The sequence below is a fragment of the Rattus norvegicus genome, chromosome X (genome assembly GCF_036323735.1).
Source record: "Rattus norvegicus strain BN/NHsdMcwi chromosome X, GRCr8, whole genome shotgun sequence".
Taxonomy (NCBI): domain Eukaryota; kingdom Metazoa; phylum Chordata; class Mammalia; order Rodentia; family Muridae; genus Rattus; species Rattus norvegicus.
Window position 1 is genome coordinate 115,888,846 of NC_086039.1, and position 144,179 is coordinate 116,033,024.

The 144,179-nt window shown below is 37.7% G+C and overlaps 1 protein-coding gene and 1 non-coding gene across 7 annotated transcripts; both read right to left on the bottom strand.

The window, feature by feature from the left end:
* Positions 1–14,914: 14,914 nt before the first annotated feature.
* Lrch2 (leucine rich repeats and calponin homology domain containing 2) lies at positions 14,915–97,724 on the bottom strand. Of its 6 annotated transcripts, XM_039100174.2 has the most exons (22): positions 97,034–97,724; positions 62,251–62,395; positions 60,416–60,542; positions 57,025–57,130; positions 56,806–56,942; positions 50,009–50,142; positions 47,352–47,439; positions 46,952–47,063; positions 46,665–46,762; positions 46,505–46,563; positions 44,191–44,295; positions 39,125–39,202; positions 37,638–37,703; positions 32,492–32,540; positions 32,298–32,414; positions 28,809–28,853; positions 25,394–25,444; positions 22,815–22,872; positions 21,958–22,070; positions 21,643–21,780; positions 21,414–21,491; positions 14,956–17,550 (listed from the first exon to the last, which is right to left on the bottom strand). In XM_039100174.2, exons 1-22 carry the CDS (start codon positions 97,479–97,481, stop codon positions 17,431–17,433), a joined length of 2,472 nt encoding a protein of 823 aa, XP_038956102.2. In that variant the 5' UTR covers positions 97,482–97,724; the 3' UTR covers positions 14,956–17,430. The 6 variants fall into 6 exon arrangements, with proteins under 6 accessions (NP_001414635.1, XP_038956102.2, XP_038956103.2 ...); NM_001427706.1 differs by lacking the exon at positions 39,125–39,202 and having other exon boundaries at positions 14,915–17,550; positions 97,034–97,459; XM_039100175.2 differs by lacking the exon at positions 25,394–25,444 and having other exon boundaries at positions 97,034–97,669.
* LOC120099517 (small nucleolar RNA SNORA35) lies at positions 24,936–25,064 on the bottom strand. The gene has a single exon (XR_005498679.1). It is a non-coding gene; the product is annotated as a small nucleolar RNA SNORA35 (small nucleolar RNA).
* Positions 97,725–144,179: the final 46,455 nt, after the last annotated feature.

The window sequence follows — 144,179 nt, forward strand, 5'->3', positions numbered from 1 at the left end:
GGAATAGGGTATTAACTTCTGGTAGGCAGTCAAAGCCAACAACACTGAGATTTTTGTTAGCTAGTCTGTGATCCTTAAGGAGAGTAGTAACACCACAAGTGTATAACCTCATTGGATAGATAAGTAGATAGATAGAGATAATTTATTATATAATTATTTATTATATATAATATTTAAGTAAATATATGCTTCATTATGGCTTTTTCACACATTCTTAATCTTATTGAGCTCTCCTCATTCACTTCCCTTCCATATTGGTCTTTCTTTTGCAGTTAAATACACACACACACACACACACACACACAGACAGACAGAGGCACAGGCACAGAAGAGAAAGACAGAGATAGAGAGAGAGAGACAGAGAGAGAGAGTTTTTTCTATTTCCCCACAGAAATCATCAAAGTAAAAAAGAGCCATGATAATAGTAGAAAAAGGAACTTCAGTGAGGAGGATAGTAGAACACAGGTGTTATGACCAAAACTTTGCTTTTAGGGGACAATCTGTATTAGAAAGCTTTAGCATCAGATAGGCTTCACTGTGAATTCTGACCTTGTTACATAGCAACTGTATCCATAAGAAGGCAACTTTACCCTTTCAGTCTTCACTTCTATATAACAATCCAGGTGCTTAATAAGTGAATGACAGTTATCAATTAAATGATTGGAGTTGGATAGAGACATAACTCATTTAGGAGAGTTTCTGCCAATCATGTTGGAAGCCCCAAACTTAATCCCCAGCACCTCATAAAGAGAGTGCTGTGACATACATGTTCTATAACTACAGCAGCTGGGAGGTCAAAGCGGAAGGATCACTTATCCAAAGGTCACTCTTGGCTAAGTAGAGAACTTGAGATCATCTTTGACTAATGATAGCCCCATCTAAAGAGAAGAAAAAACAAATAAAGTTATGTGGAAATGGAGCAATGTTATGATTTCATGCGACATTATAATGGAGATCTTCCATCAATGATCTATAGCATTAATTCATTAAATAATTTTAGTTATTTTACTAATGGTTAATTTTGTTTCTATTATTGATAATAATAATAATAAGATATTTTGATGCCTCTACTACTGAAAGAAACTGACAATGCTCAGAATAAGTCAATACAGTGATTTATTCTGAGCATTGTGACACATACTTTGGGAAATATCTTGCTCCTCAGAAGGTAAAAAGGTTCACTACTACAACATATGATCTATCATGCGTTGGTTTAAATGAAACAGCATGGCAATTCTTGTTTATGATGAAGATTCTGGGTATGCTGAGGTCAATATTTAGCCATACTTTTTCCAATGTTCCTTCAATTGTCACCATTGTCTGCTACTGAGTGGTAAATAGAGGTTAGAAAGGCACGCTTGGGAGTTCTATATGCAAGTCAATAGCAAATATAACTTCTACCACCTTAAATTGAGGCAAAGTCCACTGACAAGTCTAATGTCAAAGGAGGCTGAAAAGTACAGTTTAGGTGAATGTCAAGAAGGGAAGATAGCAGGTAGACAGTTATCAAGCAGCAATGGATTTTAAATGCAAGGAGATCAAGAAGGCACACCTGGGGAAATGGATTATCAAAGGCTGAGGGGGATTTTTCACATGCCTACTGCTGAGGGAAAAGCCCAAAACCAATCACAGTATGGCGTTGCATGTCTTTGAACTTTTTAGAGCCCCATCTATACATTTATTCATTTAACTTGTTCTTTTCCAAAGGTATCAGGGAAGCACCTTAGACGCTTTCATTTCTCATGGCATGGAAAAGTCTCTCGTTTTCTCCTCCCTCCCTCCCTAGTTCCTTTTCTCTCTTCCCTGTCCTCTCTCCCCATCTTCCATAGGCTCCTCTCCACATTTTGGTTCCTGATGCTTACATTCCTTCCCAGGGGAAATTTAAGTAACCCCTGTTTAACCTGACCCTGCAAAGGCCATAACAACAAACAGGCACCAAAAGTTCTCACCAAAGATGTTTCTGGAGAATCAACTTTATTGACTTTTCTTACAGAACATAGGTGAGGAGATATTTACAAAAGTGTGGACACTCCTCCACTAAATGTCTACACCGGAGAGCCTTACGCAGCAGGGATGAAGACTCCTGTGTTGCAGCAAAAAGGGAGGATACACATCTACTTCCAACCCGAAGTCACCTGCAGAGCTGACAGTCGGTAAAGAGCAGTTGTATTTTGGGAGGGAAGGAGGTTGGAGACATAACCACAACTCCAGAGAAGACGACTTTTTGTAATGAATGTGCCTAGATGACAATTGCGTCGCTCAGAGGAAAGTCAGTCAGAAGGCCACACTTGGGAAATCTATACCTCTCATAGATGATAGTGTCTTTGTTATAGACACGTAAGTGGAGCCCCCACTTCTAGAAATTCTAGGTTACAGAATCTTTCCCCAAACCATGAGAAAGTAAGGCAGAGTTGTATACAACTTGTAGGGAGCCACTAGATACTCAGGTGGGGATTTTATGAACTTACTCATATCTTCATCAGGGGTGTAAACAGTCAACAAACAGAACCAGGGTAACCTCTTTTGCAAGGGGGCATAGCTGAACTCCCCAGGGTAGTGTTTGCTTGGCTTGGAGGGCATTTACTCACAGCAGGTGGCCTTTAAACACAAAAATAAATAAATAAATAAAACAAATAAAGCCTCTATGATTTCTCTCTCAGCTCTCAAATTTTCCAAAACTATACTGGAACTACCCAGAGTCTATATAGCAACAGTACAGAAGAATTTGCAAAATGGACAAGACATGGCACTTAAAGTAGACATGCACACAGACACACACACACACACACACACACACACACACAAACACACACGTGTTGGGGAGGGACATTGATTTGTTGACTTTAATGGAAAAAAAAACCCTGTTTTTTTCCAGATTATGTTCCATAGGTCACATAACCATATTTCCCTGAAAAGCATTTGAAGGTATGCTACCAATCAAAGGATGATAGATACGAGAAGAATTTCAACAAACAGGAAAGGAAGTTCTCTTTCCCCAAAAGCACATTTCCCCTGTGAGAGGGGATTTTTGTTGTTTGTATCAATTAGAAGAGTCTACATCACTCTAACACAGGAGTCATGGCACTCCACTCTTTCCACCTGCACTTGAAAGCATGTATGTGTATATATTTTGGACATATGCCTTCCTGGATCTATCCACCACTCTTTACTTGGCTGTCATGGTGAAAAAAACCGGTATCATCTGCAAAGTGATCACCAAAAACAGGGCCTGATTAACCCAGGGAGGCTTTTGGCAGAATAATGTGTGGAAGGAAGCACAATGAAGGTAGGGAGGTAGGCGCACAGATATCCCTTATGAACTTAGGGAAGTACATTCCATGAAACCATTAGGAATTTGTTTACCTGTTAAAAATTACTCCAGTCCATGATAGACTTTCAGAAGACTTCAAATGCCCTTTGGGGAGGACAAAAAGTTTGGATGAGTTCTCTATTTAGTCTTTCAGAGAAAATAAGACCACAAAGCAGAACATTACTTAAGGGGAAAAAAACAGGCTCTGCATGAAGCTAAGAAAAGATCTTCAGTGGGATGGTACAGGTTGAAGAACAAAAGGTCAAAGACTATGATTTGGAGTAGAATGTAATAGCATAAGCCTGTCTTCTGAGCTCTTGGGAAGACTGCTCAGAAAGATTGCAAATTAAGTACTGGTCTGGAAAATTTGGCAAGATTCTGTTTGTTTTTGTTATTATTGTTTGTTTATTTGTTTTTAAGAGGTTATAATTGATATCACCTTGAATTTCACGGTCTCAACACTCAGATCTTAGTTTCTACCTTTGCTTCTTTGGTTCTTTCATTTTGTTTCTTTGTTTCTCTTCTTCCTTCCTTTCCATTTTCTTGCTTGTTGGCTTACTTTTTCTCTTCTTCAACTTCCACATATTATGCTTGCTACACATATTATATTTTTTTACTTCCATCCAGACCCAAGGATGTCCCAGCAATTTCAATAAGGAATCAGTATGACATCTGGACATAAATATAAGACCTATGCAAGTGTGGAAAGTCCAATTGTAAACAAAGGACATACAGGTAAAGATCTGTTATGTCTCTCCATGCTTTTACACTTGTTTTATAACTAAAATAAAGGTTCAAAACCCAAATTAGATTAGAGGAGCTATAGAACAGGAGGAAACAAGGAGGTAGTCTAAGGGAGAGCACAAAATGATAGCATCTAAAATGTTTGGCTAGCAGCTCTGGCCTCTCCATGATCTACACAGCGGAACTAGACTGTGCAATCTCTAAAAGGAATTTGTTTGTATTACAAGGGAGTGAACCTTGAAACTCCTGAATATCTTAGAACTCTTGAAGTTTTAATGTGTCATGAACCTAACAACTGTTAAAAAAAAATGAAAACTATTAACACTTTGTGGCTTAAAACTTTCCGAACTTTTCTAGTAATAGGCAAGACAGACAGCTTTATTTATATAATGTGACATGAAGGACCCTGGTAAAAATACAGATCTTCTTACTGTTGTCTTCTCTAGGCTTGTTAAAATACTGCACAAGTTGTATTATTCTTGGAAGGCACAGATCGTGACCATAATTGAGGAAATGTTCCTCGGAACCCAGAGTTTCCTTGGGTGTTGTTTACTAGCGTGTGGCCAGCTGTACATGCTGGTCCATGTCATATTGTTGGCTGTTTTCTCTGTTTGTTCCTTATTATGTTTTTCTCTGCTCCATGATTTATTTTTAGAATCTATTGAAATTAAAGAGTTCAGTGGAATTGGGTATAATAAGTATAAACAGCTTTGACATGGAAACAAAGAAATTAAAAAAAAAAGAAAATTCTTGATTTGTTGCTATTGGAACTACTATAAGAAAACGGTTTTTTACAGAAAGACAAACATCCTACCTAATTAGCCCTTGTAAATTGTTACAATGGTGAAGGTAACCAGTGAGTAAACTATCTTTATTTGTTTAGGCAACTCAGGTCCTAGAATGTATAAAAGAATGCATAGACATGTTGACCTGGAACACATCTTCCATCTAATTTTCACACAATTTTTGCTCAGATATTTCAAACTGTAGTCCTGGAAGTGACTGGTTATTAGTGACTGTTAGGTTACAATATTTTTCCCTCACCCTCATCTGGAGTTTCTGGGTTGCTCATGCTGTTCTATTTTACTATATTTGATTTGAGATGCTATGCAAGAAAATAGTGCATGAGGTGTTTCCTTCCATTACTAATCAGTGTCATCTTTCATGAAGTTAAAACACAGAATATTTTCCCTTTTATTGACAATTGATTTGTTTCTCATATAATATATTCTGATTACAGCTTCTACTCCATTTCTTCGTTCCATTTTCTCCATATATCCCCTCTCACCTGGATTCAACCAAACACTTCCTGTCTCTCATTAAAAAAAAACAAATAGCCTTTTAAGGAATAATAATAAAATGAAATAAAATATAATATGACAAGAACCAACACATCAGAATAGGAGAATACAAGCATAGAAAAGGAAAAGTACCCAAGAAAATGCAGAAGATACAGATATCAGTAGAGACCCTCTCAATCACATGCTTATTAATCCCATAAAACACGAAAGTGGAAGCCATTTTATTTTTTACAACAGTGTGATAAAAGAGAGAGGGGGATAAGTGTGTGTGTGTGTGTGTGTGTGTGTGTGTGTGTGTGTGTGTAACATATAGATATATTTAAATGACAAAAACAAGCTCTGACACAACTTTATGCTGACACAACTTTATGAGAAAAGAAACTCCCAAGTTGAGTTTATCTTCGCTTGCCCATTTACTCCTAGGCATGAGGCCAACACTTTAAAGTAGTTTCCTGAGACTCCCTCGGAGATAGCTTCTGGGTTAGGGATGAGGGCAACAGCCTGGGTTGTTTGGGGATTCCCATGGGACTCCTTTGGCCAACAACTCAATTAGATGTATCCCAATCCTAACACTGAAAACATCATTTGGTGACAAGAGATTTCATTGAGATCTCCTCCATATATGTATAATTTATAGGAAGTTTCTAATGTGTGAATTTATGAGTGGGAGTTCAGTTTGATTCCATTGAACAGCATGTCTATTTTCGGTGCCAATACCACTTTATTTTATTACTATATAGATCTATGGTCCAATTTGAGGCTGGGGATGGTGATATCTCCAGCAGTTCTTTTGATATTCAAGATTATTTTAACTATTCTGTTCTCTGTCTCTGTCTCTGTCTATCTGTCTGTCTGTCTGTCTCTGTCTGTCTCTGTTTCTCTGTCTCTGTCTCTGTCTCTGTCTCTGTCTCTGTCTCTGTCTCTGTCTCTCTCTCTCTCTCTCTCTCTCTCTCTCTCTGACTCTCTCATTATGTATGTGTGTTTCCATATGACGCTCAAAATTGTTCTTTCAAGATCTGGGAAAGATTGGGGTGGAAGTTTTGATGAGGGTTTCATTGAATCTGTAGATTGCTTTGCCTAGGACTGCCAGTTTTACTATATTGATTCTACCTATCCATGAGCATGGACAACCTTCCCATCTTTTGACACATTCTTCAATTTATTTTATTTCTTCAATGTCTTAAGGTTTTAATCATATAAGTGTTCTATTAGCTTGGTTAGAATTATTCCAAGAAATTTTATATTTTTTCTATTATCATGGAATATGTTTCCCTGATTTCTTTCAATTTGTCATTTATATATAAGAAAGTTAGCCATTTTTGTGTTTGTGTCCAGATGTTGTGCTGAAACTGTTTATTAGCTGAAGGAGATTTATGGTGAAATGTTTTTTATAACTTATGTATACTATCATTATCATCGGCAGTTAAAGAAACATTGACTTCTTCTTTTCCAATTTTATCCCATTAGTCTCCTTTGGTTCGCTTCTTGGTCTAGCTAAAATTTCAAATACTATGTTAAATAGGCATGAGGAAAATAGCAACCTTCTTTTGTTCTTGATTTTAGTTGAATTGCTTTTGATTTCACTCCATTTAAGTTGATGTTGGCGATGGGTTTGCTGTAAACTGCCTTTATTATGTTGAGATATGTGCCTTCTGTCCATAATACCTCCGAGAATTTTATTATGAAGAGGTGTTATATTTTGTTAAAGATATTTTCTGCATGTAACAAGAGGATCATCATTTTTTCAGATTGTTTATATGATGGATTATGTCTAGGTTTGTGTATGTTGTGCTATCCCAGCATCTCTGGGATGATGTCTACTTGATCATGGTAGATGATGTTTTTTGATGTTTCCTTGGATTCAGTTTCTCAGTATTTGATTGAAAAATTTTCACCCTAAGTAAATTTGGTCTGAAATTCTCTTTCGTTTTGTGCATTCATGTGGTATGGGTATCAGGGTAACTTTGGCCTCAGAAAATGAGTCAGACGGTGTTCTTTCTGTTCCTATTTCATTGAATAATTGAGGGAGTGTTGGCATTAAAACATCTGGTAGAAATCTGCACTAAAATCATTGGGCAAGGGCTTTTTTGGTGGGATCCTTTTAATGGCTGTTTCTATTTCACTAGGGGTTATAGGTCTGTTTAAATTGCTTATCTGGCCTTAAGTAAAATTATGTATTGAAAACATCATTCATTTCTTTTAGATTTTCCAAATTGTTGGATTATAGGTTTTTAAAGTATGTCCTTATAATTCTCTGGATTTTCTTCCTGTTTGTTGCTATGTTCCTCTTTTCATCTCCAATTTTTAAATTTGAATCTTCTCTTTTACCTTTTATTTAATTTGGATGAGAGTGTGGCAACACTATTGATTTTCTCAAAGAATATAGTCTTTGTTTTACTGATTATTTATATTGGTTTGTTTCTGTTGCATTTATTTCTTCCCATCCACTTGTTTGGATATGATTCCTTCATTTTGTTCTATAGTTTTCAGTTATGAATATGAGATCTCTCCAGTTCTTTTCATATAGGCACTATTGCTATGAAGTTGCCCTTAGAATTCCTTTATTATGCATATAAGTTTGCATATGCTATATTTGTATTCTTTCAACTCCATGCTCTTTATTTCTTAATTTCTTTCTTGACCTACCTTTCATTCAGCAAGAGTTGATTAGTTTCCATGAGTTTGTAACCTTTCTGTTGTTTCTGTTATTGATCTTGAGTCTCTAACATTGTGTGTCAATATGTAACTTAACCTGTAGTAGGGTTTCTTTTATGAACTGGAAGACACGTTGTATTTGGTGCATAGGTGTTAGGAATTGTAATGCCCTCTTAGACTTTTAATGAGTATGCAGTGTCTTTCCCCAGTTCTTCTGATTAGTTTTGTTTTGAAGGTTATATTTGCTAAATATTAAAATGAGTGTCCTAGTTGTTCTTAGGTCCATTTGCTTGGAATATCTTTTTTCCATCCTTTTAACCTGAGATGATGTCTTCCCTTGATGTGTTTCTTTGGTGTAGCAAAAGAATGGATCCTCTGTTTTCATTATTCTATTAGTCTATATCTTTTTATTCAGAGAAATGAGGACATTCATGTGGAGATTTTCAGTTAGTAGTGCTTGTTGATTCTAGCTATTTTGTTGTTGTTTGGGGTGTCTCTCTCTCCTCTGTGTGTTTCCTTCTTTTCATTTCTTTCTTTTTTGTTGGGTGTGGTTAATCTTTTCTGTAGAGGTGGAGTGGGAGAGCAATTTTTATGTCTCTCCTAAATCCTGTCTGTAAAGATCTGTGATTACCACCTTCAAAAATCTCTCACTCCAACCCGTCACCTCATAATTCACTGCCAAAGTTCTTAGTCACTCAAATTTTGATTGTCCCTTTTGTTTTAAATCTACCACACTACTGTCTACTTATCTATACACAAACATAATTTACATGGATCTTCACTTTGAATCATCCATTGTCATTTATTATGTACAAAATTATAGCTAAGCTTACTAGTATGATATTCAATATTTTACAATCTAAACTAGTGTCTATTTCCAACTTCATTCTTTGGTCATCTACTTCTACTTCTAGTTAAGTATCAACACTTCAGCTTTCATCGTTGAAGAATAGTGATTTGTTTGCTTGTGTGCTTGCTTGTTTTCTCCTCGTTCTCTTCCTCATCACCTTTCACTTAGGCTTAAGATCCAACACATGTCATCTTTGACCCTCAGTTTTCCTTTATCTCCTCCAACCTTGCACCAGGTACCCAGAAATAGGAGTTGCTTCATGTATATTCTCACAAACACAATGATGCTTTTCTTTTTTCCTTCTTTTTATTTAAATCTTTTTTTTACACTCCAGATTTTATTCCCCTCCTAGTCTAACCTCCAACTATTCCACATCCCATACCTCTTCCCCACCCTGTCTCCACAAGGATGTTCCCACCCCACCTACCTCACCAGACCTCTAAACTCCCTGGGGCCTCCAGTCTCCTGAGGGGTAGGTGCATCTTCTCTGACTGAACCCTTCTCTGCTGTATATGTGTTGGGGGCCTCATATCAGCTGGTGTATGCTGTCTGGTAGGTGGTCCAGTATCTGAGAAATCTAGGGGTTCCTGGTTAACTGAGAGGGCTGGTCCTCCTACAGGGTGGCTCTCCTCCTCAGCTTCTTCCAACTTTTCACTAATTCAACCACAGAGGTCAGTAGATTCCCTGTAGTTCTTTCGAACAAGAACAATTATGGGTCTAAGTTTTGACTATGGGATGGCAACCCCATCCCTCACTTGATTCCCTGTCTTTCTGCTGGAGATGACCTCGACAAGTTCCCTCTCCCCACTGTAGGGCTTATACAAAGAACTCAGGAAGCTAGCCAACAAAAAAACCCCAAACAATCCAATAAAAATGGGGTAATAAATTAAACCAAGAATTCACAACAGAAGAATAGCGAATGGCTGAGAAGCACCTAAAGAAAAGTTCAAATTCCTCAGTTATCAGAGAAATGCAAATCAAAACGATCCTGAGATTCCACCTTACAACAGAATGGCTAAGATAAAAAAACTTGGGTGATTACAGATGCTGGTGAGGATGTGGAGAAAGAGGAACACTCCTCTATTGCTGGTGGGATTGCAAACTGGTACAACCACTCTCAAAATCAATCTGAAGGTTCCTCAGGAAATTGGAAGTAGAACTACCTGAAAACCAGAAGTACCACTCTTGGGAATATACCCAAAAGATGTCCCACAATGCCACAGGGCAAGTGTTCTACTGTATACTTAGAGGCCTTGTTTGTGATAGCCACAAGCAAGAAACAACCCAGATGTCCCACAACAGAAGAATGGATACAAAAAAATGTGGTTTTTTTTTTTAAAAAATAATGAAATACTACTCAGCTATTAAGAATGAGGACACCCTGAATTTTGCAAGCAAATGGTTGGAACTAGAAACTCAGACCCAATAAAACATGCATGGTATGCACCCACTAATAGATGGATATTAGCCAAAGAAAATAAGCACAGAATACCCAAGATACAGTACACAGAACTCAGAACACCTCAGCCCCACTTGGAAGGGGGCAGAAAGCAACCACAAAGTGGGAGGGAAAGACAGGGAAGGAAAAGGGGTTGGGGGAGGGGGGAACATAATCTGGTTTTGGGTGGGAAAAAAGGATGGAAGCCCTCAGGACCAGCAGAAAGAATGAAAACAGGCAACCTCGGGAGGTAGGAGGTTGGAGGAACCCTCCATAATGTACCAGAGACCTGAGAGGTAAGAGACTCTCAAAGGGAGGGACCTTACAATGATGTTTTTTATAACCATGAAAAAGTATTTAAAAATCCACAAGGAAGCATTTCTGAGCAAACAGAATACCACTGATAACACTACCATATTTGATTTCAAGTAATACTACAAAGTCATAGCAATAAAGTATGGGCATGTCACCAGAGGAATTCTGTTGCTCAGGATTGCACTGAACCTGTACAAGTTTTGACAAGACAGCTTTTTTCACATGGATTCTTCCAGCCAATGATCCTGGGAGGTTTGTCTGTTGCCTCTTATTTTCCTCAATCTTTCCTTCAATGTGGAGGCCCTTAATCCTTGATCTATCCCAAGGTATCTTTTGAGACTATCGTGAAGGAGATTGCTGGTGTGATTTCTTGTATAAAGTATGGTTTTCATCAGTGTACTGGAAGGCCATTGGTTTTAATGTAAGTTTTCTATCCTGCCATGTTGTACAAATTGTCTACAGAATGAGCTACTTTGAATTCTTCCTCCCCCATTTTGTTTTCATTTCTCTTTCATTTTTCTTGTCTTAATGCCCTTGAAGTATTTTATTAAATGTAGAAAGTATCACTCCCACCTTGTTCCTTTTTGAAATGAAAAGGCTTGAAGTTCTTTCCCATTTAATACGTTGGCCATAGCTTTGCCATATATAATCTTTATGTTAAGACAAGTTCCTTCTATTTTGAGTTTCTTTAAGATGTTTAAATATTTATTTTTTTAAATTGCATACTGTTTGTGTTGTGGAGGTACATGTAATTACAGAAGCCTTCAGAGGTTAGAGATGTCAGATCCTCCTGAAAAGAGTTAGACAGTCGTGAGCTGCTTGACGTGGGTGCTGGAACTTGACCCTGGGTACTGTGAAAGGCAGTATGTGTGCGTAACTGGGTTGTTTTTGCAATATTCATGGATTTGGGTTTTTGTCGTTTTTGTATATTCTACAAAACAAAAGTATCAGTTGTGTAGCTGGAAAAGTCTGTGTCCTATTCTGCGCATACTTTCTTGACTAGAATTATGATATCTTCATGTCTTACTGAACAAAAAGCCTTTAAGTTTTAGGAGACCCCATTTATTAATTGTTGATCATTTTGAATTGTTTATTGTTTTATTTATTTACATTCCAAATGTTGCCCCCATTCCTGGTCCTCACTCCAAGAATTCTTCATCTCATCACCCTCCCCTCTGGGAGGGTACTTCCCCACTCACCCTGCCCCAACGTATCCCCCCATCCCCCTTCCCTGGGGTATCAAGTCTCTACAGGATTAGGTGCCTCTTTGCATACTGAGGCCAGACAAGGCAGGCCTCTGCTGCATATGTGCTGGGGGACCACAGACCAGCCAGTGTGTATGCTCTTTGCTTGGTGGCTTAGTCACTGGGAGCTCCCAGGTTGGCTACACTACTGCTGTCTTTTCCTGTGCTAGGGAGCTCCAGCATTTTCTCTTTCTCCTTGATCAATTTCACAGTATTAGGTCTTATGTCAACATCCTTGATCCATTTGGAGTTGTACTTTGTGCAGCGTGAGTGATGAAGATTTGGTTATATTCTTCTGCATTTAGCTGCCAATTTAGCTAATACCACTCGTTGAAGATAATCATCTTTTTTTTTCCAAAATGTACTGTATGCCTCTTGGACAATAATCAGTGGCTGTTAAAGTGTTGGCTTAATTATGACACTGAAGCTAAATGGATGGAGTAATCATTGTGAGGAAAGAAAGCCTGACTCAGAAACACAAGTACCACATGGTTTCTCATTTGTTGTAAATGTTTCCTGTTAATCCTTAGATCTTTCATCTGGGTACTCATAGAGGTCAATTAGTTAGCAAAGCAGCACATGGGGCACTTCAAATTGATAGTTATAGAACACAAGGGTTAAAGGGTTCAATTGGAATAATGGATCAGCAAGGGGAAAAATTGGAGTAGAGCCTGCTCAGCAGGGTAGAAGAGAAAGTGGGGAGATCATACCAGTAAGGCTTTGAAAAACACTCATATAGAAAGCTAATAGTGTAAAAGCCTCCTAAAATACATCCATAAACATATTTGAAAAAAGAATTTAAATAGAATTACCCTACAACCGGTTGGCATTACCCTTACTCCACAACACAGGCCAACAAATAAAGACCCCAGATACACATTCAGGCCTATGGAACACTATTGAAAGGTGTAATTTTAATTACTTTAACATAAATTATAATGAATTTCTTTGAATTTGTTTACAATAAATTTTTTGAGTGATCTGAGTAGGACTTTAAGCAAATTCCCTTTGAGATTGAAAATGTTTATTTGCATATGTAAAATCATATTTACCAACTACTTTTGTAGACATGTAACTAATGTGTATCATTAGAATACAGTCAAAATAAATCAATTTTCCTACCATTAAGTGGCAGAGTAGTTAGATTTATATATTTGAGCGACAAATATTATGGATCAACTTAGTATGTAAAAATAATCACTTTTTAATGAATCAGATTTCATTGTAGTAATTTTCAAATGATTTTTATCAAACTTCTATCCTTAACTACTTTTGTTAGAATTGCCATAACTTATAAACTGTTCATGTATGGAATTCTCATTCCAATCTCTAGATTTTTCCAAAACAGCAAGATTTTATTATGCTACAAAACTTTAACCCTGGGCCTTATATTAAACACCTACTTATATTTTCTATTATGCAAAAATTAAGTTATCTAAAATCATAAGCATAACTTCTATGTTTAAAATACAGAAAAGGAAGATATACCTTAAAACACAGGGTTTTAATACTTCCCATTTTATCAATTATAGCAGCTTTCTGGGCATTTACACATCAACCTTATGTACAACAATAATCTTATGACAATAACATATGTCCTTTCGAGTTTTCCATACACTGATACTTGAGTATTTCTTCTAGGGCCATTCAATATAGAATATTAAAACTACGTAGAAAGCAAGCCTGCTGCTAAAGTTCATTCAAAATCCTGTGGTGAACTTGGAATTCCTTTAAAAACCTATCAAATATCGACTTACAAGTACTCATTGAAATGTGCATGTTTAAGATAACTGTGACAACATTGTCTTCAATAGCACTTGGCAATACATAAATGTATGAGTTAATTACACCAATGAGCAATGATGCCCAATTAAATATAAGCGTTTTTTAGAAAACTTACAATTGAATGTGAAAGAATAAATTTGCTATCACACAGGCCAAAGGCACTTCGTTCATATTTGAAGGGACTAAAACATACAATAGAATTATTGCTTATTGGCCTACACTATATAGTTTTAAATAACGTTTTCTCTTATAGTTTGTCATACGGACAGCTTACTTACATCATACACTGAGAACATGTTTGCAATGTTAACTTAGTTTAACACGTTTTAGACAAAATTTAATACTTTCAAAACAAAATTGAAAATAGTATAAAGGGAATCGGGCTCAGAACAATCTAACTTCAGCGTTTGTTGAGTTTGTTTCCATTGTTCTTTTGTTTTTCAGATGTAATCTCATTTTCTGTCAAGCTATCCTTAAACTGCCAGGTTCAAGAAATGCTCTCACTTCTGACTCCCTAGGAGGCTAGATTCTTGTGTCAACATGCCTAACTAAAACAGTTACTAGGTATATCTTATTAAATGTTTTCTTTTTTTAAATGTTCTTCTTTTTATTGGATCCTTTTATTTACATTTCAAATGTTATTCCCTTTCCCAGTTTCCCATTCATAAGCCCCCTATCCCATCCCCCTCCCCAACCACACTCTTTCCCACGCCCCGGACATTCTCCTACACCGGGGGTCCAGTCCTGGCAGGACCAAGGGCTTCTCCTCCCATTGGTGCCCAACAAGGCTATTCTCTGCTACCTATGCAGTTAGAGCCCAGGGTCTGTCCATGTATAGTCATTGGCTAGTGGTTTAGTCCCTGGAAGCTCTGGTTGGTTGGCATTGTTGTTCTTATGGGCTTGCAAGCCCCTTCAGCTCTTTCAATCCTTTCTCTAATTCTTCCAACTGGGGTCCTGTTGTTTTCTCTTTTTTAAGCTTATTATTTTGTGTGTGGCAATACTATGCCAAAGTGCACTCATGGAGCTGAACTACTCAAGAATCCACAAATCTCAGGACCCTTTCCAGGAATCGGCACTGCAGGATTTGCCACCATGAGGGTCTTGGGAATGGTTAGCAGGCTCCACAGCAAGCACCTTTCCTCACTGAGCAATATCGCCAGCACTCGAGGTTTAACTATTCTTCCACAGTGGGCACCACAGACACAAACTGTCAGGGGGAATAGCAATAGTGAGAGGGATGATAGGAAAGAGAAAATGAGAACCAGGCTGAGATTTTTTTCATTCAATTTTATCCACAGTTTGCATCGGTAATATACATTTAGTGTTCCATTTATTTTTTAAATGCATCAGAAAATCAATTATGATAAATCTGTGACTAATACAAACATTTCTGAATTCTTCAAAAAATTCAGTTAGAAAAGTCATTAAACTAGCATTCTATAAAGATAATTATTAAACAAATGGTTATGCATTTTTACTCATTTCAATTCAAACATATCCAACATCACTTCTTTCTTGTGCCATATGGTCATAAAGTTTAATAGAAGTAGCTACCTAATGATATTTGGGCCCAATAAAATATTCTTTGATTATTCAATCCTCCTCAAATAAAAAAAATCCAAATAATGATGATTCTTAAATCAATAATTGAAGTAAATATATGTCATAAAAATATTTAGCATAAAATTTATACTTAAAAACTACTAACATAAATATGTCAGGGTCTTGGAATAAGTTTGTCATTGTGGACTATGCTGAAAAACTGCCTTAGAAGTGATGTTGTTATTGCCTTTTGGCACAATAATAATTAAGGACCTCAAAGGGACCCATCTTGAAAACAATTTGTATTAGCTATAAAGACGACAGAGCACCGAAGTTCTGGTGTGCTTTCTCTTTAAGGTAATAGTTAACTGACAAGTGAAATGTAGCAAAAGAATTGTCTAAAAAGTCACAACTATTTCAATAATAACAAAGCACAAAACTACTAGGAAAATAATACAACATTAAGTAATAAGAGCAATTCTATAGCACAATAACCATGAGAGAATTATGAATGATTGTTTTGGTTGTTAAAAGTTTTTAAGTCTGTAATGCTGTCAACTGTCAAGGTTAAAAACTCATCGACTAAGGTACTTACTAAATTACCTATGTCATTGGGGATATTTTCAGATCCAACTATTTAGTCATAACTAATTTGATCAAATATTTAAATAATAAATTATTAATAATTTAATTCTTAAAACTTACAGTATAAAAAGCTTGACTCTTTAATAGTTCGAATTTGACTTCTTGGGAATGTAAAAACACATCTGTATTCTGAAGCCAAGATTGAAATGTATGGCTTCATAATGACTGACAAAAAATGTAGATTTATTCCTAAACCCAATCCTTACCATAGTATTTGGCACATGACATTTTACATTTTATAAATGCCCTTTGAAATATCCTAGACCAACGTTTTTACTAAGTTGCATCCATATTAAGAGGTAATAAGTGCAAATAATCACACAGTTAAGAAATGATACTAGCTTGGTTACTACAAAAGTGAATATGAAGGCTCTTCTATAGGAAACTGAGTTAGCTATCACAGTAATGTTTTGGAAAAATTCCTGCCCTAGTATCACTGTAAGTTTATACATCTCCAAATCAAGCAAGGACTTTACTGAACATTCTATTCCATGAACCAGACTGTGTTTAATTCAACATCAAGTTACTTGAGGATCATAAGGTATACATGCTCCAGAAAGGGACAGATTTTTTGAATCAAAACCTGTTTCTTAATGGCCACTCTCTGAAAATTGAAGGCAGCACTTATGTACTGAATGCTTCTTTAAGGTGAGATACGAACCCAAACATAGCAGTTGCATCCAAATGTCCTTGACAATAGTACTTCCCTAGCTTTCCAAAGCCTTACTGCTTTGTGTAACGTTCTCAACACAGAAATAAAATACTCTTCCGAAAAAATGATTAAAATAATGACTACGGTTTTGCAAAATTAAATAGCATAAATTAAGCATATTAACATTTTTTGACAACATGAAATAACCAATTCAAGGGAAACTGCAATGCATTAACTAAGAAACCACCAATGTGAGGCACACGTAAATCCTCACATATTACTGACCATACAAAACCTACCAAAATATTTAAAAATTCCATTGATTCTATTAATACATAAAAAGAAATTGCAAAAATGCTTAAGACTATTTAAGATTCATCAATTACACAGGCACTTCACATGTAAACAACCTACAGTATAACTGAAAATATTTTGGCACCAACTGATAGTACTAAAAGAATTGAATAATGCCAGGGTTTTGATTTTTCTACTCATTTTTGCTAGGAAACAAAGACAAAATATTGAAGAGATTGTGTATAAGCTAGAAGTATATGAAGTAACTCAAATATAGAATTTTTTTCCTAAAACATGATTACGTGACCTAGATGTTCACTAGTATACAGTGATGTAAAAATATTCAACTTAATGTGATTGTTAAATTGAAAGTATGTTTTCAATTTTGTACGAATTTGCATTCTGGAAATTCATCAAGGTTACTGAGTCACAAAATAAAAGAATTTTAATTTATCAAAAACTCTTATTAAATTAATCCAATTTTCTTCCAAAAATTGCTTGGAAAACTCAGAGTTCATATCTGATATCTTATGTGAATCTAAAAGAAAGAAACCTAAGGCAAACTGTTGTTACTGGACATTCTTCATGATTTTGAGATACCGGAAATCATTTCAAATACATGAAATTATACACGTATAATGCTTTCAATGTCACATCAAGCCATAGAAAGCTGAGATGCCTTTGTAGTAGGTAATTCAAGGAGGGCCTGAACTGTGACACCAACTTTCACAAGACCTCGTTCTTCCAAAATATGGTGAGGCAAGCAGAGTCTCTCCTGGGGAAAGAGCAAAAGGTATTTGAATGTTCATAATTTTTAGCAGTGGAATAAAATGTTGAGTCAGAAACAGATTTTAAAATTATTTAATTTTTAAATTATTTCTTTCCTGTTTTGAAATTACTGCACCGTTTCCCCATTCTCATTCCTCCCTTCAAACCCACTCATATACCCCACTTCAACCCCACACAAAGAATCAGATTAATAAAAATGATTTATTTATTTATGTATTTTATGTATATGGATGTTTTGTCTGTGTGTATATCTGCAGAGCAAAAGAGGGCATCAGATCCCATGGGACTACAGTTATAAATGGCTGTGAGCTGGCATGTGAGTGCTGGAAATTGAACTCAGGATCTCTAGAAAAGTAGCCAGTGTTTTTAACGGCTAAGCTATCTCTGTAGGCCCAAAAGCCAGATCTTTTAAATATTCTTTCTCTTCAAATTCAGATAAACAATACAAAATTCTACTTTTTCTTTTTAAATAATATAAACTGTTGTTAGACTCATACCTTATAGTAAGCAAGGGACTATAGAGATTAGCTTGGTCATTAATACCAGGGTTTTCCACAGAAATATCTTTCCCTACACAGAGTTAAGGAACAGACCACCAGTATCCAGTCTACTATCTCAGGAGCGCCTCTCATGTATCTTCCCACTGAAGTTGTTCTAATCAAATGGTCCACATACATATTTGACTACTCTGTCGCATTGATCTTTAAACAGTGCCTTACTTGAAACCTTCTACCTGTTTTGATTTCAATGATACAAATTTGCTTGGTTCTTCCACTAAACCTACAGCAAGTGGTCTTTAAATTGCAGTAGTCTGTATCAATCCTCTTCTAATGTGGGAAATATTTCCAAGAATACTACTCATTCTTCTCTTTTTTTAAGTACAGTACTCCTTAGTATTCTCTGTGATCATTTTAAAAATCTCACTTCTGCCCTGAATTCCATGTCTTTATTTCCCCTAATAGCACATCAGGCAAATTCCAGAGAGTCATGGCCAACTGTAACTGATAGGGATACATCAAAATCCACATGTCCATGACAGAACGGCTTTTATAAGGAAAGTTGAACTTCTGGATTTTGTATCTCAGTCTTTTTTCAAATTACATTGATACAAAATTAAGAAGTTTAACAGCCTTCACCTTCTTTACTTCTGTAAGCAAATTAGCATTCACTGAATAATACTGAAAATACCTAAGGATACCCTAAAAATGACTTTTGCATTTTAGTATTCATTGCTACATTTGGTGCTCCTGAAGTATTTTATGCAAATGTTTAACTAATCAATTAGGTTGGTATCATAAAAGTAAGTAAATTTCAAAGCAAGGACAACAGTTCTTGCGTCAGAAACTGCAAAAAGAGCAAATCATAATTGTGATGGTTTGCATATTTGGCCCAGGGATTGACACTGTTTGGCGGTGTGGCACCAGTAGGAGGTGTGGTCTTCTTGGAGTAGGTGTGTTACTGTGGGAGTCGGCTTAAAACCCTCATCCTAGCTTCCTGGAAGCCAGTCTTCTAGGCAGCCTTCAGATGAAGATGTAAAACCCTCAGCTCCACATGCACCATATCTGTCTGGATGCTGTCACGTTCCTGCCTTAATGATAATGGAGTGAACCTCTGAAGCTCTAAGTTCAGCCCAATTAAATGTTGTCCTTTATAAGACTTGCCTTGGTCGTGATGTCTAGTCACAGCAGTAAAACCCTAACTAAGAAAATAATCAATGTGAAACAAGAAGAAAATGACCAAGAAATGAGCCAAGAGGGGATTAGTGAGGTAGGGAGCTGTACTTCAAATAATAGCATTACCTAAAAGTAAGTATTGGCTGAACCAAGCATCACCCCCTACAGACAAACATATATGTAACAGATATGCAGCTTGGTCTTCATGTAGGTTCCCAACAATTATAATAGGAGCTGTCCCTGACTCTGATGCTTGTCTGTGGATCCTGTTCCCCTAACTGTGCTGCTTTCTCTGTGGCCTCAGCAGGAGAGCATGTGCCTAATCCTGCAGTGACTTGATATATCAGGGTAGAATGATACCTGGGGGAGGCACTCCCTCTTCTTGGAGGCGGCGAGGGATGAGCTATGTATATTAGTGGGAACTGGGAAGACAGAGAGTGCTGTGATCTTGAGATGTAAAATGAATAAATAAATTAATTAATGGAAGAAAAATGGCTATACTAAATGAGAACTGGGAATGCGAGGATCAATCATATTGGCTGGTTCCATTTACAAGAACCCCTGAAATGTGAAGTCGATCATACTGATAGAAAGCAGATTGGTGGTTATCTCAGGAAGCATGGACTCCAGAAAGACATGAGGAATGTTTGGGATCAAAATTTTGCTGATGTTTTCAACAATGCATGGTTAGATCAATATTTTAAAGGCTGGAGATGTAGGCCAGTGTGAAAGTGTTTGGCTACCAGAAATGGACCATTAAGTTAGAATTTCAGAATTTTTAAAAAGTATCAAATTTCATGTTTTTATTTATTTATATGTGGTTTATTAGGTATTGATATCACCCCAATAAAGTTGTTGAAAAATTAGGAAACACCCTAGAGTAAAGAAATAGTAAAATAATAACACATTATTATCTTCCAAGTTCAGGATAAAAGTAAGTGGAAACTAAATGTAAAACTCTCAAATTCCTAAAACAAAAATGTTTTTGAAAAATCATGTAATATCATGTAATAATAACAACTAGGGAAAACTTCAAAAGTAAACTTTTTATGAAATATAATTTTAAGGCATCATATAGAAATCACAGTAAGAAAACAAAAAGCATTTAATTAGCAAAGCATACATGGATTCATTTTTTTTTCTTTAAAAATAGTGTCTATTCAGTTGAGGTAAAATCTGATCTGATGGCGAGTCAATGACGTTACCATTTAAAAGAGAGCTGAACACAAAGTAATGGAAATTTCAGAGTGTCTCTTTCCTCAGTAGTCATGGTAACATTAGTTTTATAAAGTCCTCAAGATTGACAACATTTTTATTAGACATTTTAATCTATCAACAATACTGATTTGATTTTGTAGTATAGCAATTATTTTATAAAATACAAACCAATGCACATTTATTTCAAAGTTTCTCCATTATAGATATTATCATATATATCTATATGTATGTATGTATGTATATGTAGATATTTACCTACCTTTTAAAGTTTTACTTGCATTTTTCCTACATGTATGTCTGTGTGAGGGTGTCAGATCCCCTAGAATTGTAGTGACAAACAGATGTGAGCTGCCATCTGTGTTCTGAGAACTGAACACAGTTCCAGGAGGTCTCCAGGAGGAGCAACCAGTGCTGTTGTGCACTGAGCCATCTCTCCAGTCCGGTACCAAAAATTTTAATTGGACCGTTTCATTGTTTCTATATCGTTATACTACTGTATAAGTATATTAGACAGAATTCAGAATTTCCTCATGAAGTTACAGATAAGAGCTGGCATGTAGCTCAGTGGTGGAATGTGTGCTGTGCATGTATGAGGCCTTGGCTTTAGTCTCCAGCATAACACTAAAGAACAACAAGGGGTCTAAACATCCTTCAGCGGAACCCCACCACCACCACCACCAGCAGCTAAATACCAACAGCAATGGTGTCACACTTAAGCTTCAGTTCGCACAGCTACATTGTGTTTACACACAGATGGATTAGCAACCATTTTACATATAGGTAGATGCTTTAGAAAGGCCTTCAAAAGATCTTAAAAAACCAATTACATATATGTACATGATAAAAAGAAAAAAATAAATTTGTGTTCACAAAATGTTATTCATCCCTTACTATGAAGATGATTCTACTTTCCTTGTAACAGATTAATAGTTAAATGACAACTTTGTCAGATAATTACCTGTGAAACACCCAACTTTTTGCAAGCATCAAGAAAATTTTCTACATTTCTTCGACATTTTGCCATGCTCAGCTTGGGCTATGAGGCAGAAGAAAGACACACAGTATAAGTACTCTTCTAAGAGAACTTAGTTGATATTAAAAACTCTTTGTTTACGGGCATTATTTAAAGACATTTTTAAAAATTTGTATTGTCTTTGGAAAGTCGGTAATCTATTGACACTACTTACCACTGCTGGTGATGGCACATGAATACTAGCTACGGAGCGTGGCCTTATGTGATTGGCCAAATGGCAAAGAACAACTCCATCCATCAGTGCAGCTCCTATGTCATCAGGCAGAATGACTTTTAATCTGGATTCAAGATTCTATAAAGAAATGAAGATAAATTGCAGATGTCTTATGTAAACATGGTATGCATTCATATTATTAATTATGTGATCAAAAATTGAAAGAGCATTAAGAATAAAATCAATATACTTTTTGAATTTGCTGAATTAAACCCACTTCTGTAAAAGGAGAACCACATGGTCAATGTGACTCACATTGCGAAGCTGCCGAATCTGTTCACGCTCTTCCCGTAAATGCTCCATCTTTCTTCTCATTGTAAATCCTGGATCTGCTGCCCCATATTCTTGACGAGATGCACGACTGAAGGCTGTATACAAATAGAAATTCCCTAGCTTTTTATAAAGATAATACAAAGACCAGCCATCCATGGAGAAAGAGGCGTGATCAAAAGCATGAATATAGAATTACAAAAGATGTTATTAATAATGTATTCAAATATCTTAATTATATTTAAATGATTTTAGCTAAATAGTACAAAAATCAACAAGCAACAAAATTGCAGTGACTTCTACCACTTACATATGTTCTTATTTAACCATATGTTATAGGAATCTTATGAACCAGGTTAAAAGGGATAGTTGAACCTATCCCTTCTACCTCTAAAGACAAAAAGGAAATTATTCTGGAAGGTCAAGAGGGTTATTTGGGAAGAAAACCATGATTCAGTACCTTGCCAAGTAAAATGGATCCATTTTCTTTTGAGCATGCCAAATGCAAAAGATCCCTGGGTTAAACCACAATATAATGGAGTGTTATAATTGCAAAGAGTGCTTTGCTGGCAGAGGGCTCATTCTAAGAGCAGTCACAGTAGAGTAGAAATAAGACTGCAGGATACCTAAGGCAGAAAGGAGGTTACCAGAGCATGGAGAGAATAAGAAAGAAATGATGATGGGAACTGTAAAGGCAAAGAAGTCCAAGAGAAAACTGCTATTAGAAGAGGGAAGAGAAGCTTTGAGTATACAAAATTATGGATTCTGATGCATTTAAACTTGGAAACTCTAGATTCAACATAGATAACAAATGTTATTTAAAGACCATACTATACATTTACCTGATCTAGGCTTCAAGCCAAAGGGACCGTGTGAAAAGCCATCAGACCTGTCATAGTCCTAAAAACAAAAGAAGAAAACCTTTATTGTTCCAAGACCATCCAGTTACCTATTCATACTAGTTCCAATTTTGAGATGTATTTCTGATATTTACATAAATAAAGTCAACCTCAATTTCAATTCAAGCTGATGTGTTAACTTTTTAAAAAGTCAGTAAATATTGCAAAGTTACTTAGGTATGGATTTTTAATTTTCCTTTAATTTTTAAAAATAAGGGGTGTGTGTGTTTTTGTGTGTGTGCGTGTGAGAGAGAGAGAGACAGAGAGAGAGTGAGAGAGAGAGAAAGAAAGAAAGAGAGAGAGAGAGAGAGAGAGAGAGAGAGAGAAAGAGAGAGAGTGTGTGTGTTGGGGAGAGGGTGATGGACAGAGGAAATCAGAAGACAACTGGGGGAGTCACTTCTGTCCTTTATCCATGTGAGTCCTTGTAACCAAACTCAGTTGCTTCAGTTTGGTGCCAAAAGCCCTTACTCGGTGAAGTAGCTCACCAGACTAGATTCTTCTAGAAAGAAAGAAAAAACAAAAAACAAAAACAAAAACAAAACAAACAAAAATGGAAAAGAAAACCATTAACAAGGTATGATAGGTTATAAAAAGAATCCATTTAGTCTCTAAATAATGAAGCACACTTCAATTAAAAGATTTATCAACATGGACTGTATCTACACTGTCTTGACACATAGCAGTTGAAAACTTGAGGCCAAGCTTCAAATTTATAAGAACAGGGGTTTCAGAATATATGAGCATAAATTACTGTCATCCATCTGAATGCACATTACTTCACCGTGCTTCTGCAAGCTGTGGTGAGCTATGGAAAGACAGCTGTAAATAAATTGGCTATTGGAGTGAAAAGCTTAAGGTGTAGTTGTGGAAACATTTGATTTTAATGTGGTAAATTCCATGCAATTCAAATGAGATTGTTATAAAAATTAAATGAGAACACTGAAAGTGCTTTAATAATTTTATAATTTATGAAATAAATAACTATAGTGCAAGGGAGTGACTTATTACTCTGGGTGATAATTCTGGGAAGCAAGTAGGACCAAAACCTCAGTTACTTCTGTCATTTATTGACTATGCTAATTGGTAAAGCAACTGGTTTCTTTCACTTTAAAATCATAAGAGCACACAAAATGGGACTATATTTATGTTCAAATGAAACATAGGGACTCTCTTAATGTGATATACAAACAGGCTTTACCATTTCCTTTTTCACATGAAATTGAAGCAGTGAGAATTTTTACAGGGTGTCTGAATCTTCCCTAAATATGCTATAGACAGCTCACTGTGAATATATCTGGAGTTACAATACAGACGACCACCATCCTTTCCACCTACAGCCTTCTGTGCTGTCCCCATTAGTTTGCTTAAAATATTATAAATTACTCAAAAAGAATTCCATTCATTCAAACACAAGCGGAATTAAAAGTTAATATAACTTATCTGGAAAAAATGACATTAATACACCACCTGGTAGATACAGACCATAGTATCATAAATCAACAATGCTATCCCAGTGGTAGTCATGTATACCCCTACATTTGCCATAACGTACAAAGAAATGATAGACAACAGCATGCAACTACGACTAATTTTAGGATATCCTAATTTAAATTATTCCGTAAATGCCATATGTATCATTTTACTTTCCATATAATTTAGAAATACATTTATTAAATGCATGCTCATAGCTATATAAAAGTTTTATAATACAAATCACATAAACTAATACAGAATGAATCCCAGCTTTCTAAAAATATAAATCCACTTACATAAAATGAGATAAAACATATAGAATCAAATTTATACAATGAATTTAGATCAATCCATCACTTTAAGGCCTAAATTCACCAAATGAATGGTCATTCTCTTGCTAATGGCTATCGATTGTAGAATCGTAAATAAACTGAGATACTATTTAAAATGCTTTAAGTTTACTGTTGCAAAGCAATAGATTAAGTTAAAAGAACTTGTTATTCAAACCACCAGAGCATAAATAAAATATTATAAGTTAAGATTTCCATATACTAGTTCTTCCCTTGTTCTTTAGATATAATATGCCAGCAAAAGTGTAACCTCCTGTCGATAGGAACAACCCACTGCAGGATAGTTTCTCGTGGAAAAAGGACATTTCTCTTGCATTGTTTTCAGACCTAATTGGTTACAAGGAAAACCAAAGGCCATTGCCCAATGCTTAAGGGAAAATGGCATTGTTAAGAGCTATCATTTATTTTAAAATGTAGAGATAAGAAAGCATACATCTTATAAAGTGACTTGCATTCTGTGATGTAGATTTGTGTTCCACAGAAAACCACAAATTGGTGCAATTTACTAGGAATATTCATACAAAGAAATAATACTCATAATTTTTTACAGATAAGACTTGTACAAAATAACCAACCACAGATTTTTTAAAGTGAATAAATTACTGTATAAAAATTAAATAAGATTTTTTTGAGAAGGAAAGCAAGGAATAACTCTTTGTAAATCAAAGAAAAGATACAAATCATTAAAACAACTTGTACCTCAGATGATACCGGAGACTGTGGTGACATATGAGCATTATCACTCTCTTGCTAAAATATAAAAATAAAAACATGAAAGATGAAATTAAAATACACAATGATGATTTTAACACACAAAAGGACAATGGAAGATTGTTCCTATAAAATGTCCAAGGAGGAATTGACAATGTACAATCTAGAACCTTGCCGCTTAAATGTTGCTGGTGAACTACAGTATAAGTATTCTCGGGGAGTTTGTCAGACATGAATGGCCTCTGGCTCCAACTAATAATCAGATTCTAGATAAGAAACCCTAGTGATTTATAAGTATTTTATAGAATCAGAACTACAATCTATACCCAGTAGATAAGATGTATAACCATCTGAGACTCATCAGTGAAAGCTGGCAAGAGTTCATCATAATTAAGAAGAAACTATTTGGAAGATAATGTGTATTGGTATAAGTGGACAAATGTTTACAAAGAATCTAATTGAAAAAATAACACATGGTTTTTTAATAAATATTCTAATGCTAAAGTAATGTAAAAATCTTGACATTTAACATGGAAGATGAATACAACATAAAACAAATAGTCATTTGACAAATGATAATTGGCCACCTACAACGTCAGATAATGTTCTAGATACTAAGAATAAGCAAATTTGGTAAAATATTATCCATAGAGAAAGTCTCAGTTTTGAGGGAAGAAAGATACATGTGAACATGTGAATAGTTATTAGAACATTCCCTGTCTATGTATAGGGAAGAAAAATTCACATGAACTCGTGAACAGTTACTAGAACATTCCCAGTATATGTAGGGCCTAGTAGGGAGTCATAAAGAGACTGTGGAGTAAAGGAAGGGATGCTGAGAAAAGCGTAAATTCCTTGATAAAGTAATAAGTCAGTAAAAGCTAGGTAAAGCAAAAAGATAAGAACAAAGACACAGAGCAATCAATTTTTAAAAAGATGACTGCAAAGTAAATCTGCTCCTGCCAATGACAAAGGTGAAAGGGAGGCAAGCTGTGAGTTTCTGCTACCATGGCTACCACACCTTTATTTTAAAATGACAAAGAATTTACTTTTAAGGCATGGATGAATCTGAAGGTTTCTAAACAAAGGAATGGCCTTCTTGTATTTTCGTGAATTTGCAGTCTGAAACCACAGGAGACTAGACTAAAGCAAGAAAAGTGAGAGAGATACGTTGAGTTGATAAAGTGTTTGTAGTATAGCATAGGGACATGAGATGGGAGACTCGGTACCCACTTACAGTTGCGAACTTATAGCATGTCCTGTGACCCCGGGGATGAGAAGGCAGAGAGAAGGGAATCTTTGATCTCACAGACCAGCAAGCCTGGCTGAGTCAGGGAGATTCAGATTCACTAACAGACACTGTCTCAAAAAAAGGAGCTTGAAAAGGACTAAGGAATACACTGGAAGGTGACAAAGGGCACACACACAGATGAATGGATGGAAGGAAGGAGGGAGGGAGGGATGGATGGGCAGACAGATGATTATACATAGATATAGATAGATAGATAGATAGATAGATAGATAGATAGATAGATAGATAGATAGATATAGAGACAAAAAGCAAGGAAGACATAGGTAGACAGACAGACAGACAGATAATATAAAGACAGAAAGAAAAAGTAGCTACTATAGGAAACAAGCAAAAAAAAAAAAAGACCAAAGATCTATGTCAAGGAATCAAGGTGGAAAAGAAGTTGAAGGGTATAGGCAAAGTATTTCAGTGACTAAAAGGAAGAGAATTAGTAGGTTTCAGTAATGGGTTGGATATTGAACCAGGTGGGAGAAAAGTGAGTGGGAGAAGGCAGGGGGGGACAGCCAAGGTGAACCTACAGCATGGAGTTCACAGACTGTTTTCAGTGGAAGGCCAAGTAGTAGGCATTTTAGATTTGGTGGTACCTGCCTTACAGCCATTAGAATGGGAAAGTGTCTATGGGTAAGTGGTTGCAGATAGTTTGTATTTACAGTTCTATTACAAGCATAGCAAGGAAGCAGGGTTGGAAGGGAGATACTGATTTCATAAAGGAGTTATCAATTTTGCCAGCAGTGAACTCAAATAGAAAACTCTTGAACATGTCATCACACACTTCTGAGAGTAAGATCCAGCCATCAGTATTCTTTAAAAACTTATCAGGGCTTCCAACGTGCAACCTAGGTTAAAAACGAGTGTATCGATTTAAAAAGCAAACTTGTTTGAAGCAAATGTTGAAAAAAAAGATGAATATTGAACCCTTAGGTGAGCAAGTTAGATTTCAAGCAACTACAAAAGAGGAACACATTACTGCCAAAGCCTAATGCTCAAGTGTGGCCTAGAAATATAAACTACATGTGTTCCTCGGGTATACTAGCATTAGTCATCAAAACTCTGAGCACTGATGACGGCACTTTAGAGTGCAGACAGTGGATTATGACAATGGGAGAAATAAGATGTAAGGCTCAAACTGGTATTGTAAAGTTCAGTGGAAAGCCAGCATCAGGTATGGCATCACGTGTAGCAACATATTAGGGAACATACCTACATACGAAACCTGCCTTCAGACAACCATAAATACTAAGTGAGAGATAGTGGGGAGCTTTGGAAACAATTTATTTTTTTTGACGTATCCATAAATACTATTTGATAGGACATGGAAAGAATACAGTTTTTGAGTTTGGCAGAGGTAATTCATATAGCTATTTTGCCTACTGTAAGTTTATTTCCGAACAATAAATTTCAGATGCCCTGCCAAGTTCTAAGCATCAATTTCCCCAACCAAATATGCACAAAACTTGGGGATTTTGGTTATGAAATATTGTTTCAGCAGTGGTACATCAGAAACCATACAAAAATGTGAAATGTATAAAAATAATTTTAAAATGTAAAACATCTGAAGAGATTTGTAAAGAAAGTTCTTTTAAAATCTTAGACAGATCTGAATTGCCAAAAGGTAAAAGTGCTTCTTCCAAAAACTGACATGACTTCAAGTTCAATAACTAGAATCAAAGGTGAAAGGAGAGAACAGATTCTGATGTCCACATGCAAGCTCTGGAACAGACACACCCACTCCAGCGCCCACACATCCCACAGACACATGCACAGTTTTGAAATAGATAAAGTCTCAACTGACTAACGAGCCGTTTAGGAAAGTAAAAGTGGAAGACGATTACGAACATAAACCAAAGGGTGAGAGATTCACAGCAAACGATAAAGCTCTAAAACTGCTATAGAAATCGTGTTCCAGAATACACCAGTAACACAATGATTAAATTAGTAACCATATGAAAATGCTTAGAAATTGTCATAATTGTAGGAAATGCGTGCTTTAAATCAATAGCAAAACAGTTGATAGCTGGGCTCCTGTAAGTACCATTGAGTCAACTAAATATGAAAGGAAATCTTTCAAATCAATATGACCCTTTGTCTCACCTCCTCATTCTCATTGCCACTTGAATTCTTCCTTGTTGATTTGTACTGAAAAACAATTCAAATGCATGGTTTTATTTTTCCTTGATCATGTGAAACTTTTGTTCATAATGACACTTAAGGCTTATTGCCACATTGGTACTTTTATGAACTTATCTGCATTTAAACACATGGGCACAGTCAGTTTTAACAGCCTTCCTATTCAAACATAGAGTGCCGTAAATTACACTATTTCAAGGCCTCAAAATATGTCAAGCAGGGTTTCCTTCCTAAGCCAGACTCATTTCCCATTCTTTCAGGTTTGCAATCTCGGGGCTATTTTAGAACAGCAGATGTCATCCTGTGGGTTGTGAAGGGCTTGGAGGTCACATATCAGATATCCTGCATACCAGGTATGTACATTACAATTGATAACAGCAGCAGAATTACAATTAAGAAATAGCAACAAAATAATCTTATGGTTGGGTCACCACAGCGTGAGGAACTGTATAAAAGTGTCGCGGAACTAGGAAGGTTGTAGAGTCTTGCTTTTTCTAAGTTCATTGTGTTCAACAAGTCATCCAGTCAACTATTTCAGCTAACTTCTTCTGAATTCTTAAAACTACCAGAGGAGCAATTGTTTTAAGATGCTGGGCTAGAGATGTGATTCTTACTATCTCTGAAACTCTGGGTTCAATCGTCAGCACAACAGAAGAAGTAATCTATTGATCTCAGACTTAAACTACATTAAATGCATATGCCAACTTCCCAATGATAGTAATAGTGCTAAGAGCTAACATTTATAACTACTGCTTACTGTACATCAGTAATGACTGCATTATATGTATTGAGAAGTTTAATCTTTATAACAACTGCATATGGTATATATATATATATATATATATGTATGTACTATTACCCCCAATTTATTGTGAAATATATAATTTAAATTATCTGACTATGTGACAAAGTGATGCTTAGAAGCAAAATCATACTGTGTCAATCATTAGAATGTGTATTTTCTGATTCATTACCAAAATACATTGAAGTCCACTAGTCAGTGGTAGAGACAGGAGCTCACAGAAGTTCTATCTTCAAAATTATTAACTCTCAGATCATGTCCCCAATGTTTCCCCTGACATTCAGGGTTCTATTTAATTGTTCCTCTTATGTAACTCTGTGTTTGATATCCCTTGGAAAAATGTCTGACTTACCTAGTATTTCAGTCCCAAACTGAGGTGTTTTAGGAATTACAGAAAGGAGACGTGTTACTCTAATGTATTTTACGGCTATGATTAATAACAGACCACAAGCTGCATGTTATATCTTTCTTTCTGTTTTGATACCGAAGGTTGAATCTGTAACCTCGAGCATACTAAGCAAGGTATCAGTGAATTATACTCACGGCCCTATAACAATGTTTTATTTTCCTGACAACTGAAGAATAATTTGTTGATAGTTATTTTTATGCAATGTCCTAATAGTGACATCTTCTGACAATTGGGAAGAACTACACATGCCCTTAAAGCATTTCTCAGTGACTGATGACCGTGTTTACACCTACTTTATTGCATATGAAAGAAATGAACATTTACTGAGTGATGGTTCTATAACAGACATTTCAGATGTTATCCTATTTTATCCCTTAGCAACTTCATAATATAATTGATACAGCAGAAGAAACTATTTAATCAACAAATGATGCTTTGAAAGTAAGAAACAAGTGTCTGTTATAAAGACTCACTAAGTCCTTAACTTTAATAGGTACAAATTATTTTTTAAAACAATGAAACTGTTTAAATATTAGTGTTTGTTCATTTTATACAAAGCTCTCTACAACTCTAATTTCAACTGTATGATTAACAAACTACTTGGTTTGGGGCCGGAATATACCTGTATGCAATGGAAATGAAAACTTCATTTGTTTTACTTAAGTGTTCTAAAGGGTAAATTGGCTAATATGTGTAAATGTTCTTGACAGTACCTGGCATGTGATAATTCCAATACAAGTGTTTGGATAAATATAATCAGTTTGGTTTGGTTATGTTGGGATAAAGGAAATCAAAGAAATGTCAAATACTGCTCAGGAATACAACATGAAAAATAATTCATCAAGGTTCACATACAAACATATTTTTATTCAGTGCTTTGGTTTTAGGCTTCCTGAATCAAAAAGGGGGAAACTGAGACAAAGGCCAGGCTGTAAACCTATCTGCAGAACTGCAAATGGTTCTGGTAAAAAGCGTGCTCACTGGGATGACTGTTCATTCCTTCCTGTGTCTTCTTCATGTGTGATTATCCCTCATATTGTCCACTGAACCAAAAACCAAGGCTTAGAAATAATCCATAATTATTCGTTCAAAGTTTAATGTATTAAGGCATTTGCTAAAGCATACACTTTTATTTTGATGATTTGCTAACTTCAAACACATGTTGCTTTCCAATATATGGAAAGGCATTAATATAAATGGAAGGACCAAATTCTACCAAATATAAAAATATAAAATAAATACTATATATTAGTGGCAGGAACTTGAAATCATGTGTAATGTTGCTTAGGACTATATGTTCGGATAAAGTGATTATTTTGTGAGAAGAGGGTTTAGGGAGGCACAGGACAGCACAGTTTACTCTTTGGGGTGCAGGACCAAGTTCGTACTGCAGATATGACTCAATTGCAATGACTCCAAGAGTAAGCGCTCACTAATATTAAAAATGATTCTAAATCATGATGACTGACACCTGCAAATATAGCAGCGTTAAAATGCAAAGAAATAATAATGCAACAGAAATTTTGGCTAATTCATATGCCCTATTATTTTAATTTATCTTTACTAAAAGACCATCTTAAGAAATCTACTGCGTCGAGTGTACTGATGCACACCTTTACTCTCAGCACTTGGGAGGCAGAGGCACATGGATCTTGGTGAGTTTGAAGCCAGCATGGTCTACATAGAGGGGTCCAAGACACTCAGGACCAGATGTCTCAGGTCCAAGATACAACAAGAAAGTATGGACAAGTCTTCAATTACTTATGTATACAGACATGATTAAATGCTAACTGAAAATACTTCTGAACTACTTGCTAAAACCAATTCAGTGAGAGTCTTTTTGTAGGCAGGCTTAGTGGTTTACTTCTGGAATACCAGCATATAAGAGAAAGAGGTAGGAGGATACTGATTTGAGGCTAACCTGGGCTACATTGTGAAAATCTATCACAAAAGAAAAAAGAAAAAGATAAAATTAATCGCCACAATTAGCAGTGCAACACACGAACATTCATCTTTTTAACTATCTGAAAATAATCACAGTGTATATCCATAATTTGAATTACTAAAATTTTCTGGGTTTATTTATATAGCATATCTTTACCCCTCACACAAGCGCAATCAGCACAAACACAGTTGTGGCATTTAACTGGAGAGTTAGATATTATTAATTTAAAGCAAAGTGTCAAAAGTAAAAAGTAGTTAAGTATGAAAGAAAAACAAAATTTTAGATTTAATAATTTACCTTGAAATATTCTTTTCTGATCTGCTTACTCCGCCTCCTCTCTTCATTTTGCCAGATTATAGGCTGGGATTCTGGCCACTGTTGATCAACTATTTGATCCTTCTGATTTTCTAATGGCTATAATGAGAAAAGTCTTTTACTAATTCAACAAATGACAATGAAATAATACATGTATTATTGTTATTTCCCCTTACCTGCCATGCAAGAGGTGATAATGGTGAATTCCCTTCATCTGCTGAGACACTAAAAAATTAAAGATGCTTTAATATTTCTCAAGGTATTTTTTAAAATCATTTCACATACTTTATAAACAAATTTGTCTAATCATTGCTTTAAGGCAGCAATGTAAAAAGTACCAATACCTATGTTTCATTTTGTTGTGTTGTTTTGTGTTATGTTGTGTTGTGTTATGTTGAGATTGGGACTTTCTATGTAGCTCTGGATGGCCTGGTACTCAATATTGTAGCCCAGGCTAGCCAAGAGGTCACGGCACTACTCCTGACTCAGCCTTCCAAGGGCTGCAATGAGAAGTGGTAACCACCACGTGGGTTAGTCATATTATATAAATTGAAGTTGATGAAACCAACCAATTGTAAATGCCTACTAACTATTGTTCCAAGAGAAACATCTAAATGGGTTTATTGTATATTAGCCTTACACAGAGGCTGACCTAATCTGTACTGTATAAATTGAGTATAATATGTACAAATACACAGTAAGTACACAGAATATTACTGAAAACAAGTTACCTTTTTTAAAATCAAGTAATAGGATCAGTGAGGTGAGTGGGCAAATAAAGGTACTAGCTTAACATCAAGCCTGACAACCTGAGTTAGATAGAACCCTGGGTTCCAGATATTGGAAGGGGAGAAGTAATTTCTTGATTCCTTGAAAGCTCTCCTCTGACCTCCACACCTGTGCCATAGCACACACGCACATATATACACCTGCACACACACATTAAATAAACACATAAATCCTTTCCTAAATGCCAAAGAATTGAGAAGACAAATACTTGACTGTCTATTGAATCACTGATTATGAGGTTCATCTATGACATAACAGAGACTATTATGTCAGGACCTGTTCCAGCTTCAAGAGATCCAACATTCTCTACTTTGGGCCTCTGTGGGCACCCACACACATGTGGCATACACTCATACATAGACAGATACAGACATATACACACACAAACCCATGCAAAAGGTTTCAAATTCTAAAAGAAACAGGGTAAATCTGGGCGCGGTAGGTCATAGTGGTCATCTCAGCACTCACAAGGCTGCAGTATCACTATGAGTTGGACACCTGGCTGGGCAATCCTGGGCCACAGAGTAAGCCTGGGCTACAGAGTAAGAACTTGTTTCAAACCAACAGAGAGAGGATGAACAGAAGGAGGAATAGATGAAGAAAGAATAAGAAGAGAGGATCCAATTAAAAAAATTTAATAAGAGTACAAGGGGCATCTCTATTCCTAGGGCATAATAAAATATATACAAATATGAAAATATAATAATTCCATAATTTATAGATTTTTCCAGTGAGAAATAAAGTACAAAATGTTCAGTACAGTAACTGAGAAGTACGAATGAGGTTTAAATTCATAGAAATTGTAGAATATGTAACAAATAATAAGTAAACAATTGGATGACTATAAAATATAGAAAGAAAGAAAGGAAGGAAGAAAGAAAGAGCAGCAAAAGATGGGTGAGAAAAAGGAGAAAGGGTAGAGAGACAACAAACGTATATTCCTTACGTCTTATCAAATTTAGAAATCTATGAACCAAACAAACTTATTTTAAATATAAAGAATCCTAGAAATGGATAACAAGAGATGAATGTTATGTTTGGCCCAGGTTGTTCCACAGAGAGCATTTCCACTCCACAGAGCAGAGAGAAAGAAGTAAGGTAGAGTCCAGACAGTCCCTACATTTAGGCATCAAAGGGAAACATATAGTCCACAGGAAAATATAAAAATGAGGCAAGCAAGGATATAGAGTAGCGCGCGCGCGCGCGCGCACACACACACACACACACACACACACACACACCCCTCTGAACAATGGAATATCGTTCTACTCTCCTAGTAATATGAAGATGAGGATAATCTCTCTTCAAATATATTTCCAATTTGTTTTTCAACCGAAGTTCTAAAGGTCTGGTCTGACATGAAATGATTCTTGAGTACCTGTACAGTAAAACAAAACTGCATTCCTCAGGGAAGTTTTGTATGGAAATTGTTCATTTGCTAACAAGACTGAGCACTGTTGGGGGTGTATACAACAAGGTTGGCAGAAGTGGAGTCAATAAAATGTTATCAGATTCTAGAAATATTCCCAATAGTCGACACAATTTGGTAACAAATTAACTATGCAGTTTGAGAGAAAATGACTAAATGAATGAAGGGTTTTTCATTTGCTTCACAATAAGAATTGAGGTAGCTGAGAGACCATGAAAACAGAAACTAAACAGAGACACGATGAAACTAACAGAAATTATGAACTAAATGGATTTAACAGCTATCTATACAACATTTCATCCTTAAACAAAAACTATACCTTCTTCTCAGCACGTCATGGTACCTTCGCCAAAACTGACAATAAAACAGGCTCAGCAGGTACAAAAAGAAAGACATTATCCCATGCTTCCTATCAGATCACCATGGACTAAGGCTGGTCTTCAATAACAACAGAAATGACAGAAACAACACTTATACATGGAAGCTGCACAACGCTCTACCCAATGATAACTTGGTCAAGGAAGAAATAAAGAAAACAAAGACTTTTTAGAATTTAATGAAAATGAAGGCACAACATACCCAAACTTATGGGACACAATGAAAGCTGTGCTAAGAGGAAAACTCACAGCTCTGAGTGCCTCCTAAAAGAAACTGGAGAGAGGATACACCAGCAGCTTGACAGCACACCTAAAAGCTTGAGAACAAAAAGAAACAAATACACCCAGGAGGAGTAGAAGGCAGGAAACAATCAAACTCAGGGCTGAAATCAACCAAGTAGAAACAAAAAGGACCATAGAAAGAATCAACAGTACCAGGAGCTTGTTCTTTGAGAAAATCAACAAGATAGATAAACCCTTAGCCAGACTAACCAGAGGGCACAGAGACAGTATCCAAATTAACAAAATCAGAAATGAAAAGGGAGACATAGCAACAGAACCTGAGGAAATGAAAAAAAAAAAACATCAGATCCTACTACAAAACCCTATACTCAACAAAACTGAATGAAATGGACAATTTTTAGACAGATACCAGGTACCAAAGTTAAATCATGATCAGATAACCATTTAAACACATTTTGAAGAGGGGATAGCTGTTTCTTGAATATAGTGTGTTTCCCACAAGATTCATGTTTGCTGAGAGCTTGAACTTCAGCATTGTGGTGTGGAACTGGTGAAATCTTGTGAGTGGAACTTAGTACACTATTACTGCTCAACGGAGAGACTATTTTTGGAAAGGATTAATGTACTTTTATGGGAGCTACAGTTGCTTCCTATGAGAATAAGTTGCATTACATAAGAAACCTAAAAGTTAACTTTATTACTCTCTGACTTTCTGTTTTACTGTGTGAACTTTTATACACGCTTCCACCATGGTGAGGCTGGCTACTATGAAGCCCTCACCACAACCATCCAGAACTGAGCTGACTTCTAAGAGATTATGCAAAGACAGAAAGAAATGTAAGCAACATGGAAACCAGACCAGTATATAGAATATAGACATCGAACCGAAATCAATCGAGGAATTATGATCCTAAACTCAAAGGCTGACACTCAAGAGAGTGCAGGAAATGAGGCTCTGATCCGAGGTTGAAGAGAAGCAGAAAGCTCATTTTAACTTTATGATTGACCTCAATATTCTAACCTTTATCACAAAAGTCATGAGTACCCATCAGAAGGTGATAAATGGGTGTTGCATGTTGGATTTGTGTTCTCCAACCTCTATTCTTGAGTAATACAGAAAATAAATTTAAAACTAAGCAAAACTGAAGAGAGAATTTATGTGTGGAGATTGAAACAGTAACTCAAGTGGAAGACAATGGGAGCTGAACCAACATGACTGCGACAGTAAGAGTGGATGGAAAGACGGCTACGGTGATGGTAATTTTGCATGAGTGTATTAGGAAGAAGACATAATAGTGAGGTATCTGAAAAGTTGCTGACTTGGGAGACTACATAAGTTTCACATTCACTAGGGTAGATGGACCATACAAGAAAAGGTGAAGTTGCAGATAGAAACCTACAAGGATCTGTGTACTATCAACGGAAATATTTCAGTAAGATGCATAGATCTGAAGTAAACTCATTGTTGTCAATACTGTTACTGTACATTAAGACTTCAGATTCTGGGACTGAAGCCCAGATAACTCAGTGGTTAAGAAAACTGGCTACTGCTAAAGAGGAGGACCTGGGTTCAATTCTCAGCACCCACATGTCTGCTCATAAATATCTGTAATTTCAGTTCCAGATCATCGGACACCTTCATATAGACATACATGTGTTTGGGCAAAAACAACAATACACATAAAATATAAACAAATGAATGAAACAGACAAACAGAGAAGTAAATACATAAACAAATAAACTTCAGGTCCCACAATAAGACAAATCAGTTTGCATCCTGACTCTCCCACTTACTATGTGATCTTGAGAAAGCTATGATAATTTCTGAGATTCAGTTTGCTCATGTGTAAAATGAAGATTTCAACAGTAACCATTTCATAATTGTATTGTGATGATTGAATAAGGCAATCCATTTAAAGACCTAAGAAGTGTGCACATATATACTAATATCTAACAGTCAGCAACTCTCAGTGTGCCTCTGCATGCCTGTCTTTGAAAATTAACACTACGAAAGGCTTGAGCTAGGACTTAGATGAAACATAATTTTGATACCACAAAGAGCAATAAATAGAAATTTTCAGACTTTCTAATTTGCTTAATTAGGCTTATTTCTAAGCCTAAGCCATTAAACAAAATGAAGCATTTAGTAAAATACATCGGGAAGAAATGAAAATGCAAACGGTAACAAGAAACCTGAAACCAATGATGGAGAATTACGTTATACCTGGTGATAAAATCCTTATGATAAATATTTGTGAATGAATGAAGACAAACGGCAAGCATAAGTGAAAAGAATCAGAACCTAAGGCTTTGCTTATAGAAAGCTAAACTGAACACATGTTGTGACACACTTGATCTCTAAGTTATCTACTTATATTAAACCTGCAACACATAACCAGCAAAAAGACCTTTAAAGGAAATCACTGTCTGAGTAGCAAGTCTCATTTTAATAGACCAAATATAAGGACTAGGATATGTTTATACCTCTTTTCACATTCCACAGTTTGTTTCAGCTTATTTCTCATGACAGAAGTTGAATGATTAAGAATCCTAGAAGTAAATCAACACAGTGATTACAAACTATATTGAAGAGAACATTGCACACATATGACATATTTGTCCCAAGTAAATTGCATCTAGGTCATGAAGATCATTGCTAGAAAATAGTCCTTCAATTCTATTTAGATTCAGATGCTTTAACACATTCTTTAATGAAAGAATTAAGTTCACCAAACGTGTCTTGCATCTTGTTTTAGAAACCCTTTCTCTAAGTTTGTATACTATCTGGCCATTGCATGAATTGTCTGTGTATATCTAAGTGTGACTTGCACAGAATATAAAGAAAGACTTTAGGTACTATTCTGAGTCATTTCCTTTTTATCAGCACAGAAAATAGCATGAGTTATGTTGGTAGTTCATAATCATTTTGACAAAAGTCAAATAATAGATATTAATTTTAAATGCAAAAATCAGTATTAAAGGACAACCCTTTTATAAAAAAATCACAAAATTCTTAAACTTTAAATAGGAAACAGTATTAGAAGATTAAAAAAAATGAATCCCTATAAAAAGCGAAATATTTGTCCATAGCTTTATCTAATTCTAAGGATTAATCTCAATGTCCAAAGTGGTAAATTAGTAATTATCTTAATTAAAAGAAATAAATGAACATATTTAATCATCTTTATTGTTACACATATAAATATAAACTAATTTTAAAATTAATGCTGCAAAAAATAAAGTCTCTACTTTTTAAGAGAATTCTTCATACATTAACAATCTAAAGAATACAAGACAATTTAAATGCACTGCAAATGAACTAAACACACACTGCTAATTCTGGCTCTGTGATGACTGCAGGGAAGTCAGGGGTACCGGGCTCACATTTTCACTAGTTTGGCTCTTAGCACAGCCTCACGAGAAGCATGCAGTGATGTGAAAAAGGTCAAATATTAGACCCAAACAACTGTATTTGTGAGCCAAACAATGGCAAAATGAAGCAGACTTTTAAAAAGTATGTACATGTGCTAAGAACAATGGATTGAAATAGATTTTTTTAAAAAATAAAAGAAAGAGAAATGACAATAAAAACTATACATGAAGGAAAGTCAGAATTATTGTTAGGGGGAACTGGTCGAGCTATTATAATCTTCACGATGATAAAAATGATTACTCTCCAAACCACTTACTGGTATAATGGAGTAGAAAAAAAGTAATTGAAGCACACATACATGAAAAACTGTATAATGTATTTGAAATTTGACCTCTGTAGAACTCTGGAATATACACAGAAATTTTGTTTTACTATGTGATAAACAAAAACTAAATATCTATTTTACCTAAAAGTCTAATCCAGATTATTTAGACACTTCCCTGACAGTTCCCAGTACTTATTTAAAGCAAAATGTTAAGACAGTTCAGCCACATAACACTGGCCCCTTAATGCTATGGCTTCCACCAACTCTAGATACCTTGATTTCCGTCCTGCTGCTCTGGTCCTCTGGAAGAGTTTGTCACTGAATGATGTTCTATAACTTAAAGGCCTCCATCTATATTCACATTTCACATATAGCAACCAAACCAAAAGATGGGAGAAGGAAGATGGTTGTGGAGAAGACAAGGAAGTCATTAGTAAAGGAAACAGAAAAGAAAGAATGGCTAGGTTTCAAGGGTTAAGAGAAGTATCCAAGTAGTTATAACAAATTGAAAGTTAATATAATAGCTGCTTAAATTGAAATGTTGATATAATCAGATAAGAAAAATCACAAGAACCATGTCATAAAACATTTTATAATTCTAAATACAAACAATAAACTTCTCAAAACCCAATTTTAATTTCTTTGATCATTTAGTATTAACTTCAATTATTTGACCTTTAACAACTGCTCTTTTGTTATCTAACTATGTCCCAAAGTATTCAGAAGCAAATCCTTCCACAATAAAGAAAAGCTGTCAGGACATACCTAAAAGCAAATAAAATAAGTATTTAAAAATACTTACAAAAATGTAACATATTAAAATAGTATAAAATAAGTTAGCAGAGTAATTATATGATGGGAATCAGTTAACTGAAGCAATTGTAAAGTCGAAATATGCAATAATATTTCCTTTAGGATAATAATCAAATATTAATAAGCTAGCTAAACTCCACAGTAAAATCAGTATAAGGTAAAGCATGATAATCGTTTTTCTAATGCTTACATAATAAATGACTAGGGCTGATTAAAATGTAAGGAAATAGATAAATAATTTATATAGCATCAGTGTTCTGAACAGAATTTACTCCTTTTTATTCTTTTCTGAATATTAAGAATATTCTTGTTTATCATAAATCACACCTACATCCAAAAAATGATACTCTGATATTAGCATTTTTCTTCTCAGCTTCTTTTTCTTTATTTTATTCCCAATTCTGAAAAGCTTGATATTTACATAAGTTTAATTTAATTGTGGTGAAAATGTTTACTTATGTCATATGCATAAGGTCTGAGTTTGATCCCCAGTGACATAAAACGTACTTTTAAATTAACATGAGATCTATTGAGGACTCATTTTTAAGTGTGAAGTGCACTGTTAACTATAGGCACCGTGTTATAAGCAGACATATACAATCTATTTGTCTCATAAAATTATTTTAAAAAACTAATTTTAAAGGTATTTTTGTTTGAGGTTTTGGTTGGTGAATGATGGTTTTTATACTTTATTTAAGCCATATTGTCTTTAGGAAAATGTTCTACAATTTGAGCCCAATTCTGAGCTCAAAAATCCTCTAATGTCAGCCCCTGGGTAGTTCGAAAACAGACACACACTACTGCACTAACTTCACAGAATCCTAGTCTGTAAGCAGAGAAGTAAGAGGCTGCTTGTAATCTGAATCCTTGTGAGTCAGCTCCATGACGCCCTATTCAATGATCACTTGCTCCAGAGTTTTTGGTTAACAATTTTCTCGTCTGGAATCTTTTGTTAATCTCCTAAGACAGTATCATTTATGAAATAAAAGCACAAACTTCAACAAATAAAAGGTTGTAACTATCCAGTATATGCTAAACAAGTGGCAAAGGAGCTATGACAAAATCATCACTGAACTCAATGTAGGCATCATTCCAATCAAGCCTACTTTGATACTATAATCATGGTTCCTTTTAGTCTAAACCTAAAATTATATTTAATTTCAAGCAATGATGGAAGAACAGTTCAGTAGGTAATCAAGGCAGGAGTCCTTGGCAGTTGGGGGTAATATTTTCTGTTGTTAATCTTATATAATATAAATTATTTTTATTTATTTTAAATAATTATTATTTTAGTTATAAACTGGAATAGCAATACACAAAAGAAAGACCAAAAAAACTCTGTAGTAATTGTATTAAGACCTAACACATAAATTGTACATCTGCTCTGTAGACCTTTTAAAAAGTGGATTTATTTCTCCTTTACCTAGCAAGTGAGAGTTACATTTAGCCTTATGGGAAAAGATCACCATTTTTTAAAATATCTCTACATTGCTTGTTATTTTTCTCAAAGTGAAAAATAGTGATGCTTAATATAAATAATTCTTATATTTTTATCTGTTAACACCAAAAAATGGTAATGAAGAAGAAAATCAGATAAAGGCAAAATTAGCTTTATATATATCTTGAAAAATTTAAGTGTTTACAAAGAATGTAGAAATTTTGGCTAAACTAATAAATTCTGTTAGCTTTAAATTTTACAATGTTGACAAGTAGTATAACTCTGTGTCTTCTTTACTACGTAGAAGGCACAATGCTAGGTGCCATTTTGTACTAGTTACAAAGGCAACATCAAAGCAAACCCTTCAAAAGATGGCCTACTCAGATGATCCCTAATCTAAACTACAGGGAATAATTAAGAAACAGAGACAGAACAAAACTAAACATAATAAGTACAGATGAAAATATAGAAACAACTATGAGTGGCAAGGTTGAATCTAAAACCAAAGTCTCAAATGGAAAATGCATAGTACTGTAAAGTCTTAAAATTATCACTTTTGTCTTTTCATAATGAAAAATAAACAAATCTGCTAGCTAAAGGAAACATGAATTCAAGGAATTTTTTGTCCCAAGAGCTGGTGGTAGTATGCTTCATTAAGTCAAACCACCCAGGTGATCCACAAAGCCTTTCTGTGACAAGTTTGTAAAAGGCAGATAACAGCACGCTAATTGGTTATCCAAAACCAAATGATCCACCCTGAAAATATGCTTACAAGTTATATAGACTGAGCACGTTGTATATATGTATTTAAGAATATACATATATGTGTGTATATGTAAGACATATACATAATCCACACACAAAGACATGGAACAAGAATTAAAGGGAAAAGTCCATAAATATGAACTGGAAAGTTATGTGGAGTTTGAAAGGAGAAAAGAGAAATTAGGCAATCGCACTATAATTTCAAATGTTATTTTTAGAGGGTACATAAGAAATGAATTGTTAGAAAAGATTAAACAGCAAACCACATGGAAACATTTACATGAAGCAGTGATACAAGAAAAGGAATGTAAACTGAGAATGGGAATTCACTATAGAAATGATAATGACATTTTTAAGAGAAAATGTAGTAGCTGGGCAAAAATAGTACTAAATGGCTACTTACATATAACCAATTGTCCAGTTCTTTCCCTAAAAGCAGATTCTATACTTCTCTCTGGATATGTTGGCTTATTTTGTCTTTCTGGTTTTACATAGATGTATTTATTTTGTGCGAGCATATCTGTTTTGCACACTTGCATGCATGAGGATTAGTGGGAATTCTGAAAACAACCTGTGGGAGTTGGTTTTCTATTTCTACCATATAGGGTCCAGGGATCAAACTCAGGTTGTCAGATTTGTCCGCAAGCACCTTTATGCACTGAGCCATCTCACAAGGACTTAGGTGTTTGTTTTGGGGTACTGGAAATTCAAACTGAACCCCCATACATGCTGGGCAGTGGTTCCACCAGTGAGTTATACACTTAGTACACTGACCTGCTACATCTTTTCAGGGTTGGTTTGTACTATGAGACATAGCTTTATACGCCCCAGACTGGCTATCAGCTGGTCACCCTCAGCTTCATTAGGTCTGGAATTAGAGTCGTGCACCACTATATCCAGATGCTAAGCATTCTTTTAAGTATGACTATATGTCTATATGACTTTGTACCACATATGTGTGGGTTACTTTGGAGGTCAGAAAACTGAATCCCCTGGAAGTGAAGAACCAAGTTGAGTGCTGGAAAAAAAATCCAGTCTTCCAGAAAAGCAGAGTTCCCTTAACTCTTAAGCCATCCATCACTCCAGCTGCCAGATGCTAAGTTTTAATGAAATATTTAAAACAAATGCCAACATCTTTAAATATGAAACTTCTCAAGACATGGTCATCATCTTAACCATAAACATGTATTTTGATTAAGTGAAAATAAATACTACTTATACATCCTAAATATAGCATAATAATCTTACTAATTTCCTCATGAAAAATAAACAGAAACGACAGTCAAAATTATAAACGTAAGATTCTCAGTAATCTTATGATGTATGTACTATGTAGATACATGCAGGAGTAGCAAATGGGCCATTTCTTTTACTAAAACTGGGCTTTGGCCTCAGTAGGTAAATTGCCTGCTATGTGCAAGCATGAGGACTCACATTCAGATTTTCTGCACTTATAAAAATCCAGGGCCATGAATGTAGAAACCTTGATCTGGTGAGGATGGTGGACCCTGGAGACTCGATGGTCTCCTCTAGCCAAAGAGGGAGCTTTAGGTTTAGTGGGAGACTGGGTCTCAAAATAGAATGTAGAGAGCAACTGAAGAAGGCATCTGATTTGGACCTCTGACCTCCACGTATGACACAAACATTCATAACCTCCACACACGCAAAAAATGGTAAATAAACTTAACTTGATTGTATACTTGTGAATACAACGCCTTGCTTGTTAGCAAAGATATGTGTTTGAAGAAAGTTGAACCAGAGGGAGATAACTTGTGGTTTACCCAAGAAACAGACAAGTGTGAATTTGAGATCCTCAAATCCTGAACTGACTTAAGCAACAATTAAATAATTCACCTGTATTCTTGGGAAATGGTGTATCCCAAATAATTAAAAATCTGATATAATAATTTAATAAATAAACCTTACCAGTATAGTATAGTCAGAAAGAAATGCTTATAGCATACATAATGTTAATATGAGCTATGATGAATATAGGCAGATAAATCAGTTACTATGATTAACACAGAAATAAAATGGGAACCTTAACTAAGGCTGGGATGTAGCTACAGAGCAGAGCAACACAGATAAAGCCCCGAGTCTCATCACCAGCACCCCCAAGATAAATAAATATACTGCCAAACTGAGCACACTCCGTTAGTTATACATGTAGTTCCTTATTTCTTTCCTAAGGATTTTCTTCTTTTTCTTAACCATTTGAAAACAAAGACCCCTACTGTTTCCTTGAACCTTCACTTCCTTAAGGTGATCATCTTTTACTGAGGAGAAGATCTCACTACTCCAATCTCATGACTGAAAAGAATACCTGTTCTTCTGTTCCTGCTTCAGTAACTGAGCAGCTATCTTCCTCAAGTCAGTTACTTCTTTCAAATCATCATCTTCTTCTGGCAGCAACTGCTCTTTGTCAACTCTGAAACAAACACAGTTATTCAAAGAATAAAGCCAATTGTACTTCATCAACATACAGATATTTTAGATGCCCTATGAAAGCTAATCCATATGACTTGATATTTAAAATACTAAAATGGAATATAAGGAATGTTAGGAAAATGAATCTGTATTCTGTACTCAGTTTAAGTGTAGCTATGAAGTGATGCTAAATTTGAAGTGAATAATGGTCACAATAAGGGGACAATACACACTGCTCAATACTGACTATATTTATAAAAAGGACTGGAAAGCTCCACATGGCCTGCTCTTAGAAATAAAGAAAGACTTCTTTCAACATTCTTCATTTTGCCAGTTTCTAGAAGTTTACACATTTGGATTTTAAAATGCCCTATGTAAAACTAAGAAAATAGTTTAAATAAGAGAAATGTAAAATTGGTTCAAATGACATTTTCAAATTTTCTAGAAATTATTAAAATATATTCAAATAGTAATAAAATTTATTTTATTAAATAATTCATATTAAGATTTTCATCATCCACATAAAAATGCAGGGATGGCTGCATCCTGATTGGCTAGAGGTACTGAGCATTGACCTCTAGAGTCCACTACCCTCACCCGATCAAGGTTTACAGAATTACTAACAAATAATAAAAATAATTATATTTTCCAGAAATATCATTTTAACATGAAAAACTAAATCAAAAATGAGTTCTCTAAATTCTATTTTTTTGTCAAAAGCACTTCATTTAATAACAATAAGCATAAAAAACAATGATGTCAAAAATATTATATGTTAGGACATCTTACAGACACTGGTGCCACTTGAAATTAAAAGACCTTTTTTCATTTGATGAGGAAAGAAATTAATAGAAAAACGAAATCTAAAGAATACAACAATGATGCCACAGGCTTGTAATCTTGGGAGCCTAAGGCAGGAGGATAACAATTTCAAGGCAGCTCAGGACTACAGAATGAGTTCAAGTTTAGCCTTGACAATGTAGCAAAACCCTATCTAAAATACAATTAATACAAAATAAAAAGAGGGCTGAAGCCCTAAGAAAGGCTCTGAGAATAGTATAAAAGACACAGAGGAAAGTAAAAGCCAGAAGGTAGGGTGAAAGTCTGCAAACAATTACGTCCCAAAAGCCATAGCAGCCTCTTTCAAGGGCACACAAGAACTATCAACAATAGGTCAAGGAAGCAGGCAATTCATGGCACCATACCATCACTACTGAACCACTGGCAGTTGGTAGAGTCTTGGGGAGGGTGAGCCACTATGTTTAGTTGTATATCTGTTACTGTGTCACCGTGTTCCAACAGATAGTTGCAAGTCCATAATTGACACAGACAATTACTTTCAGTGTGCCACCAAACAATATGAATAGGCATGAACAATGTGTGAGAAAGGTTTGTGGAGAGTGTGGATAACAGGCCTAATAGCAACATGGGGGATGAGAATGACTACTTCGCCTTGTGTATATCTGCAGTATTGTCCAAAACCTCATTAATAAAGTAGGACTAAGTCTATACCTCAGTGGTAGAGAGCACTTGTCCGAATGCTGAAGACTAGTCAATCCTTATTATTACAAAAAAGATTACAAAACAAAGCTTCCCTACTGGGTAGGAAAGATGACTATTAACAAGTGTTTAGAAAATTAACAAAGTTCTAGGTGTGTAGTTTAGAGAATATGTGTTTATCAGACATGAGGCCTGGAGCTCAACCCCGAACACTTACCAAGGTTACCATAAAGTCGCTTGAAGGAAACACAATGTGCAGAAAAAATTAGGAGAGCTGGGAGAAAACTCAGTTCTGACACTAGTGGGTGCTAGGGAAGAGCTTTTAATATACAGTATAAAGTCTTTAGTAGATCACATAAAATGTTAAATCAAGAAACAGAAAGCTCAAGTTCCAGAAATTCAGAACTCTAGGCCTCAGCCTCCTTATTGGTAAAATGAGGCCGATGGTATTTCTCAAATGAAGACACAGTCCTTCAAGGTAACAAAATAGTAGGCATGATATTTACTCTACATCAAGGAAAAAAGCAAACATCTGTTATAACTATTAATTTGATTAAAGAAATCAAAGTATTTGAAAGTTAACTATCTAAATATGGGGAGGAACATGACACGTGAAAAATTTCTCTTAAGTGCTCTCAAGTAGGAATACTTAATGAATGGTCCAAATATTCATAATTCACACTGTATTTTGAAAACGAGAGCAAACTTACTTTTTTTCATTTCCAAGTTCTTCATTTTTCTGAGATTTTTCAGGGCACTTTTCCTTCCCCTTATAAAAAGGAAAAATATCATTTTAAATTGCATGGTATACTTTTGCACGATCAGAATGAAGTGCATGTCAACGATGTTCCTTAAGTTTTGCTTACTTACCTTAAGGAAAGAAACAAATGATCCAATATGTGTATCTCCTTGTTCAGGAACTGCTACCTCTTCCGTGTTGGGATCAATAAAATCATACACCTCCTGGTCTAGGGACAGATTAATATCATACAACATAACAGATGTTCCCATTATTTTAGTGCTCAAGATAAACGTTCACTCTTTTCAATATAAGACATATCTTAAAATCTTACAAACTTTCAGTCTATTTTAAATAAAAATATATTTTAATATGGACTGTGTAAAAGGTTAGACCTAGAAGACACACCATGAATTACCTTTCTGAGAATCAGGCTTGGTTCCTGTTACAAGACTGTCAGTTCTTGATGTTTGCTCTCTATTCGATTCTGAGACTTGAGAGTGAAGGCTGATGGTGTCATCGTCTGATGGCTGAAAGGGACAAGCACAGTATAAATTGGGAATTTGAAACACATGTCTCATTGATTAAATAGGAATTACAGAACATTTGCTTTATATCTCCAGATTTCCAACTGAAATCAATGTTAAAATGGAAGCTCTGCTTCTAAAATCAGTAGGTACTCCTTCTTTTGAAGTCATAAAATATAACAAAAATTATATCTGCTTGTAAAAGTAAAATCCGACACATTTACGTGTGTCTGTTTCAAAGCTCTAAGAAATAGCAACACAACATGGACTAGCAAGAGAAAAAAAACTCACTTCCGTTGTAGACAATCGCTTCTCTCCATTATCACTTCCGATTCCAGAGTCAGGGCCATGGTTTTTATTTGGATAAAAATCTTCCATGCTGCAGAAAGAGAAATCCTTAGAGCAGCTGAATTTTTTTTTCTTAAATACACAATGCAATTTAAGCTGAACTGTCCCTAGATAATGCAAAAAACATACTTTTGATGTTAAACATTCTTAAAGGAGGAAATACCAGAAATTTTCCTATAAAATATTTTATTCATGTCATTTAAGCGTGATTGCAAGTCTGGTGGCACCAACCTATAACTTGAAAGACATAGCTGGAGGACCTCAGAATAACAGACCATACTGGCTTACATCCAGGCGAGACAGTGAAACTTTGTCACGACAAAACAAAACACACTAAAACTCTTCAACTTTGCAAGGTGTGGTGGCATGTGCCTTTAATTCTAGCACTCAGGAAGCAGAGAAAGAAAGATCTCTGTGAGTTGGAACCTTGTCTACAGAGTGAGTTCCAGCACAGTCAAAGGCTACAAATTGAAACCTTGTCTTGAAGAACCAATAACAATAATTATTATTATATCATTGAATGTTAATTAATCAATTTATTTTTATTATTATTCAACACCCCAACGAGATATTCTTTGAGGAAAGCCATGAAATATGACTAGAGATATTTCTTTCAAAGTATGTCACAATTTCAAATTTTGCATACATGTAAAATGTTTCAATAAATTCATCATAAGTTGAAAAAATATTTCAAATTAAAATGCATTCACCAGGCATCTTAAACAACATAATTTAGCAACAGTCAGTCCACTGTAGAGCATTGCTTGTCTACTCTTGAGTATTGCTTGTGCACAGCAGTAAAAGGTTATACTCATACTATACATGGGTGTCCCCGGAAAAGAGGAGAAGTAGTTTCTGCTGATTGCATGTAACTCAAGTACCATGGAATACTTGGAAAATGGTAATATATGCCAGGCAACATTGGTGACGATGTGTGACAGACAGGAAAGGAGGGGAGGGAGAAGGAGAGGGCGAAGGGGAGCGGGAGATTAAGGGGGAAAATAGGCATGCTGTTGTCTGAATGTGTTGTAAAATTAATTCCTAATGCAAAAGCATTGCCTTGTGGGATCTGGTAGGGGTTTTGGCTATAAGAGTGAAGTCTTTGAAGACATTAACCTTTCTACTGTAGTAGTTACTTTCTTGTCCAGGAAATAGATTTGCCACAGGAGTAAATTTGACACCATGTTCATATCTCTCAAGTTCTTTTCCCTATCTTACCTTTGACATGTCACTGAATATTCCTTCCCTATCTTGGACTTAATCAGTCTCCCAAACTAGGAGCCACAAACATGTCTACTACTTAAAATTATAGCAGTACAAAAGGAAGCAAACTCTTATGTGTTTCCTTGTCTTCTTTGTTCACTGATCCTTCCACCTAGACTGGGAGTTCCACGAGATGCCAAGACAAACATGTACAGCTTTCAACACAATAGATCCTGAGTCTAACAGTAGGCTTTCAACAGCTATGTCTACCAGAAATGACTGGGGAAAATGAACACCATTAATCATGAGGTATCTCACTTGCAAAAATAAGCATATTAATAGAGATTACTTTAGATATTAATCCTAACTTCAATAGAATACAATGTTGCTGCACTACTAATATTAAACAAAATACAATTTAGGAATTAATATAATTAAATTTGTCATGGAAGCAAAAGAAAGCTTTATGGGACAGTGGTATTTGGAAATTCAAGGTCTTTACTCTTAACAGTAGTACTTACTACAATGCCATCTAAAAGAATCAAATTTATCATGTAATTCAATGACAAACCTTTAAATATTTCAAGTGGTCACAGTCACCTTTTCTGTAGACTTACCCCACTCTAAGTTATTTTCCATATTTCTGGATGGAATTGTATTTTGAAAGATTCTTTCAAACCAATCTATATCTTAAAAGTATCTACATATCTGACATATTACAATGTCATAAAGAGGACAGCACAATCAAAGACCAATAATATATCATTTTTGATCAGGAGATGAGGAGGTATAGCTGAATGGTAGACCACTTGTCTAGTATAAAACAGGCTCTGCATTGAACTCCCCATACTTCTGAAAATGAACACACTCTCGCGCGCACGTGCGCGCACGCGCACACACACACACACACCCACACACACACACACACACACACACACACACACACACACACACACACAAATGACTGGGGAGGAGTTCAGTAATAAAGCACTTGCTTAGATTGAAGACTCAACATTAGAAAAAAAAGAACATTAGCATAAAGACCAGAGGCACCTCCAAAATGTCTTCCTCTTCCCCCAAAGTTAGTTGAAAGTCAAATTCAACTAGCTATTAAAAATATTAATATGGTGATCAAAAGTAGATTAACAGTTGTAAAGAGAGTCAATGCTGTAACTCATACTGTAAGATATTGACTTTTTCTGTGCTAAAATAATAACTACCTAAAGAAAAACCTCACATTTAGTTCAATATCAGAGGTTATTTAATGAAAAAATTCAATGGAGTTTTTTAAACACTGGTTTGATCAGTAAATAGATTGAATATACCCATGATGATACATTTCTCTTATATCAATGGAGGACAATCATTGTCTGAAGCTGTAAGACTATTTACATTACCTGTCTGTAAGAGGCTGAGAAGGCATTCTTTTATTCAGTGATGGGAGATCCAGGGAGTCTGGTTTCTTATCCATTCTACAACAGGCTTGTATATTTAAGTACTTAAATATGTGTACTTTACCCTTTAAGCATATCTGTAAACAAAAATGAAGTATTTAATAACAACTTTAAATTCAAATATCTATTTATTTTATGTGAATGAATGCTTTGCCTGTAGGAATGTGCACCATGTGCGTGCCATATGGCAGAGTCCAGAAAAGGACATAGGATCCCTGGAATTAGAGTTATAGATGGTAATGAGCCACTTTGTGGGTGCTGGAAAACAAACTCAGGTACTCTTCAAAAAGAGGAAATGCACTTAACTGCTGAGTGATCTCTCTGTCCACTAATTGCAAATATACTGAAACACTATCTACTAATTTATATATTGAAATAACCTCAAATTATGCTGAGGTATCACAACCAGTATTTTAATAAATTTTGTATGTAAAGCAAGATAGGAAAATGTGACAATACTGTTACAATAAAAAGCTACTATCATCTTATCAAAAAAGTGTTCTATATTATTTTTTCTTATTTAATAATAGGGTTATTTTTTCATTTCTTCTAACTGAAAATAGATCGATCTTGTCATAAAATATATTCTGATTATAGTTTTCCCTAACTCACACCAGATCCTCTCTACTTCCAAACCCACCCAAATGCATAGCCTTTCTATGTTTTATTATTGTCATTATTATTATTATTATTATTATTATTATTATTATTATAAAGAAAATGTATAAACTAAATAGAGTAAAACAAAAAGAACAAAGAAAATTCACAAAACCCACATAAAGATGTTAAAATACATACTTCATTGTCATAAAAAACAATAAAATCAAAATTGGAAACCATAATATATAAATAAATTTCTATAAGATTTAAAAAAATTAGCTCAGACAAATCAATGTGAGATAAGAAAAAAATCTTTCAAAAATACAATTGAGTTCATTTTATTTTGGACATCTACTTTTGAGCATGAGACTTGTCCTTGTGGTTTGCATACCCAGTGAGAATCCATTGGTACAAAGTAAATCCTCCTTTGCAAGTGATTGTCAGTTGGAAATAGCTTCTGAGTTAGTGATGGGGCGTGTATCTAGATCCTGTCTCCACAAGTCCCATCTCGCTCAGACCTCTGAAATCCCTGTATATATTTCTTTTTCAAATAATCGGTTTCCTTTTATAGAGATTTATTTATTTTTACTTTATGTATATCTATGTTTGTCTGCATGTATGTAAATGTACCACGTGTATAGCTGATGACCATGGAAACCCGAACAGGATGTGGGAAATCCTGGAAACTGAATCTTGGTCCTCTGGATAAGCAGAAATGGTACTTAGCTGCTGATCTAGATCTCTAGCCCGTTTTGTCTCTATTTCACTCCCATTTTCTTGTTAAAAGTAAAATGGACAAACTAATGAATGCTAAAAGATCTGTATCATGGAAAAAGCCTTTCTTAGAAAAATTAGAAATATACTATTCACTGGATTAGTGAGAGGGAAAGTATATACATATATAATCTGATGCAAAACAAAATTAATGTAAAATTTAAAAAAGACTAATAATGACTGCATAAGTAGAAAATAAATCAATTTTAAAAAAAATAGAAGTGCTAGGCAGTGGTGGCATACACATTTAATTCCAGTACTGAGCACAGAGCAATTTCCAGGACATCCGGGGCTACACAAGGGAACCATGTCTCAAAAACAATATACAAACAAAAAATCATAATAGCAATGCAGTCAGAATAAAGTTCAACTAGGAAAATGTTCAGAGAAAATGTCCTTTGCTCATACAGAAAAGCAATGTTCAGAGGGAAAAACTACACAGAAGAAGGTATGCTGCTTGAAGATATGACTCACCCAGTAAAGCACTTGCCACAAAGGTGTAAAGACCTATGGTTGATTCCTTAGATCTACAGTAGAAAACAACAACAACAAAAAAATATAGTATCCTCGAATGGCAAGATAGAATGGGGAAGAGGAAGCTACCTTAAAACTCACCTCACATTTGCAGAGACAGAGCAAGAGATCATTCTTCAAACAAAGGGGACGATACAGAACAACACCTGAGCACATGAGGTTGTCCTCTGACCACTACATTGGTACTATGGCATGTGCACACCCACACTTACAATTACATACACACAGAGAGATAGGGAGAGAAGAAGACAAGGGAGAGAGGGAGAGCGAGATGGGGGTGCATTTAAAAGGAGAGAGACTAAGCACTATTGTAAAGTAAGTATAGTAAATAAAAAAAAGAGCTAAGACACCCAAAACAACCCTCAACAATGAAAACCGTGCCGGAGGTATCACTACCTCTGATTTCAATTTATATTATTAAGTTCTAGTAATAAAACAGTATATTACTTGTATAGAAACCGACCTGTTGATCAACAGAAAAGATGATATGCATAAACCCAGGCTTGTATGAGTACACTGTAGCTGTCCTCAGACACAACAGAAGAGGGCATCAGACCTCATTACAGATGGTTTTGAGGTCACCATGTAGCTAGGAATTGAACCCAGGACCTCTGGAAAGAGCAGGCTGTACTCTAACCACTGAACCATGTCTCCAGCCCCTTCATTTAACACTTAACCCATAATTTTTGATTCCCTGTCTCCTCCCACCTGTGTACTATTCTTGATTCCTTGAAAATGTCTTCCTATGGCCCCTTACTAGTCTCTTAGTAGTCCTTACTGGTTTCCTGACTTCTCAGGGTACTCCAATTAGAACATACACATCGAAATAGTCATTCACATGTGAGAGAAAACACGTGGCAATTCTTTGTCTGGGTCTGGACTACCTCAGCAGGGATAATTATTTCCGGTTCCAACCACTTCTCTGAGAAATTTCATTTTTCTTTAAGTGAATGTTCATTGAGTACATGTGACACATTTTCATTATCCATTCTTCAGTTGATAGACATCTAGGCTGCTTTCCTTTTCCAGTGAACATGGGAGGCCAAATATCTGTGTCAAAGGGCATAGATGCCAGAGCGGTATGGCTGAGTTGTGTGACAGGTCTATTTCTAGCTTTTTGAGGAATCAAGACACCAATTCCCATAGTGGTGGCATCATTGTTTCCTTGCACTAAGACTTTATATGTGTTTCCTCCATGCACGTTCTTGCAAGCGTCTGGTGCTCACTTGCTGTTGACGGTCCTTGGGGGTTTGCTTTGTTTTGATTTGTTTTAATAACCATTCTAACAAGTAGGATGAAGTATCAAACTAGTTTTACTTTTCATCCCCCTGATAGTTGAGGATGGTGAACATTCTTAAAATATTTCTCAGGTATTTGTATCTCTTCTTTTGAAACTTACATTTCAAAACTTATGTTGCCTCGATTTTACTTGTTCCTGTGTATCCATGATGGGCAGGTTCCTGTTTAAGCTGTTTTAATATTCTAGAGGCTGACCTTCTCACAGAGGAAACGCTTATGAAGATGTTTTCCCACTCTATGTGCTGGCTCTCTACTCAAGTGATGCTGTCTTTTGCTGTACATGAAATTCTATTTCATGAAGTCCCATTTATTAATTGTTAGCATTAGTGCCCCAAGATGTTAGTGCACCTTTAAGAATGCCTTGCAATGCTGGTCATTGTTACGGTTTTCATCTATTGACAGCTTGCAAGTATGGTTTCTTGTGAAACTCTGATTGCAAGTCCTCACTGAGGCTTCCGGTTCCCTTTCAGATGGACTCCTCTAAATCCAGTGTATGATGATGGGATGTCTTCAACAATGAATCTGACCTTCTTTTTCTGCAAGGCACTAAGGGCATTAGCCACAGTGTATATTGTTTTGGGGGGTCCTTTTGTTGCCCCTAACCAGAAACTTGAAAGGAGGTTTCCCATGCCTGAAACGGGTTTGTTAGATAATCTGTGGCCTTTGAGGGGTAAAAAACAGTCACGTCATAGGAGGTATACTTGCTCGGCACTGTAATTATAGCCAATTATTCATGACGAAGACGGGGGACTTGGAATGTAAAGGAGAAACAATTATTTCAAGTTACCTAAATGGGTATAAATACCAACAGCATTATAACTATGTATCCTTAGATTCACAGAGGTTAGCTCTCAGCCCTCAATGAAAAGCCTTTTGCAGTTGTTGGAGATGATTAAAGAAAGTCACAACTACAGGAACCCATGGGAGGTGGGAAGATTATAAGACCCAGAGGGGATGGGGGGACACCAAGGAAACATGGCCTTCTAAGCACACTTGGAGCAATACACATATGAACTCAAAAAGATTATGTTAGCATGCACAGGGCTGCACGTTTCTGAGCCAGGCAAAGTTCCAGAGCTGAAAAGGGAAGTACACACAAGCCCCCATCACTAACCCAGAAGATATCTTAAATTGATAACTACTCACAGATGAAAACTTAGTTTCTCTAATGGAGTCTCACTGGATATACAAACCACTCTGAAGGCCAGACCGTATGCCCAGAAGTAGACACCAACACGAAATCAGTTCAATAGTATTTTTAGGGGGTTTTATTTCATAATTCTTGGCCTAAGATTTTTTCATTTTTTGTTTCTTATTGTACAGTCCTTTAATTATATATCATAGTTTCTGCTTTTGTAATGTGAGGTTATTTCTCTGTGTGTTAATGTATATATCTTTACATTTATGTATATTTCTTGTGCTTTTTCTTTGATTCTTTGTTTATCTGCTTGTTTGATTGGCCCTACCCAGATTTTTTATTTTAATTTTAACCTGTTTTATTATTTTAGATGCCTCTTTGTATTCTAATGAGAGCAAAAAGAATGTGGATTTCAGTGATGGAGAGGTGAGAAGGATTGGGAGGAGTTAAGGGAAGAAACATAATCACAATATGTTATGTTAAATATGTTTTCATACTTTCAATAAAAATAAAAAAGGAGAGAGAGGGAGGGAGAGAGAGAGAGAGTGTGTGTGTGTGTGTGTGTGTGTGAGAGAGAGAGAGAGAGAGAGAGAGAGAGAGAGAGAAACCACCAACTACCCAAAATGTAGAGGTCATCTGACCAATAGGAGACCAGCCCTAACAGATATACTGTCATTCTTAAAGCACAGGAACATTATAGAAGAGTGCACTAAACGACTGGAGAGGACCCAGACATCAGCTTGGAGAGAGTCTCTTCGAATAAAAAGCAAGCAGAAGGAGGAGGAGAGAAAGCAGAAGAAGAAAGAAGAAAGAAGGGGAGCAGGAGGGGCAGGAGGAGGAGGAGCAGGAAGAAGAGGGGGAGGAAGAGGAGGAGGAGGAGGGGGAGGAGGAGAAGGAGGGGGAGGAAGAGGAGGAGGAGGAGGAAGGGGAGGAGGATGGGGAGGAGGAGGAGGAGGAGGAAGGGGGAGGAGGAGGAGGAGGGGGGAGGAGGAGGAGGAGGAGGAGGGGAGGAGGAGGAGGAGGAGGAGGAGGGGGAGGAGCAGCAGCAGCAGCAACCATGATGGGGAGCAGGTAGATCAGAAAGAAGAGAGTGAGGAGGGAGAGTGAATGTAAATATGATCAAGACACATTGTATGAAGTTTTCTAAAATTTGATAAATATGTTTAAAAATACCCCCTTTGTAATGAATGCAATAAATCATTATTGAAAGATTAAAAGAACAAACCAACAAAGACAGTTCTTCATATGCCAGGGAGCCAAGCGTGGAGGGAGTAGGAATTATTGTGCTCCTCAGGCAAATCTCAGCCTTCTGAGTGGGGGCATGAGTTAGCACTATTTCACCTATTGTACATTTTCAGATTGCTGCTGTCTTCTTCTCATGAATTCTCTTTGCCCTTCTGGGTGCATATCTTAGGTTATTCTTTATTGTTTTAGTGGATTCCTTCTGCCTTTAATACTCATTATATTAAAAGCTAAATTTAATGTTTTCCATTTGTATTTTTTCTATCTGTATGAATTCTTTCTCAGTTTCAAGAATATGCTGAAAGCCATATGAGACTAGTCTTCTTTATGAGAGATACCTTACCTCAGGCAAAGTACTCTTCGTCTCCAGACAGCCCATCTTAACTACCAACATGGAATTTTCCTAGATGAACTCAAATTCCAACCAACATCCCCATTATTACATCACTCCAACAATAAATATCAAGCAAATATATATCTGGGAGTATTCAGTTAGAATCTTTCTTCTTAAAATAGTATTTACAATCAAAACTACAAAGTCACACAAAGGGTGATTCTAGCTTTTCCAAATGCTTGTCTGTAATCTACACTGAAACTACTACCAAATTAAAATTTAAAAAAGCCACATCTAGCAGGGCATGGGACACAGGCTTCCAAGTCCATTGTTTGACAGGTTGAAGCAGGAGGAGCAAAATTTATACTCATCCACCATTTATAGAGTTAGAGACCAAAGATAGATGAGATCTTGGCATGAGGCAGAAGTGGATGGGTGGGTGGGGGAGCACCCTCTTAGAGACAAAGGGGAGGGAGTATGTGGTTGGGGGGGTTGCAGAGGAAAGCCTGGGAAGGGTAACATTTAGAATGTAAATGAATAAAATAATTAATAATTTTTTAAAAAATAAAAGAAAACAAAATGTAAAATTTCAGTTCTTATAAAAATGCTAGATAATGCTACATAAAAAATAAAATTGAGGGTTGGGGATTTAGCTCAGTGGTAGAGTGCTTGTCTAGCAAGCGCAAGGCCCTGGGTTCAGTCCCCAGCTCCGAAAAAAAGAAAAAAAAATAAAATTGACTCATAAGATACTATAAATTTTAATAAACAGATAAAATCACAAACATTTGAGAAAATAAGTATCATATACGTATTACAAACCTGTGCTGGTGGTACTTGCAATGGATTGTTATCCAAAATTATTACTTGTAACTGATGCAATTTCCTATAGCAAACAGGAATTTCAGTCACTTTATTACAGGAGAAATCCAACTTCACTAAGGGGAGATCTCCTAATTCTGTTCAGAAATGAAAAACATTAAGTTAAATGTTGTATGGTAACTCTATTACTCAAGTGAGTGAAAACAGTGACGATCTTACCATCTGGCAAAACATGAAGATTATTTCTTCTTATATTTAACTCTTTAAGTGAATGCAATTTTCCCATTTGTTGAGGAAGGACCTGAATCTCATTGCAGCTAATGTCCTAAGGAAAACAAGAAAACAAAATGTAACAAAGTTGAGAAGTACAAACGTTCTTTCAATTATAAACTTTAAGCACATGTTCAAATGGCTAGTAAAGTTACTTCTAATTTCCTTCTCTGGCAGATTTATATCTGTGTTGGATCATAAGTTAATAAACCACCACCAATAAAAAATGTTCTGTGCAAAATCTGAGATTAAATTGAGTAAGTACATGGGTAATACTCTCAGCTAAGGAGCAAATTTCACCACTAAAATAACAATAAGCCAAATGTTCAAGGTGAGATAAAATACTATACATAACTATCAACAAACTAAAATAGTTTGTCAATTAATGTAGTTCATTTTTGACTATATAGGAGGATAAAAACCTCAAAAAGTGAAGCATTCAGAGATGTGAGCTAGAGAACTAGACACCACAGTCAAGGTAAGTTTAAATAAATAACTTTCTCAAAAATGATATGAATATGAAAGTTACAACCACATCTATGAGTAGCCCAAATCCCACTCAAAGCAGAGTCTGAAGTCTCTCAAGGTTATACAGATGTAACCTTGATTGAAAGGGCATTCACTGAAAGATCTTCTGGGGAAAAATCATATGGAAATCCACAATTGTAGAAGCTTCTTTAAATATAGATAGGTATAGATAAATACACATGCATGGGGTTGGGGATTTAGCTCAGTGGTAGAGCACTTGCCTAGCAAGCGCAAGGCCCTGGATTCGGTCCCCAGCTCCAAAAAAAAAAAAAAATACACATGCATATATAGAAAGTTTAGAAGTGGAGTAACCCAATAATACTGCAACAATGCCAATAGTAGGCAGTATATATTATCAAATTAAAAGCTCATGCCCAGAATGGTTTACTTTGAGAGAATTTGGCCAATGAGGCTCTGCAGACCCAAAAACATTAACTATTATAGGTTCTTGCTATTGCTGTTGGTTACCCTCCAAACACAGACAGTGAGACCCCAATTTTTAAGATACCAACTACTTAATTTAATGTGTGATTCACAAGATCAAACCCATACCTGGCACCATTATCAGACAAATAACTTGTGGCTGTGCAGATCCTAGGATAGAAGCTACTACTGCTAGTCTGTGAATACCCAGTAGTTCATAAACAATATTGATGAAGAATTCGTATGTCTGTTTGTAACATTGTTTATGAACTACTGGGTATTAATGTAATTTTGCATAATAGCACAATGTGTATTGTGCAACAAATGAAAGAACTTATTACTAGAAACTGCAAATGCCAGGTGTCATCGTAGAAAGACAACATCTTAGAAGGAAACATTTAAATGTATACAGTTGTTTTCTTATACAGGAAAGGCTTAAAGTTTAAAGCACTATTTTATAAATCAATATAAATTTTTTTCCAAAATGTTACTGTGTATAAAATGCCTTAAATATTTATAAACCAATGTAATAAATTAAGAGAAATCATAATTCTGGCACGATAAAATCATGGAACTAAATCAGGGGTGTGTATGCATGTAGAATGTTGTTGTTGAAATATATCCATTCAATCTGTTAAGCTTGAGAATTTTTAGCATCTCTCATTTTTCCAGTCTCTTTATTCTATGCATCCTGTGTTATTCCTACATAAAGAAAAAAGATGAATATGTATTTATATTAATGTTTGACTAAAAATTTACACAGAGAGGGCTAATTAAGTTTGCTTTTATTATATTTAGATTCCTGAAGTCTTTCCTTTTTTATTGAATTGTTTTATTGCCTATTTTTTATTTATATTTCAAATGTTATCCCCTTTTCCAGTTTCCTGTCCATAAAGCCCCTATTCCATTCCTCTTCCCCTTTCTTCTATGAGGGTGTTCCACCACCCATCCACCCACCCCTCAGGCCTCCCTGCCCTGACATCCCCTACTTTGGGGGGATCCAGCCTTGGCAGGACCAAGGGCTTTTCCTTCTATTAGTGCCCAACAAGGCCACCCTCTGCTACATGTGGAGCTGGAGCCATGGGTCAGTCCATGCGTACCCTTTGGCTTGTGGTTTAGTCCCTGGGAGCTCTGGTTGTCAGTGTTGTTGTTCTTATGGGATTGCAAACCACTTCAGATCCAACAGAGGAATGGATATAGAAAATGTGGTACATTTACACAATAAAGTACTACTCAGCTATTAAAAACAATGACTTCAAGAAATTCGCAGGCAAATGGATGGAACTAGAAAATATCATCCTCAATCACAAAAAAAAATCACATGGTGTAAACTCACTGATAAGTGGACATTAGACAAAAGCTTGGATTACCCAAGATATAATCCACAGACCACATGAAACTCAGGAAGAAGGGTGACCAAAGTGAGGATACTTCAGTCCTTCTTAGAAGGGGGAATAAAATATTCATAGGAAGAGTTATGGAGACAAAGTTTGGAGCACAGACTGAAGGAATGGCCAATCAGAGCCTGCCACACCTGGGGATCCAGCCCATATGCATACATCCACCAAACCCAGACAATATTGCTGATGCCAAGAAGTGCATGCTGACAGGAGCTTGATATAGCTGTCTCCTGAGAGGTTCTTCCAGAGTATGACAAATACAGAAGCGAAAGCTCACAGCCAACCATTGAACTGAGAACGGGTTTCCCGATGGAGGAGTTAAAAATGGCCTGAAGGAGCTGAATGGGTTTGCAACCACATAGGAAGAACAACAGTATTAAACAAAAAGACCCCCAGAGCTCCCAGAGACTAAACCACCAACCAAAGAGTACACATGGATGTACCCATGGCTCCAGCTGCATATGTAGCAGAGGATGGCTTTGTTGGGCAACAATGGGAGGAGAGGCTCTTGGTCCTGCCAAGGCTCAACTCCCCATGTAGGGGAATGCCAGGGAGGGGAGTCAGGAGTAGGTGGGGGAGTAGAGTGTGAGTGGGGGATGGGAGTTAGGATAGGGGGTTTCCAGAGGGGAAAGGGGAAATGGGATAACATTTGAAATGTAAATAAATAAAATATACAATTAAAATAGTTTCTCTGTTTACAAAGTGAATGAACAAATAATGAGTCACCTGGAGTATATGTCTAAAACCTTATAACAAAGCCCCTAAAGTCTCTAATACTGAGAAATCACTCAACTTCCATTGCTGTTATTGTTGGCTGCAAGCTAAAATCAGACATAAAGAACTGTAGCTGAGACTGCTGTCCAACTATATTTAGGCATATACCAAGTTATGCCTTTTTAAAAATAATCAGTGAAATTCCACAAAGAAATGTGTACAATTACAAAAAAAGTACACATGATATATATAATTTAATATAATATTTAACTCACCAATTCCATCAAATCTTTTAATTTTCCAATTTCTTCTGGAATGGATACGAGTTTATTATTGCTGACAACCAAAACTTTAAGGGGAAGGTCAAATAGGTATTTTGGCAATGTTGATAGAAGATTTCGACTAAAAAAGAAAAAAAAAAAAAAGAAAATGTCATTGTGAAAAATATGTCTGGTTCTCAATGTAATCTAAGAAAATACAAAAGCAAGTTAATTGTAAATCATGAGCTTTTAGTGACATTTACTCAGCGTTTCCTTAAAACCAGAGCAGGCAAATTTCTTTCTTACTCTGTCTAATCTGCTCGTTAAGTCAACAAAATAGAGAATCTCAGCTTCAAGATAGAAAAATGGACATTGAAGGCAGAAGAGCACGAAGTAAGCTGCCTAGTTATAGCAAGGATTCAGTCAAAAGGTGGAGAATGTCAGAACCTTCTGGAGAATAACTTTTAGCACACTCAGTGCCTCCATAACCCTAACAATGGAAAGGCTCTAAGGGAAATTTGCTAACAACATTTATTGAATACTTACTATAACCCAGTAAATTTTCAGATTAACTCATATGAAATAACTGTTCATCACAACAAATTAATTTAGGAAGACAATCATCATGAGCCCCATTTTGAAAAGAAAAATAAACTACAAAGAGGATGTACTGGTTGGTTTTGTGCGTCAACTTGACATAAACTGGAGTTATCACAGAAAAAGGAGCCTCAGTTGAATAAATGCCTCCAGGAGACCCAGCTGTAAGGCATTTTCTCAATTAGTAATCAAGGGAGAGGACCCAGCCCATTGTGGGTGGTGCCATCCCTGGGCTGGTAGTCTTGGATTCTATAAGAAAGCAAGCTGAGCAAGCCAGGGGAAGCAAGCCAGTAAGTAACATCCCTCCATGGCCATCAGCTCCTGCTTCCTGACCTGCTTGAGTTCCAGTCCTGACTTCCTTTAGTGATGAACAGCAACGCGGAAGTAAGCTGAATAAACCCTTTTCTCTCCAACTTGCTTCTTGGTCATGTTTGTGAAGGAGTAGGAACCCTGACTAAGACAAATTGGTGTCAACATAGTAGAGTATTCCTGTGACAATCTGACCATGTTTTGGGGAGGACTGGACAACAAATGATAAAAATATTCATATTCTAAAGCCTTCCTCTCAAAGTGAGATCGAATTACAAACACACATGCTGCCAAAGGAATTATCAAGGGACCTTTTTGAAAATGCAGTTCCCACAGCAGGTCTAACAGGATCTTTTAACAAGATCCCCAGACAATTCCTGGGTGTGAAACTTTGAGAAACATTGCCTTAAAGAACAATACTAAAAGCCTACAAAATAACATAAGAATAAACAAAGAATATTCCTTTACTACTAAAAATGATGAAGTATACTATTCCAAAATTTGTTTTATTTACTTATAAAATAATAATTATTATATACAAATACATTTACATAATATATATTTTAGTATATCATATACTATGTTAGTATATAATATATAATATTTATTATAGAATAATATATTTTGTATTATAGTTAATGTGGTATATAATATTTATATTATTTATATTATTAGTTAAATATAATAAAATGTATCATATTTATTTTATTGTTTTTTGCTGTTGTTGTTGTTGATATGAGTATTTTCCATGCATGCATCTACATGTGTCATGTGTATTCCTAGTGCCTGAAGAAGTCAAAAGGAATCATTGGCTCCTCCAAAACTGATCTTATGGTTATGATCCAACATATGTGTTCTGGGTCTCACACCCTGGTCCTCTGAAACAAGAAGGCTATTCTCTGAACTGCTGAGCTATATCTTCAGCACCTACAAGATTTACTTACCTAATGTTAAGGTATGTTAACATCTGCAAATTCTTAATGGCTTCGGGAATGGTTTTGATGCAGTTATGATATAGGTTTAAAGTTTCGAGTGGTGCGAATAACCACACATCTGAAGGAATTTCTGTAAAACGATTTCTGGAAAGATCTGAAAAATAAAAACAATGTTTGAGTAACAAGTAAACACCTAAATATATAGTAATAATAAGAAAGCCTCTCTAACCATCCCCTGAGTCCTCATTACTTTCAGTCTCTCTCCTCTTCCTTCATGATCAAATATTACCCAAATCCACTATACAACTCAATTTACAATGGATTTTTCAACCTACACCTAAGTTTCTATACATTCTCACATCTTACTAGTTTACCAACAGCCTCCACATCATTAACGTCTCCATCTATCTGGAAAGATTTTCATCCCTTGATCTAGAAGAATACCTTTCTGAATGTCTACTAATCTCCATCACATCTCAGTATCTTTGACTCTATTTCCTCTACCTGAGTAATGAATGTTGGTCTTCCCGAGGACTGTCATATAAAGCAGTCTTGCCTTCTTAAGATAAGAATCTTCCTGGGAGAGTAAAGCCTACTCCATGAGCAAATTACATTTATATACTAACAAAATAGAAATTAAATAGGTCTTAATACTATCTTCGCCTCTTTATTTTGTTGTGCTGTGTTTTCAAAGATGAGGTCTTGTCAGGAAACTCTGTCTGAACTGGACTTCACTATGTAGTTCACCCTATCCTTGAGCTTATGACCACTTTCATCTTTCCCCTGGTTCAGAATTATAGGTATGGATCATCAGGTTTGATTTTAAATAACTGTGTTTTCGTGTTGAGGAATCCCTTTGATATATTCCAACCATCTCTAATTCTACAATTGTAAATATCTAAACTGAAGATAGTTTTCTATAAGCCCCTAATTCTTTACTCTCAGACAGTGTCACCAACATCATCTTGGTAAGTAATTTCAAAAAGAACACTCATATTCATACTTTATTCCTTCTTGCCCTAAATTTCTGTAAGCATGTTTTCCTCAAGTTTTCACAAAAATAAAACTATAATAGTATCTATCACTTAACCATTACTTTTACTATATTTTACTTGTTAAATAAAATTTTGAATAAAATCAGGACAATACACAATGAACTAAAAATTTTAACCCAGAATAAATATTTAATTTCTTCTAATCAATAACAACATGTACTTTTTGCTAAATAGCAGTTGTTGGAAAGTATATTGAACACTGTAACAGCACCTATCCACTTTCTAGCCTTGACTGCCAAAGAAACAAAAACCCCACAAAATACTAGCGAATCTCAAATATCTAAACAATTATCATGGAAATATCATTGCTTGAACTAGTTTATTGTACTTAATTGGCCTAAAGTATATGAATCATTAGAAAAGGATTAACTTCATCAGGGAGAACAACTACAGTCCAACCTGGCCTAGCATCTGTTCTGTCCTCAAAAGAAAAACCAATGTCCTATCAGTGATGTTTAACATCCTCAGTGCAAGGGGAAAACATACTTATCAATGGAGTCAATTCCTTCTTCAGGAATTAATATGTATGCATTACTACATATGGACACTGAAATTGGAGGCACAGGTAAACAGCTGGCTGTGAGATCCATCTAATGTAAAAGACGATGAATGGCTAAAGAAGACTTGAACAACAATTTCCTATCCATATAATATGAAAAATAATTTAGAATAACCTCGCCATAAGATTTTTAATAACATAATGAAGTTACAGGATTACTAAAAACCAAAATTTGAACACTAACCAGAATCCCAAACTGTGAATCAAAGAGGAAAAAAAGAAATAATTTTTCTTCTACATTTTATGGTTTTCCCTCTTATTCTTATAAATTTGGGATCTTAGGAATCAAAGGTACTCATAACAACTAATTTGAAATTCTAAGGATAGAATTTTGTCTATTATAGTTTTCTACACAGCATCTTATATGAATTACTAATAAATAATTCAATGATCCCAGAAAGAAATGATGGTTTTTTAAATAAGGCTAAAAAAAAAAAAACAGTAGAAAAGAGAAAATGAATGGACCTTGAAATGTATTTAGTATTGGCACAAAAAGGAGCCATGTGAAATAAGTAAGAATTAAGAATTAAAGATTGGGACCCTGGACTGGAGAGATGACTCAGTGGTTAAGAGCACTGATTGCTCTTCCAGAGGTCCTGAGTTCAAATCCCAGCAACCACATGGTGGCTCACAACCATCTGTAAATAAGATCTGATACCTTCTTCCCCTGTGCCCGAAAAGAGCTACATTGTATTCATATATAATAAATAAACAAATCTTTTTAAAAAAGACTGGGACCTTGTGCCACATTTCTCTGAACACAGATCCTGCAGGTAGAGAATGAGACTTGCAGAAGTGCTGACCCTCCTGAGAGGACAAGTGAGAACACCACTTCTGCTCACACTCCTGACCCAAGAGGAACCCGACTGGAGCCCTTAAAACACAAGAACCAAGGAGCACTCTGGGACAGGATCCTTCTGGTTTCCCCTTGCACACAGAGCTGACCCTGAGCCACAGGTCTCTGTTGCCAAATCCCGCTGGGAGAGAGCTGGAATCTCAGAAGTGCTGGCAATCCTGAGAGCACAGGTGAGACCACCATTTCTGCTCAAATTCCTGGTCCAAGAGAAACCCACCTGGAGTCCTCAGGACACAGGATCTGATGGGCAGTATGGCAGAAGATACTTCCAATTCCTGTCTGCGCCATCACTTGAATCTGTAATTCAGCTCTCTATACCAAGAACCCTCAGGGAGACAGCTGGTATCTGAGTAGGGTTGAAACATGGGCTTACAGGAGGCTCAGGTCACTGTCAAGAGTCAGCAAGACCAGCTAGTACCAGAAATAAGCAAATGGCGAGACACTAGGGCAAGAAGCTAAACAACAAGCTAATCGGAGACCATGTGTCATCATCAAAACTCAGTTCCCCAACCACAACAAGCCCTGGATATGCGAACACACAGGAAGAGCAAATTTTTTACTTAAATTCACAACTCATGATGATGTTAGAGGACTTTAACAAGGACACAAATAACTCCCATAAAGAAATAGAGGACAACACAAGAAAACAGATAGAAGCTCTTAAAGAGGAAAGACAAAAATCCCTTAAAGAATTACAGGAAAACACAAGCAAACAGGTGAAGGAATTGAACAAAACCATCCAGGATTTAAAAATGGAAATAGAAACAATAAAGAAATCACAAAGAGAGACAACCCTGGAAAGAGAAAACCTGGGAAAGCGATCAGGAGTCATAGACTCAAGCATCACCAACAGAATACAAGAGATAGAGAATCTCAGGGGCAGAAGATACCATAGAAAACAATAACACAACACAAAACATCCAGGAAATCCAGGACATAATGAGAAGATCAAACCTAAGGAAATAGGTATAGAAAAGAGTGAAGACTCCCAACTTAAACATCCAGTAAATATCTTCAACAAAATTATAGAAGAAAACTTCCCTAAACTAAAGAAAGAGATGCCCATAAACATACAAGAAGTCTCCAGAACTCCAAATAGATTGGACCAGAAAAGTGCTAGTCAAAACACCAAACGCACAAAATAAAGAAAGAATATTAAAAGCAGTAAGGGAAAAAGGTCAAGTAACATATAAAGGCAGACCTATCAGAATTACACCAGACTTCTCACCAGAGACTATGAAAGCCAGAAGATCCTGGATTGATGTCATACAGACCCTAAGAGAACACAAATGCCAGCCCAGGTTACTGTATCCAGTAAAACTCCCAATTAACATAAATGTAGAAACCAAGCTACACCATGACAGAACCAAATTTACACAATATCTTTCCACAAATCCAGCACTACAAAGAATGGTAAACTCCGACAGAAGGAGTGAAACTACACCATAGAAAAGGCAAGTAAGTGGTCTAATTTCAACAAACAACAAAGAAGACAGCCACACAAACATAATTCCACATCTAAAAATAAAAATAAAAGGAATCTGCAATCATTGGTCCCTAATAACTTTTAACATCAATTAACACAATTCTCTAATAAAAAGACAAAGAATATATCAGACTGATTACAGAAAGAGCATTTTGCAGCATACAGGAAATGCACCTCAGTGACAAAGACAGACACTACCTAGGAGTAAAAGGCTGGCAATCAATTTTCCAGGCAAATGGTTCCAAGAAACAAGCTGGAGTAGGCATTCTAATATCAAATAAAATCCTGAATACCATGTTCCAAATACAAGGGCACCTACATACATAAAAGAAATCTTATTAAAGCTTAAAGTACACATTGCACCCACACAATAATAGTGGGAGACTACAACACCCCACTCTCATCAATGGACAGATCATGGAAACAGAAACTAATCTGAGACAAAGAGAAACTAAAAGTAGTTAGGAAGCAAAAGCATTTAACAGATATCTATAGAATATTTCATACAAATACAAAAGAATATACCTTCTTCTCAGTACCTCATGGTACCGTCTCCAAAAGTAACCATTTAATCAGGCAAAAACAAGCCTCAACAGATACAAGATGACTATAATAATTCCATGCACCATATCAAATTACCATGGTCAAATGCTGGTTTTCAATAAGAACAAGAGTGACAGTAAGCCCATGTAAACATGGAAGCTGAATAATGCTGTACTCAATGATAACTTAATCATATAAGAAAGAAAGAAAGAAATTAAAGACTTTTTTAGAATTTCATGAAAATTAAAGCACAACATATGCAAACTTTAGGACACAATGAAAGCAGTGCTAAGAAAACTCAGAGCTCTGAGTGGTTCCAAAGAGAAACTGGAGAGAGCATGCACTAGCAGCTTGAAAGCACACTTAAAACCTCTAGAACAAAGAGAAGCAAACGCACCCAAGAGGAGCAAATGGCAGGAAATAATCAAACTTGGGGCTGAAAATAACCAAGTAGAAACAAAAAGAACTGTAAAAGATAAAACAAAACCAGGAGCTGACTCTTTCAGAAAATCAACATGAAGATAAGCTTTTACAGAGACTAATCAGAGGGCACAGAGAGAATACACAAATTAACAAAATCAGAAATGAAAAGGAAGATAGAAGAACAAAAACTGAGGAAATTTAAAAAAAATATCAAATCCTACTACAAAAGCCTACACTCAATAAAACTAGAAAATCATGAGGAAATGGGCAATTTTCTACACAATTACCAGGTACCAAAGTTAAATCAGGATCAGAAAAACCATTTACACAACCCCATAACTCCTAACGAAATAGAAGCCATCATTAAAAGTCTCACAACCAAAAAAAGACCAAGACCAGATGGGTTTAGTAAGCATTCTATCAGACATTCATAGAAGACCTAAAACCAACACTGTCCAAAACATTCCACAAAACAGAAACAGAAGGGACATAAAGCAATTTATTTTATGACTCCACAATTAGGTTTATACCCAAAACACACAAAGAAAGAGACTTCATACCAATTTTCTTTATGAATATTGATGCAAATATGCTCAAAAAATTGTCACAAACCGATTCCAAGAACACATAAAAATGGTCATACATAATGATCAAGTAGGCTTCATACCAGGGATGTAGGGATGGTTCAATATACAGAAATCTATCAACATAATCCACTATATAAATAAACTCAAGGGGAAAAAACCCACATGATCATCTCATTAGATACTGAGAAAGCATTTGACAAAATTCAACACCCCTTGTGATAAAAATCATGGAAAGATCAGGAATTCAATGCTAATACCTAAACATAGTAAAAGCCATATACAGCAAACCAGTTGCTAACATTAAACTAAATGGAGAGAAACTTGATGCAATCCCACTAAAATCAGGGACTAGACAAGGCTGCCCACTCTCTCCATACCTACTCAGTATAGTACTCGAAGTTCTAGCCAGAACAATCAGACAACAAAAGAAGGTCAAAGAAATACAAATAGGAAAGAAAGAAGTCAAAATATCACTATTTGCAGATGACATGATAGTATATTTATGTGAACCCCCAAATTATACCAGAGGATTCCTACTGCTGATAAACACCTTCAGCAAAGTGGCTGGATATAGAATAAGCTCAAACAAATCAGTAACTTTCCTCTACTCAAAGAAAAACAGACTGAAAAAGAAATTAGGGAAATGACTTCCTTCACGATAGTCACAAATAACATAAAATACCTCAGTGTGACACTAGCCAAGCAAGTGAAAGATCTGTATGACAAGATCTTCAAGTCTCTGGAAGAAAGAAATTAAAGATCTCAGAAGATGGAAAGATCTCCCATGCTCATGGATTGGCAGGATTAATTTAGTAAAAATGGCCATTTTACTAAAAACGATCTACAGATTCAATGCAATCCCCATCAAAATTCCAATCCAATTCTTCATACAATTAGAACAATTTGCAAATTCATCTGGAATAACAAAAAACCCAGGATAGCTAAAACTATCCTCAACAATAAAAGGACTTCCAGGGGAATCACTATCCCTGAACTCAAGCAGTATTACAGCGCAATAGTGATAAAAACTGTATGGTATTGGTACAGAGACAGACAGATAGACCAGTGGAATAGAATTGAAGACCCAGAAATGAACCCACACACCTATGGTCACTTGATTTTTGACAAAGGAGCCAAAACCATCAAATGGAAAAAAGATAGCATTTTCAGCAAATGGTGCTGGTTCAACTGGAGGTCAACATGTAGAAGAATGCAGATCGATCCATGCTTATCACCCTGTACAAAGCTTAAGTCCAAGTGGATCAAGGACCTCCACATCAAACCAGATACACTAAAACTAATAAAAAAAAAAGAAGTAGGGAAGAATCTTGAACACATGGGCACTGGAGAAAATTTCCTGAACAAAACACCAATGGCTTCTGCTTTAAGATCAAGAATCAACAAATGGGACCTCATAAAACTGTAAAGTTTCTATAAGGCAAAGGACACTGTTGTTAGGACAAAACAACAACCAACAGATTGGGAAAAGATCTTTACCAATCCTACATCCGATAGAAGGATAATATCTAATAAGTACAAAGAACTCAAGAAGCTAGACACCCGAGAATCAAATAACCCTATTAAAAAATGGGGCTCACAGCTAAACAAAGAATTCTCAGCTGAGGAATATCGAATGGCTGAGAAACACCTAAAGAAATGTTCGACATCTTTAGTCATCAGGGAAATGCAAATCAAAAAAACCCTGAGATTCCACCTCACACCAGTCAGAATGGCTAAGATAAAAACTCAGGTGACAGCAGATGTGAAGAAAAAGGAACACTCCTCCATTGTTGGTGGGATTGCAGACTGGTACAACCATTCTGGAAATCAGTCTGGAGGTTCCTCAGAAAATTGGGCATAGTACTATCTGAAGACCTAGCTATACCACTCCTGGGCATATACCCAAAAGATGCTCCAACACACAACAAATACACATGCTCCACTATGTTCATAGCAGCCTTATTTATAAGAGCCAGAACCTGGAAAGAACCCAGATGTCCCTCAACAGAGAAATGAATACAGAAAATTGATATATCTACACAATGGAGTACTACTCATCTATTAAAAACAAAATACTTCATGAAATTCAGAGGCAAACGGATGTAACTAAAAAATATCATCCTGAGTACCTCTGAAGTAACCCAATCACAAAAAAAATACTACAAGTTGTATGCACTCACTGATAAGTGGATATTAGCCCAAAAGCTCAGAATACCCAAGATGATTGCCACAGACCACATAAAGCTCAAGAAAGAAGACCAAAGTGCGGATGCTTCAGTCCTTCTTAGAAGGAGGAATAAAAATATTCATAGGAAAGGTTACGGAGACAAAGTTTGGAGCAGAGACTGAAGGAATGGCCATTCAGAGCCTGTCCCACCTGGGGATCCAGCCCATATACATACAGACACCAAACCCAGACAATATTGCTGATGCCAAGAAGTGCATGCTGATAGGAGCCTGATATAGCTGTCTCCTGAGAGGCTCTGCCAGAGCATGACAAATACAGAGGTGAGTGCTAGCAGCCAACCATTTGACTGAGAATGGGTTCCCAATTGGAGGAGTTAGAGAAAGGACTGAAGGAGCTGAATGGGTTTGCAACCCCATAAGAACAACAACAGCAACCAACCAGAGCTCCCAGGGACTAAACCACTACCCAAAGAGTACACATAGACAGACCCATGGCTCTAGCTGCCTATGGAGCAGAACATGGCGTTGTTGAGCACCAATGGGAGAAGAAGCCCTTGGTCCTGCTCTGGCTGAACCCTTCCCCCCACACCAGCATATGCAAATGTCAGGGCGGGGAGGCGGGAAGGGGTGGGTGGTTGGGTGGGGGAATACACTCATAGGAGGGGTAATGGGATGGGATGGGAGTCTTAGGGACTGGAAACCTGGGAACGAGATAACATTTAAAATGTCAATTTAAAAAAAAATCCAGTTTAAAAAAAAAAAGAAAAAAATCTTGGAATAAAAAAAAGAATCAAAGGCTGCCAGAGGATTCTAGCCTAGGATTTGGTCGATGCTAACCAATAAAGGATTGGAACTGGTATCAGATTTCTATTGCTGTGCTGCTATAGGTGGGATCTTTTCTCTCTTTAAAGAAAAGATGTAATTTATTTTATGATTATCAGTGTCAATCATGATGAGTAGGTGGATAAATTTTGAAATAATTTGAATAACATTAATGCAACAAATCATAGAAATGGAAAATATCACTTAGCCTCGAAATACTAAGATAGATCAACAATGGCCATCAGATGGGTTGTACAACCAGTACTAAATGGAGAAAGTTTTCTCAACAAACAATAAATTAATGAATAAAAAATAAATAACAAAAAAGCAAAGAATACTGAAAAAACATTCTCATGAGAAATATCTTAGATGTAACAAGGACAAACACTAATAAAATGATTTTGTTAAGATAATTTAAATGATATCAACACATTTTATTTTACACATTTTAATATCATTTTAGATAATGTATTTTGTTTGTTTTCTTTCAAAGGCTGTTAAATTACAAAGTAATAATATAAGCTCTGGATTTTAATTACGTTTATATTCATAAATTATTTTCTGAATGAATTCCTGTTTATTTACTAAAAGACAATTAAATTATAGGATTATTCTAACTGAATGGAATTATAACAAAGCATACCGAAGTCAAAATTAAAACCACATCTATGGCATAGGCCCTAATTAAGGAAATCTAGTTCTAGGGTGTTTCCTATTGTAAATTAATATAAACATCCTTTCTAAGCACTGGGTGAGAAAATAACACTGACAAAACAATGCTAAACCACTAAGGAAACACAGAAGGAACACAAAATCATTTAGGTCTTAATTTTGTGAACTAGTTCCACTTAGCCACTTATCATCTTTACCCTGACAAGAGTAAAGGCTGACTTACAGAGATGTAATACGTGAAACTAAAGTGATTTTAAAATTTTATCTTGTGATATATACCTACTAAAAGAGCTTTAGAACAGTAAAAACTATTTAATCACCATTTATACTCAGGAAACTGGAATAACATAATAGTGCACATATGATTTTCAAGAAATATCCATAAAGTTGGTGTTTCAACATAGCACCAGTAGAAAATAAACAGAAAAATGAATTTTTCATCAAGACCAAGAATATAAACTGTTATATTCCTTGTTGGGATTCATTTCAAAAGTCTCAAAACCTACCTCCCCAGGGAGCAGTAAGGACTTGGGAAAATACAATTACAAAGATGTTCATCTTTTCATGATTAAAAGTCATCTTTCTATTGTAGACTTAATGGTGGCCTTCACACCTAATCAGGTCAAATTACTAGAACCTGCATTACCTTAAAAGGTAAGTATTTGGCAAATATAATTAAGAATTTTGCCATATAGCCATATCTTGGATCATCTAGGTGAGACCTATATATGATTACATGTGTCCCTGTAAGGAAAAGGGCAGACCAAGCAGAGAACAATGGCACACATTGGAGACCACCCTGAACTACATATTGTCACTACTACCCACAGAAATGGGAAAGGGGGAAAGCAGAAGGAAACTAAACAGATACATCGAAAGGAAAGCCACATAGAGAGAGAAGTCAACATTGGAGTAATGTGTGCAGATAGTTTCTTTTTCAGAAGGCACCGGAGGTTAGAAGACAAGACATGGAATGGCCCCTCCAGCCTCCTAGAGGTTCTCGCTGAAACCTCGATTATCATCTCATAAAACTCACTTCAGACTTTTGATCTCCATAACTAATGCCGAATTAGGTTCTACTACTGTGAACCAAGATGATGATAATTTTTATAGAAACCACAGTACAAGAACAGATCTCACATTACTCGTTTACTATAATTATTGGGTAAATGCCTTTAAATACTTAATAGCTATGTACTGTGGTATTTGGCAGCACATATAATAAAAAATAACACATAGCTATGTATTTTTTCTTGTGTCTCAAGGTGACACTTCATTTAATTAATATCCTTAGGCATAATCGCATTATAACAACTACACAGTCTTTCCTTTGTCTCATTTCTGAACATAAATCATACCAACCATTACTGGCTGTAAGTCAGCAGCAGACAGATTGTAGTTTACTATTTCCTGCCTTCCTACAAGACACTCTTTACAAAATGCTGACAGCCTTTTAGAGATGCTAATCGAGCCTCTGAAATAATCTAATCGAAATGGTGTTCTGAATCACTGTTAGCTTCAAAGACCAAGAAAATTGAAGAAAGGAGGAGGAAGTCAGATGGAATGGAAGTCTGTCAGCCGTCTTCCAAGCTGCAGCCATAAGCACCACAGATGGGTCCATCTGCTGCCCAATGTAATGCCTGGCCCAGCAGCAGCAGTTTTGCCAAAGTACAGAAAAAGATTTTCAGAAATTATCCCAATATCACACTAATCATGCTACTTATAGTCTGATATTTTTAGTGGAAATGTACAAATTGTCAAACTGTAAACTAAGAGAAATGAGTAATTTTTAGTCTAATGCTATCTAGGGATACAGATTACCACAGTACCTTATTAATATACGAAGCCCAGATCATGTTTCACTCTAGTAAATGTTCTAATATTTATGTAAATTGTTGGAACATATCTTCATCATTATTAGAAACCATAATATCATAAATTTTCAGCTCATAAGGTCTAAAGGCAAACCCAAGCAACATACTGACATGAGACAGACAGAAAGGTAGGCGGGAGGTAGAAAGAAGGAAAAGGATTTTCTGCTTAAAGGAACATAGATTAATGTATAAATTATTTGAAATCAGAATTCAAAATTCATATCATAGGACTGAACTGCACACACACCACACATTACATCAGAATCCATGCACTTGCCATAGCTTATCTCTAATACTTATGCTAATTTTATGCAGTAGCTATCATTCCTTATTATAATTATGAAGCAAAGGCACATTGAATGACATGTCCAATACAGGAAAAAAAAAACATGACAGCACTGGGCTCCTGAACTCAAGTAGGCTTCAAAGCCCATGCTCTCTATGTAATTTTCCTTTCCTCCACTAATAGAACCTCCTGTCTCACATTTTCAAATATTCTGATTCCAACCACAAACCAGGGTCAGAGAAACGATTACTCTCCTAAACATATATACACCAAAGACTGATTCCTGTAACAGGAAACTGAACACAAATATTAGTTAAGTCCCAAATTCAGGCCCAGAAATTAACCAACAGTATTATAAAGCCCTCAGCTGTTCCTGATTTTATCAATACACAATTGTTTGCTCTGAGATAAGATATAGCTTTGTTAGCTCCTTAAAATGAATGAGCCTTTATTAGTGTTTCAATATTTTTAATTAATTCATTAAATAAGGATTAAAGAAAACTAAGTATACCAACTTATTTTAAAGGAGTATCACACAATAGATAAAAAATATTGAGTTTATTGAAGGGACCACAAAGTGTCTGAAATTTTAAGCTACTTGTAAGTTAGTTTAAAGCTGTGTATAGATGCTAGAATAGGATATGAGACTCCTGTGTGAGAAATAAAAGACTTTAGAATGCACAGCCAATAACGTGAATGAACAGAATAGTCATCTTTGTTCCCCTTGCCCTTAAAATCCTTCTGAGCCAATGTAGGTGTGTGTATTCTGGTACATCATATCATAAGAGGAATGTGACTGGAGAGTAAAAAAAGAGTTTACGGATATGTAACTTTTTTTCCATGTCTATTTTTGGTTTTTACATTTTCCTATATTGCACAATGGGGTGTTTTTTGAAAAGGAGTTAGATAATTTAAAATATTTAGGTTAAATATTCATTATAATTGATTTAAGTTATATATTAGAAGTAGGAGATCTTAACTGCACTCGTGGCAATGGGGGAAGGGGGATTGTAATGCAAGCACGAACAGACAATTAGAGCACATTAACCTAATTATTTAAATAGTCTAACTCACTTTATAAAACATCCCGTTACACAATATAAAAATATGTAAAAAAAAAAAACAAAAAATAAAACATGTATAAACAGTAATGTATTTCCAAATTGTTAAAATATTTTGTCATGATATTTTCATTATTCATGATATTTCACTAAAAAGTAAGGATGGCATCGAAAATCGTAAAGTATAGTATATTTTTGTTATTAATATATTTTTTAAGAAATTCAATCATCTTTTTTTATTTCATGAGTATGATATAGCCTGGAACTCATTCTGTGGCACAGGCTGTCCTCAAATCCACAACAGTCCTTCTGCCTCACCCTCACAAATGCGAGGATTATAATTTGATCCACCAAGACTGGCAGGGTCACAGACTCAGTCTTCAAAGTCATAATTACATAAAGATGATGACCAGGAAAACCTGAGAGTCAAACGAGCACTTGAGTTTTGTTTAGAATTATTTCCTGTTTGTTCGTAGCATAGTGTGCTCTAGTTTACTCTTCATGCTTTGGCCTGCTGTCCTCCCTGGCTATGAGTACAGATAAGATCAACAGTCTCTAAGCTACAAAGAGCTGTCATCTGTAGGCAGATTGAAAGTATAAGTGCTCTCAAAGAACAGTTCTTCCTGTTCATTGCTTCTCCTCTTCCAGGTTCATCAAAACCTAATGGCTGAGGTTTTCTCACCCTTATTTATACAATTCTGCTCTCATGAATTTCATGTTTCCTTTGATCTATAAACATAAGAACCAAAGCAGAATCAACAAAGAAGATCCTTAATATTGGTAGCCCTGCATTACAGAGGCGTATAGCCTGGACTTTCAGACTGTCTGTCTCATTTAGCTTTAAGCGCAGAGAACTAGAGGCTTACAAGTGTGAAAGCTCGACATATATTGCTCTCGATGTTGGATGCATAGGCTTATTGCCCAAGTTGTAGGAACTCAAAACCAGTGGCTAAAGTTATAGATTATGATATGGGTATTAGAAATTTTGGGGCTTCTTTACTCAGTGGCTTTTTCAAACTCTTCTAGCAGCCAGAGCTTTCAGTTCTTGAAGTTCAGCTCCTGTCTTGGGCTCTCCACAGTTTCTTGTCTTCTGTATACTCAACTTTTCTGCCTCTGCGTCTTGGCCATCACTCACCTTCTAATACATCCATTATTCTTAGCTTCTTGCACACTCAGCCCTTAGTTTCTCTCTAGAACTCTTCCACTGTCGCCTAGTGCTACATCTCTGAACTTTGAAGCATCCAGCTTAGACTGCTTTGCCCATGATGAGGACCATTTATGGAAAACACCCAGCATTTTTTATGACCTTAACTGAGGTTTTAATGGACTATATCATAAGAAAAGCCTTGGGCCTGACCCCAGAAGATTGAAAAGCTGCTTGCTTATATAGCTAGGACATGGATGTGGTGTACTTGTGGTCCAAGTGTAATTCTATAAGCCCAGAGCATGGTTTGCTGGTCACAGTTTTTAAGCTCACATAAAGACCAATCAGAAGCCTTGTATAGGAAGTAATGAGAAGCTTTTAGCTGATTCATTGGATAGGCATTCGTGGTAGGTTCTGAGTGAGAAGAACAGCACTATGAGCAGGGTCATCTAGAGTGTAACTAGGGTTGTCCAGTGTGGAGTCTGTTTTCAATCATCCAGATGACTTGCCCACTCCTATCAGCTTTTACCCTTTTGAATTAACTGAGTAACAGATTATTGACTGAGTTGGGCCTCAGCTGAAGTTCCTCTGCAGCCATTTTTTTCTAGAAAATTTAGGAGAGAGATGGTGCAATGGAGTGATTGTTAGGAAAGACTACAAATTAATGTTATTCTTATGTTGGACATTGACTGGTTATCATATATCCTAGATTTAACAGAAGGAAAGAAGAAAGATCTTGAGCAAGAGCTTGCCCAAATAAGTTTAGGCTGTTTTAAAATCCATGAAGAAGAAATAACAAGTGAATTGCTGATAATAATGGCTGTCAGGGTTAGTGTAGTTGAAAGTAAAATGTTTTTGAGATACAGGTGGCAGTGTGGTATTGAACAAAACATTGTCAATATCTAAAAATGAAATGTTGATTAAGAAATATGAATAATACTACTGAGAGAGTGTGTGGGTTGGTGATAGGATGTAGGGGAACAGAAAACTCATCAATAACACTAAGATCTTAAAATGTATCTTAAGAACAATCTGGCTTTGTGACAGGGAGAATGGGAATTTTACATGGAAATTCAGTTGGGACTAAAGAAAGTAACATTTAGGAATTTGTAGAAATGTGTTACAGTGTTTTTGAGGCTTTAAAACTTATATAGGAAATAGGAAGGGTCTTTAAAGTTGATGAAAATGGGAGGAAAACATGAGACTTTGCCTGGTTTTGATGTGTTTCAAGTGGAGAGGAACAGCTGACTGGTTATGAAATGGGAAATATTGGAACAGAAACGCTGGATGGTCCTGGTGAACTTCCATTGTTTAGGGAAGCATGTTTGAGGTTAAATAGGGTGCAGATGTAGTTTGGTCCCCAGATTGTATATAACATTTCTTCCTAATAAAAAAAAACTTGGTTAAGAGGACCAGATTAGGAAGTCAAGTCTGATCTCCAAGAAAACAGCACAATAGAGCAGTGGCCATTGGTTGGAAAATGCCATTCACTTCAACTATCAAGAGAGAAACGAGAATGATACAGCTTGTCAATTCAGGGTCTTCATCTAAGAGAAAATGATACCCTTATTTGGATAGTGAACAGTACACTGGGTTTAGGGAATTTGGTAATCTAAGATAGGGTCTATTTTGACCTTGACTTATTTCAGTCAGTCTGTTGCCCAAAGCCTAGAAAGAAGATCCTTCATTGTAGAAACGTCAGCCTCTTGAGCCTTAGGTCAGACTTTGGTAAGTTTGACATCCTCTTCGTGTGTGTGTGTGTGTGTGTGTGTGTGTGAGAGAGAGAGAGAGAGAGAGAGAGAGAGAGAGAGAGAGAGAGAGAGAATTGTTCTTGCTGTGTCTGATCTGTTTACAAGTTTGTCTAGATAGACTAGGTGGAAGCCTCATTTGGGAGGCAAATTTTACTGCAATGGCCAGCCTGATTATACCTAAATCAGAAACTAAGGGACACCCCTCAAACGCCCCCCACGAATAGTGAAGCAAGAGGTTAACAGGCTTATTTGTTCATCTGGGATCTTGGGAATTAATCTTTATCTTCTGTCTCATGTGCTTGCTGATTGTTAAATCCCCAGAGGACTGTCTAAGATTTCATTCTGTGAAGACCTTTCTAGTATTTTCTAATATATTTCTAATACCCGTGCTGACTGAGGGATGGAATTCATCACCAGGATTGGTATCTTTTCAGGGGAGTCTGGATGAAGACTGGGTGTTTTTTGAAGAGTTTCTGAAGGATGGGTAAGAAAAAGGGCAAGCTTTTCATTTGACTGATGCAGGATTTTATCTAATTTGATCATTATTAATTGATGAGGAGAAACCCTGTCTTCTATCAGGCAAGGAGGCGTCTAGTCCCCTTTAGCATTATTTGAGGAAGTGTGCTAGTAGTTCCATGTCAGATCGCACTTTAAAATTACAGTGTTTCCAGTAACCTAGGGCCGAGCTCTCTGAAGCTTACATTATTAGCATATTCTGTTGTTTGATCCTAAATGTGATATTACTCTCTTGTAGACACACACACACACACACACACACACACACACACACACACACACACACTAGAATATATATTCATCCTAGTTAGAGCATAAGATATTAAGAACTCAAATTCTTTTGTGACTTGTGAAAGAATTGTACAACTTGACTCTTAATTTGGGAAAGGACGTAACGACACACAGGTGTGGACAATGCCTTTGCCTTCAGGTACTTCTTAGAGCAGCAGGTAGTTCCAAAACCAGGAGCCTGAGAGCAGTGGCCGGAGCCGGTATGGAGCGAGGAGAGTGGAATGGGCTTTAGTGAGGGGTCAGAGGGGTTTAGGGTTAAAATGCAGCCAATACACCTGACTAGCATAGTCATAGTGAGAGTGGGGGTCAGTAGGAGTTGAAAGGGGAAGGGAGATGAATTGAGGAGAAAGAAAGGGCATACCTGCAGGTAGGGCACTTACGAACATAAGTGAGCAAGTTAGAAGAAGTACTGAATAAGAGAGCACAAGACCAACTTCAACCCAAGCGGCAGTAAAGATGGAATTGGAAGAAGGTGCTGTGATTAAGAGAACCGTTTTCAGGCCAGACTTCCTAGACATTCAAGATGAATAAAGGCCAGGTCATACTATAAGACAACACCTAGGTCCTAGATGCTTGGAGACTCCACAATGGCATACGCAGTCTTTCAGCGTCTGTGTAAGGGGGTCCAAAGATTCCTTCTTAGAGCATTAAGCCAGGGTCCCTGGTGGTTAATTAATTCAATGAAAGTTTGGGCAAAACTAGGGCTACGGCATTTGCTAAATGAGAAACCAAAGGGAACTGCCCTTCTGAGGTAGTATGAAATCTTTTCTTTCTTGCCAAAAGTGTCTGAGTTATCACCCCACCATTTATTCTCACACTTTGACTATCTATGAATCTCTGCATTAACTGTTGACCACTGCAAAAACTAGCTTTTCTAACCAATATTGACAGTAGCACTAATCTAATGATATAAACATAGATATTTTGATGGCAACTTCACACAGTGTTCATTCAACTAAACTATAGTAGAAAGTTCTCCTCTAGAGCCTATGACATTTGCCATCTATGGCCTTTTGAACAGGTTTACAGTACCAGGTGTGAATCCCCCTCTTGTAGATTTGTCCTCACATCCAATCAGAAAGCAATTGGCCACCCAATAACAAACTTGCCATTGTACAAGCGTATATATATATATATATGTGTGTGTGTGTGTGTGTGTGTGTGTGTGTGTGTATAATTGACATGTTGGTATTGTGGCTTGCAGGGCTTAAAGCTGAGTAGGACCATTAGTTTTCTACCCTAGCAGCCTTCATAGAACCTTCCAGTACTGTGAAATCTAACTCACAAGGAGGAACGTTCCAGCTCAGATCTAGCCTCATTTCTCTATGTTCTGCAAACAGAGTATATAATATCTTCAGCAGTACGTTCTTACCATGTAGTTATGGTAGTTTATCAAAGAGCAATTTGAAAAGTCTGAGTTGCTTTTGGGAGAAGTAGAAACATTTTGGGCCTCTTTGTTCAACAGCACTTAAGGGAGGAATCCCATACCTGTAACTTGGTTTTTATTTAATAACTTATGAGTTTTGGTACCTCAGTTTAAATTATTTACAAATTTGTTTCACTATATTATATGAATGTTGATTATTGATATAATCAATGGAGTTGTGGTGCTATTTTTATTAGATTACATTAATTATTGTTCCTTCATAGACTTATACTTGCCTTCAGATGGGTCTAAGCCAAGAAACCATTTGTTTTATTTGATTTATTTCTTAATGTGATACTTTGAAAAAAATTTCCCCATTCTAAAATTCCAGTGTTTTTCATGTTCATCTTCTCTTTTCATGTTTATTTTACTTTAGAAGTTTGTGATAAAGTTCTACGGTTTGTCTTTAAAAATAAAAAGTTAAGTCAATAGTCACTTCATAAATAACATGACACTGGTTCAAAATGGCAAATTTGCAGCCTGTACAATTTATATGGGTTGAAGGGTAGTGCCATTCTTAAACATCACTTTGATGTTGATGCCATTACTCTGATTCCTTAGACATTAATTCATGGTGAAACTGAAGAATGTTACTGAAATTCTTAGAGACGGCTCTGCGTGTAGCCCCTCTTCCCACTTTTAATAAAGTCTCAACCTTCCATATGATTTAACTGATGCATGACTCACAGTCTTTTCCTCATAGAGCACGGATGTAATGTGCCCCTCTGGTTAGCAGCTGTGGTTTCTTCTTGCAGTATCTGCCTTTGTTGGTACCCTTGCTTTTCAACGTGCCTGTGCTTGCAAGAGTTTCCCTCACTGTTTCTTGCTGTCCAGTGAAATCTAGTTGATTCTACTACATGTTGACTTTCAAGCAATTTTTCTGCATTTTCATCAAATATCTACAAGCTACTCCCTTCCCTCCACTATACTATGGCCCACATTTTATTTAATCATGGACATTTCAAATGTTATTCGCCAACATCCCCTTAACCCCTCCCCATCCCATTCTATATGGGTGTTCCCCTCCCCATCTTCCCCCCATTACCACCCTCCCCGCAACAATCACGTTCACTGGGGGTTCAGTCTTGGCAGGACCATGGGTTTCCCCTTCCACTGGTGCTCTTACTAGGCCATTCATTGCTACCTATGCAGTTGGAGCCCAGGGTCAGTCCATGTATAGTCTTTGGGTAGTGGCTTAGTCCCTGGAAGCTCTGGTTAGTTGGCATTGTTGTTCATATGGAGTCTCGAGCCCCTTCAGCTCTTTCAGTCCTTTCTCTGATTCCTTCAACGGGGGTCCCGATCTCAGTTCAATGGTTTATTGCTGGCATTCGCCTATGTATTTGCCATATTCTGGCTGTGTCTCTCAGGAGAGATCTACATCCGATTCCTGTCAGCCTGCACTTCTTTGCTTCATCCATCTTATCTACTTTGGTGGCTGTTTATGTATGGGCCACATGTGGGGCAGGCTCTGAATGGGCGTTCCTTTAGTCTCTGTTCTAAACTGCCTCGCTATTCCCTCACAAGGGTATTCTTGTTCCCCTTTTAAGGAAGGAGTGAAGCATCTGCATTTTTGTCATTCTTCTGCAGTTTCATGTGTTCTGTGCATCTAGGGTAATTAGAGCATTTGGGCTAATATCCACTTATCAATGAGTGCATACCATGGGTGTTTTTCTGCGATTGGATTACCTCACTCAGGATAATATTTTCCACTTTTATCCATTTGCCTATGAATTTCATTAAGTCATTGTTTTTGATAGCTGAGCAATATTCCATTGTGTAGATGTACCACATTTTCTGTATTCATTCCTCTGTTGAAGGGCATCTGGGTTCTTTCCAGCTTCTGGCTATTATCAATAAGGCTGCTATGAACATAGTGGAGCACATGTCTTTTTTATATGTTGGGGCATCTTTTGGGTATATGCCCAAGAGAGGTATAGCTGGATCCTCAGGTAGTTCAATGTCCAATTTTCTGAGGAACCTCCAGACTGATTTCCAGAATGGTTGTACCAGTCTGCAACCCCACCAGCAATGGAGGAGTGTTCCTCTTTCTCCGCATCCTCGCCAGCATCTGCTGTCACCTGAGTTTTTGATCTTAGCCATTCTCACTGGTGTGAGGTGAAATCTCAGGGTTATTTTGATTTGCATTTCCCCTATGACTAAAGATGTTGAATATTTCTTTAGGTGTTTCTCAGCCATTCGGCATTCTTCAGCTGTGAATTCTTTGTTTAGCTCTGAACCCCATTTTTTATAGGGTTATTTGTCTCCCTGCGGTCTAACTTTGTGAGTTCTTTGTATATTTTGGATATAAGCTCTCTATAAATATGCGGTGTGAAGCAGTAATATAATCCTTTTTTTCTTTCTAGCACCTATTTTAATTTTGTTTTGTTTTTATATTCCAAGTATTGTGTGTGTGTGTGTGTGTGTGTGTGTGTGTGTGTGTGTGTACATTTTCATGTGAGTTGAGGCACACATGTGTGAGAGTAGGACACAGGACAATCTCACGTTGTGGCACACTTGTCCCCTCATTTAAGACAAGATCACTTGTAGTCCCTGTGGCTTACCACAGGCTATCTGGCCTACAAACTACTGAGAATTCTCTTGTCTCTGCCTCCCATCTCACCTAAGATTTTCAGAATTGCAGATCTGCAGTAGACCACAGTCAGTTTCACATGAGTCCTGGGGATCCAAACTCAGGTCCCAATGCTTCCACGGCAAGCACTCTATTATCTCCAGAGAAATCTTCCTGTTCCTTTTCTTTTTTCAGTTAAAAATAATAACCTTGCTGAGGGTAGCCTCAGCAAGGATTCCTAGTAATGGAGGGTACTGAGCCTGAACTGGCCACTTTCTATAACCAGGCAAGGCTCCCAGGGGTGGGACTGAGATATCAACCTTCAGGACCTCACCTGTCTTGTCTGCAAGGTGTGCTGGGGTAATTCTGGTTCAGAATTTATGAGAATGGCCAACCAATGGCTGGTCTAAATTGAGACTGAAGACAGGAGAAAGAGCCTGTGCCTGACACTGCCTAGATGGCCAGGAACTGGACACTTAATGGCTCAAAGACCTAGGGTAGAACCGAAGATAACTAACAAAAACGTTAGGGAAATGATTTTAGCGATTGTGCTATACTCATAAATTGGTACCTAACCCAATAACCATCAGAATGGATTCCTCCAACAGCTGATGCTAGCAGGTACAGCAACATACAACCAAACATTGTGTGAAGCTTGGGAATCTTTGTGGACAGAGGGACAGTATAGCATCCAGAGGACACCAAAGAATATGACTTATATAATCAACTAAACACAGCTCATAGAAGCTCACAGAGACTGAATGGGACTGACCTATGTCCTCAGCATAGATGATGTGCATGTGTAGCTGGTACAGTTTGTGGGAGTGAGAATGTCTCTGACTCTTTTACCTATTCTTTAGAACCCTTTTCCTCATATTGGGTTGCCACATCCAGCCTTGGCATGAAGGTTTGTGCCTAGTCTGACTGCATCTTGTTATGTCATGTCATGTTAATAACACTGGGAGGCCTGCTCTTTTCTGAAGGGAAATGGAGGGGCAAATGGATCTAGGGGGATGGGGGCACTGGGAATTGTGGAGGGCGGAGAAGCAACACTCAGGATGTATTGTATGAGAGAAGATTAAATAAAATTAAAAAATTATATATAGCTCAGTGTGGTAGCACACCCTTGTAATTGTAGCACTCAAAAGGCAGAATTATTGGAAGTTTAATGCCAAATTGAACTGCACACTTAGTACTCGATAAGCCCGAGTTATATAACAAGACTCAGACTCAAAAGATTATAATAAAGTTATTAAATGGTACAATGGAGGAAAGCTACGAACTGCAATAAAATATCACTGCTACTATAAAAGGGGTCTAAAATAATCACTGCTGCATGTGAAGGACGAAATCAAAGGAGGATGACCAAAAGGCAGGTGACAGAAGGATTAGCATGGAGTGACTACAGAACAAGAAACATTCAAAGATGGGAAGTTGGATACTTTAGAGAAGCAAAACATAGTTTGGTACTCTGGGACTGAATAAAGGCATGGGAGCTCAGTAAAACAAGATGCGTTCCTTAAGAAAATAAATCGTATAACATCCCATATGAATGCAATAAAGGACAAAAATGCAATGATTATCTCAATGCATAGGCAAATCATATGCCAAAACCCATTGCCTTTTAAAAATTAAAATATTATAAACTAGTTCTAGAAAGAAATTTCTTCAACCTGATGTGGTGGTTCGAATAAGAATGGCTCCCATAGTCTCATATGTAAGAATGCTTAAGTTATCAAGGAGTGGAACTTCTTAGAAAAATTAGGACAAATGAACTTTGTGAAGTAGGTGCAGTCTTGTTAGAGGACGTGGAGTGGCCTTTGAGATTTCAAGAGCCCAAGCATGGTCCAGTGTATCTCTCTCATCGTGCTCCCTGCAGATCTAGATGTAGAACTCTCAACGTCTCCAGCACCATGTCTGCCTGCAAACTGCCATCCTCCCTGCCATGATGCTATAATAGACTGAACCTCTGAAACTGTATGCCAGCCCCAACTAAATGCTTTCTTTTATAAGAGTTGCCTTGGGAATGGTGTCTCTTTACAGCAATGGAAAGCCTAACTAAGATACCTAATAAATGCTATGCTCAAATACCAAAGTTAATATCATATCTATTGGGAAAATACTGAAAGTGTTATACCCTTCCAAACACAGCCAAGAAAGGCCCTTTCTCACTATATCTACTAAATATTGTACCATAATTCATATTCAGGACAACTAGGTAAGAAACAGAAATGAAATGCATCATAATGCAAAATTAAGACTAAGTTTTCTTCAGGGATTCAGATTCTGAGGGCACCCAGGCTCCAGTAGATGGTCCCACACCCAAGTATATACACACAGCATGAAATGGATTCTGGATTAAAACAAAATAAGTACATGGAGGTGGGAGGAAAAGGTGGTAGGAAGAGCTAAAAGACGACCTCAACAGGAAGGAATGAGGGATATTGATTTGATCAAAACACATGACATGCATTCATGATGTTCTCAAATAGTGTAATGCTGTTCACTGCTTGGCCAGCTCACCTTGGTACTACTAAATGTGCAAGTACGTGGTGGAGAGATGAGAGAGAAAGACAAGCAGAATGGTTTGAGCACAATGAAGGGGGGTGAAACTGGAAATTCAAGGTTGTGAGGAACAGCCTGATGTGAGCAGTCAGCACTGCTACTGGAAGCAATGGTGAAGTCCCAGCCCATCCTGCCACTAGGGGTCATGCCTGGGCTGGTGGAAACACAGCAGCAAAGGTCTGTGTCTATATCCATGGCCCAGGTTACCACCAAATATCTTGCTCATGTCCCTTGTGAGGGCTGCTGCCTGGGACCAGATTGGTGTCCAAGGACAGTACAGAACTGGCCCCGTCCCTCACTGGTTGTAACACTGGGGAGAGAATGCCCCAGCCACACACACACCTCACCTGGCCAGCACAGTAGAGCTGGCAGGGGGTATGGGGTACAGGGGGTGGGCTACCCTAAGAACAAAAGCCCTCTTCTGCCATGAGGTGATCTGGGCTCAGGAGAGATGCCTTCTGTCACCCTCTCGTCCCAGTCACCTAGAGCAGATCTGGCCGCAAAGTCATGAAAGCAAGATAGCCAGTCCCACACCACGATGGCTATGGCATTCAGGATAAAGAACCCTGAAGCACTAGGGCAGCACCTGGTGGCAGAGGCTAGGGTGAGTCAGTCCCAAGAGCAGGAGAGCAGGAGAGCTGGCCAAGCCTCTTAGGTAAGCTATGAGGCAGCGCTGGAAAGCTGACCCTGGTGGTAGGGGTGCAAGAGAGCTGGTGGGCTACCACACCCAATGTGGCCCACCCCAACATCTACCCCATCTAGGAACTGCTGCAGTGCATGAAGAGGCTGGTTCTAGAGATCCAAACCTGCAGAATCTCCAACACACAGGACAAAAAAGGATATGCCAGAGGAGTCCTGGTGAGGATTCAGTATTGATAGTGAAGCAGAAGCCAGAGGCCTCAAACCAGACCAATGACTCATTGCAGTGAGCATTTGCAAATAAAGCTATCTGGGCAATAGGGATTTTAGTGTGTGGTACACCATGACACTGACACACTGCAGTGCCCATGGTGAGGAGTTTTTTTATTTGTTTTGTTTTCTTTTGGGAGGAAGGTTGCAAGAATGGATATGAATGGATGGGGAGATGGGTGGGATTGGGTAGATGACGTGAAATTTACAACAGAGCAATAAAAGTTTTTTAAAAGACTTGCAAAAATACCATTTTAAATTAGAAAATACTAAAATATAGAGGACTGGTGTTCATAAACACTCTTAGAAATGTCTATGGAGGAGCAAAAGGAGACATCTTGTCCAGCATGACCCACAAACTAAGCCTGATTTCTAGTCTGTGTACAGGAAGCACATGAAAACGTGTGTGCGCGCGCACACAGACACACACACACACACACACACACACACACACACACGCACACACGCACACACACACGAGATTTCCATGAAAATATAAATTGTAAACTAATTTGAAGTTTGATATACAACCTAGCAATTCCATTTCAAAGTATATAAAAGAAAACAGGTTTCACGTATACAAGAGCTATGCTTAATGTTTACAGGTTGATTGCCTGCAGGAGAGAAGGGGGTAGCATAAAAAGTCAGAGAGAAAGTGAGTAACAGTGTAGCAACTCAAAAGAATGAATTATACTTCACACCGAAAACAAACAAACAAAAAAACAAAAACAAATAAATCTCGGAAACTTAACTTCGAGTAAGAAAATATAAAAGTTGCTAGTTAACGAAAACCTGGTGTAATGTTGGGTTTTTTATTTTAAAGCTTTGAGACAAAAAATAAGAGAATGGGACTACAGCTAACTGGCTTGAATGTGTTTTAGCAACCAGTGACAATCAGAGTTTCTCAACCCAAAGCATAGTCGAACAAGTGTGGAGAAACAAACTGACCTTGAAGCAAAGATGAGGTAGACAGATCAGAAACTGTGAGACACTGTTGATAGGACCAGTTCAAGGCAAGGAAGAGAAGAGCCAGAAAACGGTGGCAGTGAGGACAGACAGGAAGGAAAGTTATTCAAAAGTCTCTGGTGAACAGGCACCAATTTCTAACTGATGGAGAGAGAAAGAAAAGAAGTTGGAACAAGCCCCACATCCTGATCTGAGTAACAAGACAAGAGTCATCGACAAGAGCTCATTATCTGATAAGCTGAGTTTGGGGAAACCTTGAGATGACCGTATTTGTAACGTTCTATGTGATCCTCTTTCTAAGTCAAACTATTCTCACTAAAAGTCCCTGTGATGTTCCTCTAGTCCAATCAAATGTCATCCCAACCTCTAAGCAGGCAATGCACACTCTTTTTACTTACAACACCTTAACCTTCTTCAAAGTTAAATTTCTGAAATGATGGTTACCATTGATGCTTTGCGAAAGAAAAAAATCTTCATTTTTTTTTCTTCGTTGTGGGGATTGTTCTTTTCACTGAAAGATGCACGGCGACATTCCTCATCTCTGCTTACTAAAATTATCAGCACCACCCCCAAATTATTACAGTGAAGTCTTTCCAGTCCTTGTTCGACTATGCTTTGTGTTGTGTAACTCTGATTGTCAGTGGTTGCTAAAACACATTCAAACCAATTAGCTGTGTCTTAACAAAACATTGCAGAATCCCATTTTCTTATTTTTTGTTTCAAAGGTTTAAAAAGTGAAACCCGATATTACACTATGTTTTCTTTAACTATAGTAACTTTTTTATATTTTCTTCCCCAGTATTAAGTTTCTGAGATTCATCTGGTTGTTCGTTTGATTTTAGTGTATACACACACACACACACACACACACACACACACACACACACACACACACACAGAGCATACATAATTACAACCTGCTCAGCCTGTAAATCTTGTTTAGGAAAAAAATGTTTTAAAACTCCCATATGAAAACTTTTCTTTCACATGACCTCAGATAACATTAGGAAACATACAAGTGTTATCTATTATAGTCCATACACTGGTTTAATGTAAGTGAAATTCTATAAATTTAAATCTCTTTGAAATGGATTAAACAAAGACTTAATGTTTGGGACTGAAAGTAAAAAACAATGGTACAAAGCCCTGAGTTTAATACATAGTACCCCACATCAAAAGCAATTAAAGTTTGACCTTTAGTACATTCAGTGAATTAGCTGAAGTTGACACTTAAAGTTGAATCGTTATAAATTATCCCATACCATTTTCTTTCAATACATTAAATGGTACTCTGGAATGTAAGGTGTGGATTTTTGTCCTATAAAGGAGATGTAGAGAAATCTCTAAAATTTTCAGAGTACTGACTCTACAAGAGTATTACAATGCTCCATTAATTATCTGAGCACACCCAAGCATGAGGAAAGAGAGAAACAGTTATAATTTGAATCTCTTAGTGGCATTGCTTATTTTGCTCTGCTTGCTTGTTTCCATTTTGAAACTAGCTCTCCTGTAACAGAGGCTGGCCTCCTATTCCCTATCTGGTCAATTAGGAAGATTGAAATTCAGACCGTCCTGTTTCCTGTCCAAATGATAGGGTTACAAACATGCTCTACAATAACTGGTTTGTGTGGTGCTAAGGAATGAACCTAGGGCTTTAGGGATTCGAAGCAGCCATTGTATCAACTGATTTACATCCCAAGGCCAAGATTTCATCTCCTGTGCCACGCTGATAACGAATCTCCAAGGCATGAGGTTAGTTATCACTCAGTTTAAGCATCATTCTGAGTGAGCTACTGGGTCGATTAGGGAGAATGTCCATTTTCACTCAATTCCACTAGAGTTTGAATACTACATCCCAGAAAGTCAGTATGCTATAATCCTTAAATACTTGGTACTTGTAAAAAGTATTCCCAACATTATTTTTGTTGTCAATGGTCTTGATCACCTATTTCTAATGCCATATAAATGATCCCAAGTGTCCTGGCTACTCACTTGACTATATCTGGGATGAACCAAAACCTGAGTGTCTAGTATATGTGTGAGAGAGTGTTCTTGGTTTAATTATTTGATGTGGGAAGACTCAAACTACATCTGGGTCTTTTGAGGAGGGAAGATGCAATGTAATTCTGGGCCACACTTTTGGGTGTCAGTCTATATGATGGACACAGAAGAAGAAAAGTGCTTGCTCTTTGCCTGCTGGCCCTCACTCTCACTGGCAAGTTCTTTCACAGGCATGAGAACCCACTTCTTTGGGATTCTGGCACATACTGAAGGTCATCTGAGATAACCAGCCTCATGGACCAAAATACTATTGGATTCTGGGACTTTCTGTTGGTAAGCAGCCACTGTTGGACTTGCAAGACCACACATAGCTGCAATACACTCAGAGAGATAGATAGACAGACAGATACAGAGATATAGATAAAAATATATATAGATAGATAGATATAAGTATATAAATAGATGATAATATAAAGAAATATAGATATACATTAGTTATAATTATATAGTTACTTATATAGTTATAACATCTATATAATAGTATATATAATCCATAGAGATATATTCATTTATTCTATCGGTTCTATTCCTCTAGAGAACCCTAACTAATTATAACTAATTTAAATTGAAATATAAAAATGTAAACGTTAAGCAACACATTCCATCCAAATATATGGCATCCCAACTATCCATTTCTGTGTGTATTTTTGCTGTACTTCAAATATGTAGCCTACCTTTGTTTTCTTGCATCAGAATCAAACACAGGTCTTCCTTCACGTGTGCTAGACAAGGATTCTAATCCTGATCTAATACTGAGCTACATATCTCTCTAGAGCCTTTTTTTTTTGGTTTGACACTGTTTCTTATGTACCTTGTAGTTAGCCTTAAGTTCAAAATATTACTGTCTAGGGGCTAGAAAGATGGATCCATAGTTCAGAGTGGCCACTGCCTTTGTAAAAGAGGACAAAGGTGCTGTTTCCCAGAACCTGAGTTTGGTACTTCACAACTACCTAAAACTCCAGCCTGAGGGAATCCAACACTCTCTTATGGACCTTAGTACACCTTCACTCACACATGCACATACGCGACGCCCCCCCCCACACACACACATGAAACATTATATGAACTAAATAGGTTATATTTAGGAGTATATGTATATTCATATACATACATTCAAACATTAGTAACAGTGAAAAAAAGAAGGCCATGAATTTAAAGGAGAGTAGGGAGTGGTTCATGGGAGGATTTGGAGGGAGGGAGGATAAAGAAGCAAGAGGTGTAATTATATTATAATCCCCCCAAAAGAAGAAAGAATGCATTACTCTCTTAGCCTTCAGATGGTTGGTATTATAGATGTACATCTACATACATGATAGCTTCCTTTCTTTCTAGTTTACATAAATGCATGAAAAGCTATGTGAGTAAATAAAAGACGGCATGACATAGATGATAGGCATGGAGTTGAATAAGTGTGTATTTTCACAAGAAGTAACTTCTATATTTGTATTAACTGTTTTATAATAATCAGAAAGCATTCCCAGTGGATATAGCACTGTGTAATTCTTAATCAATACTTTGCCCTATACTCCCCAGCAATCACAGAAACTCCCTTATATTAAGTACTATGTATTCTAACATTATCAAAGCATTGTTTAAGAGGATAAATTAGAATACATACGCATTATATATGAAGAGGCACAAATCAAAATACTTTAACAATGACTTTCCTCCCAATTCAAGCTAAAATTTTATTTTACTCTGCAAACGTGAAATAAAAACGTAAAAGAAATTATGGGATCACTATAGGATTAGTTCCAAAGCAAATCCGTTCAAGGTTTAGCAGCTCAGATATAATCTACAGCTATTAAAATGTGAGTCAACTCTGAAAAATGTGTTTTACATTCCTTTCTTAGGAAGACACTCCATAAGGAAAGGCAGATACTTGATTCAGGTCAAAAAATTAAATCACAAATTTGTTCCACTGAATGCACTAGCAAGACCTCCAACTATGAGACCAAGTCAGAAGTTGTTTTTACCTGGCTCCATTTTACAATTGAATACAATGTACCATATCCTACAGTTGAAGAGGTGAGCCAACACATGTAGGAAATCCTAGAGTCAATTCCTGGTTTACAGGAAAACATGTGATTATCTGAGGCACAGCACAATCTGGCAAAAGAATGCCTAAACTGTTTTACAGACATAGTGCTCATGGACAGAAACGTTACTGTACAATGCATCAGAGTGAGTAGCTAGCTGCAAGTAGGCTCAAACACATCCACTTAGTCGCAGCAGGAGGGAAGAGGAAGTTGTGAAAATGCTTGAATATGTTTGGGTAACCAGTAAATTCTTTGTTGGTTTTCTTTGTTGGTTGGTTTGTAGGTTTTTCAAGACAGGGTTTCTTTGTGTGGCCCTGGCTGTCCTGGAACTCATTCTGTAGACCAGGCTAATTCAAACTCTGGTATCTGCATGCCTCTGCTTTCCAAGTGCTGGGATTAAAAGTATGTACCACTTTTGCCCAGTGCAATAAATTTATTTTCAGGCACAGTATCCAAAAAGTTCATACTAAGTCTATAAGCAGGCCACATGAAAGAAGAGAATAAGTGGCTTTCCCAGAATGGATAACAACTTTTGGATCCTTCTTTTTATATCGTTTTTGGGTGAGAGGTTGTATCATCACCGTCGTCATCATCATCATCATCATCATCATCATCATCACCACCACCACCACCACCACCATCAAGAGTTGAGAAAGTGGATATACTCAAAAGAATCACAAGGACCAACCATTAAGTGAGTTCTCTAGGAAAGGTATAAATGCCTGTTGAATGTTAATCTTCTCAAGAGGCTGTCATAATCATGTAGCTTTGAGCTCCATCCCAGGAAAGGAGAAAAGTGAGCCTGAAGTACAAGAGGGACAAAAGAGCTGGGATACATGAATAAGGGACACCGTAAGTGCAGAGAAAAATGGAAAATGTCACCAGAGATACACTGTGCCAACAGCTGTCGTCTTGCCATCTCCCATCTTACCAGGCCTTTTAGAGGCAACAGGGCTTCATGGCTACCTAATTTGTAAAGTTTGCACACAGGAGGAGCTATAAGGCTAGGATACCCAAGAACACTAAAGAAAACCTTCGGTTCCTAGTAAGCACATTTTATAGAGCAGATGCAAAATAACACTGCACTAGAACCTGAACACTTCCTAGTTTGGGTTTGGAACTTCTGGACAAGTAGGTTAACCTTAGGTTCACCACTAAACTTCTGTCTGAATTTTCATTCACTCCAGCCGGAATTGTTTGCATTTATACAACCTTGACTGTACATTGAATTCACGTGGGAAGATTTTGTTTAAGTATCTTGGCCACTGAGACCCTAACTTAATTGGTCTGGGGTAAGGCTTTGGCATTAAAAAAAATCCCTTGTGATTTTAATGTCTAGCCAAAGCAGGAAACACTGGTATAGTTCATCTTATGCATGTATGAGGGAGAGTAAAATAACACAGAAAGCTTTCCCTTCCTTCTCCTTTGGAAATTTGTCGATTTCCCTTAGGTCAATATTGTTTTAGCTCATTTTCCAACAACCACTTAATTAGCAGAATAGCCTGTCTGCTGTTTTTAATTCACTTTCCAACCACTGTTTAATTAGCAGAATAGTATCTTAGCTAACTTCATTTCTTCCAGTCCTACCTCCATCCAATAAACCACCTCATGCTTGTCTAAATAATCAGTTTGGTTCTGAAACATTAACCAACTAAGAGACATTGTAAATATACTGTAACAATGCCATTGAACAGTATCATCTTTAGGAAGATAGTACGCATCTATGTATGTTTGTGTACATATATAACCTCACATATGCTCCATTTGCCTTCAATTCTGAGGTGCCTACTTTTATTTACATAAAATGAACATGATATCTGTATCCACAAACATTGCTCCTAATTAGTAGATGGATGAATTTTGTCAAGTGGCTCACATACTGCTATCTCATTTAAATGAAAAAGAGAATACGACAAGATCTATTTTACTCTACCTGACTGTGATATGGTCTCTCAAAGAACGTACATTGGAAAAAAATTGTCTGGCATTTCATTCCTTTTTTAATTTGTTGTTTTATTATTTTTTAAATAAAATCACATTATTGATTTTTAAATAAAATCACTTTTTTCTAATCAGCTCACAAATAAAAACATTTTTTTATACACACAGCTGATTTAAGGAGGCCACTCAAACACTTGTCCAGGCCCAACCCTATCCATCTCAGTGAACTGCTATACAATTAGAATTCTAATTCTATACAATGCCATTCTAAAGAGACAGAGCTTCTCTTAGGGTTTTACACTTTTACTATCAATTACATTTTTCTTCAATTGTCTGCTACAAAAATTTACAAAACTATGAAAGAGTTGAAATCAGGAGAGAAAAAAGTGTCTTTATGTCCTTTTCATAATTCACATGTCCTTTTACCTATATCCCATCCTTCCTCATCACCTAATAGCATCCTCTCAGTTGCCTTTCCAAATGTTATAACTACACCCACACTAATAGCAGTATATATACATTATATATATATATATATATAAATATATTACACACATACACATTCACACTGTAGGCTAGGAAATAAAACTGCTAATCAACAAATGTGCTAATTAAATCTGCAGACACTTTTCAAAAGAAGAAACCCAAATAGTATGTATTTTTTTTAAATACTTAACATTGGTAGTCATTGGATAAATGCGCATTAAACTACTTTGCGACTTCACCGTAACCTGGTCACAATGCCTATCATCAAGAAATCTAACAGCAAATGTTGGAGAGAATAGGGTTGTGGGGGGACAATGGGGGAAAGTGATCCTTACTCATCGCTGGTAGAATTCACATTAAGACAGCAGGTATGGAGACTAATTTGGAATTTCCTCCAAAAATGAAACAAAAGAACCCCAACCGTATGAGCCAGCTATACTCCTCAAAGAACTCTCCAAATCAGGTAGAGTTGCACATCAATATTTATTGCTCCTGTATTTACAATAACAATGAAATGGAATGAACATTGACATCAACTTACAAATGAGTAGATAACGTAAATGTACTACGCACACAAAATAGAATGTTGTTCAGCTGTTCATGGAAATGAAATTAACAGGCAAATGGGCAGGTAGGTTTAGAAAGCACAGTCTTAAGCAAAGATAGCCCAAAGTGAGAAAGAGAAAACCTGCCTATTCCCCCTCAAATGTGCATCAGAGCTTATAGTAAAGCCGAGGTAGTTTGAAAAGTCCTATCGGGTGGTTGCTCATGCCTATAATTGGGTGAGACTGAGTCAGACGGGTTATCTCAAATTCAAGGCCAACCTGGGATACAAAGTGAATTCTTCCAAGCTAGCCAGAAATACTGAGACTCTGTTTCAAAGGTGTGGGTAAGGGGAGCTGGGAAAATGACAAAGGGTAAATAAAGTCCTGTGAACAGAATGACAATTGGAATCCAAATCCCCAGAACCCCTGTGAAGAACAGGCACAGTAGCTCAGGTATTTATAATCCCAGCACTCCATTAGGAAGATAAGAGGAAAGGCAGCAGAACCCCTGGGAGATCACGGGTCAGCGAGCCTGGACTACTCAGAGTCCAGGATACTCCTATCTTTAGGTAGACAGTAAGAACGGATACACAAGGAACTCCTTTGATGAGCACATGCTGTCCATAGAACCCATATGTCTTCATCCATCCATAAGCGAATATTTACACACAGGAGTATCATACACAAAGTGTGTGAATCAAGAAGAGAATGAAAAAGAAAAGGAAGAAAACACACAAATGAAAACACCTTACTCAGCAGGTAACGTGTTTGTCAGGCAAGCATGTGTATCTAAATTTAATCCCCAGAATCTACATAAAAAAGAAGATAGATGGGCACTTTTTTTGTTTGAACCCAGAGATCACAGATGTATCCTCAGTGTTCTCATTCCAGTCAGCCTAGCCTACTTGACAACTTCAGAGCAGTGAGAGTCCCTCTCAAAGAAAATAAAATGCGCTGCACCTCAGGTTGACCTCTGGCCTTCACACTCATGTCCATATTTTCCTAGGCACCCTAGTACATGTTTGCACTAGTACACACACCAAAAGGTATACCAGAGAGACACTAGTAAAGACTAAGAGGTAAGCGATCTGGGTACACAGAGCGCCTAAATAGCATGTGCAGAATCCTGAGTCTTCAGAATCAGCACCAACAAAACGGACAAATAGGGTTCTGTGCTGTGCTGAAGTTTGCCCCAGAAAACCAACCAAAGGTTTAAGAGCAAATGGTTCTAAGTGAATAAAATGGTACACATGTTTGTGAGAAATGTCACTATACAAAGAAAAGAAGGAGGGGAAGGAGAAGGGGGAGGAGGAAGAAGAGGAGGAAGAATAGGAGGGGGAAGAATAGGAGGAGGAAGAGGAGGAGGAGGAGGCAATATAGAATGGGAACACTAAAGGAGTGTATATACCTTTCAAGTGGCTCTCCATCTCCTCAGGGAGAACAAGGCACAAACATAAAGGGAAAATAAAGCCAGCACTGTCCAATAAGTAGCAAAGACAATAAGTACCCAGGAATTCAAAGCAACAGAATACTGCTATGGATTCTAAAACCAGCTTCTTGGAAAAGCTCCTGCATGCCAAGAATCTTGCAACGAAGATGAGGCAGGATCACACAAAATACATTTGAGGGGCAAAAAGCTGACCTAGTTGGAAGAGAAGGCAGGAACATTTGTGAAGATAAGGTTGCAGTCATTAACCTGGAATGAGACAGTGACGGCTAAGATGCTTTAACTTTCTCCTACAGGTAGAAGGAACCATTACGGTTATAATGAAGGTCGGAAAAACAAATCCCTACAATCATGCATTGTGGAGCCATTTTTTTTCTTGAAGCTTTTGAAAAAAAAAAAACACAGCAGGGAGCACAGATTGCCAATACCAAGCCATGAGTATGTGAATAGAGTGTTTGGGCAAATCTGTTCTCCATATAGGTGTAAACATCCAAACGTGCTTTCCAAAATACAAAATCAGATCTTGATTATGCATTCTTTAGGCTGATGCCTAAGAGGATTATTGAATAGGAAGCTTCAATTTGAGATTTTCTTCCTCTTCTATCCTCTGCCAGTGCATGCATCTTGATTTGATGTCTAGAAACTGAATGCACTCAAATTGTCTGGTTTGTAAATAAGGTTGTTTACTGTTTCCCACCATGCATGAATTTCCTTACTATGTTGCTTCAAAACCACTCCATCGGTTCAAATATTTTGGTGCATAATTTATTTCAGCAGAGTATATGGGGTACATAAATAAAGAATTAAAAATTGTGAGAAAAGAAACTTTCAGCAAACCTAAACAAAGCTAAAATAAGCCTCACGGGTTTAGGAGGAGAGCGAATTCGTAACAACAGCAAAAATACCAGCCACAACAAAGACTAACACAGGGTATAGGCTAATCCATTAACCATCAACTCCATAAGAAATGGAATAATTTTTTTCTCAAAAATGCCCAAACATATTTTTGTTTTGTTTTCGGCTATACAAATTAAAACTAGCATCACTCAAATCCAGACTACCTTTCACCCAATAACCAAACACTTAAGTGATTGATGATTTAATTTACTAGTACAACAAATATTAATCTAACCACCATCACCTCTCGACACCAGGAAATGAACAAATAAAATAAGATAAAATAAAATCCACTCTATAAGGCACACACGAGAAGAAGGAAGCCAAAAATATCCTAGGATGATTAAAGAAATCCACCATGAGACCACAGACAAACAGCAAGCCTTACTCTGAAAAGGGCTATGCCATTCGTGCAGGCAAGGATGCCTTCAAGGAATATGTGGGGATTATGATATTTTGCATTGTCTGTTCTCAACTCCCCTCACAGCTTCCCACCTACTCAGTGTTGAGGTAGGGAAAGATAAGACCAAGAGTTCAAAGAAGTGCATTGAGGAAGGTGTCAATAAGTCCCTTCTGCCTGCATGCGTGCGACTCTCTTTAACAATAATGCCCCTAACGCCACAGCACCTTCCCCATCATCCCTAGGTTACTGGCGCCCCTCTTTCCCGCTGCCTGCATTGCCCCTTTGCGGTCACAGGAGGCTGCTAGGATTCCGGGACTCCCGCCGCCTCTGCGCGCCGGCCCAGCAGACTCTAACAAGGCAGCCACGCAGCCACCCACTCCCCATCCTCCTTCCAGGCCCCGTTTCCCCTCCCCCCAGCCTGTCACCTGCTTGGGTGGTGTCCGTCAGGTCGTAACCGCTGCCCGGGAACTCTCTGAGTTTCCTGCCACTGAGGCTCAGGATGCCAGAGTTCCCCGCCTCCTCCAGGGCCCGGTCCAGGCTCCTCACTGTGTGCTGAGGCTGCAAGCTCCCCGAGTGCCACTGCGGCCCATTGGGGAACGGCTGACCGAAAAGAGTCGGTACCGGGATGGGCACCGCCACGGTCCCGCCACAGCCGCCACCTCCTCCCGCCCCGGCCCCGCCACCTCCTCCTCCACCACCACCTCCTCCTCCTCCAGCCGCGCCACTGCCACCGCCACTTCCACCTCCACCGCAGCCGCCGCCCCCACTGTTCCCACCGCCTCCCTGACTCGCCGCCATGTTCCTGGGAGAGAGAATAGCCCCCGACAATACTCGGAGCCTGGGCCGCGAGTGGAGGGGGTTCTTAGGACGCATGCGCAGGCTGGGGGTGGGAGGGGGGGCGAGGGAGATGGTGGGAAGGAACCCCGGACTAGTGGCTAGGAGGTGTCGCCCACACAGAGGACCTTGGAACGTGCTCAACGCTTGTTAAAAGAAAACCAAGGATCCAAGGAAGGATGCTAAATCCGGGGTCCGCTGCTTTGGGTACCAAAGTCTCCGCGAAGAGGTACCAGGTTAACTGGAGGTCTCTTGGGCTCTGTGCCTCCTCCCCCTTCCCCCAAGTCTCTCAGAGTGCTTTGCCTTTTCGTTCTGCAAAACAAAAACAAAACAAAAAATGTGAGGTGGGGATAAAATGACTCCTTTCAAAATGTATAGACACAGCTCTTGGGAGAATTAGGAGGTAACTGGCTGAGATACTACAAATATTTCAAGAATCATCTTTTAGTGCAAATATACTAAAAGAAGTATTGGGAAGGAAACCGAGAACAGTATTGAGAATGAATCATAACTTCCATTCTGCTAGCCTTTAGAAACCCAAAGTAGGAAGAGACCTTAGATGTCTTCAAGGAAGCCTCTCCTTACAGTGAGTCTCAGCCAAACTGCTGCTTTCCAAACTTGGAAAAACAGGTCTCCACATTCTGTTCCATTACTCTTTGAAGTTGTTCCAAGAACTCCAAAATATCTCCAGTTTCTTCTCATCACGTCAGCATTGGATGATAAAGGCGCTTTGATCATCAAACAACCTTAGAAAGTATTTTTGAAATACAGGTTTTGGTTTAAATGGAATTCTGACGATTTGATGCTGGGAATTTGAAGCCAATCAATCTTGGGATTTAGAAGTTCCTTCTTACAACTTAAAGAGATGGTTAATGTAGAGGCCAAAGAAAGTTGAAAGTCGTTTATAAGACATCGTGGTGCCTCCGTAATCTGACCACAATCTTTTTAGGCAGATAGGTAGTGAGCCCTTTCAGCTGCTTCTCTGATTCCCACTGTCTACTTATCTCCCAATGAGTCTTCAACTCCATTCTCTACTACTCAATGAAGTTATTGGGGAAAACAATCAGAATGCTTTGGCACGTCTCTTTATCATTAATTCAAAAAACGTGTGCACATTACTCACATCTTTGTGAATTTGAACAATGTACCACAGTCTCAGAGAAGACTGCACCAAGAAAAATGATCTGCCATAGGCTATATACTTTGAAAAATAATATAGGAAAGAAAAACAATCTGGCTCAGTGGCTTGGTGGCCATAGAGGGCTAGCTGAAATGAATGTAAGAGAAAATTGCACTCACCTCGGAACAGGAATCACAGAATAGGACTTAAACTGAACGTTATACTGGTAATTACCAAGTGAAAATGGTTTATTAAATACACTGGTAGGAGGGGGAATTTAGATCAGTATAGAGCATTTGCAAGGTCCTGGATTTGCCCACCAGTACTGGACAAAAGAAGGTCCCCAAACAGCGTGCCCATTTGTAAAACTTGAGTTGGATTTGGTCACTACCCAGACTGCCATCCAGTGCTCAGTAAGTCTGTTTTCTCCCAAATAAGTCACTAAACCCCACTCCTACCACAAAGAAATATTCCATCTTATAATTCCCATCCCTTATGTTTCAAATCACACAATGTACTAATTGAGACGTTCCATGATTAAGAAGGATGAAGAATGAAACTGAATTCATTAGTAAGAAAAATTAGGAAAGGAACTATTTTAAGAATCACTCGTGGGCTAGTTCAGTGGTAGAGTCCTTCCTGAGCATGTGGAAGACCCCAGGTTTCATTCCTAGAATTGCAAAATAAATGCATAAAAGATATTTACAAACTAAGAATATTTGAATTTATTTTTAAAACACTGTTTATGCTCCAATATAAAGATGGTCTGAGGATAAAAATTCTTTTTTAATAAACTCTTTTTAAAGATTTATTTATTTATTATCTATAAGTACACTGAGCCACCATGTGGTTGCTGGGAATTGAACTCAGGATTTGAACTCAGGACCTCTGGAAGAACAGTCAGTGCTCTTAACCACTGAGCCATCTCTCCAGCCTGAGGATAAAAATTCTTAAGTGTAAAGGAAAATGTGCAAACAAATTTAAGAAGGATAATAATCTTCCAAAGAATTACCAAAAACCATCTAAGTAAGAAATATAATATACATACAATGTGCTGTGAATAACATGCAGCAATGCCTGTAAAGCTTTCTAGCAAGAACTCCAAGTTCAAAGGGAGGTTAGATTTAGAACAGAGGTTATGGAGTTGTGAAAATTGTTGCAATCCCTTAACCTCCTGTATAACACTTGGAAAAACAAAAGAAATCTCCGTATTTCAGTTCCCTATATAACACGAGATCATAATAGTATTTAATAAGAATTTAATAGCATTTGCTACAGTTGGGAAATATTGGTATACTAACCATTTCCATCTTAATTGGAGTAGCAGTAGTTACCCACAAGAAGTTTCCAAGACCCCAGCGTGTTGATCCTCCCTCACATAAGGAAGGAGCAAGAAGAGTCATTAGATCTTCATCCTAGGTTCCTACTGCTATTTCCTGTGTCCCAGTTCTAGTTATATGTAATTCTTTCCCAAACTGTACATGGTCTCACAGAGGCACTAGACAACTATGTAAAAAAGGTTGAATGTTAATTGAAGGGGGAGCATCATCTGCACAGCTGTGCGAACAGTATCAACTATGCTGTGGTGAAATATTTAGTGATGTGGCTAAGTCCAATACACTCATTGGTTGACCAAGAGAAACTTGGATAGAAACCTTTGGCTTGTCATTAGTGCCATGCCTAAGCGTAGATGCTGGTTTAAATTCTTCCAAGGAAAAAAATCAAGACAGCAGCCAGGAATAGCTGAAGTTATTATTTGATCTTCCTATTAATCCCATGAACTGGTAATATCTCATATTTTACAGGTTATAGGAGATAGTTCATGCTCTGCTTCATTTTGTTATCAGAATGAATAAGGTCACATATGTAAAAAGTGGAAGAACAAAACCAAACATTCACTCATTCATGCAATAAGTATATATGGAGAAATTTTTCTGTGTGAAAACTATTCTCCACATATACTGTATGTAGCAACAATGAAATTACCAACAATATACAAAATGTAGAAATCTAAGAGTAATGTTAGTTAATTCATACATAGTAGTAAGTAAAGAAATGTCTAACACATTGCATGTTTTTTTTTACTTCAAGTCTGTAACAAGATATAATGTTTAATATTTTGATTTTATTCCTGAAATGACACACTGGTAACAGGATAATTAAGAACAATATGCAAAATAATTCAAGCCAGACTTATGAAATGAATGCTAATAAATCACTAAGACTAAATGACACATTTTAAAGATTAAACAAGGAAAACAATGAGGGGAATTTTCCGCAAAACATGTACTCTCTCGAGCACTGGATGGATACAAATGCAACTTCTGTTCAAAAGACATTTGAAATACTAGGCACTTTATAGTCACCACTCTTCCAAATTAGTACTTACTCAACAGTTAATAAATAAAACCGAGTAAAATAGGAGCACTTTTTTTTCTTCCAAAGCCACAAATTTTTCCACTAAATATCTGTTAAAGAGGAAGGTGAGCCAGAATACAGAATGTTCTTACTAATGTGTAAATAGAAAACATAAGATAAGTTTTGATCTAGAATCTAGAACAAAGCAATAAAATAAAAGTTCAAAACATAATAAAAAATATTTTTAAAACACTAATTAGATTTGCAGAAAGGAACCGCTATTCCATTTCTCAAAGAGATCAACTCACATTTTAAAATCAGAGGAAAAGGCTAGGAGTGTGTGTCAGTGGTAGAACACTTGCCTCACATGTATGAGACCCTGGGTTTAAGTCAATGAATTGAATGTGTTACATTAAGATGTATATCAGAAACCTAATATTAATTAACCTATACTGAAATATTTTGCACCTGCAACTGAAATATTATGAGCACTTATGATCCCTCTAGTCTCTCAGCAACAAGTCCGAATCAGAGAAATCTCGAAGTGCATGTCTAATGATTAGAGACTTGGGAAAGGAAGAAAGTTGCATGGTTGTTGCAGTATCCTCTCCAACCCGAATCGGCCCATACAAAGAAAACGCAACTCAATATGAAAACAATCTAGTGTCTAGATTGGGCAGATCCACCCTACACTGTCCTATTCCTAGCTCCCAAATCCCTCATCCCTTGCACCTTTTATTTGCCAGGTCTCCAGCTTCTCCTTCTCCCATGAGAACGACTCTCTCCTTCCTTCCTTCCTTTCTCCTCCCCTGACTCCTCCCCCTCCTGACTCCTCCCCTCTCCCGACTCCTCCCTCTGCCCAAATCTCAGGCTCTTGCCTTTATTTTACAAATTCAGAGAGAACTCCAAGGCAAACCACAACACATGGTCAACTTACATATGGTAACCTGAATATCAGGCTGCTCCAGGGAGCCCTCTTCCTCAAGAGTGACCAAGAAGTTATAGAATACTTTAAAGGTGTTAGCTAAAGATGACAAAGGAAGGGTCTGAGAGTAGCATCCATAGTAGTTCATTCAAAATTTCTACCCTAGATATTTTAACTCATGAGATTTGAGCAGGTCCAGAAATCAAAGCTATTAAGAAATGATGAACATTGGATTAGACATTATTAACTTTTCATACGTGTTAATAACAGTATCACATGTTTTGGGGGGTTGATTGGTTTCGGTTTCGCTCTTTTGTTCTTCTTGTTCTTTTTGTTTTAGTTAAATTCATGAGCATGCTTAAGAGTAGGGTAGGCATGTGGGATACACAGGATGCACATGGAGATCAAGGAACAACTTTGTGACATCTCTTTCACCTTCACTTGAGCTCCAGAGATTGAACACAACTTATCAGGCTTGCATAGCAAGAGCCTTCTTCCTGTGCTATCTTGCCAGCCCTTGGTTTCCTTTTGTTTAAGGGTAAAAAGGGCCAGCTGAGGAAGAGTTAGTCTCAGATTCATAATCCAACAGCCTCACTCTCCAAAATACTAAGATTACAATCATGGACAACCAGCTATAGCTTATTATTGTTGCTACAAATTATACAGATTTGGGGGGATGGAGTGTGTGTGTGTGTGTGTGTGTGTGTGTGTGTGTGTGTGTGTGCACAGGTACATTCATGGTGCTTGGTGTTGAGGCAAGATCTGACTATGTAGTAGGAATTGACTATAAACTTGTGATGGTATCCCTGCTTCTGCCTTCTGAATTCAGGGACTACATTCATGAGTCACCAGGCTGAAGTAAAGGGTGAATTGGAAGCTGAGATTATTTCTTGCAATGCGGAGGCTTGGCAATTGGGCCTTGCATAGTGCTAAGCAGTCACTTGATTGCTGCACTATATTTTCATCCCTTCCATGTTCTTTAGGACAATAAATATGCATTAGGAAAATATTGATAGATGAAACATTAAAAGGTGCTGGGTGGTGGTACCATACACCTTTAATCCCACCACTTAGAAGACAGAGGCACTTGTCTGCACAGTGAGTTCCAGGACAGTCAGAGCTACAGAGAGAAACCCTGCCTAGAAAACACAAGAAGGAGGAGGAGGAGAAAAGTTGTGTGTGTGTGTGTGTGTGTGTGTGTGTGTGTGTGTGTGTGTGTGAGAGAGAGAGAGAGAGAGAGAGAGAGACAGAGACAGAGACAGAGACAGAGACAGAGACAGAGACAGACAGAGAGAGAGGAGGAGGAGAAGGAAGAGGAGGAGGGGGGAGGGAGGGAAGGAGGGAGGGAGGGAGGAGGGAGGGAGGGAGGGAGGGAGGGAGGGAGGGAGGGAGGGAGGGAGAGAATGTCCAGGTACCCTTTTTCTGCATAGGGCTCTCACAGGTTTGTTTTAATAGAATTAATTTATTGACAGTATATTTCTTATAAACATATTTCTTATTCCGTGATTGTCCCTCACCTCTTTGACTCTGTCCTTGCAAGAATCCCTTGGCACTGCTTTAAACAAGTCATTAATTCTGAAGTAAACATTGAAGGACTCAAATGAGAGTTGGAGAAATGAATCAATAGTGACCACCAGAAGGAAGCTTGTACGTGCCTCGTCTTTATTGTTGCTATTAGCCAGCACGATCGCATTCTATCAGGCTTAGCATCTGTCTTGTGCCACTTACCAAATGTAACAACTTCCGTGAATCTTTTTAAACTCTCAAAAAATGTTACCTTCCTCACCTATAAATTGGAGATCATAATATAGATATCGTAGGATGGCAACGAGGATAATGAAATAAAACTATATGTTTAGTTTGTTACAATTATTTGTCTCATTTGTACTAGGTTCACATTGCCAAAACGAACACTGAGCTGAGAGGATAAGGAGCCACCTATGTGGTGAATGAACCTTACGTTCTTTTAGACTATTATGTTCCCGGTACTCATGGCACCTTTCTCCATGCTGCTCTCAATGTCACAAATTTGTTTTCATACCCTCTGTTTTCTCAAAAACTCAAATTTTTCGTCTCTGCCTCCAAATGGTGATCTCTCACTTTTTAGAATGTCAATCTGATGTGAAGAAACCATTAAAATATCTGTTCTAAACTCACCTTTAAGAAAAACACCATGGATTCATGTGCTACATGTTAACTGGACTCTAAGTCTATGTTTTAAAATAGTTCCATATGCACCTATTTAAAAATAGTTATGAATTCTTTATTTAGGAAAAAAGACTATTACCATTCAACCCAGTCATAACACACCAGAAACTTGAAAAATACAGCTATAAATATAAATATAAAAATAAATATTTAGGGGGGCTATAGTTATAGTTGAGTGCTAGAGCACATTTCTAGCACTTGCTCTATACTTTAGGTGTAAATTCCAGTACATTTCTCACACACAAGTGTGTCTACATAACTATATACAGAATGAAATGCAAAACACTTAATAGTCTACATTTGATATGTCTGTTTTTTCTGTGAGTAACATTAGTTTGTTACAGGTTCTGAATAAATCTCTTAGAAAAGTAGTAAGTAAAACATGCACATTACTAAATTGGACACACTAATACTTGCCTGTAATCCTAGTTCTCTAGAGGTGGAGGATGGAGGGTCAGGAAATCAAGGTAATCTTGTAGCCACTATGACTTTGAGGTCAACCTAGAATACATGACACCATGTCAAAAGAGTGAAAAGGCAACTACTGGAAGTTCACTTTATTTTAATATATATAAGAGAGTGGTGGGTATCTAAGCCATGACTTTGAATATGCTGCCACATACCTACATTGCTTACACTGATTTTGTCAATGTAGCCTTTAAAAAACAAATAAAACCAGATAAGACATTGTGGGATAAAAAAAACCACACATTTTAAACATGCGTGGTTGGATTATGTAATGAAGACTAAGGAAGATTTTTAGCGTTCTTTAGGATTCTTCTAGAATGTTTCAAATTTGTGCAATACCTTTTAAGACAAGCTTATTTCATATTTTTCTTCCTTTTTAATATGACATTGGAAGACCAAAATACTCTTTTTATGCAAAATCTTAATTTCTATGATGACCATGAAAACTATGTTACCTTTAAACAAGCTGTATCTGTGAGACAGAGGCATTAGTAGAATCTCAGTAAAATACATTAAAAGAATTATAATATTATAATAATAATAGCATGAAAATCATAGGAGAAATACATGTACCAAAAGGGCATGAAATCGATAATTTATTAACTAAAACAAGATAAAAAAGATTTGACCCAAAGTCAGCGTATAAAATAAATGTTGAAATTCCAATTGACCACTAAAATCTACTACTTGACACACAATCAGATTTCTTTACGTCTAAATGAAAACAATGACCAGATCATAATAACACCTAACATGATATAACTATCCCTTGTATAACCACAAACACATTGTAAATTTAGAATAGGTGGCACTGTCCCTTGGGTAACATTCTTTTCATAATATGGAAACTTAGGAGGGTGGGATCTTGCCACAAGATCCATTTAATATTTTTAATTGGACATTTTATTTATTTACGTTTCAAATGTTATCCCCTTTCCTGGTTTCCCCTCTGGAAAACCCCCAACCCATCCTCCCTCCCACTGCTTCTATGAGGGTGCTCCCCAACTACCTCTCACCTCCTCACCCTGGCATTTCCCAACACTGGGGCATCGAGCCTTCCCAGGACCAAGGGCTTCTCCTCCCATTGATGTCCAACAATGCCATCCTCTACTATATATACTGCTGAAGTCTTGGGTCCCTTCATGTGTACTTTGTGGTTGGTGGCTTAGTTCCTAGGAGCAGTTAATATCTTTAATCTTTAATAGTTATATTGCAGCTTAACGCCATTTAGTATCTCTAATCTTTATTTCTTTGAACACAGGATTTCACTCCATTCTACTTCCTGGTGCCTTTTTAATCCTAGAACCATATATTTTGCACTTTTCCTTCTCAGTTTGCTAAGTTTGATCAAAATGTTCTTCCTAAGAGTGAACTACAAGAGAGAGAGAGAGTATCCTAGGCTGTTTAGAGACTTCCTTTGCCAATGAAATTAATCTAAATCTCTTCACCTTAGCCTCAGGCAGAATCCTCATTCAAGGGCAAGAAGCAGTCATATTCTTCACCAAAATATCACAAGAATGATCTGTAGGCAACATACTAACATTCTTCTCCTCTGAAACCCCTAGAGTCAGGCACCCACAATACAAGTCAACTTCAGCACCACTCTCTTCTTTGCTTCTACTAGTATGGCCCATTAAGCCCCACATGAAGCATTACACTGCTTTGCTAATCCAAAGTCCCAAAATCCACACTGACCCAAACAAAAGCATGGTTAGCCGTATCAAAGCAATACCCCAACATCTGCCTTAGTTATGGTTTCCGTTGCTGTGAAGAGACACCATGACCAAGACAACTCTTAAAAAGAGCACTTAACGGGGTCTGGCTTACAGTTTCAGAGGTTAATTCCACTATTATGGAAAGAAACATGGCACGGTGCAGAAAACATGGTGTTGGGGGAACCAAGAGTTCTATATCTTGATCCAGAGGCAATAGGAGACTAGAAGTGTTTCACACTGGGCATAGCTTAAGCATTTAAGATCTCAAGCCCCAGGTTCCACAATGACACACTTCATCTAAGAAGTCACTTCCTCAATTAAAGCCACACTTCCTAATAGTGGCACTCCTTCTGGCCAAGCATTCAAACACATGACTCTTTGGGGGCTACCTAGTCAAACGACACAAGGGAACATTGCTGGTTTCCCATATAATCAAGGAAACAAAACAGGAAACCCAGGATTAGCAAGAAACCTGGCCTCAAATGTATAGTTTTTGTGTGACCGAGGAAGGCACTCCATGACTTCTTCTATTCTTTGCACTCACACATTACAGATACTCCACACACATACATTCATATACATAAATAAATAAGCAATACTACTTCTAAGAGTAATTTTAGGAATATTCAAATTTGTTAATATAAGAAAAATTATCTGAAACAATATCTAGTACACATACACACATATTTTCTCTTTTCTCCCTCTTCTCCTTCTTCTCCTTCTCCTCTTTCTCCTCTCTCTCTCTCTCTCTCGCTCTCTCTCTCTCTCTGTCTGTCTCTCACTTTCTCTTTCACACACACACACACACACACACACACACACACACAGGTCTGCATATGCGTGAGAATATGCAGTTTTGTCCTTCTAAGCATGGGTTACCTTATGCTATATTAGAATTTCTAGATCCATCCATTTTATTCAAATTTCATTGTTCCTCATGACTGAATAAAATTCCACTGTGTATGTTTTCTTTTTAAAGAAAAATCTCATGGTGTAGCTCAGTTTTGCTTCATATTCTCTATATGTAGTCCAAGCTAGCTTCAAATTTATGGTAAATTATTACTGGTACTATGTTGTGCTTCCAGACAGAAGCCTAGCATGGCTGTTGTCTGAGAGTCTCCACCAGCAGCTGACTGAAACAGATGCAGATAACCACAGACAAACAGTGGATGGAGCTTAGGGACTTTTATGGAAGAATTAGGGGAAGGATTTAGGACCCTGAAGCAGATAGGAATTCCAACAAAGTCAACTAACCTGGACCCTGGGGGCTCTCAAAGGCTGAACCACCAACCAAGAATATACACAGACTGGACCTTGGCCTCCTCATACACATGTAGTAGACAACTACTTTGTCTAGCTTCAGTAGGAGAGGACACACCTAATCCTGTAGAGAATTAATGCCCCATGGAGGGGGGTAACAGGGGGGAGTAACAGGAGTGGGGAACACCCTCCCAGAGGCAAAGAGGAGAGGGGATGAGAGGAAGAACTCCGTGAGGGGTGATCAGGAGGGAGGCAACATTTTGGATGTAAATAAAAGAAGAAGAAGAAGAAGAAGAAGAAGAAGAAGAAGAAGAAGAAGAAGAAGAAGAAGAAGAAGAAGAAGAAGAAGAAGAAGAGGAAGAGGAGGAGGAGGAGGAGGAGGAGGAGGAGGAGGAGGAGGAGGAGGGAGGGGGGAGGGGGGAGGAGGAGGAGGAGGAGGAGGAAGAAGAAGAAGAAGAAGAAGAAAAAGAAGAAGAAGAAGAAGAAGAAGAAGAAGAAGAAGAAGAAGAAGAAGAAGAAGAAGAAGAAGAAGAAGAAGAAGAAGAAGAAGAAGAAGAAGAAGAGGAAGAGGAAGAAGAAGAAGAGGAGGAAGATAAAGCCACACAGGAAAGTACAATGGCTTGTGGGTTTGTTCTTCTAAGCACCTGAAAAACATGTCTTGTCCTTGTCTAAGTCCATCTTGGTCAGTATTTAATAAAGCTTACTTCACATTGGCAAAAAAATAAGACTTATGGTAAATTCCTTCTTTAGCCTCCCAACAGCTGGGATTAGGAACACTAACAACCACCCCAAGCTTTTTCCATTCCACTGTGTCAGATGCTGTCTTATCAAATATTTGGAGTTCCTGGTTACATAAAATTTGGGTTAAAGTAAAACAAAATAATGACAAAAAGAACAATGTTTCCCATCGTTCTCAAATTCATTCACTGGCACGATCCTTTTATTACCTTTGCTAAGAACTTTTAAATATCTCTTGAGTTATTAAAGAGCTTTTAACTAGTCTCCCTTCTTCTGGCAGTACCTGATGTCATGCTGCTGCCAACTGACTTACCACAAATGGTGACTTCTTTCCTCCTACTGCTTAGAAAGTCTGACTACATTAGCATGGCATGGGGGCCTTCCACGGTGCTGCTGAGGCCCGTTTGATCCGATCTCATCTACCATACATCTGCTTTGTTCCCTCTGCCAGGTAGCACCATACCGCATTAATTATACATCCTACTGTTCTTCCAAATGACCTCCACAGAGTCTTTCCATTATGGAATTCCCCATTCTGTGGGGTCTTTCAGGATTCAAGACATATGTCATTACCTCCAAAAGCCTTTCATGAAATTCTCATTGGTTGGCTCCCCTCAAAAATCAGTGTGTTCCTTAAAAATACCCTGTGCTTATCTCTAACAGATTCTATCATTATCCTTTTTGTTTGTTTGTTTTGTTTTGTTGAGACAGGGTCTCCCTGTGCAGCACAGCTGCGCATAAATTTGTGATTCTGTTGCTTCTGCCTCCCACGTGCTGTTTTCAAGTGACTGCTACCACACTCTGCTATTTCCACCTTTCTTTTGTCCTGTATGTTCTCCCTTGAATGGGAACCGTGGAAGGCACATACAGCATCAAATTTGTTTCTATGTTCTGGTATACATATGATACTGAAAATATAGTTTTCTTAAATAGATATGAAATGGTAACTTATATCAAAGCTCCAGGGTTGCTCCATTATATATTTTGTTCCTAGAGACAGTGTTTGAGTCAATAATGTATGTACAAAATGAACTCATTTAATTCGAAAATACACCAAAGCATGATCCGTCTTTCTCAGCACCACATTGTAAATTCCCTTCTGTTCCTATCATAGCAGAGACCATCGCTCTCTCCTGTAATTGAATACAAAGCTTATATGTTTCAAAGTTTTATTTGCAACCTTGACTCTCTTCTCAAGACTGGTAATTCCATTTAAAGATCCTAAGAACGAAATTCATCAACTGTATTTCCACTCAGCATGGCTGCCCTCTCCTCTACCCCTGATTCCTAAGAGATTCATACTCCCATCCTATGAACAAATTAATTTCATTCTTTCCTTCCCTGAGGCAAAATCCAAGAAAGGTTTTCTGGCTCATCAATTTTTCCTGCTGTTGGTAGTCAAGGGCAGAGTCTGGGTGTTATAATAGAAAGTGCTAATCTGTATACTGGCTGTACTGAAGCATGTTAAGCCAATGCATAACACTCAGTGACACTTTTATGAGCTTAAATGCATCATGCCAGACCTATTCAAATTATATGCATGTGGAAGGATTGCATCAGTAATAATTTTCAGAGTTTGAGATTATCCTCGATCATCTGTTGAAGAACAGAAACATTTTCAAAGGACGCTAAGGTCCCAACTCCTGACAGCAGCTGAAGCAGGGAAGGGCTGATTATAGAATTCTAGGTGTGTTTTTTTTATTTATTTTATTTTATGGGCATTGGTGTTTTGTCTGCATTTGTGTCTATGCGAGGGTGTAAATTCCCCTAGAACTGGTACTTATGAATAATTGTGAGCTGTCATGTGGTTGCTGGGAACTGAACCCAAGTCCTATTAGAAAAAGTACCCAGGGTTCCTAACCACTGTGCCATCTCTCTAACCCATGAATGCTGATTCTCATTGCAGCTTAAGGGGCCAGGAAGCAAGTCAACCATATTCCTAATAAGTGGTGAAATGTATTATTTTTCTACTTCAGAGAGAAGAGCAATTGGTGACAGCGAGCAACAGTTCACACAAATGAATAGTAGTGAAATATTGAGAAGGATGCGTGGTAGGCCTGGGACACATTGCTGTTCCTCAGGGGGATATGCCTACAGAAAGTGTTATTTCATCCCATTCGTTCTCACTTGCTTATTGGTAAGCTTGGGGTGATGCCTTTCGAATCGTATATTCTTGTACTACCAGGTTTTACTTAACAGTACAATCACAAAGGCTGGGGTTGCAGCTGTTTGAACCCTGGATTCAATCCAGAAGGTCAACACACACACACACACACACACACACACACACACACACACACACACCAAAGAGACGATAATGTTTGATGTCTTCTAAAAATGGTTGTGAGAAATGGTTGTGTAAATGTCAATGAAATGTAAAAAGGCAAAATGACATAACAATCTCTTTATATTATTGAAAATATGACTGACATGTATATGCATATACATACATATGCATACATTCACACACACACACACACACACACACACACACTCGAGCTTGAGATAAAACCCACTGGTTGAACACAGATTTAACCCGATATTTAACCACAGCACAAAAATAAATAAATAAATGATTATATGTTGAGACATCAGAATAAAAGGTTTAAAAGAATATGCCCTCGAATTTTTCGTAAAGAGAACAGAGGGCTTCATGGGAAGGGATGTAGTAGGGATTCTAACGTGATACAGAAGGTCAGTATAACTGGCTTCTTGAATTCCTTCTAACATTCATATCTGAAGATTTTATCCCCTGAACTTCACATTGATAAGTCATTCCATGATTTACAAAGCTTAATAATCCTCGTTGATTTGATATTTCCTTTAATTAGCATACATTTGTAGACAACTACAGTGTGCTGCACTCCGGGAAACTTGATCGAGAAACAATTATCACAACAATAGTGTTCCTGTCATCGAATTCATATTGTCGTGGGCAGAATGGGTTAAGCACAATTGCAGAATGCTGGGAATTATTGAGGGACTATAAGGGAATACAGCGACAAGCAGGCCTAACTAGATGTGGAATCAAAGAAAGCTCTCTTGAGAAAGGAATTATGTGTACTGAGAACTAAAAAGTGAGCAGGTGCTAGCAAGGCAAAAAGAATGAGGGACTTGAATAAAGGCTGCAGACAAACCCACTCATTCAAATAAATGAAAGAACCTTATAACAACCAGAACAAAAGTGCCGGGAGACACCAAATGAGGTCAAAACAGTAAAAAGTATGAAAAAAAAAAAAAACCCTTACTCACAGCGATCAAAATAAACACTTTGGATTTGATATTAAGGGAAATGTCCACTCCATTAATGGGTTGTAGTTTATCTCATTATTTGTGTGTGAGAGAGACAGAGACAGAGATAGAGACAGAGGGAGAGATTACTTATACCCCGCTGCCCTGGAACTATCTTCCTGCCTTAATCTTCCAAGTCTTGCTATTACATGTGTGTGTCACCACATTTGGTTCTACCAAATGTTTTTGGGTGTTTTCCAGGGAGGAATTTTATCAGACAGTGTCTTACTTACCCAAGGCTGACCTCGAAATCACTAAGTACAAAGGCCAGATTGAAACTCCTGATCTTCCGGCCTCAACCTCCCAAGTACTGGTATGGTATGCATGCCTAACCATAACTGACTTTCACCGAGGTTTATAAGAACAAATTATAATGATTAAATTCCCAAATTGTAAAAGAAAAAAACTACACATGGAAGGGCATTAAATAGTGAAAGAAATGAATTACGTGAAAAATTAAAAAGCTATCATCAATATGATTAGGAAGAAATTCGATATAACAGGCAATGAGATCAGAATCAAAAGTGGCTTTGAGGCTTGCAATTCGAAAAGAGCCTTGTTATTTAACCGAGGAGCACAGCTTAGGAAAAATAAATGGTTTCTTTCTGATAATTTGCTTGGTGTATAGAAAAGTCAATTGCTTCAACTGACAGCAGTGCCTTAGAATGCTGTTTACTCCCTTTATACAGTGGTTCAAACACTATGAGGACCCACAAATAGTGGCCTTCTTTATCTTCATAATGCCTTATAGTTTTTCGTTAGAGACTGTCACCTGATCTCCCAATATGAAAAGCTTTCTAGTTCATAGTCCTGCATGGACATTGCTGGCTCCGGCCTTCTCCTTGCATAAAGAAATTGTCCCTCACTTACTGGTTGAAAGAAGTTTGAAAACCGCTTCAGTTTTTAGAACTATTATGCTTTATCCCGAACCAATAGTAGAAATGCAGTTTTAACATAATAAATATAGATTTATTATGGAAAAGTGAGAATGAATATGCAAAAATGGGAGGGGATTCAAGGGAGGAATATCCAGAACGGTCATTGCCAAAATTCTGAAATTACACTGAAATTAAGTGCTGGAAACCATAATTCAGTGTGCTAGCAAACACGATGGTGTTTAAAAATGATGTCATTAAATTAAAAATAAAAGGCAAAGCAGCAAACCACTGAACTGAGAATAGGTCCCCCGTTGAAGGAATCAGAGAAAGAACTGGAAGAGCTTGAAGGGGCTCGAGACCCCATATGTACAACAATGCCAAGCAACCAGAGCTTCCAGGGACTAAGCCACTACCTAAAGACTATACATGGACTGACCCTGGACTCCGACCTCATAGGTAGCAATGAATATCCTAGTAAGAGCACCAATGGAAGGGGAAGCCCTGGGTCCTGCTAAGACTGAACCCCCAGTGAACTAGACTGGTGGGGGGAGAGCGGCAATGGGGGGAGGATGAGGAGGGGAACACCCATAAAGAAGGGGAGGGGGAGGGGGATGTTTGCCCGGAAACCGGGAAAGGGAATAACACTCGAAATGTAAATAAGAAACACTCAAGTTAATAAAAAAAAAAAAAGAATACCAAAGTAATTCTGACAAGTTTGAAATACCTGGTGAGTACTTGGTAAATTAGTGGTAGTGAAAGGTAATGTATCAATAAGTGTGTAAGTGAGAGACTCCAGGGAACAAAACACGGTTGAAGTATAAAGTAGTGGATGGTTTACCCAACGCCAGTAATGCAGAAAGTGGCTGGAGCCATGGCTAACATCAAGCATACAATACGTATTGCATGTTTTATAACTCTTAACTGAATATACTTATGTACTCTCTAGTTACAATTTCATCATAACCTTTCACTGCCTTCCACTGCTTAGCTCTGCGATCGGTAAACAGGAACTTTCTTTGCATTTGGTGAATACTGACTAAACTGGTCCTTAGTGCTCACTGTTTTATGTTTCCTTTCCTGTCAATAACCCCCAATAAAACAACTGTATTCATTTTTAAAAATAAAATAAAATAAAATAAAAGGCAAACCAATAAACAACTGTATTCATTTTAAAAAAATAAAATAAAAGGCAAACCAATTAAATCTTAGTGGTTTTTAGGAAATCGCACAACAAAAAAAGCAAGAATATGAGGTCACAAATATATTATTTGACCTGGTTCAGACACATCAAAATCAAAATATATACATATTTGAAAATATCATTACATTGTACTCCATAAACTTGACACTATTGCTAGTTACAGTTTTTCATTCTGACAGATTAAAAAGAATTCCTACTACACAATTCAATAAAAGAAAACCTGCTAACTAATTCAAAAGCTGATGAAGAGTAACTTTGGCTTCATCTTTAACAATTGAGACATTCAAACACTTCCAACACAAAAACAGAAGATTGCAGATTTGGATGGTAGGAAATGAAGGAGGGAAAGATGGACTGGGGGGACTACTTTGCAAGCCCTGAGGCAGACACTCAGTCTGTTTACCACCTGTCTACCTATTTTCCTAATGTATCTGTTGAGCATTTGCTCTCCAGTTGAAAATGAATAATAGTCTTTAACAGGCTTGAATGAAAGTAATTAATATAGGAAGACAATGATAATATCATACAGCATGTTGCTGGTTATGCATATTTAATGACAATATATTAAAAAGACATAGAGAAGGTTATATGAGGGAGAGTTGAATTTATGTAGGCCTTCTACTGGTAAAATTTTTAATTTGCTCAAAGGTAAGGGCATATATGACTAGAATAAGGAAAAGATCTGCTTTCATGTTTTTTTTCCATTTTTTACAATATCTTGGTTGGTTGATGCCTGAGGAAAGTCTTTTAAATATGCAAATTTGTAACACATGAAGATACATTTACCTACATGTTTGAGAAATTTAAAAAAAACAAAATTATTATAGATTTATAAAGATTTTACTCTCCCTAATTCTGCCCTCACCATAAACCTAGACCAACAATACCCCTTAATTAAAATGTTTTAGAGGATTAAATATGTTATAGTAAACACATAATCATGTGTTCCCCAAGTACATTAAACCTCTCATAGAAAACTAGCTCTCAAAAGTCCATCAACAGAGTATAATAAATCTCTATAAAGGAAGATCCCCTCAAGAACTGGATATAAGTATGTATAACAACAAACATAAAATGCAAGAAAAACACAAGCAAGATTGTACTTACCAAATAAAAGGGTGTAGACAGAAATAAATCTTTCTCCTCTAGACTTAATGGATCTTGTTGAGGGAGAGGTACTCTAAGCAGATCTCTCCTTATCTGCCGTTTCAATCAGTCCAATACAGGCTTTACAGCCAGAGCTAACTAACATCTAGGAAATTATCAGGTATCTGCACTATAAGGTCTTTCACAGAGATGAAATGCAGACAGTGGTCGAGAACAGAAAAGAATAAAATAAAACTGTGTGGCTGGAATGCTGTCAGAAAAATCTCTGATAAATTAAGGCTAAATGCCCTCTATTCAGTGGTAGAGCCAGTTTGAAAGTCTGCAGATACCTGAAATATGTGAAAAGAACTATGTTTTTCTCTCCACTTGATTTGGATGTAGAGTGCCTCTTAGTGTCCATGGTAACTCCCATAGAGTGGCTTGGAGGTTCGTCATTAAAAGGCTTGCACGTTAAAATATAATGGGGGACCAGCCGCAGTACTTAGGCAAAGCTAGGTTTCTGAACTGCCAAACAAGTTTAAACCATTTTACATTTTGGCACCATATTGTCAGAGAACTTTTATACATATAAACTAGCCAGAATAAGGTAATCTGTGACGTTATAATTGTTCAGGCACTACAAAGTAATATAGCACAACAGGAAGAACATAGAAGCATTTGCAAAATAGTTTCAAACATATCAGTATATTTCACTGTAACAAAAATATGAATAAAGAAAAAGGGGAGAGCATTACCGATATTTTCAAGTAACAGTATCGCTGTATTTTAAAAATATATTTTTACTTATCCTTTCAGAATTAAGAAAATGGCTAGACTGAGGTAGGACAAGATTTAATTTTGTGGATTGAAACCATGGAAAATCTATGTTGGTTCCTGTTAAGGACCGTTCTGTGGCAGATTTAAGATTAACAATTTGAGAAGTGGGTTAAACGTATGGAAAGACCTGATTGGTTGCCTGAAAGTCATCGACCCTTATGCATTTGTTAATCAGTAAGTAAAGTCAGTGAGCTGAGACTAATCCCAGATCAACAGCCTCTGACAATATAACCTCCTGTGGGTGTGACCCGGCAGAAATTCAGGCTGTATTTAACTCCAAGTGAGAATATGAAAGTCTGAATCTTTCACTGCTTTCAAATGAATTTTGCAAAGATCATGAAAGAATAGATGTCTTCATGTAAACTGTACTCAGTTAAAAGAACTGGATGACAGACAGACAGACCGACAGGCAGGCAGGCAGGCAGACAGACAGATAGATAGAAAGATAAAATGTATGTTCAGAATGTTTAGATAAGGTCAGAACATATCACAGTCTGAATTGGAAAATGAAAAGTCGCAAACAAAATTGGATTGCTATGAAGGTGTAATAGCTTAGTCGGTAGACTACTTGCCTAGCATGCATGAAGCCTGCACTAGAAGGTAGAGGCAGGAGAATATGAAATTCAAGATCATCCTCAACTAGCTTCAAAGCAAGTTGGAAGTAGGACTGGGATACATGATGGTCTGTACTTTTAAAAAAATGGCAAGACAAAGAAAAATAGTCATCTGGCCAAATATTCCCAGGAAAGTAGCCAATGTAAAGCATGGTTTCCAAGTACACTATCACTGAACTATGGATTCTTTATGTCAGAAGCACTGTCTTAAAAAGCATAAATATAGAAGAATATATCAATTTTAACTACAGCAATGCTCTATAATCAACATAAATTATGGAGAATTGAACTGGAAAATAGTTTTTATGTCTAAGAGATGTTTTAAAGGGACTGAAAGTAACAAAATATCCATTTTCTCCAGTGACATACAAGAGAAAGGATTCTGTTCCTGGCATCTCCAAAAGAAGCAGTGGATGCACTAATTGTCCTTGGATTGTACCTGCCCGTTAAGATCATGCACTACACTGTTCAGTCTATATTCAGGGAGTGTTTTTTCCTGTCAGTAATACTTTTCACTGTAAGCACTGACACAAAAATCTCTGATAACCACACCCTGTATGTTGTCTGACTAACTGCTCATAAGTTATAGCATAAGCAGCCAGTTAGGCTCTTTGGATGCCATTTTACGTAAAATGATATATGTTAAGGGCTGCACTACTTCCAAATATAGACTTCTACAATTCCGTTCTCAAAAATGCTCCTACCTTGGCACCTATAATCCCAAGTACTCTAGAGCCTGAAGCAGGAGGATCAGGAATTCAAGGCTAGTCTCAGACAGTTAACAACAGTGAGTCTCTCTCTCATTAAAAAGTTTCTGCTTTATAAAAGTTAGTGTAGACGTCAAGAGGAGTTTATGTAAAATCAGACATATTCTGCTTTTCAAAAAACACAGAGAATACAGGAATTAAAAAGTCAATAGCTTGAGGCTGGAGAGATGGCTCCTCGGTTCACTGGTTGCTGTTCTAGAGGCCCTAAGTTCAATTCGCAGCAACCACATGGTGGCTCACAACCATCTACAATGGTATCTGATGCCCTCTTCTGATGTATCTGAATATAGCAACAGCGTACTCATACATAGAATAAAAAATCTTAAAAAGAGCTTATTTTAAAAACCTTTGACTGACTGGATTCACTGTGTGTTTCTCTTAAATAACAAATTGCTTCTGCAACTTTTAAGTGTGAACCAGTTAAAAGTACTTCCAAAATAGTTTCTAATTCTTAAAGAATAACCTTAAAATTTTAGCCTGCTGAGTTGAAGAGATGCTTCAGCAGTTAAGAGTGCATATTTTCTTGCAAAGGACCCGAGTTTGGCTTCCAGGTCCACTCACTGGGCAACTTACAATTACCTGTAACTCCAGCTCCAGGGAATCTTTGCCCTCCTTTCACCTCCCAGGGCACCTGTAATCACACAAATACAAACATATACACATAAATAAAAATAAGCTATACACATACATGCACGCATACATACATACATACATACATACATATCACATTGATGATTCTTTCTGGGATTTTTTTTGGTGAAGTTCTATAGCCAATTGTGCTTCTTCAAAATATTCCAAATAGAACCACTTCTCATTATTTACAAGTTACTCTCGTCTCTTGCCTGCATTATCAAAATGGTGCATAACTGACCTATGACACTTGTCCACTCTTGCCCGCTTCACTTTTTTCTCAAGATTTCAGTCGTCATAATTCACTTAAGACATAAGGCTCAGTGTGTGGGTGAGTGATAGAGGGCCTTTCTAGTATACCCCAAAGCCTAGATTCTACACTCATCGTGATAAAGTTAAATTAAATAGTAAAATAAAATGTAAGTCCAAGCCAAGTGTGGCGCTACTCATTTGTATTCCCAGCTACACAGGAGGCCAAGGCAGGTGGATAGTTTGTACTCAGCAGTCTATGCTAGCCTGGGCAACATAGTGAGATCCCATGTTGGAAAAATTAGGAACAAAATAAAAGAAGTTAAATCATGTCACTCTTCTGTTTGTATGTCCAGATGGGGCTGGCATGATAATTCAGCACATAATGGTATCGCCACCAGGCTTGATAACTTGAGTTTGATCACCAAGACTTACATGTTGGAAATGGAGAACTGATTCCCACAGATTATACTTCAGCACCACGGCATGCTATAACACTCATTCCCTAGACCAAATATATAAATACATAAATAAATAAAGTTTTAACTATTCCTGTTTCTTTTCCCACTTAAAATTCTGGCCTCATACCCCTCTCTGCAGTGAGGGATGCTTATTAAGACACACAACATTCTAAAAGGTGGTAGAACATTACTTCCTGCAGGGAAGAGCTTAATCTCAGGAAGTAACGATTCAAATGACTCATGGAGTTCCTGAAACTGACCAGATTCATTAGGCCCCTGACTTCCCAAGTATATATAAGCCCTTATTACTGTTTATAGTTACGAGCTGAAAAGCTTTGTTACCCAGAAGACTCTCAGATAAGCTAGCTAAACTCCCTGTTAGAGGCACTCCCTGCTGCCTGTGCCCTGGACTACTCGGGTTTGAGGAGACGGGATGTGGAATCAACTACACAGACTCCCAGGAGCAGGAGAGAAGCAATGCAGATGCAAAAAGCCGCAAGTTTGAACACTGCTGCAATAACCTCCACCAGTGCCCCATTGGTCCGAAGAAAGCATCTCTTCTAAACAGCAGTTCCCAATTGGCCGGCATTGTCTGCACCAGCAATCCTTGGTCTCTCAGGCAGTCCTCAGTTAGGTCCTTCTGCAGGAAATGCCTTTGTGACTTCGCCAGCCCCTAACACTTACATAGAGGTGGCCTCATTCCTGCTACAACTCCTTATCCTCTTGAGACACCTGAATGCCATGCAGAAAGCCATCACCCATGCTGAGAAGGCTTTTGGTGGTGCAGCTATCTTGGAATTCCCTGTGCACCTGATAGTAACTTTCACCAACTCTCCTGAAACAATCCCAGTATAATTCACTGTATTGCTACATTGGACTTTGCTGGTGTTCTTACTTTGACCCATCTTCAATTCCCTTCCTGAATCACTAGATGTTTCTTCCTTTCTTCTCAGGAGCTGTGGTGAGACTCTTCTATCAAATTTCTCTACAGCCGATATCCTTACCTCTTTCAGCACTTGGCAAATGTACTCCTTATCAAGTTCTTCCCTGACCATCCCCTCTAAGTTTGAGACTCTCTATTCCACAGATGTATTTTCCCCCTTCACTGCTATTTTCTACACAGTATTTATTATTATTTTACTATGTATTTTATGATTAATTTGTCTCCTCTACCTACAATGAAAGGTTCAGGACAGATAATTTTTTGCTTTTTATTCATTGCAGTATCCAAATGACCTAGAACCTGGCTCAGTATTAGATGGCTGAGTGAATGAGGTTTGGGATATGATGCTTCTAGCCCGGAACATAGTTCTCTCTCTCTCTCTCTCTCTCTCTCTCTCTCTCTCTCTCTCTCTCTCTCTCTCCTTCCCTCCTTCCCTCCCCCTCCCCCTCCCCCTCCCTTCCCCTCCTCTCCTCTCTCTTCCATATGTGTGCATGCTGTGTTGTGTGTGCACACATCCATATGTGTGCTTGTGGCTAAATGACTTACTACATATTACGAAGCTAACATTTTCTAGATTATTCTTTCTGGTTACCCCTCGGCCTAACATGTTTCCACCACATTGATGCTATAGGTTGAACCCAGAGCTTCCCACCTATTAAGCATGCACCCTGCTAGTGAGAGGCATCAAGCATTGTCCTTAAACATAATCCTGAAAATGATCTAAACATTTGTAACAATTTCAGCACAATTGAAATGTTAATTAGACACTAAGTACAGTGGTCACTCACTCCATGCATTTGCTCCTGGTGGAAATCTGCATGTTTTTATCTATGTCGATATGGTGAGTCCACACCTTGCTTCATCTCCCTTAGAATCACCATCATAGACACAACCAGAGTGTGTGTTTTTAGCCTCTTATTACTTTCACATTTTACCCTTTTATTGTAATAACAGATTAAATAAACTATGTAACCATACCTTCAGTGCAATGCTAGTTTCTTATCCCTAAGCATCCACAACCTGAGAACCTCACTCTGTTGTCTCCAGGATCTAGAGAAAATATGAAATCTGTGAGTCTCTGAGGTTTAATCTTAACTGCCAACATGACTGTTTTGAGAAGTGGTTAGGAGGCTAGTAATTTTTGGTTATGTCTATGAGGGTGTTTCTAAGGTAGATTAACCAAAGTGGATTCCTCACCATAAATGTGGGTGGCACCATCTCAAAAACAGAGTACCTAGATGTGGGTAAGCATGGAAGGGATAAGCTCTGGTGTTTTCTCATAAAACAATAAAGATCATCCACTACATATTCCCAACACCATGATATTTTGTCAAAGCCCATGGATCAAGGGACCATGGAAGGATTGAATTCTCTGAAGGTTTTGACATTGGATATTTGACATTGTTATGAAAATATAACCAAAGCAAAGCCCAACTTCTTTTCATCAGGTATGCAGTTCTATTGTTAATTTTTTTCACTAAAGAACTTCATGTGCATAGAGGTTGTGCATGTGTATACATGGCAGGGATTTTTTATTTGAATACAAAAGGAACACTCAATTTCAAATTGAGTATATGAGTCATAGAGAGCTCAAACTCATATAGCGTTAGATACACCCCCACCTTCAGCACAAAATCAATTGAGATAACTATATAAACACTTTATCAATTCTTATGAGAGAAGGGAAGCTTGCATGAAAATTCCAGGAGGAGTTAACTTTCCGTATCCAAGTAACATCACTAAAGTCCATATGTAGAGAGCAATAACCATGCAACTGTAGAGTTATTGACTCAGAAACCTGAAGAGATGACATTATGGAGGGAGGCAAGCACCAGTTCATTCAGAAGGAAAGAATAAAACCAAAGGAGCTTAAAATTACATTCAAAAGCTAAAGACATATCATTGCTAGATTTGGAACTAGTCTTGTTCACTTATTTTTACTTCTTTTTGAAGGTCTGAAATACTAAAATCACCAGATCCTGCATCTATTTGAAAATATCTGCACAGTATAAGACTGTAATTATAGCAAAACCCTTGTACTAAAATCAGAACAAATGGTGAATGTTACTTAACAAAGGCACTTTAAGCATGAATGGCTTTTCAGTGGGATGTTTAATTAAAGAATGAAGATAATTGTTATTAGTATTATGTGGTACCTTATATAATAGCAGGGAAACCACAAAGTGTTCCCTCTTGGATTTTTCCAGAAGGGTCCTAAGAAGGATAGAGCTCATTTATTCTTTTTTTTTCTTTTTAAAAAATCATTTATTGGCTATTTTATTTATTTACATTTCAAATGTTAGTCCACTTCCCATTTTCCTCTTCACAAATACCCTATCTTCCAACCATTCTACCTTCTCCTTTGAGGGTAATTCCCCACCCACACATTCCTGCCTCACAGTCGTAGCCTATTTTTTTAATTTATTTTTTTTATTAACTTGAGTATTTCTTATATACATTTCGAGTGTTATTCCCTTTCCCGGTATCCGGGCAAACATCCCCCGCCCCCCTCCCCTTCCTTATGGGTGTTCCCCTCCCAACCCTCCCCCCATTGCCGCCCTCCCCCCACCAGTCTAGAAAGAGCTCATTTATTCTTAAGAAAATATCAGTCACTGAATATACCTAAACATACAGACATTAAGGCCTCGTTGAAGAAAAGCACAGAATTTACCTTAATACTTGTCTATAAGAGAGCAATAGACAGAATTCAGCCCAGATAATGGAGTGGTCACAGTAAGGAGGGCTGTAACACTCCAACAGGAATGTGTGCTTATTCTTAATCCAGCAAACACAGGGTGTTTGCTATCACAATAAAAAAATATGATGGAACTAATCATTATCTTATATTCAAAAATGTTTTTTCAATTCAACAGAAATGAAGTTATTTAGATACCATGTCTAATGGAACTTTGTGGATAAATAATATATTGCAAAATACACAGAGAAGAAGATGTCTTAACCTCATTGATTTTCTGATTAAATTCAGTCTGAGATGAATTACTTTTGCTCAAGTTTTTATTAGGTAAAAACATATTCTAAAACTATGCTGCTTTCTTGGATTAATGTGTGCAACAAAACTTAAGCTTTCTTGACATTTCAGCATGTAGTACATTTTGTGTATTATCATCTTTAGCAAGCTATTGTCCTCCAGTAGCATATGTAGAGAGGGCAAGAGAATATGTGAGTGTTTGATAGTGTTGTCTAAAGGCCAAAAAAAAGTTCAAAAATATGTTTCCTGTGATAGTTTACATTCTCTTCTAAGTGGATTAATTCAATTCATTAACTGATTAACAGAACAGCAGCTGGAGTTAGGTGGATAATTAAACTGTAACATTTCCTACAAATAACAGAGTGATCCTACAAAGGAACTAGACTAAGTCTTATTACAGTAAGTAAAGTCTTATTAAAGTAAAGTTTAGCTCTCTTCTCACTCTCCTCATTGAGCTGTGTGACTCACAGCTATGACAGCACCAGGATGGCAGACCTAAGGTCTGCTGGTTGATGCCTACGAGGCTACTAACTGAGGGCTAAACAGTTCACCAGCAGCACATGAGAGCGTGTGTACACAGTGGGATTCTGCCACAAACTGTGCTTACTCATTTCATGAAAAAGATGAAGGACCGCTCTACGACGGACCTCAATTACATCTCTTCTCTCTGTGTAAGCTTCGATAATGGAACTCATTAACCTGGCAACCCTAATGGGAAAAAAGTAAAAGAAAAAGCCCAGGGTCAGAGACACTGGAGGATCAAAGTCCTGTGTCCAATGTAGTGGAAACAGCAGAGACTCAAAGACAATCGCTGGGACAGATAAGAACATGTAAAGCATGTTGCTCAAGTCAGGCTTAGGCCAAGTCTTAGATATGCATATTTTAATGTTCCAAATCAATATCAGGCATAGTAAAAATAAGCATAAGTTGTTGTTTGCCCAGTTCATGCTTTTATACACTTATGACTTCTCTCATTTATTTGAAAGCACTTAGTCCAAAATCATAGCAAATTTTTCATCTGAAAGTAAAATTCTTTAGATACATTTTACAACATTTAAGATGATCGCAATAGGCATTATAAAGTTAATTAAATTAAAAAGTGAAAATAGCCAAACCCATCAGCTGTCTCCCGCAAGGATTCTTTGAAAGGCAATTGAATGGGACTCAGAAAATCAGTTCTCTTGTCCTATTCAAACCGTTCCTAGTCGAATATTACAGAGCAAACGGCTGACTTCTTTGGAACAGTTTATTTGATTTTCTTTTGCTCGCTTTTAAAACAATTTTTTAAATATTGTATCAGGCACACTAACAACATATCAGAGAAAAAGAGTAAACTGGGAAATGGTGGCATATGCTTGTAATCACAGCGCTGGCGACGCTCAAACAGGAGAATCACAATAACTTTGAGGCCAGCCTGAGTTACTGGGCGTTAGGTCACAGAAGCCCGGAAGAAATGGCTGCGTGAATGAACAAAAAAAATAAAGAAAGAAAGAAGGAAGGAAGGAAGGGAGGGAGGGAGGGAGGGAGGGAGGGAGGGAGGGAGGGAAAGGAAAGGATGTGACTGCTCCTAGGAATGGTGGAAGAGAAAGTTTATTGTAGGTAAAAGAGAGAATACAGTCAAACACAGGGACATCTGGGAGAGTCCACAGTGGACCTGTACCCTGAACCATGTGAAAGACAGGTGGGGGTAGAAGGGCCAGACCAAGAGGCCAGAGGGTAAAAAGTAGAGGAAAAGGCCAACTAACCAAAAATAGTTGGATTATATATGGAAGGGTGCTCCGGGAAGGGCAGAACAGCCTCGGGGCAGTAGAAGTTTAGATTAAGTTAGATTGAGAGGCAGCCATACCCTGTAACAAGTAGTGGTTGAGGAATGCTGAGAGAACCTGCCAGCTAAATCCACTTTGATCTGGTAAATAGGCACCTCCGCCCTTTGCCCTGGGTTTGAGACCTAACAATGTAGTGCCTATTAACATACCAAAGCAGTAGAAAGCCAGCTATTTGACACCAGTCTCTACCTGTGGCTCCTCCCAGCACTTCTCACCCAGCCCCCTACCCCAAACACCTCTTTGCCAGGGGCTGGGTTTCTGCTTCTCTTTCCCCAGCCGAATCTCTACATAATTCAGTCATTTTATCTATGCTGGTTTCTTGACCTCTTGGCCCAGGTGGCCTTTGTCCTTGGCTCCTCTCTCACTCTCCCTCCACATCTTTCCTCTCACGGTCTGGTTTAGTCAGCCAGCTATGTTCAGTCTGGACTCTTTTCACTGCCTGATTTCTCCCTTGTATCTACAATTTAGAAAACAAAATTTTCTCCAAACTCTAGCAATCGTCCATGTCCTTCTTCTTTCATTTTAAATGCATATAGTACTTTCTAATCTAGCCTATTTGGGGTAGCAAAACTCCATCCAGAAAGTAATTTGAAGGGTAGGGGAAGGAGGAGGGAACCAGAAGGAACAGGAAAATTAAAAAAAGTAGAAGAAGAAGAAAAGAAGAAGAGGAGGAGGAGGAGGACCACGACGACGACGGCCACTGGTGGGGAGAAAAGGAGGAGGGAACCGGAAGGAACAGGAAAATTAAAAGAGGAGGAGGAGGAGGAGGAGGAGGAGGAGGAGGAGGAGGAGGAGGAGGAGGAGGAGGAAGAAGAAGAAGAAGAAGAAGAAGAAGAAGAAGAAGAAGAAGAAGAAGAAGAAGAAGAAGAAGAAGAAGATGACGACTGGTGGGGAGAAATGGAGGAGGGAACCAGAAGGAACAGGAAAATAATAATAATAATAATAATAATAATAATAATAATAATAATAATAATAATAAGAAGAAGAAGAAGAAGAAGAAGAAGAAGAAGAAGAAGAAGAAGAAGACGACTGGTGGGGAGAGAGGAAGAAAAACCGAATCAAAACCAATGAAATGCAATGTTATCAACACTTTTGAAGGTACCTGTGTGTCGCTTTCTCCTTACATTCTCTTTAAAGACACACCTTCTCCCCTTCCACTTAGAGGTAATCATTATTATGAAGGGGCTATATTTCATTCTTAGACACTTCTTGCATTGTAGTTAATTTTTGTCTCCCATTTTCACACTCCTGTCTGAAATAGCCTGCAATAAATTATATTCTGCTCCAGGAAAAACAAAACTGTGTAAGTTAATTTATTTTTTTAAATTCAATAGCGGAGGCCCCTTGAGCAATGTGCCCGCAGACCCAGGTGCCCTACTCTCCTTTCTACCAATATGTAGATAGGTCTCAGCAAAAAAGATTCTAATTCAGATCTGAAGCCACTTTTTAGATCCCTAAAATGGCAGAGTTGAATTGAACCATGTTTGGACTTTTTTTTCCCATGGGAAAGTTTTGAACCATTTTATAATTATTAGTTTCATTTGTGAGTAAGGCCTACTTCATGTACAACAATAAAGAATTGAACGAAAAGGAGCTCTGGAAAACAGAATTACTTTTAGTGAACAATCCAAATTTGTAGACTTGAATTATCCAAATGCACATATATTAAAAGACATGGTTTCTTAAGATTCACATTGTAGTGTATACTCATATCATTTGGTAATGTAATTAAAACCAATTTTCAGTACACCTCCATTTGAAAGAAATTTAAATTAAAATATTTTCCTAAATTATTTCTTTTAAAAGTACAAAATACCCTTTAAATATAAGTTGGAAGTGGAGATGTTACTTTGGGTAAAGCATTTTGTTGTGAGGGGGTCTTAGTCACCCCAGCACACAAAGAGAAGCACAGTCAAAGGCATTTACGACAAACTTGAGGTGAATTTGTAGCCTTATTTGGTGCATAATTCCTGCTTTAGGTTTCTATCACAAGGCCATTTTCAATGTCTCCCAGACCTACAGTTGTATGTATTGTAATCATGAAGCTTGCATATGATGAAGCTGTATATTTTTCAGGTTCAAGTGTTAAATCCACGATGATATCTAAAGCCAAGTTGATGATGTTTTAAATTATCCAACTTCATCAGTGTGCTTGTTTATAGTTTAGGTTTGTTTCTTTCGAGGTTTGTTTGTTTGAGGCAGTATGGGGATGAATATAGCCTGCAACTTGCTATATAACCCAAACTGACCTTCAAACTTCTGATCCTCCTGCCTCTGTTAGCCTCCTGCATCCTAGGTTTACAGACACGTACTACTTTGTCTAATGTCTTAATTTTACAAGTAGATTCTTCATCGCCAGGCCAGGAGTATATCTCAGTTGGTAGAGTGTCTGCATAGCATGCCTGAAACCCTGGGTTCTGTCCTCAGCACCAAATAAACAAGATAAAGTAGCTCACGGTTTTACTGCCAGCATTTGGAAGCTAGAGGCAGGAAGACCAGGAATGCCAAGTCAGATTTGCTTGTGTAACAAATGTGAGACCTTGCTGGGCTACATGGGACCCTGTCAAAAGAAGGAAAGAAGGAAAGAAGGAAAGAAGGAAAGAAAGAAAGAAAGAAAGAAAGAAAGGAAGGAAGGAAGGAAGGAAGGAAGGAAGAAAGAAAGAAGGAAAGAAAGAAAGAGGCAAGGAAGGAAGAGTTAGATAAAAGAAAGCTAACACCTGATGTCAACCATAGATTCAATATTGTATTCAAGACTAATGAATTTCCTGTGTGTGCATGTGTGCGTGCATGCGTGCATGTGTTGTGTATGTCTGTATGTGAGACTGTATGTCTGTGTGTCAGTGTGTATGCTTCAATAATATAAAAGATTTTTTTTACACTCTAAAACACTGGAAATTTTGGTGGACCTCACAAAGTTAATAATAGTACTGTTTTGAAGTTACTTACGACATAAGACAGACATCATACCATGGATTCAGCTTGTTTATTTAACCTGCCTTTAAGAGAGCATTGTAACAGCTAATCTTGTTTGCGGTTGATTTCCCATGTAATCGAATGTTACAAGTGAAGCTAAGGCATTACTGTAATCTTAAGTCGTGTACCCTTTCAGGCCCTTGACTCAGAGTTATACATGCATGGCATTTGCTTAGAAAAGCAATATTCCACATGAACATCCACTCTGAAGGTTGGACACCACATTTAGCTAGTGCTTGATAAGTTTTGTTTTTAATACATTTTGTTATCTAGCTCCGTTGGGGTCAGTTTGAGTTACTGAATTAATCCCTTGTGGAACTCTGTCAAAGGTTTCTGTAAAGTGTCCCTCATTCTCTCCCCCATGTGATCCTTGCTGTGTTGCTCAATACAGACAGAGCAAAGCCATTTGCCAGGAAGGGAAACAGACACAGAGACACAGACACAGATATAGATAGAGACACAGATGCAGACTAGACAGATAAAAACACAGGGACAGATTCAAGACAGCCATTCATTTTCTTAAAATTACTTTATATATTATTTTTAACAAAATCTATTTTTATAACTATATCAAACCCAGACATGTATTTATATTTAACCATAAAATAGTAAGAGGAAATTTATGTGTATGGATAAGTGTGTGTGTGTATTAAAAACAAGCCTGAGAATAAATGAAATTGTTAAGTAATAACTATTTGAAATGTGACATTTGTTACATTTTCCATTTTATCTAAAACCTTCAGAGAGACTTTTACCCTTCTAACATTGCAGACTGTCAAAGTTTCTAGAAAGTGTCATTAACGGATTTGACTGGAGGTAGACAAAAAAGGTACAAGTATCCTCGTTGTGGGACCTGTGACAGGAAGCATAGCCATGTGGCTCAGCAAAGGGACAGAGAAACAGAAGAAGAAAGTCAGAATGGCGCCCCTATCAATCATCAGTATCACACTCCTCTAATTAGACAGGTTTCAGGACAGAAAGGTCAAGAGCCTTCAGAAAGAAGGAAACAAAGCCACTACAAAAAGTTTGTACGTTTAGGCTAAACGAAGACAGGACATTTGAGTAAAGGCAATGCGACGAAATGACATCACGCAGAGCTTATAGACCAAAAAGGCAGACCAGGAAAAGTCTGTCCACATTTTCCTTGAGGCCCCTGCGTTACGTTTTACATTCCACTTCCTGAACTCTCTGTGTTACATTTCACCATGCACCTTCTGAGTTCTTTGACACTTTAAACATCTGATGCCCCCGCCTTACATCAGCGGCATGCTAAGATCTCAGGAAGGTATCACCATACCAGAATCAGAAGGTTCACACAATCGTAGTCTTATAACTTGTGTACTTATATATGTGTCTGTTGATCAACATTAAATTCCTGATAGCAAATTTTTACTTTACAAGTTGGTGGCTTCATGTGACTCAATACAAACTTGACAGTGTAACCCTAAAAGGAATGTAGATGAGGATTTGGAGTGGGAGCAATCTAGAGTCACAGGCATAGAAGACTTTTTGAATGGTTCATGTTACAGAAGATAGGAGACCTGATCATGAGAGAGGCTAGGCACAGGAGAGTGACAGTGGGAGTTATCTGATTCCTGGATATATGTGATTTATTTTTTGAAAATAGATTCCTGTCGTTTAAGCACAGTTTTCCCTCCCCCAAATCCTCCCAGATCCACCCCTACCTCACCTTGTCCCCACCCCCACACACCCTTCATTTCCTCTTCAGAAAAGAGCAGGCCTCCAAACAGGACAAAATAAGATCCATTGGACAAGGAGAAGGTCTCATATCATGGAGGCTGGAATGGAGTTTGGAATAGTCATCAGATTTACAAGGAAAAATGTCCAAGTAGTTGAAACTGTCCTTTAAAAGTTCATAAAGAATAATTGTGTACTGCCGGAGTCATGGAAACAATAAGATTGTAAGATTGTTCATAAAGGGGATGGTGAAGATATTGCTAGTAATAAATAATAGCAATAATAATAGGAGTTGGTGTTTAATGAGCACCTGTAGCATACTAAATTTTCTATATGCATTAACTTTAATCCTAACAATTCGTTAGGGTAGCCATTAGTGCCAGTTATTGATGAGGAAATTGAAAATCGGAGGTAAATAATGTACCACAGCCTTAAGAGTGGACTGGTTGACACTAAAACCCAGCTATTTCTATTGAATCCCTTATCCATTCCAGCATAACATGCCACTCCTGGAGATGGTAGAACTTGTTATCATCCTGACAAATATAGTTACTTTTTGTTTTTTGCGTGTTGTTATTGTTTGTATATGCTCAGCCCAGGAAGTGGCACTATTAGAAGGTGTGGCCCTGTTGGAGTAGGTGTGTCACTCTGGGTGTGGGCTTTAAGACCCTCATCCTCGATGCCTGGAATCCAGTATTCTCCTAGCAGCCTTCAGATGAAGATGTAGAACTCTCAGCTCCTCCTGCACCATGCCTGCCTGGATGCTGCCATGTTCCCCACCGAGGTGATAGTGCAATGAACGCCTGAACCTGTAAGCCAATCCCAATTAAAGGTTATTCTTTATAAGAGCTGTCTTAGCCACGGTGTCCACTCAAAGGAATAAAACCCTAAGTCACATGTCTATGTGTATAACGTGGATATGCATTTTCAAATCGCTAGTTGGTCCATGTACATCATCTACTGAGGCTAGTGATGGCTGTCAGATGGCTTTCTAGATTCGTCCCCATTTTATTTACTAAAGCAGAGCTTCTCATTGAATGCAGAGCTCTCTGACTGAGCTAATGTAGCCAGCCAGTTTGCCCTCTAATCTTTCCCTCTAAAGAGCTGGGATTCCAGATGGGCTAGTGTGCATATCCCGACTTTATGCAGGGGGAATCCACACTCCAGTCTTCACATGCAGTGGTAAGCTTGATCCACTGAGCCATATCTCATGGGCTCTATTTGGTTTTTAAATGCTTTTTGTTTAATTATACCTCTTATATGAGAAATTAAATGAGAAAAATGGAAGTTGTAGACATAACACAGTGGGAAAATCTGAGCTTACCGCTCAAGAAGTCTTGGGGTCAAGTACTAGGACTATAATGAATAATAGTAAATTAAACAAAAAGGTTGAGCAATAAAGTAACAGCCAAAAATAGATGCAGAATACATTATAACCCTGGGCACCAAGCAACTACGGCCATTTGATACATTTATTTCAAAGAAAATTTGGATATGCAAAAATAATTATACATCATTAAATGAGGCTATTTCCTATTTAGCTTTTGGTATTTAAAGTCACAAAATTTAAAAGAAAGAAATCACCACATGTGTATTTTTCCACTTTTGAAAAAGCAGATGGGGCCCAAGAAACAACAATCAAAGTTGATCTTTGACCTCCATGTGCACATACTTAATTTTTCACATCCACGAACATGTACGTACAGAAGAAAGTGAGAGGGGGAGGGGGGAAGAAGGGAGGGAGACCAAGGGATGGAGGGAGAGAAGAAAGATTTGCTTTGCTTCATTGTTTCAGAGATGTTATCTCTACATGAGTTAAATCTATTGCTTTTAACCTAAGGTGAGGCAGAAAAACCACAGTAGTAGAATGCAGAGTCAGGCTGCAAAGGTTTCAGGGTGAAATGTCAACTTGGAAACTGCTTGTCAACTTGGAAGCTGCTTTCACAAGTCCATCCCTTGTCAACTTGACATAGAATCATACCTTACGTTGTGATTAATTTTCAATGAAAACAATAACCAGGTCATAATAATACCTAAGCGTAATAACATAATAACATCCCTCACACAATCACAACACATTTTAAATGTGAACAATAAGTGAAAATGTCCTTTGGGGGACATTCTATTAGTATCTCAAACTTCAAGGCGATAACCATTATTATTATCTTAATTGATATTACATCGAATGATAAAGACATTGAGGAAAGAAACCACAAATATCTGCACAAGTGTGTTCATACGGAAATATGACAGAAACACTCATGTCAACAGTAATTATTCTTTCTGTTACTGGTCACATGACCACTGCTGATAATTATAATTGCCTTCCTCGACGGCGTGGTATTTCCTCCACCTTCAGCAAGAATCACTGTAGGTCTTTCCTCTCTAACTGGAGAAAGCATACACCATACATTCATTTCTGAATGGACTGTGCCCTTTGTTATCCTGCCTGGATTAGGCTGTTGTAGTTTCCCTTTGACTTTAGTCACTGGACATGGTAGCACCAATAGATACCGTGAATTTTAGGGCCTAAAAGGTCTCCTACACTCCAGATATAATTTTCCTATTTCCTTTTTGGAGAAGCAATCCAGTTCCCCACATTAACCTGGATCAACCACTCCATCTAACACTGCTATTCTTTACTTAGCCTGTTGTTTTAAGGGCATTGGAAGTGGACACTGGGAAGGCTGAGATTCCACCCTTGAACCAAAACTTCTAGGCCAGCAAAACTTAAGCTTGGTCCCAGGCCAGAAATCAAATGTTTTCTTAGTGGATCACTAGGGGTAATAATGAGTGGAACTATTCCCTTTCCAGTCCCTGATTCCTCAACTCTTGTGTTGGTATTGCAGTGATAGACCTGGCCGAGTTGTTTTGGGTAGGATTGTGGAAAGACTTTAAAACTTTGTACAAGCAAAACCATTGAGTGTTTACTATGAACTGAGCTGCTCTCTAGAGGCTCGGGAAATAAGATCGTGGATGGCAATGCAGAAGATAAAGGCCTGGCCTGTGACGTTTCAGAAGAGCATTTAAAGACTCTGGGGGAACATTTGTCATTTAGAAGGGTTCTGTGGTTCTGGTTAGCTGTGATTGAAGAATCAGCCTTAAGTAACAAGATACCTGGACTACCAAAGGAAAACCTTTGCTTTGCTGGGGTACTTGATGCTGATCAGCCGGAACTGAGAACTTAGCATCACTGAGGTAAAATATTCTGGAAAAGGTTTCTTGAGAGCACAGTGAAAAATGTGTTCCAGTGGCAGGCAAGTTTGTCTCTAGTGCGGGCAGCCTGCCTTAGTGATAGGTAAGTCATCCACGTGGTACTGGTTTTGAAGGCATGAAGAGTTCATGGAGAGCAGGCAAGGCTTGGCACTGTGGGAGGCCAGGAGAACCCATTGTTGACAGTAGCAGTTGTAGGCTCAGGATTACAGGGATGACTTGTATTGGCTAATGTTTATGTCAACTTGAGAAGACACCTCCCTAAGATCCATTTGTAGGGCATTTTCTTAAGTGATTGATGGTGAAGGGCCAGCCCACTGTGGGGCCACTCCGGGCTGCTGATCCTGGGTTCTATGAGAAAACACGTTGAGCATGCCAGGATAAGCAAGCTAGTAGGCAACAATTTTTCATGGTCTTTGAATTAGATCTCGCCTCCAGGTTCCTATTCTATTTGGATTCCTTTCCTGGCTTCCTTCAGTGGTGAACAGTAAGCCAAATAAACCCTTTCCTTTCAATTGGTTTTGGTCATGAGGACTCATCCCTGTAACAAAAACTTTACTTAAGACAGTTGGGAAAGGACAAAACCTGTCAGCAACATGTTTGTAATGCTCAGACTTCTTAGAGGGCACAGTCATTAGGACAAAATGGCAACCTACAGATTGGGAAAACATCTTTACCAATCCTACATGTGATAGAGGGCTTATATCCAAAATATACAAAGAACTCAAGAAGATAAACTCCAGAAAATCGAATTACCCTATTTTAAAAAATGGCGTACAGAGCTAAACAGAGAATTCTCAACACAGGAATATCGAATGGCTGAGAAACACCTAAAGATATGTTCAACATCTTTAGTCATAAGGGAAATGCAAATCAAAACAACCCTGAGATTTCACCTCACACCAGTAAGAATGGCTAAGATAAAAAACTCAGATGACAGCAAATGCTGGCGAGGATGTGGAGAAAGAGGAACACTCCTCCATTGCTGGTGGGATTGCAGACTGGTACAACCATTCTGGAAATCAGTCTGGAGGTTCCTCAGAAAATTGGCCATTAAACTACCTGAGGACCCAGCTATACCTCTCTTGGGCGTATACCCAAAAGATGCCCCAACCTATAACAAAGACACGTGCTCCACTATGTTCATAGCAGCGTTATTTATAAAAGCCAGAAGCTAGAAAGAACCCAGATGCCCTTCAACAGAGGAATGGATACAGAAAATGTGGTACATCTACACAATGGAGTACTACTCAGCTATCAAAAGCAATGACTTCGTGAAATACATAGGCAGATGGATGGAACTAGAAAATATCATCCTGAGTGACGTAACACAATCACAAAAAAAGACACATCAAATGGTATGCACTCACTGATGAGTGGATATTAGCCCCAAAGCTCGGATTACTTAAGATATAATCCACAGACCACATGAAACTCAAGAAGAAGGAAGACCAAAGCACTGATGCTTCAGTCCTTCTTAGAAGGGGGAACAAAAATATTCATAGGAGGAGATATGGAGACAAAGTTTGAGCAGAGACTGAAGGAAAGACCATCCAGAGCCTGCCCCACCTGGGGATCCAGCCCATATACAGACAGACACCAAACCCAGACAATATTGCTGATGCCAAGAAGTGTTTGCTGACAGGAGCCTGATATAGCTGTCTCCTGAGAGGCTCTGCCAGAGCATGACAAATACAGAGGTGAGTGCTAGCAGCCAACCATTGAACGGAGAATGGGATCCCTATTGGAGCAATTAGAGAAAGAACTGAAGGAGCTGAAGGGGTTTGCAACCATATAAAGAACAGCAATATCAACCAACCAGAGCTTCCAGGGACTAAACCACTAAACCCAAAGAGTACACATGGACAGACCCATGGTTCCAGATGCATATGTAGCAGAGAATGGCCTTGTTGGGCATCAATGGGAAGAGGAGCCTTTAGTACTGACAAGGCTGGACCCCCCCTCCCCACCAAATGTAGGGGAATGTAAGGGCAGTGAGGCAGGAAGGGGTGGGTGGTTGGGTGGGGGAACATCCTCATAGAAGGAGAGGGAGGGGCATTTATGGATGAGAAACCGGGAAAGGGGATAACATTTGAAATATACATAAAAAATATCCTTTTAAATAAAAATTCCTTTTCATAAAAAAAGGAAAAGAAAAAAGTGGGTTTTTGCTTTTGCTTTTTAATGGCCATTGTATGGTTTGTGAAACAGCATCTTGCCATCCCAAATTTGGTCTCCTTTGGCTAATGCAGCCAGGATGACAGGGATGTAAGCCGGGTGCTGCTTTTCCTGGTGGTCTGCTGTACTAATGATCAAACTCAGTTCTTTGTGCATGCTGGCCAAGCACTCTGCCAACTAAGCTCCTCCCGACTTCTGAACAAATACAGTCTACAAATACAGGTCTTTGATTGTTCTGTTTTTGTAGACAAGATCCGGCCATACAGCACAGGCTGCCCCTTATTTTCTTATTGTCTTTGCTGCCCTCTAGTGTCCGAATTTATTATAGTATGCCACCAAACAAGGCAGGATTGTTTGGTGCTTTGTGCTACTTTTTCCGGGTAATGTGTGCTGTTCCCGGGGCAGAATAATATACAGTATTTTTCACAGGCCAGCTGGAGATGCTTGAGAAAACATATTAGTGTAAAAAAACTGCATACTAAAGTGGAAACTTAAGAGTTCTTTGGAAAGTTGGTTGGATGGTGTTTTGCTGGAGCAAACACGTGAAGGAATGTTTCCTTAGAAATGGGCACAGGTGTGAAAGGCTAAGACAGACTTGTGAAGGAATGTTTCATCGAAGCAGACACAGGAAAGAGGATGTTCTGCTAAAGCAAGCACATGAAAGGACACGTGATGAAGGACTCTTTGCTAACGACAGACAAATAATATTGGTCTGCCTTACATTGCATAGTTGAACTGCGTTTGTTGGAACTCCATTGAGACAGGCGCACTAAAACACTTCTGGTGGTATACTACAATTTGCTGCCACTTCCAAGGGCTTGGGATGATTTGCTGATGCACGTGCTGAGGCAAGACTTTTGCTGAGGTAAGGCACATGGAGGACATGTGATGTTCAGAGGGTATAAATAGGACTCCGCAGAGTGACGGAGACAGCGCTTGGCTTGATGGTTCAGCGAGCTGTGCGATGCTTGTGGGTCTTGCATCCTTGCTGATCTTCACTTCTCTGAGAGAGGCACAACCTAGAACTTCTCCTGGTAGCCCTCTGGGTCCCTCACGCTGACTTAAGCTGAGGCTGAGGCCTGGCTATCTTTGCTAGGTGGAATTATCGCTGTTGCTACGGAACTGGACTGCTGGTGTATCCATGAAGTGTTTGCCAGTGGATAGAGCTGCCCCTGCCTGAAATAAACTGCTGACTTCCAGACATCATAGACAGGAGTTCCTCCAAAGAACCCTTTCTAAAGAGGTCCACTTCCACTTTATCCTTTCCGTTCCAACACTTCTGGCGGGTGGTGGGCTAAAGAGGAAGTTAAAACATTTAAGAACTACCATTAAAAATAAAATGAAAATTAAACTTACAACATACCGATTCTGCTTAATATAGGAATCAAATACTCACTGTGTAACTGATCATTTTTCCTTTGCTTTTTTCCCACCAGAAGTTGTGTGTACAATATGTATACAAGTCTGTCTATAAAAGTGGAGGAGCATGTTTATTTACACACAACAGCATATATATATGTGTGTGTGTGTGTGTAGGTATTCTTGTACATGTTTATACACATACAACCCTGAGTATTATTCCTCAGGAGCCATCCACCTGGCTTTTTCAAAGAAGTTTCTCCCTGAGACTTGTGTTTCATTAATTAGGCTACATTGACTGTCTAGCGAGTCCGAGGGATTCTATTGTCTTTTTTCCATTTTCATCAATGGAGTTACTGTCTGTTTAATGTAACTTCTTAGTATATGTTTTCAGGGGTGACCATTTGCTTTGTCAGAAACAAATGGTGTGCTTTTCCCTGGGGAATAGGAATTTGACCTCTCTCAATATTCCTCTGTTGACTGTAGTTCTCTGGGAAGAGTTGAGCGCACTTAAGTGTTCACTGTCCACATTAGCTCATCCATTGGTGACTTCCTTGTTTAGGTCTTTTGTTAGCAGTTAGATTGGTGAAACTTTGTGGGTTTAGCTTCTAACATTATAGGGGGACACAATCTCACAATGAAGTCTACATTCTTATGGCTCTTAAAATCTTTCATGTCCTTCTTCCCTAATGCTTCCTGAAATTTAGATGTGGGAGTTGGTTTCTTGATGGATTCACTGGGACTGAGATCCTGTCTTAGAGTTCCCACTGTTGCAATAAAACACCGTGACCAAAACAAATTGTGGAGGAAAGGGTGTGTTTGGCTTCCATATTGCTGTTTGTCATCTAAAGGTGTCGGGACAGGAAATTAAGCAGGGCAGGAACCTGGACAAAGCAGCATACTCAGTCGACATTTTATAGGATCTGTGACCACCGACCCAGGGAAGGTACCTCCCACAATGAGTTGGGCCCTCCCTATTAAGTACTAATTAAGAAATTGCCTTTAAGCTTGGATCTTATCGAGGCATTTTCTCAATTGAGGTTCCCTTCTTTCAGATAAGTGTAGCTTGTGTCAAGTTGACATATGACTAGTCAACACAACTGACTCCTTGTCAACTTGACATACAAATACATCACTATTAAGCCTCAATACTTCTTATTTGTCCCCAATATCTCAAATTAAAAACACAACTTTCAAACAATATTTACAAACTCAAACACATTAAAACTTCAGGGCTTTTCAAATAGCCAATCTCTTTTAAAATACAAAGTCTTATAAAATTTCAAGTCGCTCAACTGTGGGCTCCAGTAAATTCAAAAGCAAACTAAATACTCTCTAATTTCAAGAGGGAAAAATCAGGGCACACTCACATCTGAACAAAGCAAAACCAAACTCCCAACAGTGTAAGTAATGGAATATCCAATGTCTTGGATCCACTCACAATCCTTTGGTTCCTCAAAGAGCTTGGGTCATGGCTCTGACTCCACACTTTGTAGTACAAGGAGCTTGTCCTCTAGGCTCCCATTGGCTCCACTTCCCTGCTACAGCTGCTGCTGTTCTTGGTGGTCCTCCAATGATATAGGCATCTCCAAAATTGCTAGGGTCCTTTGCTGCATCTGGCCTGCCCTTTTATCAATAATGTGCCATAAGATTTCTTCATGATGCCAAGCTTCAACTTTTTTTGCATGACCCCTTCAATCCTGGGTCTTCAACTGCTACTGAGCCTGCACCTTCACCAATGGCCTTCCATGGCCTCTGACTATGCCAAACCTCAGCTGTTCTCCATGACCCCTTCATGCCTTCAATATTAGTACCACCTGAGGGACTCTTACACTATCAACTTTAGCTGCCAGAATGAGGCACAATCTTGGCTACTTCTACAGCAAACACATCTGTGTGATAACTCTCAGGAAACACCAGATGATTAGCTCTCATCAATTCTGCTCTCCTCTTACTCAGCATTAATTTCTCAGACTCAATTGATCAGCATAAATATCTCAGCTAAGCAAGGTTTCACTTTAGCAGCACAACTGATTCTTCAACCCCCGTGACCCAGAACTACAGTTTCTTCACACAGACTGGTAGAGTCTTTAAACTACCCTCTAAAACTTCACAATCTAGTCCTATATCTTCTGCTTTGCTCTCAACACTCCTATCTTCTAACCTAGAAAACATCTCATTAAGCTCTCAATACTCACTGGCTTTTATAGCCCAACATTCCTAAGTCTTTCCAGAATCTTGGCAATAACTTGGTCAAATCTGATACAGAAACACCCCACTCCTGGTATTAGTTTGTCTTGCTTAAAGTTTCTATTGATGTAACAAAACACCATGACTAAGAGCAAGTTAGGAAGAAAAGTGTTTATTTGCCTTACACTTTTATATCACTGGTCATCATTGAAGGAAGTCAGGATGGAAACTCAGACAGGACAGGAAGTTGGAAGCAGGAGCTGATACAGAGGCCATGGAGGGGTACTACTTACTGGCTTGTTTCCTATGGGTTGCTCAGTCTAATAGTCTAATTCTTTATAAAACTCAGGACCACCAACCAAGGGAGGGCACTACCAACAATGCACTGGGCCCTCATCTATAAATCACTAAGAAAATGCCTTGAAACTGGATCTGTGGATGCATTTTTTTCAGTTGAGGTTTCTTCTTTCAGATAACTATAGCTTGTGTCAATTTGACATAAAACTAGCCCACACAGATTAAATAATATATATTTTGATTGTTTGTGGTGTTAATGGTCTCCATCTCTAACAAGGAGTTTTCTAGATGAGAACTTGAGTCTTCATTTAACTAGGGACATAAAAAGAAACATGTAGAATGCAATTAGGGATGAATTTTGGTAAGTTGTAGATTTTTCTCCAAGATCCATGGCACCATTAGACCTGGTAGTTGGCTAGGTTTAAAGTACCATCCATGCTTTCCCACTTGTTTAATGAGTCTTTAAATCCATTTAAAGAGCACTCAGCTACTGCAAGGACTGGTATTAAAACTATATACCCTTAGGGTTACCATGCCATGCCGATTGGTGTGAATTTTAGGTATCATAAATGGGTAGGACTGTTGGTTGCTTCTATCCATTGGAAACTTGCATGTCCTTATGGTCCCATGAGTGCTAGGCCTCAGGGGGAATGCTTTTAGGTCAGTTTCAGCTCAGAGGTTTCTGGACCCAGCATCTGATGTGCATGGTTTCTTCACCAGTGGACTTACCTTTCACTCTGAGTGGCAGTAGTCAGTGGCAATAGAAAGAGCTTGTAAAATTCCCAAGATACAGAAATTATTCCACGGGCTTCAACTGAGCACATACCTGTGCTCCAAGGACTCAGGGCATTTTTCCAGTGGGCAGCACCTTAGGAAAGTTTGGGCTGTCCTTTGAGACTCTGTCTCCATTCTAAGTATCTGGAGTAGTTTTCAATAGTTTGGTCTCTAGGACGTATGCCAAACCAGTCCTATAGGCACTGTTTTCCGTTCTATTTTATTTAGTTTTTTATACCTCTACCTCCCTTTCAACCCTTTTTCCACTCTGATTCCTCCCAATACACAAGCACTTGGTAGGAGAGAAATGAGGTTAGAGGGGGAAAGAGGGGGTAGACCTTTTTCAGTCAACAAAATAAACTAGTTCTTGCTGATTACAGACAATGAGTTCCTTGAGGCAAGTCCAATCTTCATCAACAGGTTATCTCCAACCTCTTTTAGTCTGCTCACAACCCCTTGACAAACTGCAATAACAGCAAGGAAGAACAGAAGTCTTTTTGGAGTGTCCACCTGCATCCCTGTGATGTTCTTTGTCCCTTATACAACCTCTCCAAAGTTCACAGAATTCCAAAGCTGAAAAAGCAAGGTTGTTGCTACTGCATGAGGCAAATCATAATACCCGTGTAGACTAGCTTCTTGTTGCACACCTGGGAGTAAAACAAAAACATAATCACATAACATAAGTGGATTTTTAAAGGAACCAAAACTCTCATTACACAGTTCCACACACCTTTCCCTTCCCAGCACTCTGAAACCCTGCCCTACATCATTCTACTCCATTGCATGACTTGTTACCCCACACTCACTGTACCCATGCCAGGCAGTTAGCAACTCTCAACTCCTATAGCCCTATTTTGCTCAAGCTTTAGTATATCCTAACCCTTAACTAACCCTTAAGGCCCTCGTTCCACTCCCTCCTTTCAGCAATGATCTTCCCAATCACACTTTGTTTCCTCTACCCTTTCCACCACACACTATCCATGTCATGTTCCTCCAGCAATGATCCTCTTTATGACTCCCACTTTATCCACTCCCTGGACCCACCCCTTACTGGCCAGAGGAGAGGCTAGAAACTCATTAACTCTTTGTGAACCAGAGAGAAAAGAATTAAAATCTTACACCAGCAATATGCACACACACGTATACACACATTCACACACACACACACACATTCTTACACACACATACACACATTCTGGTCAGGCCTGACCACGTGTCTCATCAACTGCCCAGGTGTTCATGCATACTTACATACATGTATATTTACATATTCATATCTATATCTTTATATCTCTCTATATATCTATATATATATATCTACATATATATAGTGGATGGAGCAAAAGCCACCATGAACAAGTTCCATTGAGAAAATGCCAGAGCAGAAAGGACTCTATATTCTGAATGAAAAAGGAGCTCTAACTCTTATTACTCAGAGAAGGACAAAGCTTCTACCTTTTTAGTGCTGAAAGTAATAAAAGACACCTAAGTAAGAAAAGAACTCTGTCTCTCCATTGGCAAAAGAAAGAAAAAAAACACTTCCTCTTTATTGCTGAAAGAAAAAAGCCTCTCCTTTATGGTTGTTCTTAGCTCTGATACTTTCTCAGGATAAATGATCACATGGTTTTCCAAGCATCATTACATTCTGAAAGTTCATAGCAATTTTGAGATATAAATTCAAATCATATACCAAATAAGGAGTTACAGCAGAAATGTTTATATTTGTTTCCATTAAGATTAATAAGTAGCTAAACATTCATCATCTATCTTCTAGCTCCATAAGTTCATTAAAAGTTTAAAGCAATAATGTTTGTTACAAGCACAGTTTGGTCAGAAGAAGCATCTGCCTTGTGGCTCATTAGTTATGAAGTTTTGTACAGATAAATCCAGTCAATATTATTGTCTTTGCATCAACAATAAATTGCCCATTCAGAGTTTATGACCTTTAGATATCAGATAATGGTTTCATAGCTAGTGTAGAAGGAATGTTTTCCTTGACCATAAATTTGTTCCATGTCTGCTTTCTTATCTTAGTTCAATTAGCCCATGATACATGAAGGTTTAAAGAGCCCTAATTACAGCTTTTATAATATAGAGTGGTCAAAATTACTTGTATAAATTGAGCGAATTTATAGAATCATTAGAAATTATGAAGTCATATGCATATCTACAGGAAATCTGCCCAATAGGGTGGGCTATTGCCAGGGAATCATTAGACTATGTAAAAATGACAGGAAAGGCATATCAGCAACAAAAATCAATCCCAAGATGAGATCTCTGAAGACTCTGCCATTCAGAATTTAACCATTGCAGTCATGCAAAATGAGGGCCATCTCAAGAGAAGTTGCCTGCTTGTCTTTAGCCTTTCCTAGATGGCTCCTGACATCTCCTCCCTTTGAATAAAATGAAATGAAATCTGAATCTCTCTATTGAGTAGATAGGATAGCAAATCCTAGGTGCTTCAAGATGATTGGAAGAAGAAACAGAAGCAAATTAGTAAATTCTATAATAATTTATAAGAAATTTATACAAAGGATTTTTAAACAAATATATAATTTTACTTGAAATGTAGTTAGCTAGTTCCTCTGCAAAGAATCTCTGTACTATACAATGGCTAATAGCAGAAATGTCTAGGGATGTGAGTTTACATGTTAATAGCAAGTTGTGAATTGTTCCAGACAATCTGCAGATGTGCTAAAACAATTACACTGTTTGGTAAATGAATTTGCATGGTTATTTGTTGGATCTGAGAGTCAGCTGAAATTGCAATAGATCTACTGTATCAATAAATACTGTAGTGCCTAGGATGATCTCACCCAGGTCAAAAAAGAGAAATAGTAGCCTGTTCCAATGAAAACCACAGCAGGAGACTTACACCACGGCTGGGAAAATTTAACAGGTAGCACAAATATAAAGTGGCTAACATACAATGAGAAAAATAGTGGAATTCATAGAATTAATCAGATAACATTCTTAAAGGAAAAGTTAAACATAGACCCATATTCAGCAGTATTTATATCCCTTGTATCACCTGGGTATAGAACAACATAGAATTAGTGTGCAATCAGATGTATCAGGAACCATATCCTCAGTGTTTTCTTGTGATGGTGCATGTGACACAGTTGAAGAACATGTAGCTGTTGATGGCTCAAGTGGGCATGAAGGAAATATCAGGCGTAGAAGTCTCTGTCCTGGCCTCTATAGTGTCCTGTGGGAACGTACAAAGATTCTCTTGGAATAAAACATCCAGTCTCTTTTATTATCCAGGTAGTGGGTCTTTTATTTTATTAGAGGCTTGAAAATTTTAAAAAGGATGCTTATAGTCTGTTCTGTAAAACATGATAAGCAGAAGAGTAACTATAATTTTATGGTGTAACTTAGATGTCTATGTCTTTAAGGTGTGATGGGCTTATTCTACAATAATGTGTCTCTGTGAACTGTAAGGAATATCAGTGGAGTGTGAGGTTTTAAAAGTCGACTACCAACTTTTAAAAGGTTTTGAACTATAAACAAGGACATTTTTATTAACCCCTCGGCATTTCCAAGATTATAAAAACATAAAAAATACTGTATCATATATTTGAACATTTCCCCAGGTTGGAAAGAGGCATAAATAACAATGAGAAGTCAGTGTCCACACAAACAAGAATAAAAGCTAACTTTCCAAAGACAGGATGTGTGCAACATCTGTTTACCTTAAATTATAAGGATATAGCCCATCAGGGGTTAATTCCCATGAGGAGCCAGCAGTTCTGAAGGAATTCAAGAGCATCTTTGAAGGAGTGCATCAATGGTTTGCATGGCTCTGCTGAGCTGCTTTCATAGAAAAAGCAACAACTTTTGTCAATGTACCGAACTTATCCTTAACTTCCTGTATAGGACCAGGAAGCATAGAATGAACTCAAATGTGTCTCATAGAATAAAGGCAGTTTCCAGGTTGAAGCAGGACTTGAAATTTGAAAATGAGGCTATAATAGTGGATTAGCTACAACGTAGTGAAGCAGCTTGAAAAGAGGATTTGTCCTTAGTTTCTAAAAAACTATAACTGCTCTTATAAACTCTATTTGTTAGGTAGAGGTTCCTTGTGTAAGGAAAATTTTCTTTATGTTCTTTAATAGTTAAGGTAGCCTGTCTGAGGGGAGTCATGAGTAAATATTGTTGTGAAGGCTGAAACAAGGCTAGGTCCTGTGCTGCCTGGGATTGGCCATTACAGAGTTGAATAGCCCTTCCTTGAAAAATGGATTGGTTGTCTTAGTCTGTTGAATCACCCCATTGTTTGCTCCCGGCCCCTCGACCACTTTCTTTGGTATGGCAGGATACTTACATTATTGGGGTACAGTAGCATCACAAAAAGGAGTGCCATTTCTATGAATAGGAGAGTGCTGTTTCTTTTGCTAATGGTATCCTCTATCCTCTTACATAGCAAGGGCATAAAGAGCAAAGCCTCTTTCAGTTTAAACTTTAAGAGGAACTCCCACAGAGATAGGCACGTACACACACACACACACACACACACACACACACACACACACACACACACGGGGAGAGAGGGGAGAGAGAGAGAGAAGGAGAGAGACAGAGACTGAGAGAGACAGACAGAGACACAGAGAGAAACACAGAGAGTTATTCAAATGCTAACTTGTTAGTATAGGCATCTGGAGAAGGGATGCCTTTTCACACACACACACACACACACACACACACATGCACACACACACACACACACACACACACACACACACACACACACAAACGAACTTGTCTTTAACCACACAAGTGTACTGTAAGCACAGAATGGGGGTAGAAATGTGAGATAGACTGAACAAGGGAAAAAGCCCAATACCTCAGAAGGAGAACATGGAGGAAGGATGGTCTGGGGGAGGGACAAAGGAAAAGAAGAAAGGTAAGAATATGTAAACTCGGTCAAATTTCTGAGGGTTCCCCAAAACCATGAAGAGAGCTCAAATTCCAAAGGCAGTATCTGATTGCAGGAAATGGGGGCTAGGTATAGATGAGGGTTCAAAAAGTAACACGAATCCAGGGACCCTGTTGTGCCCATAGCTACCTGTGCTGTCTCTGCTTCTTGGTGGCAGTAGGAGGATCTGTGGTATGAGGAACCACTAGCAGGTTGCCCACATATCTGCACATTATGTGTCACATGTATGTTGGGTTGCAGCTGTAGTAGTTATATGTCTAGAAGAAGATAAAAAGTTACAACTCATAGAGGCACTCAGGGTCCTTTAGATAAAGAAAACAAACATATACTCAGAAACCATGTGGGGAAAGAGTGGGGAGAGGTGTTAGGTTATAACAGATCAGGAATTCCTACTGAGTGATGGACAATTCCAAGGAGATCCTTATGGGTTGGTATTCAGGTCTCAAGAAGCAGAGAGAAGCTGAGGTACAGCGTTTTTCTTATGACATATTATCCTCTCAAGATAAGGATCATACACAAGCTGTTATTTCAGCATACATTTATTAGGGGTGTTCT

Excerpts from the sequence above, each read along its gene's own strand:
- Lrch2 (XM_039100174.2), bottom strand. The coding sequence starts at position 97,481 with ATGCGTCCTAAGAACCCCCTCCACTCGCGGCCCAGGCTCCGAGTATTG. Across the intron at positions 46,763-46,951 it reads CAAGCCTGATTCTCAGAAAG|ACCAGGAGGTGTATGATTTT; the intron begins GTAATTCATGGT and ends ATCTGTCCCTAG. Across the intron at positions 39,203-44,190 it reads AAGCAGGAACAGAAGAACAG|ATGGAGGCCTTTAAGTTATA; the intron begins GTATTCTTTTCA and ends ATGTGAATATAG.